The sequence below is a fragment of the Agelaius tricolor genome, unplaced genomic scaffold (genome assembly GCF_023055355.1).
Source record: "Agelaius tricolor isolate 1412-34295 unplaced genomic scaffold, bAgeTri1.0.p SCAF_4, whole genome shotgun sequence".
NCBI classification, from domain to species: Eukaryota; Metazoa; Chordata; class Aves; order Passeriformes; family Icteridae; genus Agelaius; species Agelaius tricolor.
The window spans coordinates 44,522,771-44,666,949 of NW_027269264.1; the positions used below are offsets into that span (position 1 = coordinate 44,522,771).

Below are 144,179 nucleotides of genomic sequence, written 5' to 3' on the forward strand. Positions count from 1 at the left end.
AGAAAATCACATACACTCAGTCACAAAGCATGGAATTTTACCCTGAACACTCAAATCCATTGGATCTGTTCTATTTTAAAGGGCAAAACACACATACACTATTAAAAAAAAACAAAACAAAACAAAAAAAAAACCCCAAAAAACCCCCAGAATTTTCACTGTAATGTTCCTTTGGATTTTCCCTTGAAACTCCCATGTGTCCCTGATTAAGACACACCAAAAAATCTGGGAAAATGGATTAATTGTGCATAAAGATGAAAAAAAGGAGATACTTTCTAGTTATTTAAAAAATTCCAAACATCTTCTTAAATGGAATGTTTCTGACATGGCTGTGTTGATCATCACTCAAGTATCCCAGATTGAGGGCAGTTACAGCTGTATGTGTGTTATGCAACCATTTATCTAGGGTTCCAAGAAAAAGCTACGTGACACCTGAATTTCCATGATGATAGGAGAAAATAAAACAAAAGGCCCAGAATAAAGCAAATAAATGCCCTGGCAAGAAATCCAAGTGAAGTTTCTGAACATTCATCCAATAGTAAAAACATCAAAAGGTGGAAGATGATGACTATCCCAAAAGACATCTATATGGAAATACAATTTCCAGCTTTAAAATGTTGCTTTGCTTTTCATAAAACTATTTGCAAATGCATAGAAAATTTCAAGACAGGTATAATTCATATCTGCAAATGGCCACAACTGTTTGGGAAACCTGTGTATGCAATAAAGTCCTGATTGATCCTATTTAACATTTGTTCATGGGATCAGAGGAATATCCAGTTCAAGCTAATGTTTTCAGTGCAACAGAAAGAAAAAGATGTTGAAGTCTGCTGTGGTTGGTTTAAGTAAGATCACAACAAAGAAACAACAATCCACATGCAAGAGTTTGCTTGTTTGCTTCTAAGAAATTTGGTCTGGGCTGAAAATTCCCCCCACTATTTTTTGTCTAGTCATTTTTTTTCTAGAAAAATTCAGAGGAAGTTACTTTTCTAAATTCAAGAGTTACTGTCTTTCTGTCAACCTCCTACTGTACAACCTGCAGTATGTTTTCTTTGGTCAGGAAGTGTCACTGTAAAGATCTCCACTGAATATATTTACTAAATGTGTGATATGGTTGTGCTGATAAACTAACGTAATGTTACATATTTATTTATAAAACATATTAGACCATCAGATATATTGGAAAAGATTGTACTCTAAAGGCCTCTGGTTGAAAGGAGAGAAAAACAACAAAACACTCAGATTGTCCCTCCAAATCACTTCTTTGTCACAGCTAGAATCAAGGCAATTCTACTTGTACTTCTAATTCAGGAATATAGTTGAAAAATGTTAAGGATTTGAGTATGTGCAGTGAACTATATACAGGTCTGCCTTATTAGTTTTCCCTTCTCACAGTAGTCTGGCAGGAAGGACAAGATTCTTACTTCAACTGAAAGGGAAAACACCAAAAGGCTTATACAGGGCAACAATGCCTAATCCTACTACTGAGCACTTTTACAATTTGCTTCTTCCAAGAGCCACTCAATTCCATTTAGCAGTCCATCTAAAGTTGCAGCTACAGTGTCCTGCATCTGTGAAAATAAAATTGAAAGAAAAAGTTATTGTATTAGAGGTAACAGCTAACAGGATCTAACAGTATTTTAATATCACTCTGTGTCTATCTGTAAAGTCAGAAACACTCATATCAAATCTAAATTTTTATCACTACTGTAAAGATCCCTTAGACAAAAAAAGGTTTTATGAAAGTAAGAAAATAAACAAAAAAACACCTTCATGTTAAGAAAGCTTTCACTCTTAGTATCAGAGGTGAGGTTTTTTTCAATTGTTTCATCAGCCATTCTGGAAGACTACATTTACTTTACAGATGGCAATCCACTTGAAAAATCTTCTTGTTACTCTTAAAGCAAAATTGCCACTTTAGAGCTTTAGACTTCTATGCATCATTAACACTCAGATTTTGTAATATCCTATTCATTGGCTATTATAAATGGTATGTTTTGTAAAAAGCCTATAAACATTTTCCTTATGAAAACAAAGGAATTACCTCAAATCAGGATTTTTTTTTCTGGTTAAATTATTCCTCAGCTACACAACATCAACAAAAATTCATTCTGCATGGCTGAACCATGCTGATAGATACCGTCCTTGACAAACATAAAAAAAACAGGTTCAAGACCTCACATCCTAGGTAGAAAACTGATCTGTCAAAAACTGAAGACATCACATCAACTGAGTGATAGTAAACAGTCTTTTAAAAATTTCCCAAAAATCTATCTTGTGTCCAAGGCTGTGATATAGGAAATTCAGATTTAAACGAACTGAAGTTTCCTTACTCCCCTCAAGACCATAATTTGTCCTTCCTTACATTCTAGCTCCATCTTAAGTCTGTTGTGTGTTTTTGGGCAAGTCACTTAAGCTTCTTCAGACAAGCTAATAATTCATCTTGGAGCACCAAAGAAATGAAATCTTTCACTTGAATAGAAAGCTTGTGTACTAGTGTTGAAAGCTGCACTCTTGCTTAGGTAGGTATAGTTAAGGAACCTGAGAGCCTAAATGAAATTTAAACCACAGAGAAACAGAAAATAAAGGTTTAAGAGCAAGTACCATCCAGGGCTGATGCAGCAGATTAAGTTGCAACTGATGTGCCACGTAAACACATGGAATTCTTTTCACACCAATGTCAGACACACAGGACAAAACCAGCAGAGGTCTGTTTGGAGGCCCGAGGGCTGGGTTGATCATTGCTGAAATACGAGCCAGCTCCTCCTGACGATCATGTGCTAAGAAACAATTTTTAATGCATGAGTCTTAAGTCTTATATGCAAAAAAAAAGTGGTTTTGTTTTTGGGATTTTTTTTATTTCAGAGGCAGTTAGACAGAGAGGTGGAAGGGCCAAATGATCTTGTTCTGCTTATCACAAGACTTACTCATCTGCCCTTATGTTACACAGATATTGATGATATTTAGATGTTAAAGATCTCCGTAGATTCTATGGCAGCCTAATTCAATCCTAACATCAGAGTGTTTTCTGAGTACCTCACAGAGATCAAAATTACAACAAGCCATTCAGAAGTACCCACACACTGCTGCACAGTCAGCAGCCTTTCCCTACTGAATGCACTTTTCTCTTAGTGTATCCCTTCAAAGTTTTTTGCCTGTCTCTTTTCTGAGATAGCCCTTTTCCTCCGTTCAAAGCTGATGAATGTAAAGACAACTACCGGAATTTTTATTGGATTATCATCTCACAGGACTAAACTGATTTAGACTAATTGCATTTTTTACTGTTTTCCTGGTGAAGGTTGTTTCCACAGCACAAACAATGTATTTTCAAGTTTCTGCTATACATACCCATAGGGGTTTTTTTGTTTTTTAATCCATGTAATTTCCCACATGTAATTTAGATAGCAACCATATCAGTATGTGCCATAAACAAAACAAGGGGCCACAATCCCTAACATGTTGATGAGAGTGTCTAGAACAGGAGACCTCTTCAACATGAAGAAACAGCAGATTTTGAAAGGATCAGAACATGGATTTTGATGCATTGCATATTCTTTGTAATCTAACACACCAGTTATTCACAAAATATAAATAAAGAGCAACCTCTTACCTCTATGAGCTTCTGCATTAGCAACATAAATGAATCCATCAACTACTTCGCACACCTTCCTCACTTGAGCTATTACACTGTAGTGCATGGATTGCTGGCTCCCTACTGTGCTGTTCTCTTGGTAAAACATCTTATTCACAGCAACAGCTTGCTCCTCCCTTGCTCTCCTCCTCTCCACACTGAAAGATATTTCAGTAGTCAGGTTAACTGAGAATATCAAAAGAGAATCTTGAAAGTCTAGGCAGTGCATTTTTTCTGGCTGAGCCAGAAAAATGGTTTCATGTCTCCCTGCCCCCTCCTACTTTCCTTTCTTTCTGAGTGCACAGAGATGGTTGGCAAACTGCAAGATGCTATACACTCCAGGATGAGTTCATGGAGTGTTTCCAAAGGGACTCAACCAAGGTATTAAGAGGGATAGACGCACCTGTAATGTGCCTGTTGTACACCTTTGGTACATATACTGTTTGGAAAAGCTTTATTACTTCCATGAGAAAACTTAGTGGTTGAAAAAAGAAAGGAAAAACAAAGGCATGCATTGAAACTTCAATTTATAAGGGATATCCTTGCATGAGAAAGTGCATACGAAAGTCACAGGACAAAAATATGAAAACTCTGAAATGAATTAGAAACTGTACTTTTCATTTGGTGGAGAACAGATCTTATCTTACCTTGTGGTGGAATACAATGTCACAATATTGAATTTTTGACTGTTGTTAAACTGAAAACTGACTCCTGATCCAATTCCTACAGGGAAAAAATGAATCTATGAGATTACAGCTATTTGGCTACTGAATACAATTAAGTGGTAGTTCAAAAATTCCAGTGGTGCTACAAAATGAATATATTCAAACCTAGATATTGCTCTTAGGGGTAGAAGATTTACTATTTTACAATTAAACTTTATACATGGTCCAATTGATCAGACTTTTAATTTCATGAAAATCTAGTCAAAGGTATTAAAACCATTTCTGTATTTCTGATTATTAGAATTGGAGCTAGAAATCTAAAACAGAAAGGAACCAGACTTGTATTTATTAGCTGAAACTGGCATAGAAAAGGCTCCAGTCTGCTTATGACAAGCTTCATTGAAAAGGACATATGAGAGAAAAAAAAAACCACTAAAATAATTGTCATGCTTCCTATAAATGCAATTTTATTATTTGAGTTCTGCTGTGATGAAATAACTGTTAGTTAAAGAGTAAAACATTTTTGTCTCTGGCTTGGCTTGAAGTCAAATTAGACTTTCAAAGCTACTCTTTAAAACATAAAAAATCCCTCACCTGCTCCTCTAACTCTTCTAAGTAAAATTTACATAATTTGATCTCAGAATACAGAATCATCAAAGACAAAGATCTTTTTTAGCCACTTACTGCAAGCAGTACTGAAAGAAAGGTTTGTCTGCATTTATTGATCACAACAGCAGCAGTAACATGGAATTTTGGATGAAAATAGAAGTACAAGGAGCAAAATGATTCTTCAGACAATGTCCAAATTTAATCATAAATTCACTGAAGCTATTAGTTTGTCCCAAATGTTTGCTGCATTTATCCATCTGAACACATCAGAAATTGGTTTGCTTTTACCATGATTCTACTGAATTTTAAGGATACAAAAAAATTGTTCCTTTTCTTCATTTCTTCCTCAGTATTTTGTGTTGTATCTTTTTAGAAAACAAGAAGGCCAAAAGCCAAAACCATCATTACCATGAATTTGTCTCTGAGGCAGGCCAGCTACCAGCAGAATTTCTGGGCATGTCATCATCTTTTGTACTAAAGAGTTGTCCAGCTCTTCCAAACCTGGCCCAAACATAGCAAAGCGAGGTTCTGCCTGAGTGACCAGTGATTGCAAAAAGGAAGTCACAGTCCCATACCGGGGACGGCTCGATTTCAAACTTCTTCTACCCTGAGGACAGCTCCTTTTATATCTGTTTAAAATAGATGCAACTAGAAATTAAACACAAAATACAAAAGAGACATTAATCAAACAAATTAATTTAGGTCCCACGTTTCTTATGCTTTGCTTCTGGTATAACTCAAAGCGTAGGTCAAAAATTATAAAGTTCTAAACTGAGGATTTCCAGCACCAGTACAAAGCAGGCAAAAGCATCAATTCTTTTAAAGTCCACTTTTTGGACGTCAGTACACTTCTATCTAAAGATCTTTTAGTTTACTTAAAATAAGAATTGCGAATTCCCCATCCTCACTGAATACACAATATAGGTAAAATAACATCAAAGCTGAAGAGTCACATTAAAAATATAAATCAGCTTTGTGAGTGCATTTTAAACCTTAATTAAACTCTTTTGTGTTTATAACAAGTAACCACCTGAAAACGAACATTTTCCCTGTAGTTAGAGAGCATGCAAGCTGTGGAAGGAGACAAGTGTTGTCTGCAAACTTAAATGCTCGTTTGGTGTGGATGCTAGAAGGCATGGAAGGACTGCTAATTGAGATGAAGAAAAACAGTCATCCTAGAGCAGCAGTTTCAGTTTGCTTCCGGAGTCATGGCTGCTGCTGAACAAACCACTTCAAGGAAGCATCACATGTGGGCTCCTTTATACCCACTCTGAAATGTTTCAGTTGAGATCAGCAAAACAGCTCAGTGCGTGCAGACACAATGGAAATCAGTGACAGATGGTTTCAAATTAGTAATTCAGACCTAAACAGATTTAAATCCAATTTCAAAATCAGTCCATATTTTGCACGTCAAATACTGTGGGTACTGTTCCCACCTGTTAAAAGAGGATGAAGGGCACAGAGATTGCAGAAGTTAGTGCACTTACCACAAAGCAATGTGTTAAGGACCACCTTTGGAAAATGTAACTGCAAATAAATCAGAAATCCCAAACAAATCTACAGACCACTACTGCAAATCAAGGGAACTGAATGAAATTTAGAAAAGAAGTCACCACAAACTAACTTGTTTTAAGAGTTCTTCTCAGTCATCCAAACATATTTATTGTGTTGCTATGCTTTTCACCTATATTAGCTGAAATCAGTCTTCGTCTTACAGCCTTTGACAATCGGACCTAAAACAATACAACTTGTTCTTCTGTGCACATTCTGTGCACTTTTTTATTATTAGGTCTTCCAAATAACATGAAAAACAATGAAGATTCATTTCACTCGGTGTAGTTTGAAGACTTCTTGGTACTTTTATGAAAATAACTGCCGTGGCACTGAGAGCAAAGAACACTTCTTTATCAAGATCAACAGTAAGCAGTATTTCTGTGCCACAGCAGACATACAGTTTACAAAAAGCTGTAATTTTTTAGAGCATTACCGTTATCTTTTTTACAATGTTTTACATTCTTGTTGACTTCCAAACAGAAAGAGCTGACCAGACTACAGAGCAACAGGAAATTGTATTTCCAAAATAAACAATGTATTTGAGACACATCAACATTTAAACAGCAGCTTACAGCAGAACTTTATTTCTGTAAATATGAAACATACCTGTGGCCTGAATATTACTGCTGTAGGCACACTTGAAAGTAATATAAGAGAATATGGAGATACTTACACTGCCATGTAATCATACAGTGCATTGTCGCTGACCTCTGAAAAGGCTTTATTAAAAATCTCCTCATCTGGAAGTGACTTCCAATCAATAGATGTCCAAGAGGGAAGATCCCGCAGGAGAAAATACCTCCATAACAACGGGTCTTGCACAGCTGCCCTCCAGTAACAACTCGTGCTTCCCAAGCGGCACAAATCTTGGGGCGAGAGGAAGGACATGATGTTCAGCTGCACGTCGATCTGAAAACCATTGAGAACAGCGGTTTAAGGACTCCCGAATTCAGCAGTGCAGAAGAACGGGGTGAGAATGCAGCGCTTTGCCCACACCCCCCCCTTTCCCTACCCCACCGGGCCCCGCTCACCGGCAGCATCTGCAGGGCGCTCTCTCCCCCCGCGCCGTCCGGGGTCGCTGGCAGCGGGGCGGGCGCGGTGCCCCGCATCCAGCGCTCCCGGAGGAGGCGCAGCCCGCCCCGCACCGCGGCCTCCAGGCCGGCACCGCGCGGCTCCGCCGCCGCCGCCGCCATGGCACCGCCCCCGCGCAGCGCCGCGCACGCTCCGGCACCGCCGGCACCGCGCCCCGCTCCGGCACCGCGCCCCGCTGGCACCGGGCCCCGCTCCGGCACCGCGCCCCGGCGCTGCCCACGGTGGCTGCCGCACCCACGCCCCAGCACCGCACTGCACTTTGGACCGCGGTCCGGGAGTCCTTGGAATGCGAGTTTTTAATGCAACGGAAGTATACATTTCGGTTGGGAACAACAAAAAAAAAGAAAATAAGTCAGCGACGAAGAGTGTGCTCTTATGTCACGAGTTTTCTTCTAGCACAGACAACGCAGTGGATCTTAGTTGTGAGATTTCACAAAGTAATGCAGCATTTGTTTTGCACTTGTTGTATTCCACCCTTGACCTTTTAAGGGTCCCTCACATACGGCCACATACTTTGTTAACATGTTTCTCCCCGTTTCTTGGAAATCCAGCGATATGCTCTGTGATCTGCTGCCCCAGTCACTCTTAGACACAGGATCTATTGACTCAAGGCTTTCCTGCTTCCCTTCTCCACAGTGTTTGAGTCCCCAGTAGCACATTTCTCCACTGTACATCATTGCCAGTAAGTGAGTGTCACTAAATATACCTGCAAAAATAATTTAGATTAAGTACTTTATTATTCTACTATAGGAAAGTACACAGCTTGTTAATTCTTTTTCAGTAACAATGGCGAAGAAAATTTCAAAAAGACAGTATAAGTATATAATTATATAAATATATAATGCCCAGAAGAAAACCATGGATCAAGACCATGCTCATTTCTCTGTCCAGTTTGGCCCTCCATAATGTTAAAATCTTTTAAGACTGCCATATAAACATTATTTCCATAGTTTTGTTTGCCTAATTATCTCATAGAATTTCAGTATTTCTTTACAGCCTCTTTAGCACAGGCATGACTGTACATATTAACTCTGGAGTATTTCTGTGCCTCCCACAGTTTAAGCCTAAAAGATACTGTCTGAGGTCATCTTAACTCACATTAACCAGAGCAGCTTTATTAGTATTTGAATTCAAAGGCACACATGTGTCTTTCACCCAAAAAAAAAAAAATCCTGCTAAATAAATCCACAACTTGACTTTACATTATGGAGCTATATAGCAGCAATGCCACTTTCAGATTAAATTAAACAAGAAGGTGCTGCATATCCTGCTACAGTCAGAGTAGAGCTGGTTTTGAGTGTGCTCAACGTGGACACCATGTCCTCAGCACCAGCTGGTTTACCTTACAAATCCCCCCCTGCTGTATCACCCTACCTGCATCACACAGATGCAGCCTCAGATCCTCCTAGAAACACTCAATAGGAATGAAACTCACATAAAGCTACATAAAGTGGTGACAAAGAACATTTGCCAATTCTAACCAATTCTGCATATAGTTTTTACCTGCATGAAGTCTGTAATTGTGTTTGTACCCCTGCTGTCCTAGAGCTAAAAGGGAAGATCAATATGTGAACCTCTGGCACCCTCTGCAGTCATATTTGTGCCCTAAACATCTGACAATGCTGAACTAGATGGTTCACAATAAAATACTGTGTATAAACACTGCCAGTGTAAAACACTACTGTGCATCAAACCCTCATTGCCTCAGTTCACCTCCCTCCAGTGCACTCATAAAACATCGGGAAAATGAGCGCTGACACATCCTAAAATTCATGAGTTTAAAAAGAAGGGGGGTGGGCATTCTTGCCTGCTTATTTGCCTCATTTTTTATCTTCTTGTTCTAAAAAGTGTCAAGTCTTGAACATAAATTAGGTCAAACAATAAACACACGCAAAAAAGCATTTCATAAAGTGAAGCAGTTATTAAGAAGAGTAAGTTAAAAGGTTTTTTGGAGTTATTTTTTGGGGTTTTTTTTTACCTTCACTGAGTAATCTAGCTGTGTCTTTATCCTGAAGTGAGATATCTTCATCTAGCTGAAGAGGGCATCTAAAGCTAAGCATCTTCATCAAGTACTGAACTCCATCATTAAGACACTGAGTAAAGTTAAAAATGAGGAAAAAATAAGTTCTCGTTAAATTAATGATATACAGAAATACTTCTTCCTATGAAGCCCCAAAATCCCAATAAAAGGAAAAAAAAAAAACCAAAACAAAACAGAACAAAAAAACCACCATATTTTAAAAGTCAAGAGTCAAACTTTAAAGCTCATAGAACATTTTCATCTCCTGTACCTTTTTAAATGTGGCAATGTTTTCTCGTACCCATTCACTCCTTTCTTTTGCTGTGTGGCAATACATGTAAAGCAGGGCTCCTTTTCTCCAGTAAAGACATTCTAACAACTCTGCACCAAGGATGTTGATGGGCTGAAATAAAGTCCAACAAACTGGTCTAACACAAAAATAAACCACCTGAACTACTTATATGCACTGGCACACATGCAAACACTGTGTAAATCTCTTATTTCAGGGACTGTGTTTGACAGCAGCACTCAGAGAGACAAGGCTAGCCTAACCTATCACTGTAGGTCAAACAGGAGTATTAACTGCCTGTAGAATCATTAAATGATAGCCAGAGAAATTCTGAGCACACAACAAGGCATTTGAAACTATATTTTCAGGAATCCCTATTTAAATACCAAAAAGATTTGAAAACGCTTCCAAATACTTTAAATTCTGCCCATCAAAAATGCAAATACTACGTCCCATTTCAGATTTTTCGTTTTTAAATAATGAAATAATTTGCCCTCTGGCTACTCACTTCTTTTATGCCGCATTCCCTCACTAGGTCCTCTGGTTCTGAAAGAACAGAAATAAGTTCCTTAAGTTTTGGCAAGGCAGATTCTTCTGGAAAATCTTCATCCACAAGCTGGTTTTCCTCAAAATACGTAATGTCTAGGACAGCCTATGAAAACAAGAACATATACAAGGCAGAAATGCTACTGTCAAAATAATCAAGTGGATGTGTGTTGTAACATAGAAAACTTGTTAGTTTACAAACCACTACGATTCGAAGGTTTTTTTTAACATTTAGTTTACAAAAGGTGCAAGGTGGAAGTATTGAAGGCCTGGTGATGGTGACTGTCAAGCCAAACCCCCTTCTGTCCCTAAAGTAACAGCACGAACGACTCCAAGTTATCCAAGTCAGAAGCAGTTCTGTGCTCACCACACACCCCCAAGTAACTGAGCCGCCTTTCTGCCCCACCCTCCTTTTTTACACCAAACCGTCTCCCACACGCTACACAACACATTTTCTTGAAAGACAGATTGATGTCCATAACAATGTACCTGGGTATAGAGCTGAAAAAGCGTGGAAGGATGTTCTTTCCCTTCGCTGCAAAGATCCTTCAGCTTGTCCAGATTAGCAGAGCCTTTCGCTAAGAACGTATCTGAGGGAAGAACACAAAGCTCCCTTAGCACCGATGAGGGCTCACTCTCCTTTTCCACATGGCTTTCTCATCCATCCCAGGGGCATCTTCAATAGCGGCTGAATAATAATAATACAGCACCGAAGCAAGCCAGTTATCCTGTCAGACCGCACCTTTCATGATTAAAATAAGGCATCTGCGGCCAGGCTCTGATGCTCCCAAGCGCACACGCCGTATGCGAAGATGCCCTCGGGGCCGCCCGTGCCCTCGGGGCCGCCCGCGCCGGCCCCGGCCCCGACCCCGCTCCCCACTCACCGCGGGCCCCGGGCGGGCCGAGCCGCCGGCCCAGCGCCGCCACCCGCTGCCGCAGCGCCGCCGCCGCCATGGCGGGCCCGCGCCCGGCCCCTCGGCGCAGGCGCAGCAGCGCGGGCCCGGGGGCGGGAGCGGCTCCGGCCGCGGCTCCGGGACGGCGGGGCTCGGAGCTGTCGCTGCCGCCCGACCCCGCCTGGGGCACCCGGCCCGGGACACCTGGCCACTGATCCCGCCGTGACACCGCCGCCCCGCCCGCCCTGCCCGCATTGTTGGCTGGGATTGCAGTTCTGGGCTTGTGTGGGTGTGAAAGGTCTTTCATAACAGACGGGTGTGGCGTCTGCAGTGCCCTGTCCGTCCCCCGGGGAGAGACCCTGTGTTTACAGAATTTACGGAACCATTTTACAGCTCGGAAAAGAGGTTCCAACCTATGACCGAATATCACCATGTCGACCAGAGCATGGTAGTGAGTGCCGCGTCCAGTCTTTCCTTGAACAGTTCCTTAAACAGTCTTTCCTTTAACAGGACAATGACTCCACCACCTTCCTGATAGCCCATTCTAAGCTCTAATCACCCTCTCTGTGAAGCAATTTGAAACAACGTTTTGTGATGTGTTTTGTCAAATACTTCGTGAAACAGTACAGTGTCCAACCTAGACCTCCCATGGCACAGGTTGAAACGATTTCCTCCCTTCCTGTCGCTGGTTGCCTGGAGAAGAGGCCAACCCCGCCTGGCCACAGCCTCCTGTCAGGCAGCTGCAGAGAGTGATAAGGTCACCCTGAGCCTCCTTTTCTCCAGGATAAACACCCCCAGCTCCCTCAGCTACTCCTCACAGGACAGACCCTGCCCCAGCTCTGCTGTCCTTTTCTGGACTTGTTCCAGCACCTCGATATCCTTCCTTCAATTGCAGGGCCCAGAGCAGGATATGAGGCGAGGCCTCAGCAGTGCCCAGCAGAGGGGGACAATCCCTGCCCTGGCCCTGCTGGCCACAGCATTGCTGATCCAGGCCAGGATGCCATTGGCCTTCTTGGCCACCTGGGCACAGCCTGGCTCATGTTCAGCTGCTGTCACCAGCACCCCCAGGTCCTTTTCCACCGCAAAAATTTGACTGGAGTTTTGCCCCATCAATGAATGCTTTCCAGCCTCACTGCAAAATAGGTGTTGTCCATAAAACAAACTGAAACAAAGGCAGCAAAGATCAAGCCCACACTTACTTTCCAATAAACAGTTTTGGTGGTTGTTTTTAAACTATATTTTAGCACTTGTTTACTTAAAATGCAAAAGTACAGCCATGAAAATACATTAAATAATCCTGAAACTAAATACCTTTGATTAGATAAGTGAAGCACTTGCTCCAACATTTTGTCCAGCTTTTAATAATTCTCTTCTGAAATTCATAAATAATAGAGTTTGCATATATGAGGGGAAAACTGTAAGCTTTCCATTTATTTTTAAAACATCTTCCTACTATCTGACAGTCAATCATCAAAACTTGGTGTTGTCTAGTTATAAAAGTGCTATATTTTATGATAATGTTTCCCTAGCCTTCTCTATATGTTTACCTGCCTGGAAAAAGCCAATAGCACAGTGCCTAGTCTAGTAATGTAAAGCAAATTCACACAATACTGAGAATTTTGTCAACTTGAATATTTTGAAAGAATAATTGACTAAAGACATTTTCCCATTTTGAGGTCATATGCTGTTCATTCTGTCATTGCCTATGTTCCCCCAAAGTACCTAAAAAAACCAAGCAAGCAAGCAAGCAAAAACTCACCAAGCCTTCCCCTTCCTGCATCCCCTGAAAATAAAGTGTTGCTTACTGGAGTACTTTAGAAATGAAAAGCTGTCTGCTTACAGGCAGAGTTATTTTTGCTGTTATCTGTCTTATGTCTTATGAAAGAGTTGCCAAACAGGTTAAATACAACAAAAAAAGGAGAACCTCGAAAGAAAAATTGTGTTTTCTTCCTAAAATGGTTTGATTTATAGACGGAATAAGAGTTTTGATTGGATATGTATTGTTCATTCCTGCATAGTTGATATTCAGATGCAATTTTTCATCAAAGTAACAGCTGTGTTAAGAATACCAAAAGTATTCTGGTAGCTAACCTGTGAGTAGAGGAGATGGTGCTTCATGCCTTAAGTGAAATACAGCACTTTCCATGTTATCAGCTTGGGGACTGAAAAAGGCTTGTGAGATTGAGACATCCTCTTCTTCAGATCCTTTGCTTGCTTGGTCCTTACCTCTCCTCTTCAATCCCAAGCTAAGATTTAAGTGTTGCTTTTTTCATACCTAGTCAAGTGGACAGGTACATCAGCCCTTAATAGCGAAGGAGATGTCACCCAGCCTTCAAGATGTCTCCTGTAAAAAAAAAAGGAATAAAAATTAAAGAGCCCCAAACAACCTAAACTAGAACAAAACACCAAATGGTTGTATGTTGACTCATCTGATAAAGGAAGTGGTATTTTTTCTTCCTGTGCTTCAGGCACTGCTGCAGCTTACTTTAGTTGTATCCATTTTAAAAGCTATGTGTATATGCAGTGACTGTTTTTTCCCAGAAATTGTTATCCACTCTTTGTGTAAATATCCAGTGAAGTTGGTTTTGACCTTATCAGTTGCTGAGATGAAAGAGGTATGTTTCTGTTAATACCAAGCTAGTAAAATAAAAGGTGCTACAAAGATTAAAAAAGGTGGTGACACACAATTCTCTTGGGATATTTGTAGTGTTTGTTTTTTTATTTCCCCCAACTTGATTTTTATCATGAAATGTGGTAGACATCTCTAGAGGCATTTTTCTTGACATTTGTTTCTCTCATACCCCACATACTCCCACTGGGAGCTGGTTTGTGAGGAACAGAGAGGACAGGACTTCTGGGCAAGTAACTGAGAGACTACAGCGCCTGGAAAAGGGTTGGGAGGCTGAACCAGCATGGGGTGCTGCCTCCTCACTGCAGCTGGCAAGCCCTCACCCCGGGCAGCCTCTGCCTCTCTCCTGCCTGGACTGGGCTCTGAACAGCCTTGTGCCCATCCCTTCCCCAAGCTGTATTCCCTTGGGCACTAAACCCCCAGGCTCTGTTTTGTAGTTTATGGAGCTGCTGTGCCAGCCTTTTCCTCACACCATGCAAAGTGCGCCATTCTGAAGGTGAAAGACAAGGTGTCTGATTATTTGAGGGAATGGTGATCTCATTTGCCTTATTTTTTGCTTTTGCTTAGAACCTGTTTGAATGAAATCCCTTTCTGTCTGCTATTTTAAGGAGAGTGGACTGGTTCAGGATTTGCTACCTCTCACCATTTTTCTCAGAGCTTGGGAAATGTAGCATTCAAATTTCTAGAGCTTCACATGAAGGGGCATCAAATATTTTTCTGAATATTTCTATGTTTAAAAAGAAACTCTGAGTGACACCATAAATTACATTGAAGCAGAAAAATTGTTCACTTCATATTTTAGGGAACAGTAAAGATAAAATGATCTCTGGTGAGGGAATTCAGGTGGGATTTGTGCTCTTTCAGTGCCTAGCACTACCTGTTTTTAAGGGTACTGTTATCAATATGGATGGGGCAAGGTGTTTGCTGTTTAGACATGCTCTGTTCCTAAATTGATGGAAGAACAACAAGAAGACACACTGTTGTTGTGTGTCAACAGTGTGGTTGATGGAAGAGGGAAAGCTAGCATGATTTTGTCCTTCAGGGGCAATTGCTGCTATAGTTCTGATATTTTGGGTTTGTATATAGATTAATCTTTATGTATATGCACATATATGTATACATGGTGCAAATTAAAGTAGATTCTGTAGATTGCTACATAGGATTCTGTAGCTTCTTTCCTTCCAAACCACATGCTCTTGTCCTTCTGGTGTGTGTGTGTGTAAATGTGTATGGTGCTGGAGAACAGGCTGGTGGTAATGATACCCCTGGGAATTATTTTTGTCCTGTGGTATTCCATCAACAATTGCTAACTGCCCTGATGTATGTAACTGTGAAACTGGGCTAGCCCGACATCTCCAAATACCTGAAAACTTGGAACATACTAGGATAAGTAATGTATTGGATATACATAGTTACTCTGCTTCAGTACCTCTAGGACAGATATTATTTATATTGCAAGTTAAAGAAACAGTGCTTAAACACAAGAGAGTTGTTCCTTTGTGTATTTAATGTTATTTAAACTAGGGAAATGTCTTTAGCTTTAATAAAAAATACAGTATCATCTAAGAAATGCAGATTTGCACAGCAGTAATTGATAAATTTTTATCATTATTAGCAGGTTCAAGATCTTTTCAATTGTGCAAATTTTCTTAAACTGTGACCCTTAAAATAGGTAATATTTATAATAACCTAAGGCTGGAAGGAACTCATAAGGATCAGCAAATCCAGCTCCCTAATGTCCAACCTGAACTTCCCCTGGTGCAGCTTCATTCCATTTCCTCATGTCGTGATGCAGGTCACCAGAGAGGGGAGATCAGCATCTTCCCCTCCCTGGTTAGGAGGGAGCAGATTCCTGTGAGTCACCCCTTCTGACTGCTGACCGTTTTGCTCTCTGGAAAAAAAGCCAATTTGTTTCCACAAACTAGTCCTCTGACCAGAGGTTACAAAGCCTGATGATCACTGGATTCCTTACTGCTTGCTGTGATTATGAATTGACCTGTGGAAACCCAGGGCACCAGGAATATTTCTCTGTCTGCTCTGGGGTGCCCTGACCCCAGGGGAGCACTGACTTTGACCCTCATTCATGGGGAAAGTTTCCTAGACTTCAAGATAGATTAGAATCCACAAAAGTGTGAAATAGATTATAGAGAGTAGTGTAGGTCTATCACTTGGTGAGAAATTTAGGTTTTGGGATTTTTAGTACATTGTGGATGGAAGCAAGATGGAGGGCACAGGGTGTCGTCCTGGGTTTCTTCTTCATGCTTCTTATTCCTTCTTCTTCTTGGGTTTGGGTGGCATTTTGTAATTGGGCAGAAAAGTCCCCATTGTGGGCTCTGTGGGAGCAGTTATTGGGTTAAAAGGGAAAATAATCCAGGTGTCAGTTCTTAATTGGATAGTTTAGTCTTAAAAGACCTTGTAACAAGAGATTGTTAGCCATTTTGTGCCTTCTAATGAAAAGCTGCCAAACTCACAGTAGTGAGACTGTTTTACTGATAAGAAATAATAAACACCTGAGTCCGAACATGAATTACTGTCTCAAGTGCCTTCAATCCAGAAAAAGAGAAACCTACAGCTGGTACCGCCACAGACTCCTAATGTTAAGAAAAAAAAAAAAAAAGAGAAAAAAAAAGATTGTGTGGAGATGGATGTAATTAGTCATGGAAAAAAAATAGTGGAATTAGAAAGATAGAAAGATTAGATCAGACCTGATCATACAAGACTCAGAAGTTTTAGATTTATTCCTTAACTAGCAGATTCCTGACAGTTTTAGAGTATGTGGTCAAAGTTGTGTTTTAAACTATAAGGAGAGTATCATGGATGTTAATACAGATGTATTTGGCTAGTTTGAGTTTGTAGCAAATAAAGCAGCATAGCATGCTTCAAGTCCTGTAGAAAATGGCAGAAGTTATAAGAGGGTACAGCATCTTAGAATGGCACGGAATTACTGTGATTTCAAAAATAAATATTTTCCCTTATTTTGCAAGCATGAATAATTAGTTGAGGAGTACAAGAAGATTTGGTTAGAAAAATACTTGAGTAAAGCTAAATTTATTAAAATGTGTTGCAGAATATTTGGTCCACCACTTGTCTTTCCTCACTGTATTATTTGAAGTAGATATTTCTCTTACTGAATATAAGCAAAATAAATATTTGCTTTTATGCCCAGAAAATATGAAACAGAGGTCTTTATTTACCGTATGTTATCTTCATGTGTTTCTTGTAAATAATAATATCTCTAATAATATCTGATGATCAATAGTACGGTAATTGCCTTTAACACTCTTCAAGTTCAAAAAAGAAACTTTTTTCCTTTTCAAAAAAGGAACTTTTGCTTCATGGCTTTGAAATCACCAGGGAAGGGGAGTAAAACTGGAATTTATTCAGAATAATGCTAAGGAAGTGGAAAATCATTAATAAATATTTCATGTTTGTGGGATTAAGGACTATGATATGATTTCCAGAATCTAGAGTCATATGGAATAATATCATGGGATTATTCATAATGTCATTATTCATGACATTATAAAGGGCAGTATCAAATTCAGTCATCCCTCTTAAAACTAGGCTGTGTAGTCTGAAGTATATCCAGGTGAAAGCATTTGATATTCATATTGTCCATGCCAAACAAAAAATCAGAGAATAAGGGTGATCTATAATGGAATTTTACCTTTGTGTCAGTAGATGTGAAATATATTTATTTTGGACAGGCATATGAATGCCAATGATTAGAAATTGCAGGTGTGTCATATTTCTGTTTACCTGATCTTATATGGCTATTCTTTGTTCTACCTGCTTTCTATTTTATTTATAGTTCAGGTGGTGCCCTGACAAAATATGAACCTGCTGCTTTCTTACAGCCTGCCACTGGAGCAATGTGGTACTGGATTTGAAATAGGTTCTGAACATAGAAGGTAATTTATCAGTTTGATATCTGGTTGTTAGAGTGGCATGCACTGAACTTTGATGTTGGAACTGCTGTCTTTTAAAGTGACCTTCCTAGAAGAGGGCAGCATTAAAGACTGACATATAGGAACTTGCTGTTTGAGAGAGATCTGAAGAAATTTCTTTTTAAAAAGGAATCATAAATCTTCTGTACAAGAAGATCTATAAGTAATGAAATGGTTTATTTTCAGCAGGCAGGGAAACCTGGGTTTGTCTATTACATGGTTAATGAACAAAGAACAGTGTGTACACTGTAGGCCTTCATCCAGCAGAATGGTGTGCCTGCCACATCTTGTTTATTACCTTCTGTCTGTCAGTGTTGGTCTGGGAGAACTTGCTTACAACAGTCTTTGTCACAGTCTCCAAATGTTACAAATGTTTGTAATTTATGGTATTATTTCACAGTCAACTTAGAGCAAACTCAGAAGTAATGTTCTTTGGTCAAACAGACTCTTGTCAGTTACTACATGTTCCCATCTTTAATTGTATTAATTCTAGTGTGATGGTTTGGTTCAGAGCATCAACTCTCTTGTTTGACTGAATGCTGCCCATTTCTTGCACAGACCTAGTGTGCAGCTGATCTGAATATCTGTAAAATGAGACTGTAGCTTTGTTCTGAAACTGTTATGTGTAGCATCCACAGAGAGAATCTTTATTTGGCATTTACTGAAGTTTTTTTTGCCTTTGTAAGAGGTTTTATACAGTTAATTCCCTTGGATCATAGCAAAATTAAATCCACTAATTGGGGTGTTGTATTAATCTACGTAACACTTAGCACTAAAGCTTTTCTTTTCTTCTGGGGTTTGTCTTGAGGGCAAAAACCCAAACCAACCAATCAACATTTCTGAAAGGATCATGCAGTGGATAAGAATAAATGTACATGAGACAGATGTCATGCCTTAGTCTGGCAAGCATTACTCTTGGAAGAAAATTAGTTTCATCAGCTACTTGGGTCTCTTGACACGTCTTCTCACTTTATATGATACTGACTTTTAAATTGTGCTTACATGATTGCATCTTTCAGATTACTGTGGTTGGAAGGCTCATCCATGTTAAAAGCCTCCTGACCCCTCTTCCAGTACTACAGTTGGATGTTCAGCTATGCAAATTGATGCACTGCCCTTCCTGGTTGGTTTGCTGGAAATCTGCTACCTGTGAGTGGAACTGCCAAGAGTACCCTCTTGAGCCTATGCTCAACTAAATACCCCATCTTCCAAAGTCATGAGAAAATAAATACAAACATACTGAATTTGATGACCTAATCTTGTCAAAGGTAATTCCTCTGTTACAGTGTGCAACTGTTGAAGTGGCAAACTATGATAATGATAGTCAAGGTTTTACCCTGTGAGGTAAACAAAAAATTCAAGATTGTTAACAGATTTTCTGATTCCTGCTGTGCATAACTGGCAAGCTAAGTGAAATTCTTCAAGTGATTGCTTGAACTTATTAACAATACAAATATACTACAATTGTGCTACAATATAAATGTACTAAACTATCATGTTTATCACTTGGATATATAATCTAGTCATGCGATTATGCATTCTAAAATTATATGGGAGTCTTGAGACCTTTTTGCCATTCCCAGAGCAATTAGTTTCAATCCAATCTTACTGGTTACCATTGCTACTTAATGTTCTCTATGCCAAATTTGCTACAGAAGTAGCACTTCATTGGTGCCTGCTACTGCTAGTCTTAAGTGAGAACTGGCATTGGTACTGAGAAGACAAATGTCAAAGACCTCGAAGCCACTTGTGTCAGAGAGTTCAGCAGGATGCCACGGGGTGTCACCAACGCGCTCAGTACAGTCCAGGTTTTAACCAGGACATCTCATGGAATTGATGGCAATGTGAAATGATTGTGTTTACTGAAACTACAAAATTCAAAAACAAGAGCATGGATGTCTTTGTCAAAGAAACAAACTGGCCCCAGAAAGAAACTATCTCTGATGAGATGGTCGGATATGCTGAAATTGAGAGCAAGAAGCCCAAGAGCTTCTCAACAAGCAACTGTGTGCTTGTAAATGCAGGGAATCTGCTGCTTAGGCTTAGCAGCCTTCAGAGTTCCTTCTGAGTGTGTACTTGTAGAACCAGTTTTAAGATCAGACAGATTTACTTTACCAAAACCCGGGGGTGGCTGAATGAAAACATGGTATTCTAAGACTCAAGGAGTCTAAGAGGCCTTTTAAAAAGATAGAGAAGTGAATTGTAGGAGTTCATTTTAATTCACCTTCCAAAAAATTAACAGTAAAAGTTTCATATTTTTCCATTTATCTTGTGTGCAAGTTGTTATTTTTCTTACTAATTCTGTTAATTTGCTTGTGATGGAGAAATGGGATGTAAAGGGCTGTCTGTTTTTAGACATGCAAGTTTTGGACTGTTGAGAATATGAACCAAGCCATTGATAAGCTGCCCACTCTAAGGGGGAAGCTGTTCTGACCCCTAGACAGCTGCTCTTCTGCAGTTGGATGGACTAGAAGAATTAGGAAAAACAATTAGCATCCAAACCAGTTGGAAGATGGATTGGCGCTTGGTTTTTTCAGTGCATGCATTGAATTGTCTCCCTTGTCAGTAGATGATAAAGTTATTACAAGGGCTTAGACTACACGGGTGAGTTTTCAATATGCATGCTAGATTCTTGTAGACAAGAAATGGTGCTTTCTAATTTAGCTCCACACCCATGAAATAGATGTCAAAGTCCAAGTTTCAAAGAGGAAACCACGGTTGCAGGCAAAACCTGCTGACCAGGCAGGTGTTGCCTTTCTTAATTTACAGCCCTGGCAGCTTGGCCTTGTAGTCTTATTGTATAGCACTAGTGAGGCGTGGGATGGGGTGTGTGCATGTGATCTGTTTACTGTGTATAACCTCTGCAAAAGAACACTTGCATAATCTTATTAAGGCTCTGTATTCATTTTATATGTTGTGTATCAAATGGAAGGAATAAATTGGTTTACTAGCAGTTTTACAAAGTCTACCTCAGTTCTGTTTATATAGTACATTCCATTGCTCTTGAAGTTTATTTGAAAGAACCCTTTGCAGCTTATTAATGTAACGTTGCCTTGCAAAATGCAGAAAAGCCTGTTACAGTAGCACTACCAAACATGAACTGACTTGTCCTGTGAGAGCTGCTCAGGATTCCTGTTTACAGTTTCTTGTTTCTGCAGCTACTTTTGCTGTGTTTACCCTTATAGCACCATTGCTATGGAGTGTAAAAAACCCCATTGTTTCAGTTTGATCAGAGGGTGTGGGTGGAAAGACTTTCCAATTCTGTTGCATTCTTGCACCAGAAAATTCCTGACAAATGTGAAGAGTCAGAGGGTAGTAGCATTTTCTGAATAGGCATTTATACCATCCTCCATAAATATCAAATACACAAACACACAGAACTTGTACAGCTGATGTCTGCAAATATCTGCTGAATAGACATTTTGAGGTTTCCTCACTCCTGTAAAGGAATGATAAGTCACTTATCCTGTTAGACATACTGACTGTCACGGTAAAAAGGTTATTGTGCTTAACTTATTTAGACAAAATTAACACCAGTTACTAAATGAGCAATATATAATTGTGAATAGAAATGCCAAGGATCATGCTGAGTAACAGACTCTGTAGTTCTGTTTAAAGAAAAATGATACCTTAATTTTAAGTGCTGTATAATTAGACCTTGTAAGTACTGTGGTTTTGAATTGAGATGCAGCATTTGCAGTGGGGAGAAAGTTTGAAATTCTGCCATTTTTTAAGACTACCAAATTGCAGTAACTACTTAATTGTTGATTTAACTGCTGATATTTCAGTGGCTACTTCTCAAGTGCTGTCAAGGTTAATAATATGCTGTGGTAACTTAATTCTCAAATTTTGCTGAATATAAAATATTCAGTGGCTTCTAAAAAGTTCTGCATAATTGCTTCTCTTAGCTTGTGATAATGATATGATAGTCTGACAAAATATAGAAGCTTCCATATAATTTATATGAAAGTAGGGCAAATTTTTACCCAAAATATGAGTCTGGTATAAGGAAATCTGGACAAATATGAAACCAGCAACAAAAAAAACCCCAAAAACCTTAAGACTGCTTTTCATTGCATGGAACTCCTCATACAGTTAGTGGGGTTTTCTGCTTGGTTTGGATTTTTTTAGCTTTATTTTAAATTTTTTAAATTTAAAAAAAGAATCTTAATTAGATGAGCTCTAGTATTCTACTGCAATACTCACTAGAACAAAAATATTTGAGGACTTACTATAATCTGCTAAAGAAGTCCTTCATGGATAAAGAACTGCTCTTGCCAAAGGGGTGTTGGTTCTTCCTTGTTATGTAGTTTCACTATCCTTTAATTATTTGGTATCCCTCTCTACCTTAAGTTTAGGACTATAAAAGGAAAGTTAGCAAAGAGATTCCTCAGGAGGTTCAAGTATTGTTCCCTTCAAAAACCTTGGCTCTCTGCTTCTCTCATTTGCTTTACATTTCCACAACCATCTAGAAAATGCCTTTTAGGGTTTGGAGGGTTTTGTTATTGTTTGTTTGTTTTCCAGTTTAATTTTGTCTTTTGTATTTATCTTTAATTATGTTTGAACTTACATTTGTTTAATCCCTGCTGACTTTTAAAATATATAGTTTTAATTAGACTAGTAAATATTTTCTTGTATTGATCTTCCTTTCACTGAAATCTTGTAAATAAGTTGAATATTTAAGTTCCCATGGCTTCCTAGTGTGATCATTAGTCATGCAGGTAGCAGCCCTTTTGTCTTCCCCTAGTCATATATTCTGTAAGTGCTATGAGTTGATCTTAAAATTGTTGAACGTATTACACAGAGCTCATAAGTATTTTCATATTCTCATCGTATTTGTTATTATTTAATGCTTTTAGGTCAGTATCATGAGTTTTTTTTTCCTTTCTTTGTTTGTTTTCCCTGTAGCACTCCCTTCTCACAAGAATGTGAGGATGCCATGAAATAATGTTTTGATTTTGTTGACTTGCCATCCCAAGTCAAGGGAAGCAAATGACTCAAAGATGAGTTGCAAGTGCTCTTTAATGAATAATATAAATAATACTTTAGTATTTTGAGAAATAATCAAAAGTACTGAAAAACTGAACTCTTGTTTCAGAACTGAGACCTGTTAACATGTTGAAGATAAGTTTAGGTTTTGTCTGTGTGTTCTAGTTGCGGCATAGTTAAATGAGCTTTCCCTTCTCTGTGGCTCCATATATGGCTTTCATGCCTCACTAACTGAATCTTCCTGTCAAGTTCCAGTGGGTCTAAAAGAAAGGTAAATTCCTAAATTTTAATTAACTAAAGCCTGGGTCAAGTATAAATTAATTTAAGAAAAAAAAAAAAAAAAAGAAAAATGAAGTTCTTTACCTCAGAATTCCAGTTCTTCCCCCTGTGCAGGTAAATCAAACTTCTGAACTACCTGCTCACTCTTTGATGGCTTCTTTGGACAATAATATTTCACTGTATTGGTATGCTGACTTTGACATCTTATGCTTGGTAGTAGTATAAGTAAGCTGGTGTTATACAGTGTATATAATGATTAACCTGTGGTAGCTCCAGAATGTCTACCTGCTGACTTGTTTTGGGCACCAAGGGTTCAAAACTCTCCTCATTTGTAAATGCTGTTGAATTTGGAAAGTGTTTTGACTCACATTTACTGCTGTCATGTGATTCACTTCACCAAACAAAAATAATATATTGAAAAATTCTTGATCCTTTCAGAGACTTGTTTCACATTGGCTGCTTAGTTGTAGTTCTCATTGTATGAAGAGCTTTCAAGACATCTTAAGTAAAGGTTGATCTACTGTCCTTTCTAAACTACTACAGAAAAAAGAAATTATTTTATCCACTCTTACAGTAATGTTTGGACCTTTTCTAAGCCAAAATAAAATGCTTGCAGTCCAAAGCATGTGAACTTTGCAATTTTTTAGAAAGTGGGTTAACACAATCTGTATCATCTTATAAGGAAAATTTAGTTAATAAACTAATTTATGTAAGTAGAGCAAGGAGTTTTGCATAATAGATGTTCCAAGGAGGTATTAATACTCATCACTATACCTACTGCATACTGTTAGCCCCTTTCCTTCAATCTGCAAGGAGGAGCACTGTTGGAATCCCAAACAGTGCAAACTCCATGCAAAATAAATGCTAGTTGGGTATATAACAAATACTCAGTGCTGAACACTTTGATAAATTCTACAATGCGCTCTGTTGGTTTAAAGGAAGATTGCTTACTGAACTGAAGAGAATAAACTTTCTTTAGACAAGTTTTTCCATGCTTAGAGAAAGGAAACATGACTTAAGGAATTTACTTGCTTATGTAAGATTTAGGTAGAACCAAGGTTCAGAAATCCAGCGCAACTTTTATACTAATGCTTAGTCCCATAAGAATACAAGCCGTGCTGTTATCTTGGTTTTAGTTTATTATGTCCCTGTAATTTGTAGCTTTTTTCACCAGGCATCATCCCAAACTTAACTGACTAGCTAAATATGGTGAATAACTAGAAAACTACTGAAAACCTTCACAATAGTGAAGGTGTCCCCACCACTTTTCACTGGTATCTGCAAGGTTTGCCTTTTATGTGAACTGTAAGTACAGGAACCAGCAATTTTCAAAATGCTTATAAAAGAGAGTGGCAGGCCACAGGCCAGCAGCAGCAAGGGGGGACCAGTGTTCTGAATAAAATGGGTGGGTTCTGCAGGAACATTTTGTAGACCAGCAGCACACTCTGAAGACCTTGTTTTCCTTGTAGCTTATCCTTCCGCATGTTGATTACCACAATGGCAAATTACAGTGACGCTGGCAGCTGCATTGGAAACTGCCTGGAAACAAGACAAGGGTCAGCATGACCTGCCAGAAGTGTGACCTCCCGTCATGTGCGTGAGGAGAATTTCTCTTTTCCTGCCTCTAAACAGCTTCTCACATTTTTTTCTGTGAATCCTTCTGTTGCATTGGACATCTTTAGGGCATGCACTGATCATTAGGGGTATTTTTAGGAAGTGTAAATAATAGCAGAGGCATATTTTGAACTTTCCTTCCAGCAGCAGCAAAAGGGCCAGCAGTTCACATCATGTGGCTGCTGCTTCAACAAGTATACATCTATTCTAGTAACATTTTCCCACCCAAATATAGCGTCCCGGGCTCTGTGAGACAGTGTGCTTTTTGGAGTCTGGGTCACCCTGACACTATGCCCAGGAAACTTAACCATTTAGACTCTGCCCTTTGCTTAAGTCTTGTGCTGCTAGTCCTTGGTCACACCACACAGAAATTTAATCCACCTTAACTTTATGGGGGAAAGGCTGAGATGGCACAGCTGAGTTGTCCATCTGTAGTAATCGTGGAAAGGAAAACAGGAAAAGGAAAAGAAAACCAGGAAAAGCTCTTGTTTGCTGAAATGATTGTAGCATTGTAGGACTGGTGTGCCGCTGGTTGATAGAGTTTGCCCACTTGTGTTTTGCGCGGGTTCTGATGGTTTTTATGAACAAACTCGCTGACGATGGAGCGGAGGTATCAGTGGAGCTACAGGAGTGGGGGCTGCTCCCTTCCCGTGGGACAGCGCCCGGGACGGGCTGCCTGTGCTCGGCAGGCGCGGGGCGGCTGGACAGCTCTCCCGGGTCCCGCCGGAGCCGGCGGCAGAGGGGACAACCGAGGCACCGAACCCTCCGGCCCCCCTCGCTCGGCGGCCCCGCCTCGGGCGCACCGACGTCAGCACACGTCAGGGCCGAGCCCCTCGCCCTCCCTCCGCCGCGGGTTCCGCTGTCCCGCCGCTCCTGCTCCCCGCGTCCCGCCTTGGGCTCACGCAGCCGCCGCCCCAGCCCGGCCCGGCTCCCGACCCCGCTCCGCTCCCCGACAGCCGCGCAGCGCGAAGATGGCGGCGTTCAAATTCCTTCTGCCGCCCCTCGGCCGCCGCATCCTCCTCCCCGCCGCACGCAGGGCTGAGGTAAGGGCGAGGGGCGGCGGGGAAGGCAGGTCCGAGCCCCTCCGCCTCGCCCTGCCCGCCGGGTGACCTTGGCGGGCACCGCGCTCGCAGCCACCCGCGCCGGGGCCGGCGTGTGTGGCGGGGATAGCCGAGCCGCGGGTGGGCGGCCGCCCTGCGGCCCCGGGGAGGCGCTTCCCGCCCCGCGGGGGAGCGATGGCTTTGTTCGTGAGGGGCTTGTCCCGCGGCAGCCCCCGCGGGCGGCGGGAGCAGGCGGGAGGGCAGAGCGCGGCCCCGCCGCAGGCCCGGGCCCGGCGGCGGGTGGGGATGCGGTGACCTTGAGACGCTGGCAAGGAGAGTTGGCTTTTTAAGGGTTTTTTGCCCTTGTTTTTACATTTAATTTATTATTATTAACTCAGATTCCCATAATTTCAAAAGGCAGCACAGTTACAGTGTGTTGCTGTGTATTGCCATGTTGCTCTCACCGCCTCCCCTCCCGGAGGTGGGCAGCAGATGCGCACAGCTCGCTGGCAGCCCCGCCATCTACTGCTATCCAGAAACGTGTGCTGTGCAGCCGTGCAGCTCCCTTCCTATGGGAAGCTTCTGCCAAATCTCGCAGATTTAATGGTTTCCAACGCACATGTAACCATAGCAAAGTTTTTTTTTTTTTTGTTTCTTCAGCCAGAACTGTCTCTGTGGCCTTTCTTAATTTATTTTATTTGAAAAAGCTCACCTTCTCGTGTGTTTACTACTCCTGATATCCTAATGGACAAATCTTAGCACTTTCAGGTTTTATTTTACTATGTCATATTTTTGCTTTTCCAGATAATTAAAATCTGATTATTCTAGGAAGGAGCTCATCAGTCCCCATGCTACTTCCTTAAACCTGCCAGAATTGCTGCCAGTGCCTGAGGTTTTAGCTTGCTGCCTCGGTGTGCTGGGAAGCATAGGTGATCGCTGGTGCCTCAAGTCCCTGAAAGCCCATTGCTCTCAAACACCGGGTGGGTAGGAAAGGGATGAGGAGAGGACCATATTTAGGATAGAAGAGCAGATACACTCATTGGAGACATCCAACCTGCGAATGCACACTTGTGTAATGCACGCTTCTCTGTTCACCACTGTTGCACACAGTCGGGAAGATTAAAGAAAAGGTGCCACGTGGCCTCTGAACTACTTTCCTATGCGTGGGTACAGGGACACAGCAGAGGCCTGGCTTCCCTCCAGCCCTGGCCCTCAAGCCCTCTTGCAGCCCTGTTGTACTGGAATTCCTAAAGCTGCTAGCTCTTCTTATTCCTCTGGACCTGCTCTGACAGGTCCCTGTTGTTCCTGTTCAGAGGACCCTAGAGCTGGATGCAGTGCTCCAGGTGGGTCTCAGCAGAGCAGAGCAGAGCAGAGCAGAGGGGCAGAATCCCCTCCCTGCCCTGCTGCCCACGGGGCTCTGGATGCAGCCCAGGACATGTTTGGCTCTCTGGGCTGTGAGTGCCATGGCTGGGCCATGTGCAGGCTCTCACCCACCAGCAGCACCAATTAGTCAATGAGTTCCTCTCCCAGTCTGTACTCAGCCTGGGGTTTCCCTGATGCTGGTACCGCACCAGCATCTGGCTTGTCCAGGTCCCTCTGGATGGCATCATATCCCTCAGGGTTATCAGCTGCGCTGGTTAGCTTGGTTTGCAAAACTGGCTGAGTGTGTAGTTGATCTCTCTTTGTCTTTGATGAAGATATTAAGCAGTCTTGGTCCCAGCATGAACCCCTGAGGAACACCATGTGTCACCAATATCCATCTGAGCCTTTGGCCACTCCCCTCTGGATGTGGCCATCCACCCAATTCCTCATCCCCCAAATCCATGCAATCAAATCCATCTCTCTCTAAATTAGAGACAAGGATGATGTGGGGGACTGTGTCAAAGGCTTTATAGAAGTGCAGATGAATCCATAGCCCTTTCCTTGTCCACTGATGTGGTCACTCCATCACAGAAGGTAACTAGTATGATCAGGAAGGACTTGCCCTCAGTGAAGCTGTGCTGGCTGAGCTGAATCATGTCCCTGTCCTCCTGTGCCTTAGCACAGCTTCCAGGAGGATCTGTGCCATGGCCCTCCCATGCACAGAGGTGAGGTTGACAGGTTGGTAGTTCCTGGTGTCCTCCTTTTTTATCCTTTTTAAAGGTGGGCACAATGTTTCCGTCAGGGAAGTCTTAAGGGACTGCACCTGACGCTGTGACTTTTCAAGTACCATGGATCAGTGGAGAAACATTCATGGTTTAATTTGGCATGCAGAAGGCTCTTGCAGTTTTTCTCACATGACATTGTTTCTTATGACCCGCATACTGATTTTTTTATTGAGCCCATCAAAGCAGAGGAACATCAGGGTCTCCACTGGGAAGGAGGTAAGCTTCCATTCAGATGGTTTTTCTTAATATTCAGTATAAATTCTTGCAGCTTTAATTATAAAAAGAGAACAGCTTGTGTAATAGTGGAACTGAGCCAAAATTTGTTGCCCTTGTTATAACTGTAGGTAACTCTTAAGGTAAGAACTCTTCAGGGAAGAACTGGACTATTGTCTTCAAAGTGTTGAGATTACCTTGTTTATTTATTAATTTTTCTCTCTCTTTCACAATATATTTTTTTCACTCCTGCTATCAAGCTAGAATTTGAAACACCAGTAGGTACTACTTTAGCTTCCAGATTTTCTGAATTTATTGAGACTGTTTCCACATAGTGACTTAGGTATCAGTTTTTCTTCTGGTTCCTGAACAAATACTCGAGTAGTATTAATGCATGGTATTAGTGGTAAATATTAAAGAAAATAAAAAGGTAACTGTGGTCTTAGTACATAACAGTACATACATAAGTTATGATGACTACTGTGTAATGGCTTTGCCCTGTGAGGTCCAGGTTTGGGGGTGGGATTTATGTTGATTTCCCTCTTGCCCTCCATATTTCATGCATTTCTTGGAGTCTCCTTGATTATGGACTTATTCAACAACATGAGGATCTCTAAGACCACGTTAGAAAGTTCTAAGACTGCACAAGGAAACTGAGGGAAGGTTCACTCTGTGGAAGGGTGTCCCTGCTTAGCATACTGCTGGTACAATGCTGTCCTTCCTATTGTTCTGTGGCTTCCATTCAAATTTTGTGGTGGTTTTGTCTTTCTTTCAGCAGTTTGTGATTATGTTTAGTGTCTGGATGCCTTTGAAGCTAATGTAGCAATATATAGGTTTAAGGAGTCTGTGGATGGCTCCAACTTGTGCTGAGGAATTGCATTTGTAAATCTGTTCTCAGAAAGGCACAATTTGTCAGTAATTCAGGATGGAATTCTCTTGTTTTTGACACCTGCACTTCCCTTCCTTCTCACCCCTGCTCTCCCTCCCCCCCCCCACTCTGCCTTAGTATTTACAGCAGCAATATCTTTCTGTATCTATTTCCCCCTTATCTAGACAGAGGCATGGTCTTCATTACAAAGCTAATGCCTTTTGTTCATTCACTTGTTTGTTTTATTGTTGTTGCAGATCTGTGGGTGCTATTTTTCTACCAGCTGTCATCGCAACACCAAATTTTACACTGATCCTGTTGAAGCTGTAAAAGATATACCCAATGGGGCAACTATACTTGTTGGTGGTAAATATTTAAATTCTTTATGGTTGCAAGCATCTTATGTTAATGAGATACTTTTTACTCATTTACCTTGTTTCTTTTACTATTAACTAATTTGAGAATCCATGGAATTGCATGATTTTTTAAACAAGTGTTTTCCTACTCTGCTCATGAAGGGCATACTCCTTCAGTGAGAAAATCCAGGTTGTGTCATAGGGAAGGGGAAAAAATCTCAGAAAAACAGGGTTTTTTTCTGACTAGCAAAAACCAAAAACTGGACTCTATTTATTTGGTTGAATCCAGAAAATGACCTTGAGAATTTTCAGGATAGCATTGTCATTGCATATGGTTTGATTGTTTTATGTTTGCACTCTGTATCCTTTGTCTGCACAGTCTCTGGGTCTCTGTGACCTTCAACAAACTGCCTAACCTGTTTCTGTGTTAGGAAGTGAAGATAATACTTATCTACGTTACCCTTAATGCTTATGTGTGGCATTTCCAGAAGAGTCAAGAAGTTGCACCATACTAACTTTCACTGTGACTTGATCTTTTAGATATTGTAGATGCTTTCCACAATTTCATGCTGTTCCATCTGCATTTTTTAAAAAATGATTTAACTATTTCTTAAGTTGTTTTGATATTGCAGAAGGAATGAATGTAAGATTGTAAAACACTTCAATGGAGAGATATAATGAGGCAAAATTCCTTCTGCAGGAATTATGTTTGTTTTTGTTGTTGTTGCTAATTCATGAAGGAAGGAAGATTTAAGGCCAAGATAGGTTGGCCTTGAAGATCTCAGGGGTCTTTTAGAACCTAATTGATTCCGTGATTCTGTGAAAAGGTAGTGCTTGTAGTGTGACATGGTATTTCATTTTAGAGGTGCTGGAGTCTCTCATAATAGGTGGGAATGTGAGGTTCTTGTGCCTTGGTGGAGATCTAGATTTTTGTGATTCCAGGCAGATATCCTCCCAAGGGTGTTCAAACTCCTAGACTTTTTTCACCTAATTACACAGGCTAAGCTATGGGATGTGCAGCAAAGATAGGAAGGTTGAATGGGTAGAAAGAGAAGGAGGAATAATGGGTACTGGGTTGAGGACATACATATGGAGAGCCATGGCCCTGGAGCACTTCCCTAAAAGCCCACTCTGATGGGTAGAGAGCTTTCTCCAAACTGGGAAGTGTCTGCTGAATGGGAGATTCCAGTACTAGAGAGCAAGTCGTCTGGAAATTTGATTTATTTAGTTGACTAAAGAGCTTCTCAGAAAAGATTTTTAATTCCCATACTTCTGACATTCTGTGTTCTTTCAGACACTTGTCACATAATCAATTTTTTTTTTTTATTTTGTGTAGGTTTTGGATTGTGTGGGATTCCTGAAAACCTCATTGGGGGTTTACTGAAGACTGGGGTAAAGGGAATAACAGCAGTCAGTAACAATGCAGGGTAGGTATTCATATGTCTGTGGTTTAATAAGTACAGACTAAAAATTCCAATTATGTGAAAAGGCTGATATATATTAAAAACATCTTTCTTTTCACCATCATAATTTTATATTAACCAGACAGCTTGGTTCGAAAGTGTTATTTTTGGAAGGAGCCCAGGAAGCTCAGTACTATGTATATACTTGACTTTGTCAAGGACCAATTGTCATGGTGTAGAGTTGCAGTTATGTTACTATAAATATTTTTTTAATTTAAATTTTTGTATATTTAACTGGTTGACTCTAACTGGAAAGTCTAACTGAGAGGCTTTAAATCTAGTATCAGTGATTTTGCGTGTATGTTTTTTTGTAAAGTTCCAAATAGGTATATATTTTTTAAACTCACTTTGGTGCTTTCTGACCCTCTTACTGTATTTGTTACTTTAAAAAAGATTCCAAGCAACACAAAACCAGCAGAGAATATCTATGATGAATGAATGGAGAGTCTCTTTAATGAGTCTTCAAATTTTTGATTTATTTTTTTAAATGCTTGCCCCTTAAGAAGTTCATGTGGGGTTGAAATTGAGAATACTTCTTTCTTGTATAATTTCTCATCTTCTCATTCAGGCTAATTTTTACACAAACTGTTCATTATAGTTATATAATAAGCTCCACAATACCTAATACCTTATACCTCCACAATATAGTTATATATAAGCTCCACAATACCTAATGATCCCCATATAGAGAAATAACTACAACCACTTCTGTTGAAGTGCATTGATGAAAATATAAATTAAATTAAATAAAAGTATTAATATGTAAAATATTAATTGCACATTTATTGGATAGCAGATTTTTTTTTTGGTATTTGGTACATACACAGTCAAACTTAAGCTCCTTAGAATCTTGTGGGAAACAATTTCTGCTGGATGATAAGAAAGAAAGAAAGAGATAAAGAAAGAAAGAAAGAAAGAGAGAAAGAGAGAGAGAGAAAGAAAGAAAGAAAGAAAGAAAGAAAGAAAGAAAGAAAGAAAATAAATAATTTTGTGTGGAAAGGTCAAGCTCTAGAGTAGAGATCATTAACTTTCCTCATAGTCTTATTTTTGAATAACACACATATATTTGCAGATAGAGAGGTTGAACAGATGTTCCTGAAGGGGAGGTGAAAGTCTGAATATGAGAAAAAGATGAGAAAAAGTAGAAAGAGGAGCACTGTGCAATAGGATGAAAAGGAAGACATTTTGTATTGCATTCTGAATATAATTGCTGATATTATAGGTTAGAATTAATTTATGTTGAAATAATATTAACTTTCCTGAAAGTTCTTTGGATTCTGAGGTGGAAGTGATTTCTGTAAAAATTTCCACTGGCTGCTGTCAGGAAAGCAAAATTTAATTCCTGTTCTCTTGCAACTAGTTTTGTATAACATTCATGAAAGCCTGGAGAGTTCCTCACAGAGCAGTGTAACAATTTGAAAATTGTTACAAGGGCATCTAGAGTTTTTTCTTAAAGTCTAGTTGGTAAAAATACAAGTTTTACTCTTCTGTTGGACAGTATAATTTACTTTGAAATTTAATCAATAATAAAATAACTGTTTAATCTATCTTTGTATTTACTGTATTCCTACTGTGTGGAATTTAGCCTGCTAAAGTATGGTAGTGTTTGGGAACCAGGTTAAAACACAGCTGTTGTCAGAAATGAAGTCAGAATTCTCATAACAGCAATTGATACAATTTCTAATCTTCTAATTAGCCGGTAAAAAAGCATGCTTTTCTAATATCATGCATCTTCTTAGCATCTTCTAATACCATGTCCAAAAGTTTAGTGGATTTATCTATGATCAAATATTGGAACACCAATAAATGCTTTTACAAATGAAGGAGCACAGCAGTCGTATACCCTACAGCAGTTGTATTCAAAGGGTCAATTGTTCCTGTAATGTTGAGGTATCAGGCACTTTGTGGAATGAGTAATTTGCCACTTTCAAATTGACATATGGTTTGGTGACCTTGTGTTGCAGTTGATGCCTGGCTGTGTTTCAGTTTCTTGACTGCAGCTGCTTTCTTTTCTCCAGCTCTTCCAGCCAATAGGAGGTAATTGGTTGTGGTAAGGTTTTCTTGTCCTGCAGGGGTTAGCAGGCAGCTTGTAATTGGATCAGGGAAGGAGCCAAGTGCACGGGGACAGACAGCCTGTTCTGGAGAGCAGTGCAGCTGCATGGATTAAGTCACATGCCTTTCAATATGTGAGAACCATGGAATGTTACAGAGCTGTCTGTTTATAACTAAAACAGCAGCAGTAGAGACAGTGATTTGCTTACAGCTAAGGGAAAGCGGTAATTAGAAAGTCGTGAGGTGTTCTTGCCAACTTTTCTAGCTGGAAACAAGGTTCAGCAGAGCCTAGAAATGCTTGGCAATATCTGGAAACAACATTAAAGGAGTAGGATGTTCACAAGTTCACATACTACTTACTGTTCTGTACTGCAGTGTAATTGGGAGGAGATTCCTCCTGCAAAAACTTGTTCAAATCATGTAATTGCTGGCAAGTGAAGTCCTGTTTTTGGCCTCTTTAAAGCTTTTCAATGACAGGTTGTACAGTAGTGTGATGGGGTGCTCGGCTTTCTGTCTGCTGCTGCACATTATGCCCGTGCTCATGCTGTGTGTTGGCCAGCGAAACAGCGCCTTTAAGAGCAGTTACTCTTGCCAAGCCAAACAAGGCAAAGTGTTTGAAAGTGAAGCAGTTCAAATATCCAGTACCTCTGGTATTTACACAACTTGCTGCAGGGGAAACTGAAGCTTGTGAACCCAGGGCAATAGTGCAAGATAACTGTGACAGATAGGTGTGCTTCTAAAATACATCCTCTCACACCTTCTCCTATAACTTGTTTTCTTTATGTTGTTCATACTGTAAATACTTTATTTACACTGTGTTTTTGTAAGCCCTTTAAATTGAGTGTGTTCTGTCTCAGTAGGCTACTGAAATCCATTTTATTACAGATTTTCTTCATTCTTGTTTTAATTTGATTCATCCTACATTTGCCAGTATTAAAATTAATAAAAATATTTTAAAATAGTAAATAAATGAAAGTAAATGAATGGATAAATAAATAAATTTTAAAAATCTCATTTTAAACATTGATTCAGTAAATTCCCAACATAGCTGTGATTGGTATACCTTACCTTTTTGGTTGTTTTTCTCATCTCCATGTAACTTCGTGGTATCTTTTTGCATTCTGATTGGAAGTTGCTTGGAACCTGGGACTTGGATGTTTTGGCTCAGCCAAAATTAGGCTCAGCTTTGGCTCAGCTAAGACTTTCTAATGCAGGCTACCTGTTGTTTCAGGCCCTGTGTTGCAACAAAAACTATAAACATAGCCAAATATTTTAAATGAAAGTTAAAAAAATTGTGCATGAAATTATTATTTTTAATTAATTGTGCTTAATAAAATGGATAAATAATTTTGGCTATAATCACATACTAAAATCAGCATTGTATCTACCACCTGAATAGGCTGAATTTTGCAGATTGAAAATGAAGTCCATTATTTGTGATAACTGTGTGTGTGGTCTGATTGTTTTATCAAATTTTGGTTTTGTCTGTTTTTGAGACTTAAAAATGCATCCTTTTTGAATGCAGTTGTTTTGAATAAAAGGTTTTCACTTACACTAAAAATAGAGATGTCACAGTTAAGATCATAATTGCTTATCACCTGGGTGATCATCTGAAAGGAGATTGACAGCATCTGTCAGATTATCACTGGTGCAGATTGTGTTCTTATAAGGCATTATCAGCTTTTTGAACCTTTGGTCTCTGTATTCTTTTTGAAGGTCTTTTAATGTTACAATGTTAGGCATTAGGAAGGAAAAGATGACTTTGAGATAAGCATTTGCACTTTTGAGCATGGTGCCTTAGTGCCTGAGTGCCATTACTCTTGTTTTCCTAATGGGTTGGGCTATTTGTGGTTCCCAAATCCTCAAAAGACAGTGTCTGTGGGATCAGATGCAGTGGTAAACTTACTGCACCCCATATTCTAAAGCACAAAATGTATCTTTAAATTCTTTGCAATGAAATAATTTGGATTTAAGACAGTTTTGATAAATGTTCTGTAAGGTAAAGTTTAAGGTTATCTCATTTTTCAGTTGTTGCTTTGAACGGTACATTTCTGTTAAAACCAGAATGTGTCTGTCATCTTTGCTGTGGATTCCCTGGTTTTTCTTGCATGTAACTCATGTGGCTTAATTCCACTGTTACTGTTACTAAAATATCTATCTATCTGTATGTATGTCTGTCTGTCTTAATATTACTTACGCTTATTAAAAACATATTCAAATGTAAATGTATGTAAAAAAATACCATCATGTGGAAATTGCATTTTAAATTCACAGAAGGTTGTGAAGTTTTTTTCCATATAGTATTAAATATTGAGTGGTTTTAGTGGGACAAATTAGATAATCTCTTGCTTCAGAAAGTTAAAAGGTAACTGAAAATGTCTGAGGAACAGGCAAGGAGGCTTGTATGTACACAGAGATGGGATCAAGGTGATGCTCAGAGTGTCTTACAGTGTGTGTGTCATTTTTGTATATTTATAAGAAATTCTTCAAATATCCCAAATTAGATATATTTTCAGAAATGAAAAAGAAGGCCACCTGTGATTCTTACTTCTCTTGGTAGAGAGAGAAGAGTGGAATTATGTAAAATCCTGCACATGGCAAATTGCCAAAATCAGGAGACTATATATTTTCAGTGAATTTGATTATTTGATTTTTTTTTAATTGTCTGCATTCTTTAAAAAGAATCTAATCAGATGCTTTATTACAGCTGTTAAATTGCTGACACTGTTTGAACTGCAAATCCCTGAAAATCTGCCTTAAGTCATCTCGCTAATTTTAGCGTGGAGGTGATCTACGATTTTGGCAGGGCAGATTGTTCTAACTTTGTACTGCTTGGAACTATTGAGAAATCAGCTGTGGAGATAGCTTTCTGGTTGTGATGACAAATGAGAAAAAGAATAGATATAGAACTCAGCATGGTTGAGGAATTGGTTGTAGAAATGACAATGAAAGTCAAACCTGTCTTTTGGCTGGGTGACTTTTGAAGTACGATGTCTTCATGATTAAATTTAAATATTTATCAGATTAATTCTATATGATATACCTTCTCTGTGAAGGAAAAATATGGTACATTTTAGACATTTTGAATAGGGTTGTTCGACTTGTTATTTTAAAACACAGTACACCGTTTCATACCAGAAAGGAATGTAGAGAGGGGAGACTGCTGCTGGTGTAACCATGCAATCTACGGGATTTCTCCTCTGGAGAAATTATCTCTGCCTTGTATGGACTTGGCCTATATGCCTGCACCCATCACTGTCACAGCAGAAGAGCATCATTTTTGGAGGAGGATGGTGGAGGAACAATACTGCCATTTTGCTGTGAGACTCAAAAGGAAGTTATGAGAGCAGAGAGGACAGAGTTCCCATGAGAATACTTCAGTAGCAGAAGGACAAGGGTCCAATGCAGACACTGCAGAGAAGGAGTAGAGGGAGAGTAAGGCTCAGGAATGCCAGTTTGCACACAGGGCTTTGTGATTTTCTACAACCCTGGCCTCCCTCCCTCCTTCCCTCCCTCCTTCTCATAGGCTCCTGAGCAAGACTGCCATAGCATATGGCAGCGCCCATACTTCTCTCTTCCACCTCTCTTTTCAGTCTACAGAGAGCTTCTTTTTTCTTTCTTCAGAGAGCTTTATCCTCTCTTTTTTGCTTTCCATTTAGCAATTTGCAATCAGACATATGGGAAAATGTCCTAGGAAAACAAGGTTGCTGAAGACAGTGTGAAGATATTTGGCTAAAGTCAAGAAACAACAAGGCAAATAAGCCTTATATCTCTGAATATTTACCTTTCTGTGAGCTGAATCTGTTTTTCTCTGTCTGTTTGTTAACTCCTATTTCTCACCTTGTTCTCCTCATTCTTGGTACCCTTTGGGAAGTGAGGGATGGAGAAGGAGAAACACAGTATCATCTAAGCCGGCTCTTTAGTGGCCTTACAGATGGGGAACTTATGGTAGGACATAGTGTCATTGTGTCTTACAGTGCCAGCTGTAAGACTGGGGAAGATGAGCTATAAAGAACTACATGTTAATCATGTTACATGATGATCTGCATTAATTTTGCCCTGGGTGTGCCTGCACTTTTGTTCAGTGTCTTCCAGCAAATACCATGTAGTATACATTTATTAATTTTCTGCACAAAGGCTGTTTAGGATCTTTCTGGTGCAGCCAGGATTATACTTTATTTTTGTGGACCTAAGAATGTGTGTCCCTAAGAATGCGAGTGGTACCTCTGTCCACATAACTTTCTTGTTGGTAAAGTTACATGCTATAGTCAGGCACCCCTGTAAGCCTGAAAGTAGTCTCTGCTACTAAGAAATGCCATGCAGGCAGTGATTGATGCATTCCTTTTAGTTGGGAAGCATATCTGGTCTTCCTTAGGAATTGTGGATCTGTCAGAAGGCATAATTGCATGTAGCTTGGAGCAAATCCTTTTGAAGACTGAAAAGGTGAAGTTGAAAATAAAGTCAGCCTCTCATCTTCTACATGGAGAATGTCAGAGGAAATTGGTTCCTTTCCTCACCCTTAGCCTATTGCCAAGAAAATTTCTAGCTCTAGAACAGGTCCGTCTGTTATCAAGTTTCATGCTTCATTATGTAACACTTGGAGCCGATGAGTACCTAAAAAGCCTGCCTGTCTGTCTCCAGAAGCTGACTGGTATCTTTACATAAAATGTTTTCCTGCAGTAGAACCAGCCATTTATGTGCATTTTTTGGCAGCAACACCTAGTTGCAGAAACTTTGGTTTCTGCCTGAGGTGGAGCCTTGCCACAGGATTCTTATTGCATGCTTTTCCTTCTCAATCTGTAGTTTTCAGGGGTGGTGTAGTTTTACCTTCCTATCTTTCCAGTCACCAAAAGAGGAGGAAGATCAGGGGGTGCATCATGTTAGTTCCTTGATCAACACATTTTAATTCTCCAAAACTCTATGTATTCATTTTAATATTTCATAAGTAACAATTTCTGGTCATGTGTAATCTCCCAGGAATATCAGCTTCTGGAGAATCTTTGAACAATTAGTAGAGGAAGCTATCTCTTTAAGAAATCTAGAAGGAGACCCTCATTCTAATTGATGCTGCTTTCCATCCAGTAAAGGCAGCTGGTCTGTTCTGACCACACCCACATGTTTTAGAAACAAATAAATATCTTTACAAAGGCAGAGAGAGGGGAGAGTTGTAATTGTCTTGTGATGTTTCCTTTTACACAACCCCCCCAACAATAAGCCATTGTATGTTTTGTGCCAGAGTGTGTGACATTCCAAGTAGCCATTTTTTTTCTGCTTAAGAATGCAAATTTTTATTTCCTGCTTCATCAGGCTGTGTAGGGCTTGTTGGTGTGTGAGGCTTTTTATCAGTTTGGAGACTTAGGTAATGTCTTCTTCCTGTGATGCTGTAGAATGTGTTATGCTTGAGGCACCAAAGAAGAAGGGCTGAGAGCAGCAGATTATTGTTTATCTGCAGTGAAATACCGACATGTTGCCTTTGACTACTTCCAGTACACTGGAGATGTGTGGGCTAGATCTGTCTGGGCGTCATATTTGGTGAATTTTTTAAATTAGAAAAGGCAGACATAGCTTTTTTCAGGAAGTTTTTGTAGGTCTGAGAGGGACAAAACAACTGGAATGAACGTGTTGCTAGACAATCAGAGCTCCTTAATTTTCTTGTCTATATCAATAATTTGGGGTAACTTAGGTCACTGATATCCTTAATGAATGCCTAGTTCTCTTTTCCTATATGCATTTCATTTATTCTATTGATTCACTTTTCATCTTAATACAGAATGGGCAAACTTCTAGAAATCCAAACTTATCTGAAGGTGAAAGAATGCATTCAGTGTCTAGCACTAATGTGTACTTTCCCTTTTCTGACTGCACTCATAACAACTGTGTCAACTTCTACCACACCTTCTTCCTTCCTATCTAGGGCAGCATATTTTTATTGCATTTGCCTTTGTTTTCATTTGTAAAGGACTGAATCCGGCTTGTGAAATAGGTGTATGGGGTATATTCTTTTCATGCACTCAGTAAAGATTCTTTTTTTTTCTTTCTATGGTTGCTGTTTGATAGTGGAGTGTAGCCTGCGAGGCAAATTTTTATAAGGTAACATTTTGAGGGTAAACATAATCAAAGCTGACAAGTTCAAAAGGCTCTTTGCTTAAAACAACATGATCAAGAAAGCAGCAAAAGACAGTAAAGGCGAACTAATAACTATTCCCATAGAACTGTTATATTGAAAGAAGTATCCATAAACCAGAGGATTTTTGAAAGTTGTAATCTTGGATAGAGATGTCACATGAAAATCAAAGGGAAAATAAGAGTGAGAACAGTGTTTTCTGTGTGAAATGTGTGTTTCTTGAGACATTGACATGTAAGAGAAGAACATAGGAAACAAGAAATATGCTGAAGTCTTCAAAATGGGTTTTTGAAGGGACATGAAAACTGATGCATATGAAAGCAAAAGGGTTATTTTAGCTGGAAACCTAAATACAGATTGCATCCTCAAAAGAGATGGATGGCAGTGTATTTTCTTTCAAGAAATGTACATCTAAAAAAACCCTGTATGAGTAATGGCAACAGGATTTTGTGCTGTTGCTCTGAAGATTAAGTGCATGTGGGAGTTGAAGTAATTTTGTGTTACCAGGCAAGCAGAACCTCCTGGTGCATGACTTCTGAAAGGGGAAATTCCTGTTCTCATTGTGCTAGGGAAATATGATCTTGTTGTACGCTCAATAACAGATCCTCACAGCAATTTTGTTTTTGAACAAATTTGCTACATTTGAGGAGAAGAGTAAGAAAGAGTGACTTATGAAGTGAAGAACAATTTGGCATGAGTGTGACAGGATAAGCTTTGTACAACTTTCTGTTTAATCTTCATAACTACAGAGTTTCATTTGATAGAAGATACCTCACAGTAGTAGATCAGGAAATCAAGTGTATCCACATGGAATCCTGCAAGATGATATGCAAAATCCTATTAAGGACAATATGCTTCAGTAGCTGCTTCTGAGAATGTAAGAGCAAGGATTATGGATCTTAGTGAAATGAAGGAGAAATTTCTTTAACCATTACAAATCTGCTCCTGGCCCTCTCTTGCCATCCTTTCTTACACCAATGCACACAGTGTTTCATTGTCTTCATGCAGAATTTGTTTTTTCTATTTGGTAACTTCCAAGTTTTGTAATGAAAAGAGCAGTGTTAACCACCTGAATGATACACAGAGATTGCAAACTCTGGCTTGCAAGCAGTTCAGGAAGCTTCCTCTTGTTCTTGCACTAGAAAGCACTGTACAGTTTTGTTTCAGTTCTGCACTTTTGCCACACAGTGCCATAATTACACCAACCTGTTTAACTGCCATCAGGTGTTGACTGGTCTTTTACATTTGTTTACTACCTTTTACAATGAGATGTAAGGGTTAGATAGTTTTCATGTGAGAGGAATTGTCCTGCTTTGAATTATTCCATACAGGAAATTCTGGATTTTAAATTTTTTATTCTTTTTTATAATCTCTTTTGCCCACAAGACTCCTCTTTCCTCTCTATTCTTGGCTCTTCTAGTTTCAAGCTGGAGGATTTTTTTCTTGTGGTGGGTTAGAAACACGGGTTGTTTCTAGGCAACGCACATTTTAGTCCCGAGGCTTTGGCACCAGAACATTTTGGAAGTTGCATCATGGTTAGATTTTTAACTTTTTTTTAATCGGTCAGAGTTGGAGAGTGGAGCAAGCTTTTATAATAAATCACATTTTTTTGTATCTAGAGAACATAGAATAAATTCAGAGAACCAGGTCAGAGAAGCTTGTTTCACTTCCTCTCATCCAGTTTCTAAAGTGCTTGAGTATGCACTGAAGTGGGCTACCTCCTAAAATAGTCCTAACCTTAAAATAGTGTTCATGATGCATGCAGTTGCGAAGGCACTGGGGCTGCATGTCTGTCCATGCAGCTCTCTGAGTATTGTGGTGGGAGAGGAAGAGCTGGTGCTGGTCCTGCTTGCTCAGCCCCTCTCCCTTCACCTGCCGCACTGCAGCCTGTGCTATGGCTGGCAAGCATTTCCACTTTTATATTTGAAAATGAATACTGCATAATAGTAAAGTTTTTTAATCTGGTCTTAGTTTGGAGCTCTTCTTCTGGAAGGGTGTTTTCAACAGGATTCATATATTGTAAGCACATGTGTGTTAATAACAAAGTGCTGAATGATTGATAACTTAAAAGATTATTTTAATATTTTTCTGTATTTCTTATCCTGAAATGTCAAGCCATTGTGTGGATAATTAAGTCATACTGAATTGAGCCAGTTCAGGGCAGATATACATCATTTTTTGTGAAGTAATTCTGCATCATGGCATCTTTTTTGTAGAGGGACTGGAAGGTCTGAGTTCTCTGCTTATATCATTCAGAGACCAACATAAATGTGGAGGAGCTTCACACATGAGCCAGTCAGCTGCCATCTTGCATAATGAGCTGGAAAAGTGAAAAAACCCTGTCTTTATAATATCATTTATGTTTATTTCCATATTTATATGTTAACCTTGTATTTCCTTGAACTGAAGTAGCATTTTTTACAGAGAAACCTTGATTGCAAGAACTCCTGAAAAATGTCTCTAATCCAGAAGTACGCAGTATAGCATACAAACATAATGAAGGATATCAGAATTTTGGAACCACTGGCACAAGAAAAATGTATAGCATCTCTGGCATTCAGTTTCAGTTGACATAGACAAGAAGATCTTGTTTGTAGTGCCAAAATCCTTTGTTGGAGTAGGTGGTTATTTAGTAAGAGATTTAATTATTTATTATTATAAGAAAATTTAAGTACAAAAATTCTCTTACCTCATATAGTAACTAGCATTAGAAATATCAATGCGCCTTTCTCCTTGGGCTGCTAAGCAATCACTTGTCTTTTTCCCAGTGAGCAGGAGTGTAAACAAAAATATGTCTTTATTCACTCAAAGCCATGTCTGACTTTTAAATAATTTGGTAAGGCTTTTTAAAGGAGCGGATATGTAAAATAACACCACTTGTCAAGCTGGTATTTTTCAGCTGCTAACATGTGAAATTACTTTAACTGGAACTTTTTGGGTGTATTCTGTGCCTTGGAAGACATGAGGTCTTAAAACTGAAATATTAAATTTTAATTGTAGCTGATGCTTTACCCTCTAAAGGCTGGAATTTGTTTTTTGTCTTCAGTTTGTTATGTGTGGGGGAGATAACTCTGTCCTTTTTTGTTAAGTCATTACAGCTTATCAAGTGTTTTTTTTACAATAAAACTGTTTTGTCTGTTTTCTTTTTCATTTTCTATACAGTGTTGACAATTTTGGACTTGGTCTTCTGCTTCAGACAAAGCAGATAAAACGCATGGTGTCATCATATGTTGGAGAGAACGCTGAATTTGAACGCCAGTATTTATCTGGTGAGCTTGAAGTTGAGCTTACACCACAGGTAAGGAGTGTCTCTAGGAGAGTGGGTTCTTTTAATTTAAAATATTGAGTAGAATAATGCCTAAGTGCTCTTATAAAATTCTTTTGCAATTGAAATGTTTTGCTTGTGTGCAGAAGACGCTTGCCATCTGTGGTGGGCTGACCCTGACTGGATTCCAGGTGCTCACCAAAGCCTCACTCTCAACTCCCCTCAGCTGGACAGGGAGGAGAAAATATAACAAAAGACTCATGGATTGAGATAAGTGAAGAGAGAGATGCCAGGTGCTCACCAATGCCTCATTCTCAACTCCCCTCAGCTGGACAGGTGTCATAACAAAAGACTCATGGGTTGAGATAAATAAAGAGAGAGATCACTCACCAGTTATGATCTTGGGAACGATAGACTCATCCTGGGGAGCTTAATTTAGTTTATATCAGTCAAATCAGAGTGGGCTAAGAGAAGTAAAACCAAATCTTAACACCGCCTTCCCCTACATATACTTTACGCCAACCCTACCTTCTTCCTGCTCCAATGTGGATTCCCTGCGGAGTCACAAGTCCTGCCAACAAAACTGCTCCAGCGTGAGCTCCTCTTTCCTTGGAGCCACAGGTCCTGCCAGGAGCCTGCTCCAGCATGGGCTTCCCATGGGGTCACAACCTTCTTTCAGGCATTTACCTGCTCGGGTGTGGGATCCTTCAGGGGCTGCAGGTGGATTTTGTGGCCCACCATGGGCTGTACGGGCACAGCTGCCTCACCATGGTCTTGCCACGGGCTGCAGGGGAATCTCTTTCCTGGCACCTGGAGCACCTCCTGACCCTCTTTCTTCACTCATCTTGATGCCTGCAGAGCTGTTCCTCTCACATATTCTCACTCCTCTCTGCTCTGGATGCAGAGGGAGTGCACACTTCCATCTGTGCAAGAGGGTCTCCTTCTTCAATATGCTGTCCCAGAGGCACTACCCCTGTTGCTGCTGGGCTTAGTCTTGGAACCAGCTTGGCACTGGTTCTGTGGACACTGGAGGAAACTTCTGGCATATTCTCATAGAAACCACCCCTCTAGCTACCACAACCTTGCAAAGCCAATATACCACCTTAGGGTCATGCATCTGTTAAGAACCAACTGTATGTTATTTGTGTGAATTCCTTTAATGGAATCAATTATTAATAGATTATATTCATATGAAGCTTGAAAATGTATATATGAATATGTATAAATATATACACTCACATATGGAGATGGTAGAAAAAGGCATAAAATACGCTCAGTACTGTGGCCCCATATAAAGGGAAGGAAGTCAAGAAGCTGTTCTGTTCCCATCTTGGTGGCAGGTTTGGGGGATGTTGCATGTGCAATGCCTGCCATCTAGTGGGCAGGAATCAAATTCGGAGATTTCATTCATTGTGAGATAAAACCGTTTTTGGCTTGTTCATAACTCTTAGCAAAATTATTCTTTGTATACTGTTATAAGCAAATTTAAAACTTTTTAGCACCATATTTTCAATTATTTTAGCACTGGCACGCTACCCAAATAGCATGAATGCAATGAGATCCTAAAATCATTGATATCAGTTATGTTCTATTGAGATCAGCTTCTGTGAAGTTGGTGTTCTAACTTCAAAGACTACAGCATGTTAGTGTGTGGCATTTTCAAAGCTGACACATAAAATTTGGGCTTTAAACATCTATTTATATAAATGTCTGAGAAAAACAACTGTGTTAAGTTTTTGTTAAGATTGGTATCTTGAGCTCCATCTCTTGTGAATCACAGAATCAGTCAGGTTGGAAGGATCCACAGCAGGTCATCTGGTTCAACCTCTTTGCTCAAGCAGGGTCATCTCAGAGCACATGGCAAAGATTGTGTTCAGATGGTGCTTGAATATCTCCAGTGAAGGAGACTACAAGACCTCTCTGGGCAGCCTGTTCCAGTGTGTGGTCAATGTCACAGTAAAGAATTTCTTCCTCATGTTTAGGTGGAACTTCCTGTGCATCAGCATCTGTCCCTTGTCTCTTGTCCTGTTGCTCAGGACCCCTGAACAGAGCCTGGTCCCTCCTCTTGATGCCCCTTCTTCAGATGCTTACAGGCATTGATAAGGTCCCTTTCTCAGCTCGAGGCTGAACAGGCCCAACTCCCTCAGCCTTTTCTCGTAAGAGAGATGCTCCATTCCCTTAAGTATCTTTGTTACTCTTCACTCCAGGACCATCTTCAGGAGTTCCCTTTCTCTGTTGTCCTGAGGAGCCCAGAACTGGACACAGCAGTCCAGACATGGCCTCACCAGGGCTCAGTAGAGGGGCAGAGTCAGCTCCCACAATGAAGCTCCCATCTCCTGTTAGGATGCTTTTCTTGATGCACCTCAGTACACCACTGGCCTTGGCCCCAAGGACACACTGCTGGCTCATTGACACCAGGACTCCCAGGTCCTTCTCCGCCAACCTGCTTCCCAGCAGGCCAGCCCCTGGCCTGTACAGTGCATGGGATCATTCCTCCTCAGGTGCAGGACCCTGGATTTTCCCATGCTGAACTTCTGACTGTTTTTCTCTGCCCATCTCTCCAGCCTGCCAGTGTCCCTCTGAAGGGCTGCAGAGCTCTCTGGGGTATTGGCCACCCCTCCCAGCTTTGTGTCATCAGCAAACTTGTTGAGGAGGCATTTGCCCTTCCTCCAAGTCATTGATGAAAAGTTAAACAATACTGGGCCCTCTATTGACCCCTGAGGCACCCCAGTAACAGGCCTCCAACTAGATCCTGTGCCACTGATTGCAATGTTCTGGGATTGCTATTCAGCCAGTTCTCAATTCATCTCACTGCCCTCTCATCTAGTCCACTCTACCTGAGCTTGCCTGTGAGGATGCTGTGAGAGAAAGTTTCTTAGAATTACAGACATGAGTGGAACAGTTCCTTTTATACCCAGTCAGCAGACCTGAAAATAGCCATACACTTGTCATGTCTGATGTTTCAAATGTCACAAATCTCACAATGCATTTTTTCCTTCCTATTTAATGTTCAGTACTTTCACCTGGGTGACCATGAACTCCTTAGACATGTAGTTGGCTCTGTGGACTAGAGATAAGTTATGTAGATCCAGCGTGGAAATAATGCGTCTACAGTATATAAGGGGAAACAGTAAGGTGAATTAATTACCTGCTAAGAGATGTGGGGATTTGAAATATTTGTGTCAAGAAAAATAGTCTCTCCTAAAATACTGTGGTAAACCTTAGGCAAAGTGGGAGACTTTTGTATTATTGTTGCACAGTAAGGTGCAACACGGTGAGATCTTGAAATGATAAGGCTTCTTAGAACACAGGACTCTGTATCATTGCATGGCTTGCATCTGCCTCTTGACACCATTTTGAAAGCTAACCAGAGGCCACTGTGCTTCTTGCAGGGTAACTGGGGAAAATAAAATCTATTAAACTGGGTAATTGACCATGATATTTTTGTCTTACCTTGAATCCAGGAGAATATTAATAAAAAATCTGGGAAATGACACTAATGAAAAGCAAACACACATCTTTGTCCATAAGTCCATAATTAAGGCAAATGAGAAATTTTTGCTGTTAGCATCCTGTACTATAGCTGGACATAGAGAAGAGTGCAGACGGGGTTGTCAAAGAGAGTATAAAAACTGCTCTGTTAGCTTTTTGGTATTCTTGGCACGGGCAACCCAAATTACTGGACTCCCTCTTTCTTTCTCAATCTGCCATGCTTGGCTGTTTACTAGGAATGGGTTCTCAAATTTTTCTTAGAATGTTGAAGAATGTACATCTGTTAGAGAAAAAAAAATCTTCTAGGATATGTAGCTGGGTAGGAAAGAGAAAAATAACTCTGTACTATTCTCAAGAATAATTGGTTGGGAAACAAAGAATAATTGGTTGTGAAAAAAACTGAAAGAGAGGAGACATAGCCAAGTGCTGGCCCTGGCATTTGGGAGGTGGTTGTATGACAGTGTCATCTTGAGTAGTTCATGACTGTGTGTCAAGCATTTCTTTCCATATCCAGTACTAGTCCCACATGGGAAAGCTAAAATGTGAGGAAGAAATAGGTGACCACACCTGTCTACTTTGTGCAGAAGGAATGAACAGGATATAAAATAAAGTTAATGCAAGCCATTCATCAAAATTCGATTTGTTGTTCCCAAATGACGATTTCTTAAATGTGTTTTCCCATAGGGTACACTTGCTGAACGTATTAGAGCAGGAGGAGCAGGAATCCCAGCATTTTACACCAGTACTGGCTATGGGACGCTGGTGCAGGAAGGGGGTGCGCCCATCAAGTACAACACAGATGGCACCATTGCCATTGCCAGCCAGCCAAGAGAGGTAAGAGGTCTGATTGCCATTAGGAAGCCTTCAGCACTGAAAAATTAATTTCCAACATATTTACAAGATAAACAGGCGCTTAGGAAGGAGTTAAGTTTAACTTACTGTACTCATTTAACTGGATGTCTGTGGTACCAGAGGCACTAGCTTTGCTTCCATTGCTTACTGGTGTCTTCTGTGATGTGTTGAAGAAGTTTTTACAGTTCTAGAGTGATTTAGCATCAAGACCTGGTCCAAGTGAAAGCCTGCCTTGCTGAGTTACTCTTCACATGACTATTCTTTTGCTGTGTATTCAAACTAAATTCAAAGTAAAACCTGTTAGGTAGGGCAGGTGCTCCTTAAATACTGCACTACGCAGTAAGCAGCCCTGCAGCTGCACATGGAGCTTCAGCCTTAGAAGAAATGGGGCATTCTCATGTTAAATGGCAAGAGCTCAGTTGACACAAATTTCAGGAAATGCATTTCCCAACATTTGAAATGCAATTTAGTCTCAGTTTTTAAAATTGGAAAGAAATAAAAAGACTGTGGCTGTCAAGGGAGAAACAAGGGTTTCAGTTTGAAATTGGATGTAGAATTTGGAGAAAGGAAGAGATGTCTCAGTGTCATAATGTTTCGTGAAGAAATGGGTGGGACTAATATTGTGTGTTCCAATTAGGCTGCATACAGCATTAAATTTCACCTCAAGAGCATTTCTCGGGTAAAGGTAATTCCACCCTAACCTATGGTTTTCATATATTTTATACATGACTATTTGCAGTAGCTATACATTGTCTTAATCTTTTATATTCCCGTAATTTTTTTACTGCATACATCATTATGGTGTCTTACCATTTGGAGCAATGTTTTGTTCAATAAACAGCTTATAATTTTAATAACATTTTTCTTATTTTGTTTTGACATTTGTGGGAAAATCTCCCTAACTCTCCTCAGTCTAATAATGATGGAGTGCTAATAACATGACTAGCACGATTTGTTGATTCCATTCTTGACATCCATTTTGCACAGAAGTATCATTTTATAAAGGCTCAGATCTCCTTTTATGGTATTGGCAGACTGACATCTGATACATTTTTCTCATACTTCCCCTTTCAGCAACTTTAAAAAGCTCTCAAGTAATATTTGTGTATACTCTTACCTTCTACATTGTTAACAGAGGTGGTCCTTCAACTTTGTTTATAGGATTGAAAGACTAGTTCTGTCCCTCTTCCATATTTTGGCTTCAGGCACAGTATCATTCATTCCAAATATTGGTCATTAATACAGGGAAAACCAAATGAAACTCAGCCTGTTAGATGACATGATTTGAATAGTCTGTCTTGAATTGAATTAATTTTGGATTTGGTGGTGGGCAGTGCTTTTGACCTTTTTCAGTTATTCTGCTTTAGCACTTCAGTTTTTTATTAGCTGGTAGATGTGCAGGACAAAGCATGTCTAATTCCAGTAGATGGAGCTGGAGGAATATGGATTCTCATGATGTTTCCCTAGAGACACTATGATAAAACTGGGGTTTCCATGCCTCTCTGTTATCATACAGCTTTTCAGTAAAAACTTCACAGAGTACAAAAAGAAACTGAAATATAATAGTCTGCAAAATTAACCCCTAAAATAAGTATTATTATACATGTGATATCTGTTGGAAGAAACCTACATCTCAATTTTGGACTTTTCTCTATAGGTGAGGGAGTTTGATGGCCGTCACTTTATTCTAGAGAAATCTATTACAGGAGATTTTGCTCTTGTGAAGGCATGGAAGGCTGATCGTGCAGGCAACATAATTTTCAGGTATGACTTGTTTACTGGTGGGAAAAGATTATTTTACAGTTTAGGTAATGAATGAGAAGGAGAGTCCTGTCTCCTGTGTTATGGCAAAATAATGTTTTACTGATTTCACATTCTTTCATATTGTCTTCCCCTACTGTCAAATTACACTGCTATAAAACACCAAAATGTAATTGCTTTTTCTAATGACTTTTGAGAATTCAAACATAGCTATGAAGTAAAGCATTCATAGTTAAAAATGAGACACAGCAGACCGAAAAACAACTGAGAAATATGTGTATAAGTTAACACCCATAAAGTAATGCTTTTCTTTATGCGTATATATATATATATATATAGCCACATAATTAATACTAAACTAAAATACTTGAAAATTAATAAATCAGTTTTTATTTTGCCCAACACTTGGCATCCTGACTTGCCCATTGGCAAGACAATATGGTTTCTGATTGAAAGCTGACCTTTCTTGTATGTGTGCAGATGAATTTGACTGCTAAACTGCTCTCCTTAGGGTCTGGTACATTGAATACAGGAAACTCTCTTCCCCCTTGGCCCTGTCTTTGATCCTGAGTCACTACTCTCTGTGCTTTTATCCTGTATCTTTCTACTGATGCACACTGATGCATAGTAGATACCTCTCAAAAGTTCTTTCATTCTCCATGGAAAGACTGGTTGTGTTCTCCTTTTCCCCTCTTCTTTATGTTCTCTTGTTCTCTCTGCCTTTCCTTCTTGCTGTTCCTTTCAGAAGTCTTCGTTATGTCTCCCATATTCACACAATACAGCTGATAACAGATACTACTTCTATCTGGAGTGAAGAACTAAAAATCTTGACTCCTCCCTTCCACTGTAACTAATTGAAGATGGAAACTGATCATCATCTGGTGTCCTATTCCATACAGAATATTGCTAGCTCAAAGGAACATGCTTATGATAAGCAGTGACCTATTCTGTTTCTGGATGAGACAAGATTATCTGATAACACAGAACAGAGAAACATAGGGTCATCTTATAACTTGCTGTCTGCTATCACTTTCACAGCAGTGTGGTACTATTCATAGCTGTTTCCTGTGACAGTGTGAAGCCAGTAGCAATGGTGTGTCTGCCAAACTGTTAATCACTGTCAAGCTAAGAGCTTTTATAAATTTAGAGGATGTAAGTGTAAGTGTACGTAAGGTACGCTTACTTGGACCACAGGCTGGCATTAATTTTTTTCCTATTCTCATACATCAAAGTATGCTGTTTTCTTGGAATTCAGAATGGCACCAACTTCTTTAGAAAGCTGCTTTTAAAACTGTTTGGTTTGTTGTTTTTTTTAAAGTTTTACTTCATGGGTCCTAGATCTTTTGTCCCATACAGCATGTTGTGGTGGATTTCATTTCAGGCATCTTCATGAGTGAGTGCTATTCTGCACCACTGAACAATGGTTAGCTTTTGTCTAAGAAAGGTCTTAACCTCTCTTGGGGCTCATTAGGGACAGCATCAGCTAGTGCTTCTGTGGATAGTCAGAGAATCCCAGAATGGCCTGGTTTGGAAGGGATCTTAAATATCATCCAGTTCCAGCCTCCAGCTGTGGGCAGGAAGACACTTCACTGAGTTGGGTTGCTTAGAGGTCCATCCAGCCTGCCCTTGAACACTTCTGGGGATGGGGCATCCACAACTTCTCTGGGTAACCTGTTACATTTCCTCACCACCCTCAGTAAAGAATTTCTCTGTCATATCAAAACTAAACCTCCCGTCTTTCAACTTGAAGCCATTTTCCCTTGTTTTGTCACTACGTGGCCTTGTGAAAAGTCCATCTGTGTTGATTCCCTTCAGGTACTGGAAGGCTGTAATTTGGTCACCCTGAAGCCTTCTCTTTTCCAGGCTTAACAATTCAAATTCTCTTAGCCTTTCCTTGTGTGAGACCTCTGATCATCTTGGTAGCCTCTGGATGGCTCCAGCAGGTCCCTGTCTTCCCTGTTCAGAGGACCCCAGCTCTGGATGCAGTGCTCCAGGTAGGTCTCAGCAGAGCAGAGCAGAGGGGCAGAATCCCCTCCCTCCCCTGCTGCCCACGGGGCTCTGGATGCAGCCCAGGACACGTTTGGCTCTCTGGGCTGTGAGTGCCATGGCTGGGCCATGTGCAGCCTCTCACCCACAGCACCCCCAAGCCCTTCTGGGCAGGGCTGCTCTGGGGCTGTTCATGCCCAGCCTGTGCTGGTACCAGGGTTGTCCCAGCCCAGGAGCAGCACCAGCACTTGGCCTTGTTAAACCTCATCAGATTCCCAAGGGCCACTTCTCCAGCTTGTCCAGGTGCCTCTGGATGGTATCTCACTCTTCAGAAGTGTCACCAGCACCACTCAGCTTGGTGTCATCTGCTAATTTGCTGAGGATGCACTTGATTCCTTTGTCTGTGTCATTACTGAAGATATCAAATAACCCTGGTCCCAGTAGAGACCCCTGAGGGACAGCACTTGTCACAGATGTCCACTGGGTCTCTGAGCCATTGATCATTAACCTCTGGGTGTGACTGTTGAATGTATTCCTCATCTACCAAACTATGCAGTCGAATCCATCTTTCTCCACATTAGGTACAATGATGTTGTGGGGCTGTAAAGCCATGTCAAAAGCTTTACAGAAGTGCAGATAAATTACATCCATAACCATTTCCCATCCACTGATGTAGTCACTCCATCATACAAGACCACTATATTGGTTAGGCAGGACTTGGCTGACAGAAATGAAGTTTTGCTGGCTGTCCTAAATCATCTCCCTGTCTTCCCTGTCACTTAGCACACCTTCTAGGAGTATGCGCCATGATCTTCCCCAGGCACAGAGGTGAGGCTGACGGGTCAGTAGTTCCTGGAGTCCTCCTTTATATAATAAAGATGCGAATCATCTTTCCCTCTTTCCAGTCACCTGGTACTTCACCTAACTGCCATGACTTTTCAAATATCATGGAGAGTGATTTGTCTGTCTCCTTTGGCTCCCCTCCCTTTTCACCTGGTCCCATTCTGCTAGTTGTTCTAACCCCATGCACCTCGGCTTTACAAGCAAATACGTGGCTTGTTGGTGATGAAAATAGACTACTGACAAAGAAGCGGAAATGTTGAAGGAATGACCTGAGTCAGAGCCTCTTCTGTGAGAGTCATGTCAGGTCATCTCTTCATTCTTCAACTGGTTCTGCAATACCTAAATTCAGCTCATACCTGAGGTGTCTCTGCATCTTCATATCACTGGATACGTAGTGGATGTAGTTTGTTGGTTTAGTCTGCTATGAGCTAGTTTGCTATCTTTTGCCTCTGGGAGAAAAGATGTCATGCCTTTGGGTGACTTAGAAATCCAGTGGAACAATGGAATGTTATGTAGACATTGCTGAATCTAAATGTCCAGAAATTTTTCTTAAAATAAAAATGCAAATTTGTCTAGCTAGTTTTTGAATTTCCTACTGCTATCTCAGTAACATTATTCTGTGTTGGAAAATAAGTGTAGTGTAGTGCTTCTGTTTTTTTTTTTTTCTTCTGGATGATGTGCTCTTTAGAAATAAGGCCTTTGATCCCATAAAACTTCTGGATGGTGTGTTCTTTAGAAATAAAGCCTTTGATCCTGTAAAAGATTGCTGCTTCTGAAACAACTTTACCTAACTCAAGAACAGTTTAAATGGCAGAAGCTTTTATAAATTATGTCAGATTAGAGACCATTAGCTCTTCTTAATGTCAAATTAACATTATGAAATGTTTTCTTGTAGTTTTTTCCCTATGTAAAAATAATTTTATATCAATTTCTTTTACTGTCAAGAGTAGCCCCTACAATCTAGAGAAAGTCTTTGGCTCAGAAAAGTAGTTACATGGGATGAAATATTGAATTGTTAGTTTTGTCATCTTCCTTTCCCCCATCTGTATCCATTTTTTAGCTATTTTAATTCAGTTTTTCTATCTCTATTTTTCTTCTCATTTGCTACTCTGCCTAGTTTAGGGGAGTTTTTCCTGAATCACTACTAACTAGTATTGTTTTCGTCTCTCAGAGGACAGTATAAATTCACACTGTGGGGTATTTTCCTTTTGTTTCTTATTGTTACATACTTCTTTTGGGTCTGTATAGCCACCAAAAAGACCCATGGGAAGAAGATATTCATAGAATCACAGAATATGTTGAGTTGGAAGGGCCCTACAAGGATCGTCAAAGTCCAGCCCCTGGCCCTGCACAGCACCATCCCCAAAAGTCACACCCTGTGCCTGGGAGCGGTGTTCAAACACTTCTTGAGCTCTATCAGGCTGTTGCTGTGACCACTGCGCTCTGGGTGAAAAACTTTTTTCAGATGTCCACTTTTTCAGATGTCCAATTCCCTGACTCAGCTTCAGGCCATTCCCTCGGCCGTCACTGTCACCACAGAGCAGAGGTCAGTGCCTGCCTCTCCTCTTCCCCTCACAAGGAAGACTGCAGTGAGGTGCCCCCTCAGTCTCCCCCAGGCTGAACAGACCAGGCCCTTCATCATCCTTGTGACCCTCCTTTGCACAATCTGTAACAGTTTAGTATCTTTTTTATGTTGTGGCACCCAAAACTGCCCCCAGCACTTGAGGTGAGGCTGCCCCAGTGCAGAGCAGAGTGGGATAATCCCTCCCTTGCCCGGCTGGTGATGCTGTGCCTGATGCCCCCGGGACAGGGTTGACCCTTTGTTAGAGGCTTCGCAGCTGCTATATATTGCCAATAAAACGGGGTTTGCCCAAGATAGGTGTCTTTGGGTATAGCTGTGATGGTGTCGGTATGTGTGCTGGGATCCCGGCCGAGCTGCCGGCGGTGCCGGGCCTTGGCCGTGTCCCTCGGCGCTGCCCCCGAGCCAGGCGGTGGCAGCAGCGCCCCGAGGCTCGGAGCGGCTGCGGCGCCGGGCACGGTGCTGGCCCCGGGGGAGGAAGGGAGGGAGGCTGGGGGAGAGCCCCCGCAGGCTGGACTCCTTCGTCTTGAGGGCTTTTACCCAGCTTAAATGATTCTGTGAGGCTGTGAGATAAGGATGGTCAGGGGGAAAAAATGTTTCTGTGGAAAAACGATGTGGGAAAGGAGGTTTTATCTTGTTTTGAAGCCTGGTTTCATGGATTTTGAAGAAAAATTTTCAAGAATTCTGCTTTTTAACATAGAAAAATGCTGAGAAGGTAGCAGTGGAAGGCCACTAAAGCCTTTATAGTATTTCTTAATTTTTAAATGTGCCATGCTGCTTTGTTTGTTTTCTGAAAAACACATGGAGTGGCTGACACAAGTCACTTATTTCCCCTGTGCTCCTAGGATCTTGGTGCAGTTGCCAATGAAGGTATACATGTTAAGTGTTGCTTTTATTCTCTAGAGGTTCTTTTTCCTTGGTACAGAAATGCTTTGTGGGAATACTTAGGGTGAATGCCAGGGTCTTAGAGTGAGTGCCAAAATGTGGCAGAGGTTTGGGTTTTTTTATCTTGTTGGGTTTATTGGTGGTTTTCTTTGTTTGGTTCGTTTTTTTGTGGTTTTTTTTTTTTTTTTTTTTTGTTTATTTGTTTGTTTGTTGCTTTTTAATTAAGAAAATTGGATTACATTTACTACCGGGTATAGTGCTATCCGAAATCCTAGTCTGGGTTAGGAAAGTTTACTTGAGAGATTGTTAGGCCTGGTACTGGTCCCCTCTGGAGATTAATTTCATTCTTTGTGCAGTGAAATAATGGCGTTGTACAAAGTCCAGCTTGCTGCTGCTTTTGGATCCGATAAATAAAGACATCAGTAACATACCCAATTTCAATTAAACAGTGTGCTGATTTAAAGTTGAAAGAGCTGTAATAAATACTTCCTAATGTAGAAAAATATGATTTCATTTCAGATGCATCTTACACAATTCCACAATACTTTTTTCTCCCTTACACTTTTTTTTATTAGTTCTTCATCTATTTGGCAAAAAGCTTTGTGATGCTTAAAATACAGACATTCCTCTAGTAGCTTATCTCTGAAAAGTCTTTCATTGTACTATTTTGGCCTTAAATATTTATTCTTTTTTTTTTTGTTTTGTTTTGTTTTTCAGGAAAACTGCAAGAAACTTCAACCAACCTATGTGCAAAGCTGCAAAAACCACTGTAGTAGAGGTAGGGAATTGAAATATAGTAAGCCCTATACTGGTATAGTCAACATACCCTTTTATTTTATATGGTATTCTGGAGACAGGCTGGGGGGATTTCAAATCAGGGTCATTGGTCTAACCTCTCCCCTTGGATTGCCTTCTCCTGGCACTGTGCTCTGCTTTGGTGAGCAATTCCTTTGTTGCTGTACAACTGATGCTGGTCAGGACTTTGTGTTTGCTGTGATCAGCCTTTGAAAGGGAAACAAAGCAAGAGCCTTCAAATTTGTTAAATAAAGTAATACGTGGATGAAAGAGGAAAAGAGTAGGCTTAGGCTTAGGCTTAGAAGATTCACATAAGACTTAATGCAAAACTTATTGAAAATAAAATCAAGTACATAACAACATAGATTAGGCAAACCACAGAGCTATCACAGTTGTGGTCTCTAAAATGTAATAAATTACATAAATATCAGTCCATAATGAGATACAGACATTTGGCTGTGTCTTGAGAATGAGGATGAGCTAGCTGATCTAGAAGTTTCTTCCAATCTTTTTGCCCTTCTTCTTTGTCTAAAATGATAATATTTAAAAACATGAAACAGTCTATTCTGAAAAAATATTGGTGCCTGGAGAGTTGCTAAGGCATAGCAATATGTAAAAGATAGACTGCTCTCTTAGCTTTTTCTTCACTCTCTGTTAAATTTTTTTATATGCCTAATAAAAGCTAAATGCAGTTCGGCAGTAAGATCAAGACAAACTCTTCTGGACTATTTCTAGTAAATGGTTTATGGAAGAGGCTGTTATTTCTTCAGGGTTTTTTGTTTGTTTTGTTTGGGGGTTGGCTTGGGGTTTTGTTTGTTTGTTGTTTGTTTGTTTGTAAGATGTTATTTGGAAAATATATTTGTTATATAAGCATCTCTGGATAATACATTTGGGAACTTCAGTTATTTCTTTGTGCCTTACAGAACTATCACAAAAAATACCATGATATTTGCCATGACTTAGAGTGCCAATACAGCAAAAGATTCTCATGTTTTGTTTTTAAGAAAGGTTTCAAGTATTTTTCTATCTAAAAATTAAATAAAGAATCTTTTCTTCTAGACACTTGTCCTTTATACCTTGTTCAGTCTAGCATTTAAAGAATTTAAGTAGATCAAAGCCTTCCACCTACATTCCATCTCTTTCTCTCTTTCTGCTCTTCTATCCATGTATGATAGGGTAGAATTTTCTTGTCAGTGAGCAGCTGATGTGACATCGTTCTTGCTGTAATTCCATTTATCAGTTGTTAGTAGATCTGCTGTGAACTGTGTCCACTGTGAGTCTTACTGCATTTTCAATACCATTTAAAAAAAAGGTCAATCTTTTTGCAAGATGCATTATTAATATTACTTTGCAATTCTGTTTTTTATGGACAAATTAGATGAAGATACAAAACCACAGATTTAGGACAAATATTTTGAACCATCTTTGACTTAACTTCTAAATGTCACTCTTTCAAAGTGGAATTCAGAATGTTGTGTTTGGGTGTAAGAGTTAAAACCCAGGGAATCAGAAGGAAATACCTCTGTATGGTGTCTAGTACATCCTCAGTACTGAGCAGTATAAGCTGTCTTAGCTCATCAATAGGGAACTGAGGCAACTAAAAATTTGAGTTTTGCCTGACTCCTTAGTTAAAGTTGGTCAAGGCTGAAGATTGAAATTCTCAAACCCATTTACAGGGAGAAGAAAAGGGTTTGTAAGAGTAGTAATTCAGATACTGTCTTGGCAGGAGGGATTTCCAGATTCTGGTGCTTGTTCCCAGTTCTGTTTCTGTAACTGACTGAACATTTAACTGAATTTAAGCAGACAGTTCTAGTGCCTAGGAGTAGAAACGTGAAGCCAACTCTGCTCCTTTTCATCAAAATAGCTGCAGGTCAGGCTTGTCTTCAAAGATAAAGTGATTAACTGGGGTTTTAGGATTGTTTTCCCACTTGCTGAGATTTACTTTAGTTTCTGATCATTGATACAAATATGGAATGGCATTTGGCATAGTAAGATACTAATGAAATATAAACTACTGGAAATTCAATCTCAATGTATCTGTGAACTTGTTGAAAACAGGAAGTTAACTGGGAATCAATTACATTTGTTAACATGTCCTGCAAAGTTTACCTGGGGAGATGTGAAATCTGACATGCATACACAATGAGGGACTTTTTTTTCTTTACTTAATGCTGTTCTCTAGTTTTAGTCTGTGTGGTGTTTTACACACTCTTATCTGAAGTACAGACAGACACTTAATAATTGTAACAATTCAGAGGCAGACAAATTCTGTTGATGTGAAGGATAAAAGAAAAGAAAAAGAGATAAGAGATAAAAACCCCCCACTTCTCAGACTCACAGACTGATAGCTATTGTTTGCTTAAAAAGTCTCCTGTATTGTGAGAAGCAAGATTGGCTGCACAGAGAGGTGTCTGAAGAAGGAGGAAGTCAGACTGTTACCTGTTATATTTGGCACACACAGTGAAGAATTACTGATTTTTAAAATGGCAGATTAAACTTTCAGCCTTGTTTATTTTGAATAGGGAAATGGTCAGAAGTAGCCAATCAGTACTCATTTTGGGATCAGAAATACATTGATTGTAAGCTTCTAATTAAATGCAACAAGTGCTTACTGATCTGCACAAAATTTTTTGAACTGTTGCATGCATCTCTTTTGTTTATCTAATGAGAGGGAATAGAATCTGCTATCAAGAAAATAAGATGGGTTATATGAGGAACAGGTAACTGTCTATAAAAATGTAACTGTGCCAAGTCCAGTGGAATTTCTACTTTAATTTGAAGGTGACCCATTATTAAAGGTCAAAAAAAATTTCCACTGAATTGCATGATTCCTGTTACTTGGAAGTTAGCCTTTGCAGAGACAAATGCTAAACAATCATGTTGGTAGCATCAGTTATTTTGGCTTTATCTATAAATAAAAGTGAAATGATGCAGGGAGTTCATTGCTTCTCGCTTCAGCTTGCAGCAGTTAAGCATGCAGCCAGACCTGTAGCTTTGTTTGAACCTGAGCTCTCACGCACACACTCAGCCTGAGGCTTTCAGATTGTTTTTTCAGAGCTATAAACATTTTCCTGCTCCTGTAGCAAAGATGGGAGAGTTGAGCAATTGGCCAATACAAAAGAAACTCAATGGTCAGAAGTTACATACAAGCCACCAGCCCTTGTAAAGACTGAAAGGAAGAGCATGGCCTGTGAAAAAACTTGAGAGGTTGTGTGATGTTATAGATGTGGTAACACTTCCAACACTGTTGAATGAAGGTGAAACTGAATTGAGAAGGTGTCACTGCTGTCAGGACCCTCTACAGAGCCATAGAATTTTGTGTTGGGAGATGAACTGCGAGGCAGCTTGGAGTTGCAGGAAGGCCTCTTGGATGTGTGCCTTGACTCCTGGGATTAGGGCTGTGATAACAGGGTGCTTCTTAACATGTCTATCTCCCTGTAGAGACACATCTGAGCAGAGCCTCACTGGGGCTTTTGGTCATGACACCTCTTTTTTTGGAGGGAATTGGGGCTACCCAAAGCCACATGGTGTGACCTTGCCAGATGTGGTGTCATGATAACATGGGAAAGGGTGATATAGGCTTGGGCTCTTGCTTTCTGCCACAGAAGAGTACATAAATGTCAGTAACTGTCCCAAATGACTCTGAGCTCTTACGTGTTTTCTTTTTATTCTCTGCTGTGAGACCTACTGAATATTTTTCATTGGTGAAGTGGTTTGAGATCTCAGCCACTGCCACCGTGAAAATGTTTGGTAGTGGTAATGGTCAATATGTTTAGAAATATTTATTGACTGGCTGTTTGAATATCCAGTTTGAATAATTTTCTTGTTCAGATCACAGCAGATGGCTAAATATATCTCCTTGGGTAAATAACATTTACACCTCAAATAATAGCAAGGGAGGGAAAAAAAGAGAGTGTACTTTCTCATAAAAATGCATTAAATAAAAATCATTAAGCCCTGCATTTTATCTCTGGTTGCCTAGTAACAACACAGCCACATCAGTGAGCACCATTTTCTCAGGTACAATGAACTGCATGGCACTAAGGGACAGAATCAGACTGAAATAAGCTATTTGTATCATGTTATCTGTGCTAAATCATGGCATTTGGTTTTATTGAGGAAACTTGAAATGAACCTTTTTTTGTGTGTATGTCTGTACCTCCAAATGCTTTAACAATGGCAAAACTTCCCTCACATGCACAGCCCTTTTCTGAAAAATTCTTCAAGATTTTTGCGCAGTGACAGTTAGTACTACAAAAAACCTATAAGTACCACGTTAAAGTGAAGCAATCATCTAGTAGAAACTTTTTGTTACCTGGATGCTTCAGCCATGGAACTCAAAAGTGAAGCCTGGTAGAGGATGGCTTTGGGACAGGCACAGACTTTACATTAGTGTGTGTTTCTGTCAAACCACAGATCAGACACAGAATGGAATGAAATAGAAATAAGTAGACACAGATGTAGAATTAAAGTCCTTCTATAGCCACTGAGCTTTTGTGTTGCTATAGCTTTTGTTGCTATTATTTAACTGCTCAATGATGAGTCTCTGTGCTTAAGCAATGGTTCTGAGGGAGGGTCCCATGGATCTGCAGTGGGAGAAAGGCTTTTTTTGAGAATCCCATTTGTCACAGGATGGACACTGACCTTCTTAGTCCTGCCACATTACCAGCTAGTTTTAGCACAAGTGACAGTAGAATTCTAGTTGCCATAATATGCTCCTATAATACATTATATATATAAGTGTGTGTGTACATATATATGTATGTGTGTGTGTATAAAATAAACATAGAAAACTTTGTATCTTGAATATGTAGGTAGTTAGTTGGGGCTTTTGACTGCATAAGTGTATTTACCTGCCTAGGCCTTGGCTAAATCCTGAGTCAGGGATGCCTGTGGATCTAAATTTAGATAACCCAAATACTATGTATAGACATTACAATAACCTTTCCCGGAGGAATCTTAGTTGAAAGATTTGAGCGAACATTTGTGGGAGTGCAACTTTGAAATACAAGCTAATGATTCTTCAAAAATATAGAAGGGAAAATAGAAAAATATCAGGAATGTCTCTTAGGAGGACTGATTTTATAGACTTGGATTGATGAAACCTTCTGGGAGGTATAGCAAAGAAGAAATGACGTTAGGGAAAGATTATGTTAATGAGCTTGAGAATAAAATTTTCCAATGCGGAGGAAGTATTGGAAGAGCAGTAGGAGTTTAACCTTGATCACAATCACTGTAATCTCAAACACAGAAAAGAAACATGATAGAAAGTGAGATCCAAGCTCAGATGTCTGAGGCTAAGCATTACAAAGCCAAAGCAAACCAAGAAGCTTAAGCTTCTAAGAAATATCCTGCCCAATACAAAAAAAAGAATACTTGAAAGTAGCAAGAAATCTTTATAAGAATACATGCATAGTTGACTGGGACACCAAGAATACTTCACCACTCAATGAAGGGACTAAAATTATCTGTGCAGATTACAATGAAGGCTGAAGAGCTTAATGCCTTTTCTCCTACAGTACTGAGCAATGTTAACAACCAGTTTGGCAGCTATAACGATGCCAGTCATAGTAAATTAAAGAGCAAATCAGAAAAGGATTGGAGTTGAAATTCAGGGACTACCAGTATTGTTTTGGAAAATCAGCTCCTAGAAACACTTACACACCATTGCCACAACAATTTTAGTTTCCCAAAAAGAATCCCACTCCCAGACTTGAGTACTCTTTTGTTGGTTTTATTTCTCTTCATTGTATTTTGTTTCTTGCTTCTGTTTTCTGCTTATTAAAAACAGAATAGAACAACAAAACATTTGTACAGCTGTGGCGCAGACCCTTTAATAATTATTAGAAAAGTACTGGAATATAGCTAGTACTGGGCTAGAAGGTAGTTCATATGGTAGTTCTTGTCACGTTTAGCTAACATCTTTCTGATTCATGATGTGATTATTGGAGTGTCTTCTGCCAGGCCAGGAGTTTGACTTGATCCTAATGGGTGCTTTCCAACGCAGCCTATTATATTCTGTGACTGTTCTATGATTTTCAGGGGAATAAACTCCTTTGATATTTAATTTTGCAATGTGGGGTTTGTGGATGTTTTTTGTTTGGATGGGTTTTTGTGTTGGTTTTTTAGCTGTTGTTCTTTTATTTCCTGGTTGTTGGTCTTTTTTCCTACAATTGCTTTTCTTTTATATATAACGTCTAATTAAATGGCTTCAGATTTGGCACTTTGTTGCTCAGGTAGTGAATATTAAGTAGTTAAAATTCGTAGCAGATCAAATTGTTGCTGACTGCTGTTCAGGTAATTTTACCTCCTTATAATATACTGCTGGAAGATTGAATTTGGTTTTTTTTCTTTTATCTGTCTCTTATATTTTATTCTTTTCTAAATTATACTTTCTTGAATGTGTATCATGAATGTGTATCTCAGCATTCAGCTTCATAAGTTCATTGCAGATGTGAATGTATTCTTCAATGAAAAAAATTCCTTTTATCCTTGTCACATATGTTAAGAACAAATATGACATTCAATAAGAACAAGAAAAAGGAAGCTCGCGGTTGATCAGTAGATATGGGAGATTGCCAGGAAATAAGTGTGCTGGAGAAACTGATGGAAAGCCTCTGTTTGCTTCTAAAGCTAAATTTAGAGGGTTTTTCATAACATTTTATGGAAAGCCTCATAGGCTGCATTTGAAGTATATTTCACTAACAGTACTCATGTCTTGTATTATGAGAATTTGAAAATTAAATTTAAAATGCTCTAAATTTTCAGCTCTGCTTTGTGTATGTGTGAATCAATCAATGACTTAACTGTCTTTGCATTTAAAATCCTGCATTATTATAGGACTGAAAATATGGGAGAGTTCTAGGCATGATATAAGGAATTTACAAGCATCTATCCTGGTGTCTTAAAGCATTAATTTGTTTTCTGTGCTATTAACATCTCTGATGAAGATTTCTAGCATAGAATGAGAAAGATTTAACATACAAACTGAAAATCTTCCAAAAAATTGTGTTCTGACATGAAGCAAATGTATCTTTTCAGGTGATCAACATAATGAGATTTGAAAAGCTGCAGCCTCATAACTATTGCTGGAGTGAAAATTTTTGAGTAATTGAATCAGTAGCTCAGGTGTTAGCAGCATCCTTTTAGCTCTTGCAGAATCCATCCCCTGCAAATGCTATTGAATTACTCAATAAAAAAGTGAATTTTTAAAGAGAAGTAATGGGTTGAGATACCAAGACTGACTTGACTTAAATCATACTGATTTTTCTGCATGACAATGGTAAAATAATGACTGCAGGCAATGGTAAAAGAATGAACAAGGGCAACAGAGTAGTTTGCCTTTTCTGTGTCCTAAACAGTTTCCTAGTCTTCCTGTTTTTTCTTTTTAGTTTCCTCCCCAAAATGTTATTAAATTCTGTTATAGAGAACTTGCACTCAGGGTGTCTGGTGTGTAGAAATGCACTTCCATTTATATTCCCATGAATATAAACTAAGATCCTTAGTTTGCAACTTCTGATTCATCTGGAGTAAGCAATGACTAAACAAATCTTAAAGCAACTCCATGTTTGAACAGGTGTTCCTGGATTTTATTACAGAGAAACAAGCACACTCCTCCTTTTCCTTAACCTTTGGAATAAGTCAAGTGTATTTTATCAGTCTTCTTGTTGCTGAAAGAAGTGGAGAAAGGCAAAGGGTTGTGGATTTGATCCCCATATGGGCCATTCACTTAAGAGTTTCATTCCATGATTCCTGTGGGTCCCTTCTGACTCAGATGATTCTGTGAAATAATCCCAATTGGAATGGGAAAGGTATGTAGCCAATTGGCTCTATTAGCAGTGGGATAAGGGGCACTTGTGCTCAAGACAATTTTTCATCATTTCTAGTGAAATTTGAATTTTCTTGTAAGGCTATGATAAGCAAAAAATTCAATTTTTATAGTTTGAAGGACTGATTTAAATGTTTCTGCCAGCTTCAAATAATAATAAAGTGCTTTTATAAAGTACTTTATTCTTAGGGTTTTTTTAAATTTCCATATGTGTCTATTGCTCTGTTTTCCAGGCACCTTTTAGAAAGGATAACAATTAAGTGCAAGAAAACTTTAATTCTTCTTCGAATATGTTACTGACATTCTCTTTATATCTATATTTCTGTAGTCTGTTGAAAGTGTCTAAGCCACATCAATTGTCTTCTTTCTTTCAAACTTTTCCCTTGAAAGGTACCCTGACTAACTTCTTCCTCAAAACTGTCGAGAAGTTTATTTATCTTGAATATAACCTCCCTTTTGGGGGGTTGGGATATCTGCTATGATTCTGAAGGTGAAATGGACCACACTAATTCCTTGTTGAGAAGCAAAGCAGTAGCATGTCAAGTAGCTTCCAGAACTCTTTGAAAATTACCACGGTCTCTAATGAACTTCTGAAAGAAGGAGAACTTGTAGATGTATGCATAGAACATGCCATTTTCGGATGAAGATACCTTTTTGTTACTTTTACTGAAATACCTGCAGGGCTTCTTTTTCTTAACAGAGAGAAGCAGCAACAGAATTAGCTACAAATCAGCTGCTAATGCATTGTTTTATGTTAGTATTACGTTGCTGTGTATCTCCTGCTGAACGTGCTCTGGTCTGATCCTTAGTTAGAGATATTCCTTGAATCTGAGTGGGGTTTGGTTGCACTTAAATAGATTTTAAAGTACAAAACCCACCTTTGATAGTGCAATGAAATCTCTGGGTTTTTTCTTAATTTTTATTTTACTTTTCTACTTTTCACTTCAGTATTTAAATTCCACTTAGTTTATTTTTGAAAGTAAAGCTTAAATCTATCTCCTGACCTTTAAGTTACATTTCTTGGAATGTGTAGGGTATGAGAGCTCTTCTAGTCTCTTTTCATTTGTCATTTCTGTGATGTGAGTAAGAAAATCTTTTGTTGTGATTATGGTTGGGATTTTTTGGGAGTTCAATTACTGCAGGTAAAATGTGATTAATTTTAGTAAAAAAGTAAGTTATTTATTTTTACCTTCTAATAAGTTCAAAGACTGTCAATCTAAAGCAATTTGAAAATAAGTAACAAAGTACAGCAATAATGTATTTAAAGCAACATATGTTTTGTTTGCAAAAATGGTAAATTATATTCCAGTGCAGTTACTATTTGTTAGCAGCTTTTGTGTTCTGGAGTGGAAGTATTTGGGATGGGGTCAGTCGTCTTATTCAGCTGAGTATGGATTAAACAGGTTCTTCTGCTATTGATTGGCCCTTAGCAAATGAAGACCATATTCACAGATTGTGGGAGTTTTGTTTGCTGTCTTCTGGCTCTTCTCCCATTATTTAATTCTATGATTGAAAAATAATTACATAATACATAATCTAAAAAACAATTTTCCAAAATTTCTCTCTCCACATGTGAGATGATTTTGTATATATTCCACATGGATGGTTATGTTTTATTTTGTGTTGAGAACCTAGGTATTGAATACAAATTGGGTGCTTTATCACCTCATTTCATCAAGAAAGGAAAAGTCACAAAATGTGATCACAGCCAGCAGGAGGTTACTGATGACTTATATCAGAGCAACCACAGGGTTTCAGAAAGAATCACTCCCTAGGTGTGCCTGCTGTAGGAGCCTGGTTTGATTGGCAGTGCTGGGGCTGCTGGACTGCTGGATCTTAAAGTAATCTCTCATGCTTTCAATTCAGGTAATTTTACCATAAAATAATAGAATAAAATGCAAATGAGTGAATTTAAGGAGGTAAGAAAACAGCTATCTTCATTTTGACTTTTTAGTGGATACAGAATTATATAGACATATTAGTGCAAGTCATCAAACAAGCAAGCCCATCAATTTAATGGAAGAATTTCTTTGAGAAATGTCAATTTCTTCAGACTTTGAACATGTTCTTGAAAGTTAAGACTATTGCGTATCCTTGCTGTGCTAATATGTGACTAGCTCAAAAATTTCAGGAGTGTAGTTCTATGGGTGTGGGAGAACCTCTTCAGAGACTGGTGGTTAAATTTTTCATATTCTTCCAAGCATGCGCACAGCTTTACAAATACATAACCTTTGCAGATAATCAAGCATGCATCCTCTTTTCTTTGTGGTATATATCCTGGAGCTGCTGTCTGTGAGGATCTAGAGCTGGTAATTTACTGCTGTCTGTTTTTTTCTCTGCTGTCAGCAGTACAGCATGGAGGAAGATGTCAAATGAGTGCAATGGGAAGGGGCCGTTGGAGAAAACAGGGAGCAGGTGCAGAGAAGTGTGAGAGGAGATTAAGCCTGAGGCAACTACAAGTGGAGGTGGTAATTGAGGAGATTTAGAGCAGAGAAAACAAATGTGAATTGAGTATATTCTAGCAGGGGCTCCTGATTTAGGAGGATCTGTAGCCACATGATGAAAAACCTGAAGACAAATGTAGGAGATTTATGTCAGTTTTGCTTTCCTAATCATCAGATACAACATACTGGCAACAGATCTCACTGTTTTTCTCTGTGGTGTTTACAGAGGATAACAGTCTACTAGAAAGAAGGAAAACCTAAAGGTACATAAGATCTTCAACAGCATGAAACAGACAAATAAACAACTCCTGTGTGCTATTTTTGTATGGCACAGAGAAGGGAGCACACAGTGAAATTACAATAGGTAATAAGAAATGTTTTACATAATAGTCAAATTTAAGAAATGCATCATTAGAGTCTCTTGGGTTTCAAGAGAACAATTAGTTCCTGGCTCATCAGAAGCTATGAAGAAGGTGATGTATGTCCAGCCTCTGACTGAGGACATCCTGCAGTTGACACATTGCTGGCAGCTGGGAGAATATAACCAGAAGTACCACACTGCCTTTTAAGATCCTGTTGCTAAGAAGAAGGGCTATTTGGCTAAGCAGACCTTCAGTGTGGACCTTCAGTGAGACCCAGACCAGGCTCACTGTGTGAAAGATTCTCTGACAAATATGAACTTTACAGGTTTTTACTGTTCCCTGCCCTTCGGTAAGGTTATGAAAACATCTATTTGAAGTCTAATATGACCTTAATGTGGTAATTGTTGATCAAGATGTGCCTTTATAAGGCTATTTGGTAGTTGCTTGATTTTAAAGTTATAAAAGTCTCTTTTGCAGTATGGATATTGACTGGCTGTCATTCCATTACTTAGGATTTTGACAGTAGAATTTTCAGTCTATCTGATCTTACAAAAGGAAGGAATTCAACTCAGAAGATCTTCTGTTTCATCTCCCTGCTTGCAGAACTCAGTAGTAACCTGCTTTGCTTTTTTCTGTAGTTAAGAAAGTTTGTATAGTGTGTTCTTAATTTCGAGTGGACTGTCTTCAGAGTATATTTCACAGTTTTAAAATATCAAAGCTATTTGTAAAATTCAGTCTAAACAATTAATATTAACTTTTTCCCCTATTTTTTGTCATTAACCATCATGAATGGTTGGTTGATCACAGTTTTCTGTGATCTTGAATGCAGACACATAAAATTTATTCTTACAGCCCTTACTATGTATTTTAAGTTTTTTTTAATTTTAAGATTTTATAAATGTTACAATGAATTTTTGACATCCTGACTCTTCCAGTAGTGAACTGATGATGTGTACTGATGAGTTTGTCTTGAGCATCTAAGTGGCTAAATTTTCTTTCATTCCTCTTGTTATTTTGGACATTTAACCAATTGTAATGTTTTATTTTACTAATGTTCTGCTAGGAATGATTATTATTTCAGTTTGAAGAACTGAAATGAACTAAGATAATTAGGGTAGTGATAGAGAGACTTAATAAAGTTAGTATAAAAATAAGCTACTTAAAAATGCATAGGTTTGTTAGTCTGTGATTCTCTCCCCATCTCTTTTTTTCTTTCATACGCGCATGTTTTTTGATTTTTTTTCTATAGTAAGGAATGAAATTGCAGTTTTTGGTTAAAGCTTAGCTTTAGGAAAACTGAGATTTAAAACCAAACCAGCTGAAAATATTTAACATATCATAAAGTACATAATTAGGCTGCAGAAATAGATAAAAGGCTTTTTTTATTTTTGAGTGTTTTGGCATAAATAGTTTGTCATTATTATTTCCTTATCAACTTTTGGTAAAGAACCATAGTTTTTATTTTTCTTTCTTTATTTACTTTTCTTACTTCCATATCTATCAAGGTTCCCTTTTTCTCTCTGTAAGCCTTCAGAAATTCTGGAATAAAACTAGAAGAATAGCTGAATTTCTGTAAGGAAAAGGAATTAAAATTGCTTTACAAGGGAAAAGTAGATGTAAATTACAGAAGGAAGTGATATTGTGAAGCAAAGGACCACTGCCTCTGTGAATGCTGATACAAAAAGGAATGGCAGAAGGCTCTTGTGAATCATAGTGGAAAACAGCTTTTATGTTCTGGGTGTACTTACAGATAAACCAGGGTTTAGGAAGGACTGAATTCATTCATCCTCCTTCCACTGTCAGCAATCAGAGAAGATTTGCAAGAACACTATCCCCAGAAGAAATCTCTAATACTGTGAAACTCTTGAGGCAATGAAAGGATTTTTGAATCAGGCATCAGAGCCGTCCCAGAAGAGGGAAGTCAGACCTCACGGTCTCTCATAGTTATTTTTTACAAAATGTTTACAAAGATGTAAACATTTTCTGTCTTTTTGTTCATAGATGAAATGAAGATTTAAGATGAACACATGTGATCAAGGCCATCTAAATGGTACCAGAGGATTTTGATTTTCTAATTACAAAGACTACCGGAAGTGGTCTGCCCTGATTAGTTCTCTCTCTGTGCTTTGCCAGAGTTGGTGTCTCTCGGGTGGGGTGACACATAATGATTTTTGATGTTTACAAAGATTCTTCTGTATGTTACAAAATAAAGCCTGAGGCACAGTGAGTACAGAGAAGAAAGAACAGAAGCATAGGTATGATGAGAGCAGAGCAGGAGAAAAATTCACACGCATCCTTTGAATTATTAATATGGATGTGCTCCTGCCTTTCTCTTTGAGGCTTCATCTACAGAGGTGTTACAGAGCCAACTCATAAAGAAATATGAAACCTGAAAGGGAAGTGAATATGCGCAGTGATGGTCCTATTGAATTTGCAGTATCATTCTTCTCTAGGAAGATACTTGGGCAATGCCTTGCAGTGGCCAAAGACACTAGGGTGCTGATTCCCATAGCCATCAGATATCCTGGTGTCACTTCAGCTGGCTCAGCTTCATCTCTGGCAGTGCTGACGGCAGGCAGCCCATATATGGTGCCTCATCATTCAGTTCCCTGGGAGAGAGAGATGGAGCACTCAGATGGCGTTTGTACTTCTTCTGCTTGAATTCTCCCTTTTCTGTGTAACGTGCTGATTATTTCACTTGCAGAACTGGAAGACCTGTTCATTTTTCATATATCACATGCAAATTCTTAATCCCTTTTCAAAATTCCTCTTTACTGCTGTGGAGGTATTTGAACATATTTAATTTTAGTTACATTTGATGCTTATTCCACATAGTGGTAGAACATGGAAAGGTGTTCCATTTGTCAGGGATCCTTAGGCTTATCTGAAATCCCTAGGACAAAATACAGTTTGCAGTGTTGTGTTCATTTAGGATAATGTTTGGAAATATTAGAGGAAAAGCTATCAGGCTGACTGCTGTCTCCCAAGAGACAAAATACAAACCAATTAGCAGAATGGCGTGACTGAAACAAAATCCAACAATTTATTGTTGGATGAATAATTTATTCGGTGTATTCTATGGGGGGAGAAACTCAGTGTGTAAAGTTTTCTGACAGTATAATTCTGTTTGAGTTAGTTGAATTGTGCCAAGATTTTGGTTTTTTAATCTCAGCTGCTGCAGCAAATAAATGTAGTTATTCTGTGAGAAGGTTCAAATCAGGAGCAATTAGTATTCCCTAGGCCTAGTTTTCCATCTGATAAGTGAAGATAAATTTAATTAGAAAGAGTGAATGTGGGAATTCTGCTGGTAGCAGATCATCTGCTTGTCTATTGCTTCAGTGGAAAGTCTTGTCTCCTGTTTCTCCTCTCTTTTGAGGATGTTCTGACAGTAGTCACTACACTAAAAGTGCAGTGTGCTTCAGCTGTGTGCTTCAGGATTTTTTAATTTTACCCGGTGTTTGACTTGGTCTCCATATTAATCTTAAAATGAGTGTATAAAATTAGAAACTTCAAGTGAGATGGATGAAACTTTAGCATTTTTTAATATGAAAAATCAGAATTTTCAAGATCCTGATTTGATTGGCTCTCCTTATCTTGTGGGTGAGGGCTTTCTGGATGTGGGCTCTGTTCTCCTTGAGCACTGAGGCTGGTGTTGCTGTAGCTGTTGTTGCCTTTTGCTTACGATGTTTGCCTTGCAGATTTCACAGCACATCCTTTCTGTCTCTTTAACCAGGGTTTTTTTTTGGGATCATCTGAACCTGATTTTGTGATCGTTAGTTATTAATTTTTCTTTTCCCTCTCCTGCTTTTAGGGTGGATTGTTTGGTTTCTTTGTTTGTTTATTGTCACATTTCAAGGCACAGTAGGAAGGTAATTTTCTATCAGATGTACTATAGATTTTAGTATTGATCATATTGTCCAGTAGGTTGTCAAACTGAGTTTTAAACTCTTTAATGTTGCTTCACTGGTGACAGCTGTTCGGAGATTTATCCTTACCATACCCCAGGTCTTGTTTTGGAGTTATTAAGCTTTGGGCATTCCTAGGAGTTTAATGAATCTCTGGTGATACAGCAGTTTGGAAATTGTCTTTTGATCTTTGAGTACGTTGTTATGTCCTTTGTAGTAGATTGTTGTATGTTATCTTTGACTATTGCGCTAACATCACATGTTTTCTCTGTGGCTGGATGCAACTGCAAACAACACTAACATCAGGGTCTGTTTTGTGGCAGAGTGAGATGTGCTCTGTGTGCCTCAGACTTGTTAAGGGAAAGCACCAGCCATGGCTGAGAGTCTTTGCTGCAGGTATCTGTCCGTAGCAGGGTCTCTAACTAGATCACTCCCAATTCAGGCCTAGAAGGAAGGAAACCCCTATTGTCTGGGCTCCTCCTGATAGGTGACATTTCAAATCTACTACAGGTGGATGAGTGTCATTTTGTGCTGAATCTCTGTTTCACTAACTATAAGGACTTCTAGATCTTCATCTTTTGTCTTCTTTCTTGCAACCCATTATTACAGTTCAAATGTTTTCTATTTCAGTTTTGAGTACACTATGGAAAACTTTTGTTTCAGCTTCTGTTTTTGTATCCTCTAAATTAATACTTCTGCTTTATATTTTTATGTTTTGTTAGCAGCATATTGTTCTCCTCTGTTCGGGCAGAAATTTTTAGTAGTTACAAACAACTCTGATGTAACTGATATACACACTATTATTTCTTCAAGTTGGCCATACAAATGGGCCTGTAAAATTATAAATTACTTTCAACTTTTTATAAAGAAATATACTTTGAAAGAAGAGAGCAGATAAGCATCTAAGTTAACCTGTTCTAAAGACTATATATTTTGTCCCATTCGTTAGTTTTCTTGACATTATTTGCTGTAAATTTAATGTTTCATTTCAAAACTTCATTGGTATTAAAACCTCTCATTGAATATTTTTTTCTAAATATTTTCCCTTTTCTTTTTTACTCTGTAGGTAGAAGAAATTGTTGATATAGGAGCATTTGCCCCAGAAGACATTCATGTTCCCAAAATCTATGTTGATCGTCTGTTACAAGGAGAGAAGTTTGAGAAGAGAATTGAAGTAAGTAGCTGAGCTTCTCAGTCACAACATATTTCAGCTTGGGGTGTATTTAAAATTTGCATGGTGTTTAGTCTAGCCACCAAGTCTTAGCACTGAGAAAATAGTGTGAGAAAGACCCATAAAGTTTTGCTAAAAACTGGAGCTTAGATAGTACTTATGTAATTAAGTGGGAGCCTGAGGATTGAGCCTTCTTTCTTACACTGCAGACTCTCTGGTTCAGTTCCTGAATAATTTAGGGCAACTGCCTGTAGCCCTGGATGACTTTACTGCAGTTGAAAATCTAGTGGAAAATGCTACTAAATTCTCCTTCCCTCTCAGTTCATCTGCTGTAGATATGACAAGGGGAACCCTTAGACAAGGATCTGACTTTCTTTTCCACTGGACAGCTTTTGATGTGGGCATGTAGGGCCAGCCTCAGTCCCTTTTGTGCTGTACATTGAATTATGATATGTTGCAAAGGTCCTGCAAACCTTTGTTCCCTTTTCTTTTTATCAGGGACTTTTCTAACTGGTGGCCTTTCTGGTCTGAATAAAAGATATCAATAGCTATTAAAATTGCTGCAATAGTACTCCACCACTGAAAACACCCAATAAAATTATGATTATGTAATTGTTCTTTGTTGTTTCTATGACTTTGCCACACTCAGGCTATGTCCCTATATTCATTTTGGTGATGTGACAATGCTTTTAATGTGCAGTTGAAAATTCTGTATTTCTTCTGTGTCTCCGTAGTCTGGAGGTGGGAATTGTTTGTTAGATAAGCTGGTAGAAGGGAAGATATATGACACAAGGAGAAAAAATCTGTGAGAAAAAAAGTGCAGAAAGGAATTTTAATAATTAAACTTCTGTTATTAAAATCAAAGCACAAGTCCTAGGAAGTAGTACAAGGCCTTTTCTCTGAGCATTCTCTTTTGTGAATGCTAAGGTTAAGAAGCCTTTTTTTAATGCCGTCTGTTCATTCTGCAAAAGCATCTTGCATGTTGTTGAGTAATTGACTGCAAACAGATGTGTCAAACCTTTTTTTTTCCCTCTGGTTGTGTTGGGTCAGATTGCAATTAATGGCCCGTTTTCTTCTTCTGAATGGCTGCATTATCTCCCAGAAAAGCTTTTTACCTTTTATGACAGAAATAATTTTTCATTTATTAAACATTGCTTCTGCTGCATCTTGGCTGCATAAGTGAATATCTATTTAGTCAATACCTACTGAATACCTGGTGAATACCTACCTAGTCATCTGCCCCCTTCCCTATATGCTTCAGGAAAAAAAGGGGGCAGGGGTGAGGGAGAAAGCTATTATAAACTGCCAAGCAAAATTGTAACAGAGATTCATTTTGATTATGCAATTTTGTAATTCTGGCAGTGGTAACTCTTGCTGGGTATAGAAAGGAAATGGCAGATTTATTTACTCTTCTGTTAAATTTTATAAATCAACTGGCTGTATGCAGAAAAGCAGTGGGTATGGTAAGTGGTGAGAGAAGATGAAGAATATAAGAAATAAAGAAACAAAGAGAAGCTAGTCTGTCATAATTCTTACTGGCTTTAAATAGCAGTTCCTGGCTTAGAAGTGGTTTCTCTAGCACCAGCTGTAATTTCTATCCAGCCTTCTCTTTGCTGTATAGAAACCCTCTGTAATTGTTCCTACTTTATCAATCCACAAGCTAAGCAATTCTAGGGAAAATAGCCAAGGCATAAAAAGGAAGGTGATGGGAAATTCAAAAGGATTTATATTGACTGTTTCTGACTGCCTAAGGAGAAAGTGACTCTGCAAAAATTCTTTAGTGGTGATGAAAAGTAATAGGATAATTTTTTCTGATGTGTTAATTGTAGCCTGAAGTAGGAGAAGATAGGAAGACATATGGGGGTGCAGGACATGATGTTTTCCAGATGAATTTTACATGCATAGGAGAGATGTGCAAAGAACATAATTTATGTAGACAATAATTTAAAAGAAAGATGTTACGAACTTCTTAAATGTCATGGCATTTTCACCTGCATGTGATTTACAAAACATGAACTTAAGATGAGAAAATACTAGGAAACAAATTCATGGGGTGTGCAAGATTATAGTGTTATGTTTGAAAATTTTGATTCTTAGCTCCCCAGTATCTTTAGATGAATGGCATTTGTCTGTTTCATCCTTATAAATCTAGAACAGCTCATTGAATTGAATGAATGCAGAAAGAGAGCAGTATTTGTATTTTTGGCTGGCATTTTACAAATCTATTTAGGTATCTCTGGGGTAATGAATCTGAGACTTGCTAGTATTTGCACTAGTGTTTGGTGCCTTCTTCGCCACTTCTCTATGTATCAGGCTTGGCAATACAGACAAAGAAATAATATTTTGCTCTAAGGCTGTCACTGGCAATATTTGATGACTCCATTGGCTTAGCTAAGCTTGAATGCATAAAATAAAAGGTCAGTTTTTTTGTAGAAGATGAATAAATAACTTTATTCTTAGATCAAGTATCTCAGTGCAATCACAAATCAAGCTTTTGTGTCTTGAGAAACAAGAATCTGGATTCCAATCTTTACTTATGATTACTTCTTATTTTGCAGCGCTTATCAATCCGAAAGCCTGAAGACTCAACAGCCAAACAAAAAAAAGGAGACAATGTAAGGGAGAGGATCATCAAACGGGCTGCATTAGAGTTTGAGGATGGCATGTATGGTATCCTTCAGATGTGCTATAGGTTGAAGTGATTGCTGACTAGAATAAGAAACCCATCTGGTTTGTTTAGAACAGGTTGATTAACGTGCTCGTTGTCTTTACCGGACTCTGAGGTGCTCTCATTTTATTAATACCCAATTGAAGTAGAAGTTGCACATTGATATTTTTATCATATATATATCCTATTTTATCCATATATATATCATATATAATCCTATATATCATATATATAGGATTTGACAGAATGCAATTAGACAGTCCAAATGGCAAAATAATTCATCACAAATATGAGGTATTTAAGTAAAAACAAAAGTGCTTGTGAGTGGAACAGTTCTAATCTACTATAGTATAGTAGTAATTTTTTTAAAATTTACTAGTTTGCAATAAGTGTTTCTGCCTTAACCACCTTTTTTCAGCTAATCTGGGTATTGGAATCCCACTGTTGGCCAGTAATTTCATCAGTCCAGACATAACTGTTCACTTACAGAGTGAAAATGGAGTCCTGGGTTTGGTAAGAATATATCTTGATCAGTTATTATAGTGTTTTTATTTTGTTGTGGCTGGGTTTTATTTCCTGTGCGCCTCCAACTTGATTATGATATTGCTAAAAATATATATGCTATATTATGTCATCATATAATTCTCACTCTCCTGCAGAGAAGTTTTCTAGGAAATGCTCATTTTATGTTTATGGTGCTACTTTGCTAAGGATGTCCTTAAGTTTCTGGACTCAAACCATCAGGAATTTGCAAGACTAAGCATTATAAACCTTAGCAAACATATTTTTAAATAAAGCTTAAAGTGAATATTATTTTTACTGTCATATAACTTTATGAAGTTGCAGTTATGACCTTTTTTTGAAAAATGTCTGTCACTTTGATTAAGAACAAAAAGAAACCCAAATCAAACAAACCTCTCACTTCATGATTGTTTTGTTATGCTAACATCCTTGAACAATAAGTCCAAAGGACCTGATATGTTACTTGATATAAACTGTGGCTTGTAATGTCAGGATGTTTTTCTGGTAAAAAATAGAATTCTGATTTAATAAGATTAAAAAATGCATGTCTACCCTGATCTGGTTTTGGTAATAAGCATTGGAAATAATATGGCAATTATTGTATTTTAGACATATTTTATTCTAAAGCTTAACATACATCTGTATTGTTGTCAGGGTCCCTATCCACTTGAAAATGAAGTAGATCCAGATCTGATTAATGCAGGTAAATACTTCAATTAAATTTAATTAATGGAAAAAGAATAACCATGTTAATTTTAAATTTTTCTTTTGATACAGTATTTGAATCTAGAGACCTGTTTTATTTGATAATAAATATTAATGCATTTGTCTTGTTTTAAGTGATAGTCTTCTTCTTTGGGGAGAGTCTGTCTTCCAGGCCCATCAGTAAATGGTTAAATCATCCTTTTCAGAAGTGAGACTGTTTTGAGCAGCCTGTAAGGGAATATGGGTTTATTTTCCTGCTGCTTTTCCTTGAGTCTTCTAGAAAATGGTTTTCAATGATTTATGTTTGGGACATGTTTTAAAACATCCTGTGTATAATGGCTTGGTTTATTCCCAGCCAGGAATATAAGTCATTTGCATTCAAAGAGGGAGTGGTAGCCAAGGCAGGGGGAAAGAGCTGCCCAGCTGGCATCTGGCACACCAAGGGCACTGCTGTGGGCAGCTGCTTTTGCCACTTTTAGCAGGGAATGGCAATTCTCACATACTGTTGTTGCCCAGCTGCTTTTTAGGGCATTTCACCTCAGAAGATGCTATTCAATATAAAAATGTAAGTTTCTTATAATTTAGTGGACCCATCTGATTTCTATTTTATTCATGGAAAAGTTATGCCTGTGTACATTTTCTGTCTCCATGTAAAAATACACTTAAATATTGCATTGTGACAAACAGAAATAGGCCTTGTGACTTTGTCATTGATATTAATGGTATTGGTTGTAGACCTGACATTTTAGACTTGTTTTTTCATATGGAAAAGATACACATTTCATTTTTTTTATTCAAATATACACATGCCTACATACAAATACATGTATGGGTGTCTACATATGTATTTATACAGAGAGTACTTTTCTCAATGGCTGTTAGCAAGTACAATTAAACTCTGAAAAGTCAAAGGAGATAAAGCGCTGACATAAAATAATTTTAATTTCATATCAGTCCAGCAGTTGTTCACTGACTTGAAACATTTGCTGCTTGGCTCAGCTAAATGATGCTTATCATAGCACTAGGTAATTGCCTCTGTGACTGTATTTTAAATGTGGAGTTATCTGAGGCCATTTTCTGGTTTGAAATAAAAAATTATTTAAGAAATTGAGTCCAGCATTTCACCAGTATATATGTAATTGTTTCAAGAACTACATGAAGGAATATGTCAGAGGATTCACTGGAAGAAAAAAATATTTAGAAGAAAAAAATACTATGAGTGAAATTATATGCATGCATATTAGAACTTAAGTTTTAATATGGGTGCATATGAAAAATGAACATATTAACAGAGTGACAGTGAAAAAATATCCAAGAACTTAATAAATTCTGTGAAAAAATTTTTGCTTTAACATGGAAATTGAGATGGTCTTGAATTGTTATTTATAGTTGATAAATATTTTTTAAGATTCAATCTGGAAGACATGAAGCTAACATAACAGGTCAGAATGCAACAAGAAAATTAGATTATTGTACTATTGTTAATTTGATGTTAAGCAGCTTCACATGTCCCTCTGAAGCTGCAGTAAACAGGACACGGGATAGACAAACATCAGACCTACCACCAATATAATTATTTCTATAATTGCTGAAACATTCACATGGTTGGATTAGGACCGTTCTAGGTGCTTTCCAATCAAATTTGTAAAACCATGTGAAGAAAACAGAAGCTGAATTGCATAGAATTAGAAATTAATCTTGTTCTTATTCATTAACTGTAATGATCCCTCAGCCCCAAAGTCCAGTTCAAAGTTTTTAAAACATATACCTGTTTTGGGCTTTTGCCAAATTTCTCTCTGCAAATGTAATTGTAATGCTCTGAAATATGTGTGGGTTTTTCTGTTTGTTTAATTTTTTTAATGTCTCACATGAAGGATATCTTGACTGCAACTGAAAGGTAGACTACTGTATTACAGCAGAAATATTTTAAAGTACTGACCTCCTGAGAGTATTTTAAGAAGTGGGTAATGTGGTGCTCTTTTTACATTATTCTGTGGTTCTAAGCCTGCGTGTCTTTCTTCTCATCTTTACCTTGTCACTTTATCCTGGGCTTCTCTCTCCATGTCGCTGCCTGGAAACCCTATTTTCTCTCTCACTGCTTTGGGTGGGTGTCCTGTAGGGAAAGATAATTCAGGCTGTCTCAGCAGGTCTGAGTGTTAGCGTGGTGAATTCTTGAGAAGTGTGCATGACCACTTGTATGACCTTAATTCTATACTATTCCATTTAATTTCCATACAAATGGCATAAAATATGCCTCAGATGAGTTCAGTAATTAAAGCACATATCTTAGATCTCTAATTAAAGTTTTATGCACAGTTTCTTTCCCTTTTCCCATTCTCTTAATCTCATTGTCTTTTTTCCTCTGTTTTCTGGAAACTGTTTAATGATGCATCATTCCCCTTCCCCTTTGGTGTTACAGTATGTCACATCTTGCTAAAATATTTTGTTTTGTTTTTTTTTTTTTCCTCTCTCAAGTTTACCATGCTTCTTTTATAATTTCATTTTCATCTGTGTTTCTTCTGCCTTATCAGAGGCACCCTCTGTAAATGTTTGTTGCTTAGACTGATTCAAAGAGCAGGCAGAAGAGGAAGAGAAGGGCTCTGAACAGAGTCAAAATAAAGACACTTCCAGGTGTGCTCCATTGCTTGCATCAAGCATTCTTCAGAGCACAGTACAGAACACAGAAGCACATTTTCTTGTACCATTTAAAAAAAAGCAAGAATAGACTAGACCTGTCATTTATTTTTTTGTATTTTTCATCATTAGTACTATAAACAGTTTAATCTGATCTGCTTGCTTTTCTTTGCAGCCTCTCTGTGTCCTGAAGGCTTTATCTTCCTCTGTTTCAAAAGACAGTTACTTCTCACTTTTTCTGTAAATGGAGCAGAAAGCTAAAGTCCATAGATATTTCCTACATTCTGGTGTTCCTACATTCTGGTGCTTGCCTGGAACTGCTGGTGGTCAAACAGCAGGCAAGCCTATCATTAGAAACTCTAACAAACTGCTTCACAATTCAATAGGATTGATTAGGTTTACATGGGATGTTGTAAGTGTAATCAGGCTGTAGCTGTACTGAATCCAAAGGAATTTTATCAAAACCTCTTATTTCTTGGTAAATAGCTGTGACTTCATTTGTAAAAGAAACAAAATGCATACTGTATCTTGTTTCTTTTACAGGTAAGGAGACAGTCACTGTTCTTCCAGGTTCTTCCTATTTCTCTAGCGATGAATCATTTGCAATGATAAGAGGGTATGTAACAACACAAACTCTGATCTTTTTGAAACAGGAAAAGAATAAACTGCATCAGTGGCAGAACTCACAAGTATTTCTTCCAAATGTGGTTAGCATTTAACAACCTGTAAAATTATCATGGACTTAATCAGTTATGGTTTACAGAGGGTTAAATCTAGCTATTGGAAATAAAAAAACACTGCACTAATAGATACCATGGTGATGTTTGTGCCTACCACCACCTGGCCATCTATAAACACATTTGTAATGACATTTTAACTACTATTTTTTGGTCATTTCCAAGTATCTAATCTTTACTTGCACTCAGTGTATTTTCTTTGCTCAGCTTGCAATTGTGATCCTCGTTCCACCTCCTTAATGGAAATTCAACATCTGCACCTGTTTTTTGTTTGTTTTTTGGAAAGGAGTTTGGATGCAAACAAACACTAAATCCTAATGGCTCTGAAAAGATAATGGGTGCATGTAAATATGTTAAGGAGTGCACTAAAAAGTACGAGTTCAGAGATGATTGACTGCACATGCAATTAACCAAACCAGACAAAAGTAGGAACATTTCTGAGGCTCAGTAGGCATAAAGAGAGACATTTGCATCAGTGATACATCTAGGGGGGAAAAAAAACCCAACTACATGTGTGACAAACAGTTGCTACATTTGTCAAATGCCACCATTTTAAAATTTATGTAATGAGCATGAACAAAAGCTTGTTAAGATTTGTGGGCTGTTACTTGAACATGATATGCTAATTACACACTTTCTGTTACCAGAGGCCATGTTGATTTGACGATGCTTGGAGCTATGCAGGTGTCTAAGTACGGTGACCTGGCCAACTGGATGATTCCTGTAAGTAGGTTTTTGAACTACTGGCAGTGTACTGTGTTTGGTATAACATAAATGTAGCTGAGGACCAGGCAGAGGAAAAAAGGGCAGAAGTAGAATGGGAGTTGTGAACCTAAAAGTAGTAAAATAGAGGATATGTGTATTTTTCCTGCATACTGCTGGCACCAAGCAATCCATTATCAGAAGTCAGCCTTCTAAAATTATGCTTGTGCATTGTGAAAAGCAAAACATTATTTATGCAAGTCTTTTTTCTGCCTTTTATGTCCATGTCTTTCAAATGTCTCTTTTTTTTGGCTGAGGAGTGATGCCTTCTCTTGACAGTGGCGACTCTTTTATGGTTGTTCCTGGAGCAGTAAGTTGGAGGAAAGTGTAAACCAGGATGTAGTTCATTATAAAATTATAAAAAGAGCCTGCATTATTTTTCTGTATTTCTGTCAAAAGATTGTAGCATTGCCCTTTCAAATACATTAAGGAAAAAGCAATAATACTGTATTTAGCCAAACAGACCTGCAGGTTTCAATGATAGAAATATAAGCTAATTCCAGCATTATTTAAGCAGTGGATAACATTAAGCCATTCTTTGAACTTTATGTTCTAGCATTAAACATTAGTGACTTTCATACTGTTGACAAGTTTGATATTTTCAATGGCTTTCAATATGGTACTTTCAGATATGGTATGTATCAGAGATGTCTAGAAGCAAACTTCCTTATTAGCCTTGTTTAAAGTAATGAAACATATTTCTATCTGCCTGAGCAGTGTTTAGGGCCTTGGGAAACTGAAAGATGATTAAAGGTGGACAAAAACCCAAATGAATGTCCTTGTCTCTTGGAGAAGCATTAGTTGAACCCAGAAGTCTGTGAGCAGACCTTTGAGCATGGAAGTCATGGAGCAGTGGCTGGAGCACAAGGTGCTTTTATTGAGAGGGGATGGTGTCTGACATGAGAGCCATACAAGCAGATGTGGGAGAAAGGGTTATGTGAAGGGCTAATCCAGGTGTCTGTGTGAGTAATTGTGGGGAGTGAGAAGGGCTATGGCTAGGCTGAAATGAGCCTTTCAAGATCTGAACTATCAAATGATGAAGACAGCATTTTGTACTGACAACAAGGTTCAATTACACATGCATTTCTTGAAACACTGAAGCTAAGATTGATTGTAATCCTTCTCAAAATGGTGCAGATTTACATGTTCTTCCCTCAGTGCTTTATGTTCTCTAAAAGATAGTGATTTTAGTTTTGCATTCATATATATCAAAAAGATTGTTTTTTATATCTGGTATTGCTTATCTTACCTATGAAGTTGCCCCTCAGTTCTGTGCAACCCCAAATTTATGAATAACAGGTATGTTTTCAAAACAGGAAAGTATAAAGTGCAACTTTCAAGACTGTTTGACTTTTTGTTACCTTTGAGATGTACCTTGTTATTACATACTACAGCATACATCAGATGGATCCTCGTGACTTTTGCTGTTGTCATTTTCCTCTCTTACTGATCTTTGGCTGTTTGGAAATTTACTCTGCAGTGAGCTGTATTTACTTGTGAGTAAATATGCCAATGACACTTCATAAATCCAACCAGGAGCCTTTCCAAGCAACAGTAATTTCTCTTTGGTTACTTTTATGGAGATCTGTTGGATGGATGATTCTTAATCTACTTTATTGATGTATTACTGCTATTCTACAGTACAGATTTTAAAAATGGGATTAAACAGCCCATCGATATACAGGTCTCCCTGCTTTTCCTGTAAATAAGATGATATATTATTGTCAGTTAAATTTAATTATGGGCAAGATGTATTCCTTTTTTAGTCACAAGATTTGTGTGTGGATGATACAAAGATTGACTTTGCTGAAAACTCATAGTGTAAGGAAACTTCAAGCTGTATTTTGTTCTAATATTTTTCACTTTTCACTTCGTTTTGGTTAAATACTTCTTATACACTGTAGTTTTGGATTCTTGTATTGATGATATTTGCCATTATTTCAGAGGCAAGTAATAGCTCTGTATGTTTTGAGCAAGTACCATTATGAAGCAGACCTTTTTGTCCCATAAGAGCTTGATAACACTTGAGGCCTAGTGTGTGCATGTGTGTGTATGTGCACTTACTATTAGGAACTGAGCTGAGGAAGTCTCACTGCAGTAATTATAGCCTTTTCTTTGCTCTTATCTGCTGACTTTTAATGGAGAGAAAAATCCCCTGAGTAAAGGAAGAAGAGGGTGTGAATATTTTAAGCACATGCAGTAAACAATGCTGTTTGCTTAGGCAGAAGTTACTTCCTAAATACTGGCATTTATTGGTAATTTTATTCCATTAAGCACTACTACTTAATGGCTTTTCGTCTTCCTCACTTTGGTATTTCTCCAACTTACAAGAGGGTTTCTGAGGAGGGAAAGGAGAAGGAGGCAAATTTCTGTGAATCCCCTGGGAACAGAATGAATCTGTGTGAGAAGCTGGCCAAGAGAGTTTGAAGAGAAACACGGAGGTCATGATCATGGAGTAGGTCAGGCCAGAACAGATAACCCATGGCTGCTGGTTGTTACTGGATGGAGCCACCTTTCATTACACAAGTGCAGGACACTTGTAGCCTATCTGTGTGTCTCAGTTAATATTGGAAATTGCTGCCAGCAGGGCAGCTTCCCAGCATTTACCAAGCAGCAGCATTAGTGGTCTCACATGTGGTTTTAAAAGCTGTGGCATTGACTGCACATATCCCTGCATGTACTTGCTTCATTTCTGTTCCTTTCAACTAATGTCTTCTTGAAACCCTAAGAACAGAAGCATTCATGAAACAGTTTCTGCTGCCCTTCTGCAAGGGCCAAGTTTACTACAAAGTACTACAGCTGCAGCTTGCACAGAGTAGTGCTATTTTTTCCCCATCCTTCCTAAGAGAACACAAGTAACTCTGATTATTGTTGTGACATGTTGTCAGAGGCTGAGAATAGGTCAAAACAAAACACCAGAACTTCTGCCATGTTCCCTTGTGACACCAAGGCTTCTGTCTTTTTAATATGCATTTCTGAACAACCCATAACATTAAACAACCCTAATATCACTACTGATGTAGCTGACACACTGTAGCAGCAGAAAAAGTGTTGAAGCAATAGTGGAGGGTCCCTGTAGCTGGAAGTTGATGAATCTGAAAGCACAAAATGGATTAAATGTCCATGACATCATATTTCACTAGGCAGAAACTTCGTGCAGGGGAAAAAGCTAACTATTCAGTAAATCATTAATGCGAACGTAGCACACTCAGCAGGACTACAAGGATGTCATGAGGTTATGTAGGGAGAGTATCAGAAGAGCCAAAGTCCAACTTAGTTTGGCTGCTGCCACAGAAGACAGTAAACAGTGCTTCTATAAATACATTGATAATGAAAGGAGGGCTAAGGAAGTTGTCCATCCTTCTTTGGAGGCAGGGGGAAACATAGTGACAAAAGACATGAAAAACGCTGAAGTACATAATATCTTCTTTGCCTTAGTCTTTTATGGTCAGACCAGTTGTTCCCCAGGTACTGAGCACTCTGAGGTGGAAAACAAATGACATGAAGCAGTATAAAGCCTCTACATTTTGGGGGAGCTGGTCACCGACCTGCCACACTACTTGGACACACACAGTTGTATGGGATCAGATGGGAGCCATCCCAAGGTATTGAGAGAACTGGTGAATGTGCTCACTGAGACTTTCCATCATTTTCCAGCAGTCCTGGTTAACCTGGGAGGTACCAGGTGACTGGAGGTTTGTAGGTGTAATAGCTGTCTACAAAAGGGCCAGAAGGAGGATCCAGGGATTTGCAGGTCTGTCAGCAAAGGTCAGCAACACTGACCTTCCCTGTTAGTGTTAGGGAAAGTCATGGAATAGATCATCCTGACTGCCATCATGCAGGGCATACAGGACAACCAGGGCATCAGATAGATGGGTTTGGGAAAGGCAGTTCCTGCTTGAGAACCTGATCTTCTTTCATGACAGGGTGTCCAGCTTAGTGAATGGTGGAAAGGCTGTGTATGTTGTCTACCTGGACTTCAGTAAAGCTTTTGACATAATTTCTGACAACATAATTATGGACAAACTGGCTGCTCAGGGCTTGGATGGAGGGACACTTGGCTGGGTAAAGAACTGTGGGTGGCTGGGCCAAGGGAGTGGTGCTGAAAGGAGTTATGTCCATCTGAGGCTGGTCACTGCTTAAATTCCTCAAGGCTCAGTGTAGGGGCCAGCCCTGATTAGTATCTTTATTGATGATCTGGATGAGGGCATTGAGTGCACCCACAGTCAGTTTGCAGGTGACACCAAGCTGAGTGACAGTATTGATCTGCTGGAGGGCAGGAAGGCTCTGCAGAGGGATCTGGACAGGCTGTGTTGATGGACCAAAGCCAATGGTGTGAAGTTCAACAAGGCCAAGTGCTGGGTCCTGCCCTTGGGTCACAACAACCCCAGGCGGTGCCACAGGCTGGGACAGAGTGGCTGGAAAGCTGCCCAGTTCTGGAAGGACTTTGCGGTGCTGGAGCATGTCCACAAAAGGGCAACAAAACTGGTAAAAGGTCTGGAGCACAAGGCTTGTGATGGGTAGCTGAGGGAGCTGGGGGTGTTTAGCCTGGAGAAAAAGAAGCTCAGGGAACATCTTAATGCTCTCTGCAATTCCCTGAAAGGAGATTGTAGCTAAGTAGGATCAGCCCCTTCTCCCAGCAACTGGTAGTACAAGACAAAACAGCCTCAAGGGTTTTCAGGGCAGGTTTAGACTGAATATTAGGAATGCTTTCCTCAGCAAAAAGGTTGTCCAGCATTGGACCAGATTCTCCAGGGAAGTGGTGGAGTCAGAATCCCTGGAGGTATTTGGAAAATGTGTAGATATAGCACATAGTACCCACCATCAAAGAGGAATGAGGAGTGGTTAATAGACTGGACTTGTGTAAATTCACAAGGGCAGACAGAATACATCCAAAAGAAGCTGGCCATTTCCTAAGGCAGCAGGCTCAAAGCCTAGTGTCCAGAAATTAACAAGCAGCCTCAGAGATGATACAGGACCTGACATTATTTAGCATCCCTATTCTCTACAAACAATACAAACCAGGAAAATAGCTTTGTATATTCTTCAACTGGAAAATTAAAAATTAATTTTTAGATTGCTAAGGTAGTGCAGTTAGCTAAGGTAGCATTAAGAAAAGAAGAGAGTGATGTAATTTGTGCAGGGGGTGAAGTTTGGATACATATATCTGTACCATTCTTTGGGAAAAAAATCCTTAAATTTTAGATTCAGCAGCCTGAGATCTTAATGCTCTAATTTGGAGTAGCCAAACCTAAAGGATTAAAACATTAAGAATTAAATAAAATGAAAAAAAAAATTCTAAGCTTTATCAAAGATTATCTGAAAAGAAGAAATGAGGAAACCCATTCAAATGCAATAATAAATCCTTTAATGTACAGTCCGTAGAGGTTAGTATAACCTAAGACATTAGGAATATGATTTTATACATTATTGGTAGCTTTTCTACAGAGCCTCAAAGTACATATTTTGCACAGTTTTGGACACTCAGACCTCATTAGTAAAGATGTTTTTTAATGTAAAGGTAAATTGGCAGAGACCAGCCAGCTCTGTGTCTGCATGAGGGTTTTTTGGTTTTATTTTCCCCTTTAGCTATTTGTAGTGGCAAACCTGAAAATGGAGGTCTCCACACCAAGAGTTTTTCTTATACAAAATTATGTTTTTTAATGCTGGAAGAAAAAACACCTATGCCTGATTGTGTCCCTGACTGCCTGAGAGTGCTGTAGGTCTTCTCTGAGGAGCCCTACTGCAGCCTGTTCATCACTTTGCTTGGGTAGGAATGTCTTGCATAGGGCATATTTTCATTTTGAATCCAAACACATTGTCTAGTTACTCTCCTAGTTCTCCTAGTATATCTGTGGCATTGAATGCATTAAACTCAGTGTTTTGTTTCAAGATGTACAGCATTGCAAGTACTTTACCTATTAACTGTGAAATGTGTGAAGGACTAAAAATGGGCTAAAATCTGTATGAATAGAAAGTATGCAGATTAAATATGCTTAATGATTGTTTTCTTTTAGTATTAATACCAAGTTTCTCTCAGTAATGCTATCAAGTTGTCTGATGTCTAGGACATGAGTTGGGCTACATCAGTATTTCAACAGAGGAGAAGGATGAGACTTTCAGTGAGCCAGAGACTTCTTGGAAATCTACTTTTCAATAGGACATTGAAAGGGGTTTAGTGTCAAGATGTATTAGGTTTTTGCAGACACACATCTTGAAATTACACCTACAGTAATATACCAGTTTACTGCTTATCTCCCAACAAACATGTGCCTGAAAGCCCTGCAGAGCCTTTGCAACACAAAATTATCACTATTGCAAAAGTCCTGCAGCCAAAGAGAAGAAACAGAGTGTATTGTGTTGGCTCTACTTCTTCCACAGTTTTGATGGCTTTTTCTATCAATTTTCTTCATGCTTATTTCTCTTCAGACTGCATAGAAGGAATGTAGGAGCTCCCTATTGGTATTTTATTCATACTCCTAAATTTTCAGTATGGGAATTGGCAGCTCTGCTTTCTGGATAATGAGAGCAGCTGAAGAAATTCTGCCTGTCTCAAAAATACAAGCATATGTCAAAGGACTTCTGATCTGTGGGTTAGTGGTGAGAACTGTTACTATGATATTGGGCCATCACTTTCAAGTGAGACTAGTATTATGTTGGCAGTAAAATTTAATTATTGGATGCTATGCTATGTGTTTTGGAAATGGTATGCAAAGGTAAATGGACAGCTTAATTGTCCCATTACTCTGAAATAACATTCATCACTGTAAAGCAAATCCATTTCAATGAAGCGTGTCACAGACTGTTTTGCATTGCTCCTGAGATGCAGCTTCTCAGTGTATTCATTTGAATTTTACTCTGTCATTCAAATCTGTTACCACTGGTTATTTCAAGTTAGGTTTAGGGGAGAATAAAGGAATTAAATTTGCCCAACTTTCTTTGCATGTGTTTCATGCAGCCCTAATTTTCTGATTATGGAAAATAAAAATAAAATATAAATGCAATTAGTGCATGTATTTGTGTATGTTAAATTTTAGGGTAGAGTTATTATTACATTTTGCTAAGAAAAAGAAGTCATTCAAGAACTTATACTCCATTCTTTCAGAAATTAGACTTACTTTTTGATTTTATTTTTCACTGTGTGTTTGTGTATGTGCAAGGAGATACCTGGTTAACATTCTTCAAAACCAGGCTATTTCTTGTATGGCAAAACCATACAACTAGGGTTTTTTTAGTATCTTAAAAAAATACATTTACCCTGTTGTGCATGTAGAGTGTGCTTCGTTTTGTTGTATTCTGCCAGTATCAACTTATTGTTGTGTTGTTGCATTACCCACTCTTCTGAATGAAAAATCCTCTTAATGACTTCCCACTGTTTTTTTTTTTCCTCAGAGTAAGATCTAATCTAGCTGTCCTAGTTGACAGTATAATTACAATAATTCTGTAAGAGGGACATATGTAAGGACATAAAATCAGTGTAAAATAGAACAAGGAAATATAGTTCAGAATGCTTGAGCTTTATCCATCTTTTTTTTCATACAATCTTCATGCAGTCTTTTTCACTGGAAAAATGGAAAGTGAGATCTGAAGAGTTGTGACTTTCATTTTAGAATCAACTACAAATATACCTGTCCTTTAAATACAGGACAGGACTGTTACCAAGGGGCAAAGGAGACATCTACATTTCTATGAAGCTAGAGTAGATTTATGCATCTGTATTTCTTTAACATTACCTTCTGATTGTTTCGTGGTTTTTTTTTCCTAAAACAAAGTTTTGAGCTAATACATGCTTTCCCAAACCAACCAGGTGTAACCCCACAACTGATGAGATCATTTGGTATGGATCTGACGACCTCCTTTGCTGTGCTGTGCAGCGCTGACACATCAGTGCTGGCAGACAGTGTCCATGCAGAGAGGGAGACCTGTGTGACTGATGTGTGTTAGCAGTACTGCAGAGAGGGGCAGAGCAGAGATCTTTGAAGGGGCCTTCAGTTTATCCTTTTGACTGCGTCATTACCACAGTTGATGGTTGTGATGGCAGTACCATGTAGCCACTACATTACCTTAGCTTTTGCTTTTCTCTGTGAATCTTATACTGTTCCGGTTGCTCTGAATTTTAGTGTCTGTCCCTGGCATGATACAATAATTTCCTTTGACAAGGATGCCTTCCATAGCTTTTTTCCTTTCATATCTGACACCTCATATGTGTCTGTGGCCAGGAGAGACAATGCTGACATCTTTGCTCTCTCCTCCTATGCATCTTGTTCAGTCTTCAGGGGGATGCCTGAAAATTGAGGTTAAATCGGAAGCTTGCAGTGTGAACTAGAAGCACTTGTTATCTTCTGTAAGACTTCTTGAAACAGCAGTTTCACTAACTTTGAGCATAGTGTGAGGCATGTGTACTCTTTTATCTAATGGAAGGAAAGAGAAATTTCAGACTGAATGTTATTTGTTAATACAGTATTAGGGCAGTTGGAAACATGGGCAAGGACTCTTAGGAGAGAAGTGGCTTGATTCCTTTCCAAGCAAGGGTACATTTTTACTGTGCTTTGATATTCAATTTTGAATGGAATTATTCAAGATGCATTTAACAAGTTTTCATTGTTTCTTGAACTCGTCATTAGCATCTGCTCTGCTGTACTGTTGATGCAATACCTGTTCATCTCAAAAGATCACATTATTTTAACTTAAGCAAACAGTTCAGGTGTATTTTTTCATATAATGTTGGGAGCAGTTATAAAATTCAGTTACAGAAGAAAAGTCCGTCCCCCAGGAATGTAGAGGAAGGTTTTAAGGCACCAGCGTGGATTCAAGACCTTAAGAGTATTAGAAGGCTCCTGAATTTTTCTCTTTTTTCTCATCCAGCTCTTCTTCAGCTGTTTATCTGCTTGAATTTTCTTATTAATTGTTTCCTGCTTGTTGTAGCACCTTTCTAATTTGTTTGAAATACCATTTAGGCAAAATTTCACATTCTCTTGAAAAATATATTCATTGTCTGGCCCACATTGGAGTACTCACAAGTTTCCACTGGAATGCCAGGTTATCTTGGGCGGCATAGGTGACCAAACAAACACGAAGGTTCCTGTTTAGGAATGACTATTAGGCTAAATCAATTCCTCACGCTCTTTCATGTTGTATTTTGACCACTCAAATAATGTTCAGATGTAAATGCAATAGATGAGAAAATACATACCTTTCTCTCTTTTTCTTAAAGATGCCCCATTACCACAATAACAAAACAGTTCATTTTGCAATAAGTAGTCATTATAAGAAATTTCACTAATACTGTGTACATTTATGTAGGTCTACACAAAGAAGGCAGGACAGCTGATGATGTCTATTAAAACCCAAAGTATCAGGTCCAAAATTTCCATGTCTTGCACTCTAGTATTATTTGGACTGAGACTTAGAGGAAACTGCTGATGAAAACACAATGGGAAAAGGAGAATTCCCAACTTGTATTGTAACAGAGAAGTTGCAAGGAAATTGTCAGCTTGTGTCTGTTCTCTACCCAACTCTCTGTATAAATAACTGCAAACACTGGACCTCTCAGAAGTGCATGGCTAATCCAAAAATCTTTTATTGTTACTTCAAGCTCTGTCTGATGAAATGGGTTTTATAAAAGTGCTTCAAATTACCAGTGCTTTACGACACCACTCTTTCCTTCTGAATGGTTTCTTAAGCTAGCAACACCGTTGTAATTAAAAACTAACAAAAATCGTCTTAAATAAATTAATTGAGGGAGCAGGATAGGGCAAAAATGAGTGAAGTGTCTTTTTGGAACCATTTTTTAGCCTTGAATATTTTAATTCAAATTTAGCATGTGGCTGTCCCCTTTTCCAGTGTGGTGTGTGGGGAAATGGGGGAAAATGCAAATTATGGTAGTGTTTTGGTTTGAAAGCAAAACCAGTGAGAGGCTCCAAGTCAGAAATACAATTTATTAGGAAAAGGAAAAGAAATCAAAACCAAAATACATGCAATAATACAAAAGAAAAACTATTGACAGAGTCAGAATACAACCTGACACTCTCTTGGTCAGGATGTTGTACCAGTCCAGTTGGATTGGTGGCTGCAGTCCTCCTGGAGTGGCAGATGTGGTTCTGTTGGAGCAGTGATCTTGTAGAAGGATGTAGTCTTCCTCTGAAAATCCAGTGGAAAAAGGCAGCTGTTCCTCTGAAAATCCAGTGGAAAGACAGCTTGTTCTGTCCCAAACCCCAGATTATATCCAGGTGGGGATGCTTCGCTCCTTGCCCCTGGGCGGAGCATCTCACAGTGGGCTGGTATCATTCTGTGAGTCATGTGGTGGGTCCACTAAAGGACCCACCACAGCTCCCAGAGGGAGTAATCTCTGAGTCATGTAGAAAGGCACTGATGGGCCCATTAACAGGAGATAAGGAAAAAACAATGTCCATCGTGGTTTCAGCAGCTCTTGAAGACAGACTGTAACCTAGGACAGATAGTTTGGTAGGTGCACTGAGAGCAATGTAAGTCTCTTACGCTTTGGATCTTCCTCAAAATAAAAGCATGTAATTACTTGGCTAGTTGCATTTAATGCTGAATCGATTTGCTTTACTAGGCACCACCCTGTAGTGGTGAATATGTTTTCCTAAAGAGGAGGAGTAGATGAAGCAATTTAAAATCCTGAAGTCCTTCTCTTCAGCTTGCATTTTCCTCTTTCTTCACACAAAAAGGGATAATGTCTCTTCTCTCAGTTCTGTATGATGGTTTCTTCAGCAGTACATTTGTTGTTGACCTTCATCAGCACTTAGTTCCTCTGGAATTTACTTATCACTGTGAGTCTTTTGTAGTTAATAGAATGAAAAGGCCTGGAAAATGAGCTGATAGCATTGTCAGGATAGATGTATTGATAGCCTGATCCTCAATGCAAACATATTCTGAGTAACTGTGGAGATAATATCTAATCTTCAAATATTCTGCATTATCTTGTCATGGAGTTTCTGGCAGGCAGGTTGGAGGTCACTCCAGTCTCTGTGAGAGCTATGTTTTTCCAGGCAGGATAGAGAATGATCTGAGCCAGTGTCAGGAAGTTAAGGACGGAGATAAATCCTTTCCAGATTTCTATTTGCAAAGAAATATTTAGTAGCAATGATAATTTATGTGATAAATATATTAGTCTGACTGAACAGTGCCAAAGGGCTTGTTTATAGATTTAGGGAGATGTGATTTGTTCCTCACTATGCCAACAGCAGGGAAATGGGAATATTTTTGTGTGTGTGTGTGTGTAAGTACTTTTGTTGTGGTTTGACACTGGCTGAGCACCAGGCACCCACAAGAGCTGCTCGCTCACCTTCCCCTGCTACAGCTGGGCAAAGGAGGGAAAAGGAAAAAAAATTATCACAGTCTTCATGAGTGAAACAAGGACTGGGAGAAATATTTCAAGGACAAAACAGGCTCAACTTTAGTTGCAAAGTGAAATTTATTACTAACAGAATCAGGGGGGATAATGAGAAGTAAAATAAACCCTTAAAACACCTTTTCCCCCAAGCTCCTTCCTCCTTCTCACTGCCAGGGATACAGGGCAGGGGAGTTTTGGTCAGTTCATCACCAAGACTTCCTTCCACTGCTCCAGGAGAGGAATCCTTCCCTTGTGAGGCCATGGAGTCCCTCCCATGGGAACAGTTCTCTGTGAACTTCTCCAGTGTGGGTTCACTCCCAGGAGCAGCAGCCAGACCACACCTGCTGCACTGTGAGTCCCTCCCACGGGCAGAAACTCCTCCCAAAACTCCTGTGGCATGGTCACTCTTCCATGGGGTGCAGTCTTCCAAGGACAGGCTGCTCCAGCCTGGAAGCTGGGCCCTGTCTCTCCACTGGGTCTCCCATTGGAACACAGCCTCCTCCAGGCACCCACCTGCTCCTGCATGGGCACCTCCCCATGAGCTAGGGGTGGATCTCTGCATCCCTTATGGATCCCCACGGGCTGCAGCTGGATCTCTGCATCCCTTATGGATCCCCAGGGGCTGCAGCTGGATCTCTGCATCCCTTATGGATCCCCAGGGGCTGCAGCTGGATCTCTGCATCCCTTATGGATCGCTATGGGCTGGGGGTGGATCTCTGCATCCCTTATGGATCCCCACAGGCTGAGGGTGGATCTCTGCATCCCTTATGGACCCCACAGGCTGAGGGTGGATCTCTGCATCCCTTATGGATCCCCAGGGGCTGCAGCTGGATCTCTGCATCCCTTATGGATCCCCAGGGGCTGCAGCTGGATCTCTGCATCCCTCATGGATCCCCATGGGCTGCAGCTGGATCTCTGCATCCCTTACAGATCCCCATGGGCTGCAGCTGGATCTCTGCATCCCTTATGGATCCCCATGGGCTGCAGCTGGATCTCTGCATCCCCTGTATCCACATGGATCCCCCCATGGGCTAGGGGTGGATCTCTGCATCCCCCATGGATCCCCATGGACTGCAGCTGGATCTCAGCATCCCTATGGATCTCCATGGGCTGGGGGTGGATCTCTGCATCCCCCATGGATTCCTACAGGTTGTGCATGGATCTCTGCATCCCTATGGATCTCCATAGGCTGAGGGTGGATCTCTGCATCCCTTGTGGATCCCCACAGGCTGCAGAGGCACAGCTGCTTTGCCATGGTCTCATCACGGCCTGCAGAGGAATCTTGGCACCTCCTCCTTCTCCTTCTTCAAAGACCTTGGTGTTTTCCAAGTTGTTTCCCTCACGTGTTCTTACCTCCTTCTCTTCTCTGACTAGAAGCTGAAACCTTATGACTTTGTTTTGATTTTCTTCTTAAATATGTCATCATAGAGGTGTTACTAACCTCTCTCATTGGCCCGGTTTGGCCAGCTTCAGAGCCATCAGGGCTTGGCTCTGCTGGACACGGTGGAAGCTTCTTGCAGCTTCTCACAAGGAACCATCTTTGTGGACTCCCTGCTACCAAAAACCAGGCCATGCCAAACCAATACAACTGCCTTCATTACATTAGAGACCATAATGATCTAGAGACTAACAAGTAGCTGGCCTGGCAGTTTAATGAGACAAGTCTCTTCCATATGTTTTTTATCATGGACCTTAGGTGCTGATACTTGTAAGGTGTTGGATTACATAGCTGATAAAAGGAAGCACAAGAGAAGAGCTTTGCACTAGGAAGTTTTCCAGGCATTTAATCATAACCTTTTAGGTTTTATATCTGTAACAGTAAATGTTGTATTACTGTCTGTATAACCACTCAAAAGCAAATGCAAACCATTTGAGGCAGAAATGAATTTATTTTCATCAGAATAAGAATATTATGAGTTTGAAGGGACCCACAAGGATCATCAAAGTCCAACTCCTGGCCCTGCACAGCACCATCCCCAGGAGTCACACCATGTGCCTGAGAGCATTGCCCAAACACTTCTTCAATCCTGCCAGGCTTGGTGCTGTGACCACTTCCTTGGGAGTCTGCTCCAGTGCCCTGGGTGAAAACCACCCTCTAGGTGGAAAGCCCTTTTCTGATCTCCAACCTAATCCTGCCCTGACACAACTTCAGGCCATTCCCTCACATGCTGTCACAGGTCACCACAGAGAAGAGATCAGTGCCTGCTCCTCCTCTTCTTCTCTAAAGACAGTTGTAACTGCAATGTGGTGTCCTCTCCTATTCTCCAGGCTGACCTGATCTCAGCCATTCCTCATATGGCTTCCCCTCAAGGCCCTTCACCATCCTGGTTGCCCTCCTTATGTCATGTTTCCTACTAGCCCCTCTTGCACTCCCCTTTCTCTCCTCCTTGGCAGCTCTGGTTGGCATGTGAGGTTGTTGCCGTCTTTAGTTATTGGGGTCTAGAGCTTTTTCAAAAGTGATTGCTCTGCTCATACTCACAGAGCTTTGTACGTCTGATCATCTCCTGTCAGCAGTGTGTCAGGTCTGGACCTCTTTACCTTCCAAGATCAGATGCATCCAGTTTAAGGTAATGGAAGCAGGCAGGATTAAATGCCATAGCATTACAGAAAGTAAAAATACAGGTAGCTGAACACCACACCACAAGACATCTGCTGGGATAACATGTGCAATTGTATCCCACTTTAACAGAAGAATGAGTCCAGAGGCTGAGAGCATTCCATGTTTTGAGGGACAAACAGAAGCGAATACTGAGCCACATTTATGTATTTACCCATACTCTGAAATGACCTCTACAGACATCTGGAATGGACCAAACCCAATTGGTTTCTGCTGATATAGTGATACAAAGCATGGCTTTCTGAAGTGGCAAGAGACTTTCTAAACTGTGAGGTGGATGTACAGTGTTCAGATGTTCTTGTTGCTGCATTTATAAGTAGAGATTTCTTTTGAGGAAGCAGTAACATTTCCATCAACAGATAGATGTACTCTTTGCTTTCATGGGACGAAACCATTGGAACTAAATTCATTGCTCCTCAGTGTCGGTGCTTTCACTAAGCCGATGATACTACTCAGATTTTGGTTACACTCAAGGAAAGAGCCATGGCAGTGGCTCTCCTTATTCTACTCATCATTCTTCTCCTATATGCATCAAATAGAGCCAAGAATGAGACAGCTCGTTTCCCTCTGTTGGTGTTTGAATACTGTGGCTATGAAATAGGTGGGCTTTCAATGCAGGAAATGTTGACTATCTTGTGCTGTCACTTGCAGGCATAATATTATCTTTAAAAAAAAACTAAAACCAACAAATAATATTACATTTCCATTAAAAATTTCATTTTAGGGTAAGATGGTGAAAGGAATGGGGGGTGCAATGGACCTGGTATCCAGTGCACAGACCAAAGTGGTTGTCACCATGGAACACTCAGCCAAGGTAAGGCTCTGGCACTTTCTAAATCAGTGTTTTGTGCTGCACAAAAGACAAAAAAATAAACAGGAAAAAAAGGACATATCCATTCTGCTGCTTTGTGAGGATTTGACAGTTTTGCTGTTATTATGGTGATGCAACTGGAGGCTAGGTTAATATGGGTCCTTTCCTCTAGTAAGTGAATCATTCACCATGGGAGAAAAAATGAAATATTAACTTCAAGTTTAAAAGCTGCACACATATTTTTTAGCTACTTCATGCAAATTTAATGGGGATAGCCATTGCCGAAGCTATAGTAGCTGCTGCTCTACTCTTTGCCTCAGAATAATTTGAAAAATGAGATTTCCCATGGTTATGATGGAAAGATATTTACCTTTGAAGTTGCCAGTCAAATTGGTACTGACAGCTTAATAGAATATATTTTTTGGCATGATGAGATGCAGGCTACCTTACATCATGTGTTAAGTGGTTAATCTAGAGACTTCTTTGTGAGGGCATTGATATAGGTATATGCTATAGATAGAAGTGACCCCCAAAAGATCATAGGAAACTTTGCATTTGAAACTTCTAACACAGGACAAAAATGTACTGAAGGAGAAAAATCTTTACTTTTTTTTTTTAATTATTGTGTTTCTCTTATTCCAAAGTTATTATATGTCTGCAACAAGAATTAATTTTTTATTTTCCAAAGTAATATCTCTTGTCAGAATTTGCGTGGTAAACTGTAGTAAATACGTAAATATGAGAGTAAATGTATTAACTGTTCTGTGTTTTTTAAATGAGATTTGAAAAATTAATTTTCACTTAAAAATAAACACAAATATATATTGAAAAATGTTGTAGTTTCACAATTTATACTAAACTGTGATCTCAAGGAGCACATTTTGAGTAACAGGGCTGAGTTTAACCTGATAGTTGTCATGTTCATATGCATATATGAGTAAATGAAAATATTAAATGAATTCATCGTCATGGCTTGCATTACTATCACACAGCCTCCCAAAAACTGTAGCAACATAGGGAGTTATCCATTTGCTTAGACACACACTTTAGGTATTCATGTGATCTGAATAAATATTTATGCTAAATGTCTACTTAGTGTGGAATTTGGTTAAGGCTTAGAGTCCACATTCAATATAATCAAACCAGTTTTTCTCCTAAAAGTACTATTGCTAAAATATTTTTCCAAAAGAGTGTTTGGAAATTGTTTGCTGGGTTGTTTTTGTTTTGTCTGTAGGAGTAGTGAAACAAGAAAAGAAGGAAAACAGAGATAGGTTCACTGTTATGAGCAAGTCAGGCATAGAATTATTTATTTTGGTGTATGTATACCTACTTTGTCCACTTTTGTGCATGGTGTGCCTAGTGTGCACTTCTGCAGTTACAGATTTTCATAAATCATTTCTTCAGCTTTTGTGCAAAGGCACTGCCAAATTAACAACATGTGATATTTTTATTTTATTCTTATTTTAAAGTGGCACTTTTTCCTATTACCTAGCCTCCTTCTGGGGTCTTCATATTGATACTTCTTGCTTGCTCAAGTGTGAGGATTATGTCCTATAGAAATCTAGTGTTTAGAGATCAAAACTGCTGTTAGAGTTTTCAGGCGCTCTTCCTTTTTTTCTTCCCTTTTTTTTTTAATAGTCAAATAAATATAGCACCCATGAAGCCAGTTCTGAAAGTCAGAAACCTTTTGTTGGGGGTGACTCCATCTTCCAGAGCTGATTTTCTACTCATGGCTTTACACCCAATATTTTATCAGACTTACTGCCTGTGAATGTCTGCATCAGAGGAGCAATCCTTCATCCTGCTCAAAGCCCAGTGTGCTACTGAGTGAAAGAACAGTTTGCAAGTACTGAGACAGTCTCTTGTGTCTGCTGGCTCTTTAGTAAAGGGACGTTTCTGTAATTTTATTCTCCAAATAAATAAGAACTCTACCATCAGACATTAAAATTTCCTGTAAATCTACAACAGTCAAGATTTGATGAATGGAAATATGGTGGAAGATATGGGGTATGGGCAGTGCCTTCACTGGACATGTGCAAGAGGTGCTGCAAGAGGTAGTTCTTGTGCTAGTTTTGTCTAATTTATGATCTTGTGAAGGACCTTCTAATCCCTTCCAAGTTTGGTTGGTTGTTTTCTTTTGGTAATAGTGATGACTTGTTAAACATTAAAGTAAGTTTTTAAAGAGTTTAATAGCCCTTTTCCTTTCAGTAGACATGTTGCAGTTTTTAAACATAGAAATAGGCTGAGTCCTTGCAGCACAGGCAGAATATAATTTACATTGAATCATGATGGTGAAACTAGTCACTGTTTTACCACTCAAATAAATACTCAGAGAATTTTAGTCTTTTAAAACTCTGATATGAAGTATGTTAAAAATAAAAACAAATATGCTCAGTCCCAAGTTAATTACATTTTAAATTACATGTAATGAAAACCAAAATGTACAGAAGGTAGATGAGACAACATGAAATCAGCATTGTGGAAGAATCATCAGCTTAAGAACTGCTGTTGAGGAAGGGTAACAGACAAGTACACAAAATGATGACGAAATGGGGTAGGTGGATGCAGAATTGCCACTGCCTCATAAACAATGTAGGGATAACTGACTGAAATTAGTTTAAACGAGAAGAAACACTTTCCACAGCCAGCTAATAAAGTTGTGGATGATAGCAGAATGATGCAAAAATCTCAAGGAATTAAGTCTATATAGAAAGAATTAAACTATTTTATGAGGTTGAGTTCATCAATGGCAATTAAATGCCACTGCCTGGAAACAGTCTCTGCCTCAGAAAATCTGTGCATTACAGCATTATCAGGAACCAAGAGGGCATATTTGCAGAAGGATATTTCAATTTTTGCTCTATATGCTTAGGCCACCGAGAGACACTTGGCAAATGGACCTTTTGTCAAATTCATTAGTTTTTCTTAATGTATTTTTTTCTAAATTACCTCTTCTTTCATAGCCATGAAGAAAAGAATAATATAATATAAGCTTGTTATTTAATGCCAAAACAATCCCTGTGCATTTATGTCTAATTTGCTAAGTACTGCCTGAGAGAATTAGAAGTCAAGTCCTTACCCCCATACCATCATTGACATGTTTTGCAAAACACAGTAGTGTAGAGGCTGGTAATTGTTCCATGTTGTGAAATGAGTTGCTTACACTGTTCAGAAAAACAGAATGGAGACTGGTTTTAAGCACTTGATTTGGGCATGACTGAAATGTAGAACACTGAATTGAAAATACCTTTCTGTGAAAAGTTCTGATTTTAACGTGTTGTGGAAGACTAAGGACATTTTTGTTCTTCAACAACAGAATCTTTTATTTAAAGCAGATTGGAACACCTAAGGTTTTATGTATCTACACAATAGTCTTTCCCTTTATCTGAACAAATCCTGAATAAATCTGAATAAATTCAGATGGTAAAAATCATGCAGTTCCATTTAATTTGCTCTTCTTACAGTGCCCTGATGGATGTATTCCAAAAGTCACAGAATCATTTAGGTTGAAAAAGGCCTCCAAGATCATTGAGTCTAACCTTTGAAAAGATCAGGAAATGCATTTCATCTTTAAGGCTAGCTGGTGATACAATAATCTTCAGCTCAAGTGTTAAGAAGCTCAAATGTATCAGTTCTCAGGGTCACAGGAGCCATTCAGGCTGTCACCTCCATAAGTCCATGCCTTTCAATCTCAATTAGGTACCATGAGGAGACACTTCATTTCACATGGCTGAAAAGTGTATCTGATATGTTGATGAAGATATTACAAATAGCCCAGATTCATCTTGGCTCTTAGGCAGATTGCACAAGGACATTCCCAAGATGGACAGGATATAAAAGTAGATCAATTGAAGGTAACTGGAATGAAGAAATAGTTCCTCATAGTGAAAGATAAATTCAAAAACATATGGATTGCTCATTGTGTTATCACCCAGGAGTCAAACTGGCTGCGAGATGGCCCCTGATTAAGCCTTAAGGTAAACTGATGATTCTAAATGGTTAAATGAGGCATGTTATACTCTGAGACTTTTGAAACGCATAACTGAAAATTGATAATTAGACAAAAAGTTAAAAGCATGGGGTAATGAGAGAAGTGTGCACTTAATGTTACTTCTGTAAAACACAAATACTGACCAAAAAAGTAATGATCCATCTACCTTGCATCCATTCATGGCTCTTGCAGCCTACATTAACTTAGTATGATCAAGAGACATTTTATTAACTATTATTTTTTTTAAATGAAGAAGAAGAATGGAAAAAAAACCCAAGGACTTTCCCAGAGACAATATGAATAAATAAACTGGATTTACTATTTTGACAGCATGACTCTGCACTTGAACTCTGGGGATCTGAAGTTCCTCTGTGTGTGGCTGATCCTGCACATACCATTTGTGATAAAGGATAAGACAGGGAAATATGTTGCCCATAGTGTTCTTCCCTAATTTTTGTTCTCACATCAGTGAGGTTCCATATATCTCTTGTTCCATATCTCATCGTAGCAGCAAGGGCAGATTATTAAGCAGCAGTGTGCAGGACTTTTAAACTCAGGAGTCCACTCAGTGGTACAGTAAGATTCTTACTAGTCAGCCATTGAAGTGAATTTGAAGAGTGTTCTGAGCACATTGAGTATTAAAATAGCACTGAATGGCGACGGCTGTGATTTTCATGAACATATTTGAGTTTTTTAAAAAACTGATATATGTATATTGTTAAACACAGGGAAATGTCCATAAAATCCTGGAGAAATGCAGTTTACCACTTACTGGGAAGCAATGTGTTGACCGCATCATTACAGAAAAGGTAAAGTACTTTTCTTGACTCCTTGTTAATAATTTCCTCCTCTATCCCTAATAACAATAGCAAAGCTTAGTAAAACTGAAGAATATTTTCAATATCTGTTGCCTCGAGGTGAAAAGATGGCCTTGGGGTTCCGATACAGAGGTCTTGGGGCTCATATTTTTCTTTTTAAAGTTTTGACATCTAGCATACTGAACTGTACCCTAAGATGCCTTCAGAACAAAGATGCCACATATGACAGGCATGAAAAGTGTTCATCTCCTTGTTTTCCCCCAAAATATTTCTGAAAATTTGCTGTGACATGCCAGTTTTCTAATATGGCTGTAATCACAGCTTGGGAGGCAAAGGTGCATTGTTGTTTGCTTTTGTTACGTTTTTGTTTAGTTTGTTTTTGTCCTTTTGTTTTGTTTGTTGTTTTTTTTTTTTTTTCCAGCAGAGCAGACATAGCTTGGACAATTGGCAACTTCTTTCATGTATACTACATACTGTTTCAGAGAAACCTGTGGCTGTAGCAGAGCTTTAGTTCTTTTGTCCTTACTTGATTCCATTTGTGAAGCAATTTATTCTGGAAAGTATAAGTGGAAGTACATACGAGCATCTCATACTGCTGCTGCTCAAAGTACACTAGTGGATCTTTTCAGCAAAGGATAAGTGACTTAAGGTTTTTTGCTGTAATCATGCATTTTATTTTTGGTGTTTACATTTTTAAGGACTTAGAGTAGTCCCTCTGTGAGCCATCTGTCATGTCAAGTACAATGCATCAAAGGTGCTGATGAAGAATTTGCTTTCTCATGGTGGTATATTGCTATATCTAAAGGATTTTTCTTCACGAAGTAAAGGAAAATTTATTAAAATATGGAAGTTTTCTTTTTTTAAAATTATTCTTCTACCAACTGGCCACGTACAAATGTAAGGTACAAAGAAAATGAGAGGGAACAAGGACTAACAGAAAATAAACAAGTCAAAATGTCTCTAATATTTATCAATTACCAGATCTTGTGGCTTTATTAGGAAATGATATAATGTGCAACAACATTTGGATAGTGTTGCAAATTCTGTTTCCACATTAGCATCCTGGAGTGTTCCTTATGCCCTGCGTTTCTTTTAGGACTTAAAGAAGCTGTCTTTTTCCAGTCCTATAAAAAGCAGTTTCAGTTGGGAAGTGGTCCTTCCCAAAGGACCACTAGGCTTCAGGACACTTCTGTGACAAGTTTATGACTTCACTTTCATTTCAAGTTGAAGCTTTGCTGGTCATTTGCTACTAAACTTTTATTTTTAAGGAAAATTACTTTAGACCTTATGGTTTCCCTGGCAACTAGATTGCAACCTGTGCATGTCCCTCTGGTAGGCACTATTAAAGTGCACGTTGTTTTACAGGTATTTTTATTTGATGCACTTGTAAGTCTCAGAGGTGGAGTGCATATCTTATAAAGACATCAGACAGAGCAGCCTTTGCTCCTTCAGCCTCTTCCTCTCAGGCTTTCTTTTAAAAATACTGCAGGGCATCTTTTCTTTCATTGCTAGCTTCTAAGAATTCTAGCATTTGTATTGAGTATGCAGTAGCTGTTGGAGAAACTTATAGTCAGACAAAGATGATCTCTCTACTGGCCATGAAATGAAATAAAACAATGGGAAGACATTCTCTGCCCTGTTTCTTTTGTGGTCTCTTGGTGGACATATTCTTACGGCAAAGAACATCTCATCCCTTTCCTTTGAACCTCCCATTCTCACCAGATTGGAGCAGCAGGCATGGTCCACATTTCCTGCAGTGATGAACAGTTGCACTTTTTCCCCCACAAAACTACTACATACTAGCTTCTAGATATTCTAACACATTCTAGATTCTCTTTCTCAGTACAAATAAATGTAGCAGAAACCTGTATTAGTCAGTTATGAAAGTGAAAAGTAGCATCTTATGTTACTGAAGGAATGCTATCTACTTCAGCACACCATTTAGTTCAGTGTTACTGCATTTACATCCTCATTTTCCCTTTTAATAATAATTAAAAAAAATTATGTGCTTTTTTAACTTAATAGGCAGTGTTTGATGTGGACAAGAAGAAGGGATTGACCCTCATAGAAATCTGGGAAGGACTGACAGTAGATGATATCAAGAAAAGCACTGGCTGTGACTTTGCAGTAAGTAATTTTACAAACTGGTACAGTTTGGAGTCAGAACAAATACTCTCCACAAATACTTACCACTTGAAGGCTTGTAGTTGAAGTAAGTTTCTTCTTTATACGTGAGGACTGAATAGATTACATGTGGGATTTACAATGAAAGATAATTTGGAGCTAATATAGTGTGATGATGTCAGAAGCATCAGAAGCTAGGAAAACCAGGAGAGATGGAGAAATAAAGTTAAATTAGAGTAAAGTTTAAAAAGTTAAATAAAGTTTAAATTAGAGTAAAAAGACAAGTGTAAAGGAAATTTCTTTGCTTTGAAGATGGGAATTGATTCATCTCTAAAAGATGGATAAATATTTATTTTTTCACTGTATAAGCTAGTTTACCTAACTCTCTGTAGCTGACTTTCCATGCTATCTTTAGGTGGAGTTGTGAGTCTTCTTGACAGAAGTGACTACAGTTTTCCCCTCTGTTTTAGTAGTGCCAATCAATGAACTGCCTTGTACAAATTGAACTTAAGCTCTGCATTAATCCAGAAAACCCCTGCCTTTTGACATTCACATTCATTCTTAAGTCTTACTTAATGAAAACACAAAACTACGTAATTAATGAAAAGCTGTAGCATTCTAGAGTGTAACTGAATGCATGTGTAGTTGATAATATAGTTTCTTCTTGGCCTGTCCCTACATCAGCATTTCAAATTTTCAAAATACAGCATCTTTTCCTCTGTGTTGTGAAGTCTTTTGGGGAAATTCAACCCTCCTTTGGCAGGGGCAGCAAATATGAGAGTGTAAAAATTGTGCTGTAAAAATAGTTCAGGAATATTTAGTAATGAAGTAAAATACTCCTTTTTGCAGAGTTTCATAGCATGGCTATGGCACTTTATTGAGAGACTGCAGAGCATTTAGTATGTGTGAGAGTTTCTTATTAAGGCTTTGAGCATATTCTTGGTAGTAAGGAAACTTGCTGAGCAATGAACCTGTGAAATTTCATTTATTTCCTGTGTTCATAAGAGAGTATTTCTGATAACTAAATATGATTGTGTGTGTTTCTCCTTAGATATTTTAAATAAAGGTCTGTTAACTACTGAAAATACCTTTAATTATCTGAGAAAAAGATGCTGGATTTAAAGACTCGTAGCCTGCAACTGCAGAGTGCAGGAAGGTGCTACAGAATCACTTTGCTGAACATAACAATGCTACGTTACTAGCTTTCCATGTCATATTTTAGGGAAGTCATTATTATTTCTTAATTTAAAGTGGAAGCAACCTTCCATATACAGCAGTTCTGTGTGGAAATGAAATGATTCAATCAGCTTCTGACTTTGCTCTAGTAAAAAAATTATCAATTTTTTAAAACTTTGATAATGCCAGGACTTCTTTTTCTTGGCCTGATCTGTCAAGCAGCTAGCATCCAGAAGTAAAACATAAAAATGATCTTTATATGTATTTATCTATCTCAGTCAGTCACTTTGCTTTGTTCTTTTGGATTTAATTTGGGGAGTAACTTCATGATGAATTTGAAAGTGCAATTTTTAGTAAGCTTTTAAATAGATGTGAACTACAGCAAAGGACTTCTGTTTGTAGAAGTCACTGAAAACACTCCTTACTTGTTCCAATCTGCTTGTTTGAAAAGACCTGGGTTTTTTTTTTTTGGTTGAGATGACCAAGAGATATCTATTCAATTAAGTGGTGTTTCCCAAAGTAAAGGCTAGCTGCCTATGCTCAAGGCAGTGAAAGCAGAAGCAAGCAAAAAATTCAGAGAAAGAAGTGATAAGATTAAACTGTTGGGCCATGAGATTAAGCTTTGCAGCAGGTATGACAGGGCAAGGCAGTTAGGTCCAAAGAAAAGATTAACACCTCCCACTGTTCCTTGGTGCTTTCCTGCAAATGTTTCAAACAAGTGATATAAACTTAAACTCTTTAGTGTAGCCTGAAGTTAGGAGTTGATGAGAGGTATTGGAACAATTCACTGTCTGGTTCTCTGGGATGTCTCTCTAAGATCAGGAAGGGACAATTCACAGGGATCATTTCCTAGTTCTCCAGAAAGCAAACTCCATCACAGTCTGCTTTGTTTGGCTGCTGCAGTCATGCATGAAATCACGAGCTGTGGGCATAAAAAATGTAGATGCTTCTTGGTTTATGCATTTACATGTACTTACCTTGAAAGCTTGCATAAATGCTTGCAAAGCAATGCTTGTTTGCAAAGCATGTACCTCTGCCAGAGCACGTGCAGGTGTTGGTGTGATTTACTTATGGCTCCTTACAAAAGTGCCCGCAGTCCGTACAGCACTGCAGATTGAAAGCATGACACAAACCTCAATTATTTGTTTATTAAACCTGTGGCATGGAAGTGCACTAGCCCTTTCTTTCTTTTTTTCCTCCCCATCCTGTAAAGAATGTTTCCAGGTCATAGTGTCCCAGTCCTGCTGTCATTGAAACCCTTACCAAATCTTCTGTGGAAATCTTTGACAGCAAGACTGGGTTGCTGTTGTGTAATACTGGACCCTTGATGGCCTGAATTACATATATAGCAAACAGCTACAGGTTCTTTGCTTAGTTTTGAATTTCAGAAAATAGGAATTTGAGGATAGTGTTTGGCAGTTACTCAGAATGCAGCATCCTTGGTCCTTTTTTTTCACATTTCAAAACTCTGCCTCAGGCTTTCTTGCAAGAGTAACAGTTGTGCTTGTGATTATTTATGTTCACTGAATGAGACATCTTGGGTTTATTTATATCGGTAACAGGAGCTTTAGTGATACTGTATTGCCACAGTAAAAGCAGGATCATATATTTTACTAGTTTGAAACAGAGCTAATCAGGGGAAAATGAGGAGCTGACCCCTTTTTCTAGTAGCTTTTTTTTCAGTAGATGCCATGTATGATCTGAACTAAAACAAATGTCTCTCTGAGTTCACTAGAAATGAGATTTTAAGAGATGGGTATATCTTTATATGTAACTGTCTTAGCCCATGTAGACTACTCCTGTTTGGAGAGGAGAAATTCATAGTCTATATGGCCATATTCAAGACACATTTGACTATACAGTTCCATTTCACAGCCTGCTTACTTACTTGGAAAAACATCTCCTAAAGAACATTTGCAAAACAAAATGTCAAAGGAAACATGATTTAGAGTCAACAATCTTCATTATTGACTGGCATCATGTAAAAAATAAACAGTTCGCCCTCGATTTTACTGTGCTGTGAAGACAAAATGTTGGCTTATCTTGCATGCTTAAATAAGATCTGCTGTAGCCTAACATATAGATCACCTTGGCAGGCAATCTGTTTGGGCTTGTACTGCCTTTTACCATTGATGAGACCATGACAGAACATACTTTTGCAGATGTATTTAATTATAAAAATAATCAGGATAAATCACAAATCCCCATCACAACCTTTTTTTTCCCCCTTAATCTTAAAGCTTGTTTTTTCAAAATGTTCAAAGCTAATGTATAGAAAAAGTATCTGCCACATCTCGCGTATGTTTAAAAAGGAATTGTCTGTCCAAGTTCAACCACTGAGTTAAAAATTATACAGGATATAGATTTTATATTCTGGAACTACGTTTTCTTTTGAGGAACATTTTCTTTTGAGGCTGTTGCAAGATTGAGTAGATTATTACATGGAAGCTGTGGGGTTTTTTTCCCTGATCAATCACCGCTGCTGCAAAAACCATTAAGTAGAGATTTTTGTATCGTATATATACAAATATATATTTGATGTTAGAATTGTGGTTTGCATTTCTCTGAACTAAAAAATAGGTGTTATAAGATATAAGCAACTTTTATTAATTTAACAAATAGGCACTTTTTTTTTTGCTTTTTGTTTTTTAAGGGCTCGTTTTAAATTTTTGAACAATAACTTGGAACTTAACAGGATTCAGCCTTATTCAGAATCAGAACCTGAAGTAGTGCTTGCTTCATGGAAATTCAATGAAATAAGCATAGGGCTGTTTGTGTAGCTGAAAAAGGTACTTTGGGGTTGGAAATCAGAGATTTAACAGACTTGAACTGTAACAAGCCCCAGAGCCCATGTGTCTTACAGCTGAGAGGCCACATACTGGACTACACAGGCAAACTCCTCCCAGAACACCTACCTGTTCAACATTAACAAAGTATTTGAAGCTTCCAAGATCAGGTGTTCTTCCTGTGAGTGAAATAATATTAAGACTGTGTTGCTTAGGAGGTACCATAGAAAGTAGCAATTCTGAAGCTGTGCACTGTGAATATGGTCTGCATTAAGCCCCTTTAGCCCTTACTAAATGCTGACCTCTTAGCACAGAGTGATACTGGATTGACTGTCTCTAGTGGACTCAGGGAGTCCTGAAATGCTTTCTACATTTCAGTCTTGAATTCTTGTTTTCCAAGCACAAACCATCTGTTTTGTTTCATTGGCATTTTTCTGCTTATTTAATCCCATTTTAGTTAGAGAAAAAGTTGTGTTTGGGTCCAGTTCTGAGTGGTGCTGGGCTCTCACCACCTTCCTTATCCTGAGCAGACATTATGGCACATCAGACCCATCTGAAGTGGATAGTGGTACGCACAAATGACAGCTGTTAGCGTCAGATGTGCAGACAACACATTTAATGGAATATGCTCATCAAATGTAAAACACTTGATGGTACTGAAATCAACAACATCAGAAAAAATAGAAATCTCTACAGTAATTGCCTTTGTTGTTGTTTGCAGAATACAGATTTTAGTGCTTCTATCTTCATCCTCCAGTGTTTAGCTTTACTTGAATGGAACTGTCCCTGTCTGGCACAAATAAGCCCAAATAAAGTGGGCCACATAGCAACTTGGACTCTGAAATGTTGAAACATTTCTGGAACTAATACAGGAATGCTGATGCATTGTACATATTACATCTATTTATTATCCTAGTTCACACACAACTTGGAAAAAAATCAATGAATTGTTGCTATCCACTGAAAACATTTCATTAGCATTTGATACAGTAAACACATTCTTCATGAACTAAGTTTTCCTCAGTGGCTAGTCTCATAAGGGTTATAAATGATGATACATGGTGGCTGGAGGAAAGATCATGTAGAAATCTAAGTGGCACAGAAAATACAGCCCTGTACCTCTAAAAGAAAGAGGCATTAATGTTTGAAAAGGCATTTATATATTATTCTTTCATGAGTTAGTTTCTTGAGTACTGTTAGCTGAAAAAGATGGGTTAAGGAGGCAGGAGGATGCAGTAGGTGATGCTTCCATGGGGCACATTTATCAACTAGGGGCCAGATTACCCACAGAACTGTTTTTCATCCTGAAAAAGTAAGATCAGATGAGTTATTTCTGATCTTCATCCTGGGGCATCAGGCTGGAAACAGGAGATAATTAAAGAGGCTTGGACCTTCTGTGGAGACCTATTCCTCAGAGATTTTGTGTAGACCTGAGTGAGAGTTCAAGCAAATGTTAACCACTGCTGCTATAGAAAGTATTGTTATTATTTACACCTTCTTTCCTCATCTACCTTCCTATTTAGGCTTACTGTGTTTTATTTTTGGCCTGCTGTACATCCTATAATATCACTAATTGAATTTTGTGAGTAAATGAATTAAAATAATAGAATACATAAATGTGTCATTACACAAAAATTACTGTGAATGGGAAAATGCAAGGTTTTTTTAAAAAAAAGCAAAATTGGAATTAACTATATAATCATTGAGCAAATAAAATTGAATGTGAATGGAAGAAGGACATTTAAAAATAGGAAATATAAATTTGATATGGTATTATATCATCATAAAACAATCCCATCAAATGTATCCATATACAATATTTGCAGAGTGTTTTTGCATATGTGTACCTTTCATTGCATATCTCCTGCTCACATGCATCTTCCAAAAGATTGACATTACTGCACAGAAGACTCTGCAGGGGGCAAGTACAGGTTCATCTGCCCAAGTTTAATATGCTTGCATCCTTACACCAATAACCTATCTCAAAATAAATGAAGCTGCGAGTCTGGATACTAGCACCATACATATCTTGTATTCTTGCATCAGAAAATTTAGTTGTGGTGGTGTTTATCTCTAATATATGCAAATATGGCAGGTTAAATAAGTACAGTGCCTCAAGTCTTTAGTGGTACATAGTAGGTACAGGTGGAAGTGAATGGTGGGTTGTACTGCTAGATCTTACCTGTATGACAACTTTTGTGAGTTTTTTTCCCCTTCTTTTTGCTAGGTTTCACCGAAACTAATACCAATGAGGCAGATTTAACTGCGAATTACAGACTGGGCTAAATTCGCCAGAAGGCCTGTTTCCAAAAGGAATAAATTGATGACCGTCTTGCAATGTTACTTTTTTTTTTTTCTTTTTTTTTTTTTTTTTTTTTTTTAAGGGCTCTCTAAGTAGTTTCCAGATAGTTAAACTCAGGCTTGACTAAATGTTTAATTGTATTCTGCTTTCATAACATTACCAGCTTTAATGGAATGGTGAATATATTCTCTAAGTTTTGAATCATGTTATGTGAAATGTTAATGATTGTTGTAAAAAAGAAAAAAAAATGCCTTGTAGTCTCTCTGCCAAATGCTAGGGTTTTTTTACACAGAATTAGAAAAAAAACCATGCAAAACTTATGATTGCCTCTTTGTTTGATGATATCTTTTGCTCTGGAACTATAGCACTTACCATGTCCATTCTCCTGTAAAGGTGTGGGTCTTTCTTTTCTGGAGAGGTCTATAACAAATATATGTATCTGTAGAGAGATATTGGGAGTATGGACATTCCTTTTCCTGAACCTTTTCATCAGTCTGTAACAAAATTGTTTAAACCAGTGGAAATAATTGGGACCTAAATATATCTGCTGTTTCCACAGTGTGTGTCTGTTGGTACTGAGAGGTCTACACCTCCCAAAGTCCAACTGTGACCCTTCATATTTCAGTCATACAAACTAGAATGGGGCTAGTATGAAGGAGGAAGATGAAAAAGTGTCTGTCCTCATGGAGGCAACTGGTAGCTGCACAATTTCCCACATGAACTGCTCTTGTTCTCCAGATATAATGCTTCTCCTCAGCTCCCAGTCAAAGGCAAATGAATATAGTTTCTGGAGTCAGGTCTGTCCTCTCAGTGCCTCATAGAGAAACAGGGGAAGAGAAGGTTTGGACATTTTGAAGAGTCTTCTGAAGGGAATACAGATGGTTAAGGGTAAAAGCAATATGCACCACTTCAGTCAAGGGGCCAGAAAAATCTAAAGAGTTTGGAACCCAATTTCATCATATCTTGAGACAATCAAAATGAAAAGACATTATCTCAGAGTCATTTTGATGAAGGCCTTATTTTCCCTGTTAATTACAAAATCATTTTTATATTTTGTTACTTTTGCAAACAGATAATATGACAGCTTTGGATCTCACATACCAAATCAGTACAATATGTATTTGTTATACAGAGCATGAATTGACTGGAAATCAACATCTACTAAAATACAATGTTCTCTCCAATATAATGGTTTCTGTCATTTCTGTCATTTATATAAATAGGAACATGTAAAACACTTCAGTTAAAATAATTCCTGACATAATGTGTGACATCAGGACTGGAGCATATTAAGTGACTGAAAAACAAGTAAAATGTTGATACACAAGAAGTTGATATTATGCCTATCATGCATGTAATAAGCATGTTTAGCACACGACATAGAAAAGCATTCTAATACTAAGTGAATAAGGGATTCACCATAGTCAATGTGTGTAATGGAAGGAATGTAACACACTTCTTGGGCAAGCTAAATTGTGCAATATTTAGCTCTTGTACTAGCCTTCGTACATCATTTTCCCATTCTAAAATATTAATTGCTTCTCTTTCATAGAAGCAGCTACAAAATTGGTTTTGATCCATACATGGGTTTTACAGCAATAAAACTGTTTCAATTGGAGGTATTATGTTGTATAGTTGCATTTACCCTAAACAGTTCTTCAATAATCTCTTGTCAATACCTTAACAAACTACCCTTCATCCCAGAAAGAAATGAACAAAATGCCTTTGTAAACACCATTATGCCAGTACAAAAGTATTCCCATAATACTAAACTGTGACTTGAACTCGTGGCTGCTGGTGGGTAGTAGGCCATTGTGTAGCCTGAATCTATAGGCAAGACCTGATGCTGGGCCTGTGGGAAAAAAGTGTGTTGTACAAAGACCAGTGCTAATTTTCATGACTAATGTAAACAAGTGATTTGGTTGATAGGTAATTTTCATCGAAGACTTGAAACTACGTTTATTGTAGTGCTCCAAGATATCTTAACACAGCATGATAATTTTCACATGTTTTCTCTATTTAGGCTATTTAGATGTATTCCCTGTGTTACTCACTCATTCCACATAAGTTAAGTTTCACCATTTTTTCTTCTGTGGAGGTAGACTCAAGTTCTGCTCACAGAGGTTTTGAAGATTAAAAATCTGTATATAATAAAACCTGACTATTTCAGCTCACTGTAAACAGTTTCACTTTTGAATAGAGCAGACCACAGGCCTCTTCCCTATTCTATGAAGACAATTCAGTGACAGTTCTGACCCTTGTGGTGGTGTGTACACAGCAAAAGGTGCCTGTCTTTGCCTTCTGAAGAGCTACTCTGAGGGAATGGATGTAGTCCCTGAAGGTGTTTTGTTCATCTTCAATCAAAGCTCTTGTATAGAGTACCCAAAATGGATGATGGTTTTAGGGGAGAATTATAAAAACTATTGTACAGGGAAGGGCAGTTACTGTTAACTTATCCAGAGGAAAATAACCCCACAAAACCAAAAAGACCAAAGAACACAAACATTTAAATAGATGGGCGAGTCTTAAAGAAAATCTATAAATGAAAATGTTGCTCTATTGCAATTACCTATGCTACATTAGTTGTAGGACTGATTAGTTAATTCCAGTGAACATTTACACATCTATGAAGTGCAGAAGTGTCTGAGGGCAGGATCAGGTGTACACTGCTTCTGCCATAGAACTTTCCTTTGCTGGTACACGCACAGAAACTATTGTTGTCGTTTATACATGGCTATAAAAAGACTAATGACCTGTTTATGTCTGGGAGTTTAGCACCTTGGTTTCTGAATCAAAGAATTAGGACCCAAGAACTCCTGATTTCCAGCTTTTCTGGTTCTCCACTAACTGCCTTGTGGAATGACAGCTGTGTTCTCTGCCTTGTCTCCTGTTGCTGGAAAAGGGGATGTTTTTCTTCCTACCTCACAGGGATGTTGTGAGGAATAAGAAGCTAAGGTCTGTGCAAGAGGTTATTTGTTTCTCTTCAGCTTGGGGATCACACTTGATCAAGAGTGTGGAAGAGTACTTGAAGACTGTCATATGTGCTGTACATTTGAGTTCTGTGTCTTATTTGTGTCAGTGTTAATGCAAGAGAGCGAAAGTACATGGTGCTGAAAATTGGGGATAAAAGGAGAACAGGCTCTCTCCATATACAGCAGTGATGCTGTAGCAACAGGAGACAAGATATGTATGTCACACATGAATTTTTGTATCTTGAGGACAAAAGATTGTATTAAAATATTGGTATTGTTATGAAAATGTCATGAGTTCGCACAAGATAATTGCAACAAGCTTTGAATCCACTTTTAAAATTCATTTGTTAAGCAAAAATTAAAGCACTCCTAAGTATTTCCCTCTCTGTGGGCACAGGTGTGGTTCACAGGTAAGGTATACTCTGAGCAGTAGTTGCAATAGTTGTCATTGCAGGGATTAAGGTTTATTGGGACTGACATCATTCCCTGCTTGACAGCACATCACAGACAAGGACAGTTGATACTCTTTGTCCTGAAGAAGATGATGATTCTACTATATTATCACATTGGACTCCACTTTATATTTTACTGATTTTTTGTCCGTGAAAAAAGGAAAAAAATGTAGAAAACATAGCTGTGCTGTAAACTCTGCAAACTAAACATCAAAGTCCTTCCTATGTGCAAAAACAATCAATATAATAAAGGTTTAAAATCGCAGGTTTTGTCTATTAATTTTTCTGTTACCTTTTTTTGTGGTGTTCTGTTCTGCTTTTGGGAGAAGTAAAAGTTTAGCTTGTGTTCACACCAGCATGTCACACATCAGCACATAGCAAAACCTCAAGGTCTTGTCTGAATGTGGATGGGTTTGATAAACAGAAATAATGAAGCTCAAAAATCAGTTAACAGCTGGATTCTACATATTCTCTCTTCTCACTGGTGTCTCTGTTGGGTCAATCTCAAACATAATTATCACATTCATTTTCAAAATGACTTGTTTTTCAATCAAGTTAAATAATGGACTGCATATGTAGTCCTTAGAGAAGAGATTTTTTACCTTTTGATTAAAACTACTGTAGAACTGATCACATTTGAGATGTTAATCATCGATGTTAGCGTGTGGCTGCACTCTGAAAATTGTACTAGATGACACATGAAGACAAATTCCATTAACCACCTACTGAATGATAAAGTAGATGATTGCAAAGGGATGGAAAATGTCTGTGTGTAGTGGGGTCATCCTTCCATACCTGCCATAAGGTCATGCATAAATGTGTCATAGAATCGTTTTCTCTTCAGTATCATCAGAAAGCAGGTTGATAAATGTGAAGAAAAATGTTTTGAGTCGTAAAAAAAGACCCTGATGTTTTTCTCTGAAATGAAACTCTTCAGTAATTTATATGCATGGTCAAAATCCAACATCCCTGTGAAGGGGGCTACAAGGTAATTGCCAAACCCCCAGAGATAATACAGCAATCTTGCAGCTCTGAAATCCACTCATACAAATGTGGAAGGTTATGTTTTCCTCTGACAAGAGGAGAAAGTTACAGGCATATCCGAGAAGTTTTGTGGAACCTTGTATGTCTTCCATTTTGCCTATTGTGCTGGTTTAGGCTTGGGTAGAGTTACTTTTGTTCACAGTAGCTGGTATGGGGTTTTGTTTTGCATTTGTGCTGAACACAGGATTGGGAACTCAGGGATGTCTCCCTTGCCCTGAGCAGTGCTTGCTCAGAGCCAAGGCCTTTTCAGCTCCTATCCCACCCCACCAGTGAGGAGGCTGGGGATCCCAGGAATTGGGAGGGGACTTGGCCAGGACATAATTTCTTTGCTGCACAGCAGTATTCTTCTGAGAGCAGAACCCTTCTTCTGCACACTGCCATCTGCTTCTGGAGACCGGGGATCTTAACATACCCATTCCACAGTGTGTTTGGCAGCTTTAAACAGAAGAATTTCAGAGAACAACAGGATGGGGAAGGAATTACTTTTCTCAAGGTATTTACATAACATCAGGTTTTGAGGCTCCAGCAAAGATAAAAGTAGCTATTGTGTTTGTGTTATGAAAACTTGCTGTGTCTGGTCCACATGTTTATGTACATATTTAGAAGAAGTAAGGGCAGGGGAGAAATCCTTGCCTTCAAGATGATTGGATTCTCCATCTGCCTCCCATGATACTTCCTACTGATTGTATTTTACTGGTGTAATGGCTTGCAGAAGCAAGCAGAACATGACTTATTTGTGGGAGCAGTAGAGTCTAAAAATAGAACTTTCATTTCCATGTTCTTAAAACTGTCTCCTGAGCATGTAATCCAGTGAAAAACTGTTTAATTTGTGTCAATCTTGGATAGATTATTAGACTGCAGGTGCTGTAGTGCTTTTGGGCATTGCCCCTGGGGCTATTACACAGGAGAGAAATGCTGCCCTTGGTGCAGTGCAGATCATCATGCTTCTCTCAAACCTGTGCCCCTGTGAGGGCTACAAGCCAGTGTCCACCCACCTGGCTGCTAAGGGGTCTCACCTTGAATGTAGGTTTGTGCTGTTTTCAACATGGAATTGGCACAGCCCCAGCTCCTTTGAAAAAAGCTCCTAACCCTGACCAGTAGGATTCAAAATACATCTTTCTTGTCCCAGGAGAACACCTAACCAGCCATTGCTGCTCAGGGAGCTGGGTGAGAGAGCTGCTCCAGGGAATAATGTCTTTAGCAGAAAGGATGGCAAAAGCCACAAGGCTGTGAATGAAGTCAAGAAGGAGCAGGAGATGTTCATGCAGTGTGCATTCGCCCAGCAGTGGCAAGACTTGAACTGTCCTTCAGAGGATGGCTCTTCTTTTAATAACATGTGCTTTCAAATGTGTAAGCAACTCACTTCCCCTCCTTTCTGTCTGTCCCATGTGTAGGAACCTACCTGCAAGGTGTTTCAGGGCAACCAACAAAACTGGCAAGTCTCTTAAAGAACAGGCAGGTCAAGCAATATACTGTTATGGCACCTTAGTAAAGTACGCAGAGGGATTTTCCCTTTTAAGATTGATTCCTCTAAATGAATCAAATTTTTTTGTAGATTCCCATGCTAATTACTTTTATTATTTGAATAAAATTCTAAATATTCCCTTTGGTTCTTTAGCTGGAAACTAGTAGAAAAGGGAACTGAAAACTTCTCTAAATGCAGGGAAAACCTGTTTCAAGAAGAGAAAAAACTGCAGCCAGGAGGAGAATTAATTTGCAGAAACTGAACAAAAAACAACATGAAAAGCAAACGTTCATGTTACCACCCAAAAAGCAAAGGCAAGCCACAGAAGGAACACATTCATGCCACTTAAGAAAGTATACATTAATGTAATACAAACTCAATCTCATCTGTTTAAGTAATGAGTGAATAAAGACTATGAATTGGATCCAATGCCTATATTCTGGAAAATCACGTTTCCCCCACCCATTTAGAAAAATTGGCTGTATGAGCAATTAACACTATCACTCAGATTTGTCCAAAAAACAAGACAAGCTATGCTATATAGCAGGCAAGGCTGTCATGTCCAATAATATCCCTAAAAACACAAACTTTAATCAATCACTCTGGCTTGCCCCTCATTTTTAATTCCATCTTGCATTCGTTCCAATCAAACCCATCACCCATGCTTTCCTCTTTCTGGCACCCTACTAATCCTAAACAAGTAGCTCCCTCTGCTCAAGGAAGACTGCTCAAAATTTCATCAGTTTTCCTGCTTGCCTGGACTTGTTCTTAGGAGGAGGAGAGGGGGTAGAAGTGTGTGTGCCTGTGTTCTGCTGAGCCATGCCAGCAGGGGAACTGAGACCAGAATAGCAGAGCAGACATCACGGGCAGAGATGGTGCTGGGGAATGGTGTTAGAGAGCCACTGCTGAGCACCAGCACTTCTGGTGTTCTGGCCAGTTTCTAAACTGCCTCTCACACATCTCCTGTAAGAAAAAAACACAGATGCACGGTACGTTCTTCTCTCTGTTTTTACTTTTATTTCAACTTGGAGATCACATGGCTGCTCTGTTTGAAAAATTAAAATAATAAACTCAAATGAAGAGGATGAATGTGAGTGAAGAGCCAGGGGCTTGGCCACCCAAGCCCTGGGCATTTTACTGACTGCAGTGCTCACTGGGGCAAGAAGGAAAACATCAGGCTTGGACATGGCTCTTCTCAGATCATAGATGCTTGTCCTGTGGGCTGTGCGTATACAGTGGTGGGGGACGGGGCTGAGAAAGGCTCAGGACTTCTTTGGAACAGAAGGCCGGAGCTGATATCTCGGACTGAAATGGCACAAACTCAGTTTCTGTCCTGCATTGTGGAACTCTCAGTTCCACCAGGGGATGCTTCTCATTGTAGTGCCAGTACTTCTTCAGGATTACAGGCTGATATTTTCTGCTGCTGTATTGATTACACCAACATTTTCAGATTCCTGTCTTCTTCAGGCAACCTTTGGCCCGGAAAAGGAGAAAAATAAAAAAAGGCAACTGCATCAATCTGCTAACTATAAAATTGAAGGATGGTGAATTATTCTGCAACAGCATATCCATATTCTCATTAGAGCAATTCAGCATTTTTTAGGACATGTTAACTGCTGCAGCAAGAAGAAGCTGCAGATCAATATAAAATAAACCACAGCTTCACAAAAGCCAATTTATAATTTCCAAAGTACTTTTCCTCCGTTGTGCAGGAAAGTCATTGCTGGTACACCAGTGGGACAAAGTTACAGAGAAAGCCTCGGACCACTTTGGATGTGGAGCTGCAAAACTCATCCAGTCTGAGAAAAACATCACCATATTGTAATGACAAAAACCTGGAGGTAACCTGTCACAGAGAAAATGAGAAAGGGGTATAATCACTGATCACTTCAAAAGTGGAGAGGTTATGGCTGGTAATTAATTTTCCAAATTGCCCCTGAGTACATCTCTTCTGAACAATCTATCTGACCTATTGCAAAACAATCCCTCTGAGAAAGCAACAACACGAGACCTTTTTTCCATGGGGATTTTAACTTTGCAACAGACTGTTTGCACAGTGGAGCTGAAAGGGGTAGAGAGACCAGGGAGCAGCACCATCACATCATGGCACTGCTGGTGCTGGGGCAGCAAACCCACCCACCAAGGTCATTTGGGTTATCTAATAATAATACAATCTGAAATAATCTAATAATAACAATACATATACAACTAGATTTAATGCAACAAGTTCTGTAAAAATCTAATGAATGAAGAGGGTAGGAAGAGAACAGCTTTCCTGTGAATTTCTTGCCACTCATCACTCCAAATTTTGTATATTCACACAGTGGTTCACACCTTAGAGGAACTTTGTCAAATCAAACCCGGCAGCAGACATTCATCTTCATAATTACTGGGGCCAGAGAAGAGGAAGCAAGCGCTAATTTTACCACCACTATCCGCAAGTGAAGCCTCTAGTAATAAAAATGAATACAGCTGGAGTCTCACTAGTTACACAGAATCTTTAAGGTGGGAAATGAAAAAAGATACCTGGGTTTGCTGAATAAATCAGCACTGCCATCCCTGCTGGGGAATGTGGTTACGTGTGTCACAGCAGGAGGAGGTCAGCGTCCTGCGCAATTACCTGGGGAGAGGTGGGGCTGCGGCTGGAAGTGGTGCACTCAGCACATCCTCATCCACAGAGGGATAATACCCAAATGCACTGAAATGACAGGAGGAAAGGTCAATTCTTAACTGGTTTCTGGCACTAAGCTGCAGAGGACTGCAGAGAAGGAAAGCTGCTCTGTTCTCTTAGGTGAGTTAAGCTGGTGGTCTAGCATGAGCATTAATTCCTCTGCAAAGCATGATTTGCTGGGGTGGTGTGAGCCCCAGGGTTTGATTGCTGCCTCAGCTGTGAGGCTCTGGGTGGCAGGGTGCCAGCCAGCCCCCACTAGCACCTTCTGCCAGCTTTGTTGCTGTTACTAATTTTTAAGGCATCACAAAACATTAGAGGTCCTTAAGCATGACATGGAGCTGTGGCTGAGATATTATTCAAAAAGAGAGATCTTTTAAATTGCTATTTGAGTGTTCAGAGTAAGATTGCAGAGGTATTTGCTAACCCTAGTAAACAAAAAATCCCAGCAGCTAAGAACCATCTCCAGAAAGCACAGGCAGGGTTGTCTCTCCCACGTTGTTCCTCCACTGTTTTTCTTTCCCCCTAGTCATGTACAAACACAGTATTTTTCACCCTTTTCCCTGTGTGGAGAAAATAAATTAAATTTTTTCTTATAACAAGAGTTTTAAAAAATACTTCTTCTTCCACATGATCCTAACAGAATCCTTAGCATGTGCACATCTATATGAGTGTAAGATAAAAGGGGGGGAAGATGGTAGGCAAACATGGTACAGTGATATTAAGTGGCATGGGACTAGAAATCCCACAGGATAATTTAAGGATAATTTAAAACCTCTTTGGCCAAGTCACCATCTTGTTGCCTGTCCTGGAAAAGCCACTGTGCATCTTATTAAAAGCTGTAGTGCCTGAAAATCCTGTGGCCACTTAAAATGAGGGAAGAGTGAGACAGCAAGTAGGTGAAAGTTCAGCTTTCAGAGTCTGAGAGCTTTTTAGATGACTGAAGAGCATAAAGTTTACCAATTTGTATTTTGGGCAGTGTTAGAACTGACAAAGCTCATGAAGTGCTGGCAGAGCAAGGTCTGTAGTAGATCATCTCCTCAGTAGTGGAGATGTGTATTACTTCCCATGGATTACTCTTGGACAGGTGGAAACAAATATCTCTGATTACAAAATGGGAAATGTGTGCGGTGCCAGAGCCAGGGTTCCAATGTGAGCCCTGCTGCCCTTGGGGCAGCTGAGCCTCTGGGCAAGGATCTGCTGGGGGCCAGGGCTTGGGATAAGGATGCTCTGAGTGTGCTCAGTTTGGACTCTGGCTTTTAATCAGGCCCTGGAATAGTCCCCAGAGGATCTTGGTACAATGAAAGACAAAAGAAAAGATAAGACTGTGTAGAAGAACCAGCTAATTTTAAAATTAAAAGTTTTGTAGAGGAGCACTTGCTGTTCTCCAAAGCACAGGAGAACAGCAACTTTGTTCCTTGTCTCTGCCCATGGCTGGGAAAAGTCTTGTAAAACTTGTTTTAAACAGCAACTTTTGGCCAATAGTGGTAGTTTTCCTCTTAACAGAAAAGTTATTATTTTTCCTTCCATCTGACAGCACCATTAGAAACTTATCCTTTCCCTTAACCTTCACGTCAGCTGTTACTGAGTAAAAAGCAGGTTTGGCCATCTGTACTCTCCCCCTATTAAATGCCCTTTTCATAGTTAATTATACAGTAACTCTCCCAGGGTGGTAAGTCTGGCAAATAATGGTGTATTCCAATGCAAACATTCTTTTCATGAGGGTGAACCTGCTCCAAGAGAGCAGGCACAAGGGACAGTGCAACCTCCACCCACGCCCTACAATGGGGTCGTTTCTCTGACGTTTGTGGCAAAAGGGAATTACAGGATACTGTTGTTCAAGGCAGTTTCCCAGGTTGCTCACAATGGAAGTCCTCAAGTAACCCTAGAAAAAGATGAGGGTATTACATGACTATTTCTTGGGATTTGTCATGCTGTGTGTACAGTATTGCAGGGCCAGGGAGAAGTGCTGCATGGAACACGGGGAGAGGCGCGTGTTCCTGAATTATCAGCAGGGCAGGTTTCCTGCTCTGCCACAAGATAACATGAGAGGAAAGTGCTTTAGTCTGGCAAACGAGACTGCTCTCAGCAGGAAATGCAAAAAAATCACGATTTTTTTCCTTTTATCAAAGCTGAAAGGTTTGCTGCTGAAGCTGTGCTGCCTGGTTTCGGGTACCCACCCACCTCAGCATGCCTCTGGCCCCTCCACCCTGGCATCTCACGCCACTCCAGCCAACACTTCAGCAAAAGAAATGTTCCCCCTCAGGGAAGCTGCAACACTGGCAAAAGCCTGGGAACAAGAACTGAAGGCAAACAAATGGGATTTCAGACTGGTTTTTTTCCCTTTAAGTAAGGGTCACTGGAGTGGCTGAGCACCCTCCCACCAACTTTCAGAGCAGCTGGTCCAGGACCCTCCTCCATCACCCTCAGCAGGGCTTCACCCTTGTTCACTTCTGCCCTCGTACCACAATGGTGCTGGTTTCAATTTTTTCTCTTGGCAGCCTTTCATGAAATTATATTATTTATAGTCCTGTGTCCATTCACATCATCATTACTCTCTAACAATAAACTTAATAATGCCTCTGCAAGCCTTTGTTATTTGCTGAATGCTGTGGGGTGCTGTGTTTCAGAGCTATCGTGCACTTTACAGAGGCTATGATTTGTCTCTCAGGTATGTTATCTTGCTATTAGCTGTAAATATGGATCTAGATAATGTTTTACATCTGTACCATTAAGAAGCAACAAATTAGACTCTTCCCTAGCCTCCTCTGCTAGCTCACTAATCTTTGTTAACTTCAGGAAAATGGGGGAAAAAAAATCACTGTTTGTAAAGATACTGAGAAAACTCCACAATTCATATGCTTGCTACTGTAACAATTGAGATTTTTTTACCAGATCTGGTTGAAATTCAATGCTCCTTTTCCTGGGAAAGCCACAGATTGTTGCTATTTGTTTTCACAGCAAAATGAAAAGGAAGCCCAAAGCGTGAAATTTCCTTTACAGAATGAGATAAATATTAATTCCAAATCCACTATTTAGAACATTTTGTTTCCATGAAATGCAAAATAAAACAGTTCAGAATAAAAATCCACTTAAAAAAGAAAAAGATAAAAATATTCCTTCTTAGTGCAACAGAAGCATTTGTTTTCAATGTATTTGCAAAATAAAATAAGCAGCTTTTACATGTTCTCTGGGAAGTTGTTTTCAAGGCTGACCAGACAACAGCTTTCAAGATGAAGATAACTGAGAAAAAATGCTGAAGTTGTCCATCCCCAGTGCTGGCAAGGTTTTGAGCAACTCCTACAAGTTAGGGGAACAAATGCTTTTCAAAAGTTTCTTTCCACATTAACAAAGAGCCAGCCTTTTGGTTTTTGAAAGTAATGATTCAGTAAGCTGAGGTTTTGAAGCTTAAAGAGCAGCTTAGTTTTGGATGAAGGAGCTTTCCAGATGGACAGCCTGTGCTGGACAGTGGAGGAGATGGTAGGACGGACAAACTGCCTGGGTCCCTGCTGGCCCCTTGCCCTCCTGCCTGCTTTGCCTGGACTCTCCTTCAAGGGTGCATCCTACTCAGTACAACATTTCCAAAAGTGACGTGTTCAGAGGTTTGAGGTCCTGGCTGAACACTCTGAAACAGTTTAAACACCTTGTTTAATGTTTAGACACCCAAAGGGTCAACATTAACACCCCACAGGCAGGTTTTTGCCTTTTTCTTACACACTTGATATGCCATCTTGAGTTTTTCCTTCCTGGGAGCACCGTCAGCACCTGACACTAATGGAATAGAGCTCGGGAATTCACTGCCATCCCAAATGCATGAGGAGACCACTGGAGTGCACAGGTGTTGGTTTCTTCACCAAACTCATGTTTTTCCACCTCTTGACATATTAACCAGCCTCATGAGCCAGCCTCTCTGCTTACAGAAACAGAGTGACTTGTTTTGTTGGAAACCATCACCAGGATGGAGAGCAGACTTGTCCACAGCTGGGCAGGCAATGATGCCTGTGAATACCTCATTTGTGGGTGGTGTTTGGAGTAAAAGAAAACCTTTTTATTACAGGATCAGTGAAGTAATATGAGCAGGGCTGTGATTGCCTGATGAAGCTTAGTGCACTTTCACAAGATCAAAGTAGTCCAGCTTAAGACTTGGGGAAGCATGGAGTTTGGGAGGGATGTGGGTGCTGATGGGCACCATGAGATATAAAACTCTGAGAACACTGTTCTCCTGATTACTCATGTGAAGGTATATGGGGTTCAGCACAGCTTATCAGCACCTCACAGTGGTAGGCACTGTCCTGCAGTAATGCCTGTTACAGACAGAGCACCAAAAACATCATCTGGTGACGTGTAAGATGGCATCCACTGTAACAATGACTGATGGAAGCAAATCAAAGTTTTATGGAATATTCATGGCTTTCTCAGCTGCTCCCTTTCTACCTTGAATGATCTCCTGACACACAAGGCTAATTTTGCAGTGTTGGTTTCACTCCTTTCCAGTTCTCACTGCTGAATTTCACCTGCTCTTCTCACTCTGACTCCACAGCTGGGCAGTGATCCTGGCCCCAGGGTACAACATCCCAGGCACCTGGTGAAGGTAACTGGCTGCTTCTCTCTGAATACTTGCTAAGGGAGGCTCACCCCCTCTTCTTTACATTCTCAGTCTTCATTTATCTTTGGGGTGACAGCTGATTTTGACTACTTGGTTTTCAGTTCATAAAAGCCAGCAGTTGGAAGGGTTATCTGTGATTTCACTCCCTTCACATGCTCAGAAGTGTTTCTAAGAGAACCAAGCTAACGTTGTAGTGTTACATATCTGCAGCAATAACAAAAAGAAATTTTTCTTATTTTTCTTCACAGAAATATGGGCTCATAAAGATCCACAAAGGTGAGTTGCTGCACAGACTTGTGGAAACAGGTTTGCAAATGTGGAAACTGAAACCATAAGTTTTAGATACTAGAGGATCTCAAGCCCAGCTCTGGATGTCAGCCTGTAATTAGTGGATGTGTAAGAGAGGAGGGACTGGGCAAATGCTCCCTTAATTTTAATATTTAATACATCCAGATATATTTAATACATCCAAAGAGCCTTCTTCAAAGGGATACCACAGAACATCCCTGAGGGAAACAGGAGAGGTACATTAGTAACTTGAGGGCCAGGTACCAGGCATTGTCCTGGTATGTTCAGATTAAGAGACATAAATTCTTTCTGTCCCTTGTCTCTTTGTGTGTTGTCCCCTGCCACTTTTACTCTTCATCCCATCTGGTAAGGAATTAAAATAATCCTGGTACATCAGGGGAGCAAGTAAAACCACAGGAAAGTTTAAGGCATCAGCTGGAGGCTGAATTGGGGTCTAGTGGAGGTGCTGCCTTGCCTCAGCCTCAGTGGCCTGTGAAGAGAGGCAAAATGCCTTAGATTTCACTGCTCCCCACCAGCCTCTACCCCCCAGTCCCTGGAAGGGAGTGCTTGGCAAGCCAAAACAGCAGGAGCTGCCCCAGGGAAACAGATATTTCCAGGTCTTGCAGGGGTCCCTTGCAGAAGACATCTGCTGTAAGGCAGAAAAAAGATCCTTCTTTAAACTTAGACCTAAACCTCATCAGCTTTATTATTCAAATCAGGAGTTGCATACTCCTGCACATCCAGGAGTGGTGAAACAGCAAGGAGATGGTGCTGCTCCCTGGTGTACTCCTAAAGGGGCTCACAGGTGCACCCAGGCAGTTAGACAGTGTTATTAGTGAAACAAATGAACCCCGAAGGGGATTTCAAGCAGACCAGCTGTAAAACATGAGGGTAGTGATGACACTGAGTGGGTGCAGTAGGGCTAATTTGGAATGGCCCCAGGGGAGGCAAAAGATTAATGGGTCAAGCCCTGCTGTATTTCCTTCCTCACATTCCTTCCTCTGCAGGTGAAAAAACCAAGGAAAGTGAAGTAAAGACTAACCTAAAGTCATCATCTGGGGGGCTTGCCTTTACTGCACAGCACACATTGCCAGGGCCATGCCCAGACTGTGCACTCACATCCAGGCTGCAAACCTCCTGGATTGCACCATCCAAGCAGCTGCTCCCAAGGGCTGAGCTGGTAGGAATGGGGCACCATGGCAGGCACCTGCTGGGAGCAGTGTTAGATGCCTGTCCCAGTGTCTGGGAGAATGCTGCTGCAGCAAACTCTGAAATCTCAGCCAGTGGTTCCCCATGGGGCTGTGTGGCACCAGGGACAGTGGGGTGCTGTGGGGAAGCTCACAGGCTTTGTTTCACTGCTGGCACAGGGTTACTGGGGAGGACAATGAGGCTGCAGCCATCAAGGACACTGCCAGCAGTGGCAATGGAATGGAGCAGTGCTTGTGCTCCTGCTGGCCCCTGGTGTGGAAAGGCACCCCACAGTGCAGGTCAGCTGGCTAGCTGGTTCTCTGTGCCTGGTATCCTGGCAAGGGCTTGCTGGCATTGAAGTCCTCACTGTAAGATAATTCACAGGGGCATTAATATTTGGAAAGAGCAAGCTTGAGCAAAAAGACAAGGTGTTGTGTGTATCGTCTGCTAATAAACCGACAACCAGAATCTCAGCTGGTCAGGATGAGGTGCTCAGGCACTGCAGAGCCTGCACAGGCAAAGTCAGCCTTCCCTTCTTGCTCTGGGCTCTGGCACAGGTGTCAAATGCTGCTGAAAGTATCTTCACACCAGAGGAATTGTGGATTGCTCACAGCAATGGGCACTTTCTAGTTATTTGTAGTCTTTCATCCATGCCTCTTATGGTTGGACTCAATGATCCTAAAGATCTTTTCCAAACTGGATGTTTCTCTGATTCACTAGTTTAGTGGGAAATATATTTGACTGGACATATCTGAAGTTGGTGGAAACCAACTTTTATAGTTGCGCTAAGCATGAGCTGAGAGAGAAACTACTTTCTACATTGCCACATGTTAGAAAAGCTGAAACTGAAATACTTATGATGATGATAGCATGCCTGTCAGCTCCTTCCTCATGCCTTGGGCAGCCCAGAGAGGGTGTGCAGTCTCCATCCCTGAGGAGGCTCAACACTTGAGTGGATGCTGCTCTGAGCAACCTGCCCTGGGTGACTTGCTTGAGCAGGGGGTTTAGACAAGATGACCTCCAGAGATGCCTTTCCAAGTCACACAGCCTGTAATATTACAAATCATGAGCTTTTAGAACCTTTTGCATTCTTTCTATTTCTTAAGGTGATTCATATTGCCTTTGAATGAAAATGGAATGGTCTCTGGAGAGATCCCCCTTTCCTGATGGGCTCCAGCCAGTGCCAGCTCTGAGGGCAGCTGCAGCACCCTTCCCTTGTCACAGTTGCCAAGGACACCAAAAGGCTTTGAACCCCAGGGCAGAACAGCAAAATGAGAGATTGATGAAAAACCTCAAAGTGAGACAGAATAGAAATGAGGATTTAGAAGAAAAAACAAACAAAACCACCTCCACCAAAATCTCTTTAGTCCCTGCTGCACCCCGCAGTCCAGTCCTTCCTTCCAAGGCTCTGCTCACTCTGTGGTGGCTTTGCTGGTTTTCCACAACCTCTCGTGCTCCTGAGTGATGGCCACATCCCAAATGTGGCCTGCCCTCACCTTTGATGGGATGTGATCAGCTTGACAAGAACTTTTCTACTGAGGACAGGACTGTCTGCAGATAAACTCAGCTGTTTGGAAATGGGCAAAACTGCAGCAGTATTCCTGTCTGGCAGGATGTCTGCCTTTGCACATGGACTGCAGGGAAGCTGTTTCCATTAATCACTTTTCTGTCTCTCACCCACAGCTTGCAGGCATGTTCATGGGCAGGTGCTGCAGGAGGGTGCTCATGACAGGAAACCTACAAAAAACAGGGGAAAGGGGCAAAGGAGACCTGCCTTCTGGAGCAGCATTTGCTGCAAAAATCAGGCTATCCTATCTAAGGGCTTATCTGATTTAAAAAGAAAACAAAAATCTTAAGAAAATAGATGCATTAAAGACTAAAATATTGACAGTAGGGAAAATTAACTTTTAATCCTTCAGAGGAAAGAAATGTAACAATTTGGCTCTGTCCTGCTTTAATATTGTTTTAGATCACCTATTTGGAAAATAAATTCATGTATTGCAATTTCCCCACAATGTGTGGCACTGCTGGAAAAATTCTTTGCTGAAGGGAAGGATGTCATTAATGTGTACAGAGAAAACAGTTTGATTGATTTTTTTTCTAGAGCCTGTTTTAACATGTCTAAATTACAGTGTTTTCTGGTAGTTTCTGTCATAGATGACGACCATCAACTGACATTTTTAATCATTGATTTTTTGCCTAAGCTGCCTGCTTATGAAAACCCTGCTTTTAACAAGAATTTGCTTTGAATAATATGGAGCTTTAGCCTGTTTTCTCTAAATAATATATCAAAATTTTTCTTGGCATCATCACATGGTGTAGCACCTCTCTTAGATAAATCCCTTTGTGGCTGAATAAAAAAAGCAGATAATCTTTTTTGCTACTCCAGGATATTTCCTCAGAGATTCAGGAGCTGCATAAAATTACAGGCTCCTCCAACTGCAAGGTCTTGGTTGGTGTTTCCCACTGCTGTTAGGTTCTTTTTCAGCAGGAGTGAAGGGGATAAGAATCATCCTCAGCCACACAGTGAATGGTGCATGTGAAACTCTTGCATGTGTTCTTGGGCTGTGTCTGGCAGACTTGGGCTGCTCCTGTTGTGATGAGGTGCTGGGAGGCTGCACACAGCTGAGATCATGACTGGGGACCTGGTGGTGTTCAGTGGCTGGAGCTACACATGCTGATAGTGTATGTCTTGGGTCCACATTTAAAAATCCTGAAATGAAAATATAATTCAATGCCAACAGTAAAAATGAGGCAAAAGGAAGGAAGAGTTTTTTCCCTTTTAGAAAACAATTTATTTTCTCAATTTGTTAGCTTATCCCTGACTTGCCATTTGAATTTTTAATGCATTAATTGTGCTGTGTATATTGTTGGAGACTTCGGTAAATGTCAGTGAAATTAGATTATGATTTGAACAGAACATAAAGGCTAATTTAATTTAAAATCATATCATCTTCAAACTGAAGTCTTGTGTCCAGGTCATATCCTGTTACTACTCATTGTTTATCCTGTCAAGGTGCCTTGGAGCCCAAATCCTCACTGGGTGAAGGACTTTGGGAAAAGGGTTCTCTGTGCCTCTTTCTCCCCATCTCCTTCTCAAGGACCTGTGTTTCCTTTTGCCTATGCAGGATTTATGGGCAATACAGACATCTCATTAGCTGGAGGCAGGATTAATCCAGTAAGGAAAGAGCTGCAAGCACGTATCACACATCATACAGGCCAAAGAGGCTGAAAGAGTTGGGGGTTTCCAGCCTGGAGAAGAAAAGGCTCTGAGGTGACTATGGAGCACTTCCAGTATCTGTGGGGGTCATCTACAGGAAAGCTGGAGAGGGAATTTTTACAAGGGCATGCAGTGATAGGAGTCAAGGGCATGGCTTTAAACTCAAAGGAGCTAAGTTTAGATTAGATATTAGGAAGAAATCCTTCACCGTGAGGTTGATGAGTCACTGGAACAGGTTGCCCAGAGGAGCTATGGGTGCTCCATCCCTCTCAATGTCCAAATGATGCTGGATGGGGCTCTGAGAAACCTGGTCAGGTGGAAGGTTCCCTGCCCATGGCAAGAGGGTTGGAACTAGATAATCTTTAAGGCCTCCTACCAACCAAACTATTCAGTGAGTGTATGATGAGTGACCAAAGCCTGGTCCTGGCATGTCCTCCTGGGCAGACCTAGTACAAATTTCCTGGGCTGTCCCCTTCCCAGGGACATGCTGCACATCAGCTTAGGCAGCATGCTACAGTGAGCCACCTCTATTTGTCTGCACAGCCCCCTTCAGCCATGTGGTGACATTTGCATCTTCATCTATCACTCAGTAAATGAAAATACTGCGTTTGTTTTGCTGCAACACTTCTCTTCCATGATTGTCTTGACATTTATATACCACCAAGAGACTTTGCATTATGTCAGGATTTTATTCTTGTGACATTATCTACACTAATTAAAGCTGTCACTACATGGCTGAGGCAGGTAGGAAAGTAATGAAGTTGTTTGAATTTCTGATTCTATTGCAGTTTCAATGAAGGAGGCAGCTGATGCCATGGGGATGGGTACCACATCCCTGCAGTCTGCCTCAAACCCTGCACAATGCCTTGGCATGCAGCAAAGTGCTCCTTCATGTGTTCAGAGCAAACCCGTGTCCTCAGCCCTGGCTGGCATCAAGGCTGTGTCCAGAGCTCCAGCACTGGAACAGGCACTACTCCTGAGCACATGTGCATCTCCTTCATAGATCAGCTACTATAAACCAAAAGAATCATGCTTTCTGGAAAGCTAGGAGAGACCAGGCTTAAATCATCCTGAGGAAGGGAGAAGCACTTACCATACAGATGAATGAAGGCAGTATCCATGAGTACAGAAGCCTTTTTTTTTTTTTTTGTCCTCTATCTCCCTTTTCTGGAGTGTAGCCTGGGCAGGCAGAGGGGCAGGTAATCAATGAGGCAGCTCTCTGGGGATGCCCTAGGCTCCTGTGTGATTCAAGTGGCTCAGCTACTCCTGCAGACATCCTAATTGTCATCTGGAGTAATTTATTCACATCCAGCTTCTGCCAGGAACTTTAAGCTGTGTCCTTTCTTGTAGCCTTCCTGAGATGTACCAGGACTGGGCCAGAGGCCCATAAGGCCATGTGGAGGATGTAAGCTCTGGTTTGCCATCAAATAGCTGTGGTATTCCATTAGCATGTTTTTGCTCATGGATGAAAATGTAACAGCTTGGGAAAAACTAACTACAGATGAGAAAGAGAAGTAATCTCCTACAGCTTTTACAAGCTTTATCAGACTGTAGGGCAAAGATATTTTTCTTCCTCTACACAAATGGAAGCAGTTTCTGTAGCATTTATAGAAGAAACATTGTTCTGGCTTTGACTGGGATAATTTTTCTTTATAGTTGGTACAGTGCTGTGTTTTGGATTCAGTATGAGAATCATGTTGGAGGCACAGTGGTGTTTTGATTGTTGCTAATTAATGCTTACCCTGTGTCACGGGCATTTCAGTGTCCCATGCTCTGCATTGCTCAGGTGCCCCAGAGGCTGGGGGAGCATGGCCAGGAGAGCTGACCCGACCTGGCCAAAGGGATGTGACATACACAGACTGACGTGGCCAGCACACAAACACTGGGAATTACCAGAAAAAGGGTCAGTCAGGTATTGGAGACAGGGTTTGGCATCGGTCAGCAGGTGGTGAACAATTTATTGTGCATCACTGGCTTTCTTCTTGAGTTTTATCTCATTTTGTTATTATTGTTATATTTTTCTCTTTTTAAGTTATCTCAGCTTACAAGGTTTACTTTTGATTCTCCTTCCCATTCCACCAGGGAGGGGCTGGGGTGTGGAGGGTAGGGAGTGGCTGTGTGGTGCTTAGTTGCCAGGTGGGCTTAACCCACCACAGGATTTCACACAGACACATACTATCTATCTGCATATAATTCATTTTTTGGACACATAGAGATGTTCTAGGACTCACCATGATTTAAGCACGGTGAGACAGAGAGGACAGAGGGTTCAGCAGCTGATTAATTCTTGCTGGAGTGAGTTTGTATTAGTGATGTGCCCATCACTTCTGCAGGACTCTAATTTGAACAAGGAGGCAAATGTCTCCAGGGTGTTCTTCCAGGGCACCTCCTCCCAGGTGTTGGTGACCAGTGCCATGTCCCAGGCATAGCTTCATGTCCAATTAGTTGAGCCACTGACTTCTTGGAGGAGACTGTCATTTAAATCAGGAACTTTTTTCTTGCTGTTCTTTCTTGGAAATTGAGTGTTTGGCATATGGACTGCTGCTGGTTTAATGACAGGCCCCTTCCCCAGGGTGGGGTCAGATTTCCCAGTTAATTTTTAGCTGCCATACAACTTCTGACACTTTCAAGTACAAACATAAGTGTCCTAAAATCACAACTTGCATAAAGAGAAGAAATCGGGGGTTGTTTTTTTTATTTCAAAAAAGATTGAAAAGAAACTCAGTTGGACATAAAGCCAAGTGGGTCCATTAGTGAATTTGTTTTCTAAGTGGAAAACAAATTCACTAATAACCTATGAAAAAGTGCTCCTTTTGCTGGCACAGCCAGCATTCTGCCTCTTGTTACAGCTCATGCATGCAATGCCTGTGCCATGGCTGGAGGTGCCTCCTGAGATCCATGCTGGCAAAGACCAGAAGATGTGCAAAGAGCTGTTCCAGCTGGAGGCTGGCTGGATACTGGACACATTTCAGATTGTGAAGTGTAAAGTCAATTATCTTTATCCTTAGTAGAAGATTTGTTAATTTCTGTGTCTCATGGGGAAACACGTATTTGGGAAATTAATGATTGTCTCCAGCTAAAACCTCTAAGGCACCTTCCCATTTTAATTGTTACAACTGAAGTCCTCTGACTTTGTAGTCTCTCTATTCTCTCTTGTTAGCAGAACTGGTAATTGTATTTTAAAATAATTACAACATTTCCTCTGATGAGCTTAGCTCCTTTAGCCAGGTCAAACAAAGGTCGGGGGAGATATAATATCTCATAATAAATATGCTGGGAGGTAAATGCTGAGGAGAGGAGAAAAGCTTTTTGAGCTGAAACATATTATTAGCCGAGGATCAAATGTGTTGGTTATGGATAAATTTATACTTTCATATGGAAGACAATTTATGGGTATCTGAAGAGGCAAGTTGTGAAGAGCTCATTTGGTCACAGAAGTGGAGGGTTTGGGTTTGTTTTAAGGTGAAGCATCACGACCCTGTGTGAGGGGCAGAACAGGTGAAGGGAGGAATTCTCAGAGAAAAGGGATGAGGTTTGTGCCTCTGCAGACAAAGGTTTTGTACTATCATTACTTGTGCTGGAGCTCTCTGGGGTTCTGGGAAGGAGGTTTCTCTTTGGCTTTAGCCAAGACAGTGACTGGTGAACCAGGGCAGTGGTAACGTGCACTGCTGCTGCTGGGGCATTCAAAGGGGTCTCAGTGCATGTGTCCTTGTCTTGCTCTGCCTGAACCTCTGTGGTGGTTTAGACAGCAGCAGGAAATAGTAATGGCTGCAATAGCACATCAATTTGCAATTACTGGAGAGCTCCTGATGTCCCCAGTCTCTCCTGTTCTCTTCCTATGGATGAATCTTGGTTTATCATCATATGCTCTGAGTTTGCTGAGTTTATGGCCTGAGAATGACTTGCAGAAGGTGATGTCCTGGGATCTCTCTAAATTCGACACTTGCTGCCTGGCACTTGGTCATCATGACAGTCCCCCTGGCTTGGCATTCCTGCCTGAACTGAGTACCACCATCCATTGCCCTGCCAATACCTCTGAAATGCAGGAGATGCTACTTTGTAAGGCTTTTATTCCAGGCTGAATCTTCACAAAATTATCATTACTGAAATTACCCTCCTGTATCCATCTGCTGTGCACTTTTTTCCAGCCTTCCTTCTTGAAACCACAAAGTTCTATTTAAGTGAAGTTTTTTTTGCTTAGAAAAACTTTCTCTTCAAACATGCTAACTCTCATCAACCGTACCTGTGATAGCCCAAAATATAACTTCCACCAAGTGGGAAATTTTTGCAAAAAAGCTTTTTGTTCAACTGTCTCTCTGACGTCCAGCAGTGTGTTGCCTTTGCCTGGAACAGAATTCTGGATTTTAGACTTCTCCCACAGTAAGTCATGGGACCTGCTGGGTGCAGTGTGTGTAGCATTAACTGTGGGAGCTCAGTCCTTGGGAACAGAAAAACTAGTTTTAGCCATCTTCTTCTGTTATATTCTTCAAGGGTAGGCAACACTGAATAAACAATTTTGCTAAAAAAAAGAGAAAAATTGGTAATTTTGACAGAATTGTGTACACACTAAAACAATATTGGATTTTTTGAGAATTAAGGGTTTCTGAGAGAATGTGATGCGGAATTGCCTAAGAGTATGGTCTGTTCTAAAAAAGCATGTTCTTTTTGTTTCCTTCTGCACTAACTGTTTGAATGTCTTCTGAAAACTTCATAAATAACCCATTACAGACTGGGAGCAAAATCTCAACTGGGGTGCAGCACCTACAACTTCTAGGACTATGAAGGAAGGTGAATGAGGCAGCAAGTTCATTTTCCTACTACTCATGCTGCTGCTGCATATGCTTTGCTTGCTCTGCATGGAAAGCAGACACAGGGAAGCTGTGAGGCTTCCCATGTGGCATTGGAAGCATGCAACCCTGCTTTTTTTTCTGGTTTTTGGTTTGGTTTTTTTGGTTTGTTTTGGGGTTTTTTTGTCCATGGTAGGAGGATGAAAAGAAAAGCTTAACTGTGAGGAAAAATATTGCGAAAGCATTGATTCAGTACCAGAATCTCAGGTCAGTCTGTAGGTCTCCAGCTCCTCACTGCCTAGCTCTTTCTTCCCCTGTTGCAGCAGGGTATTCTAGTGATCAGTTTTGGTTAATAGAAGATGAAAGACCAAACTAGTTCATCTGTCAGGGAGATTTCTTTTGGAAATGCCAGCAGGGTCAGACAGAAAGTGAGAGCAATGGCCCAGCAAGGAGACAAGTCTCTGGGCAATTCCAAAGCCTGGAACTGAACAAACATGTCTGTGTACGTGCAGGCAGGGAGATGTGATGTGTCAGTGGCAGCAGTTGTCCTTTTTTTCAGAACAGTACTTCCTACTGATATTTTTATCTTTTAGTAGGGAATTTTTGGTTTTGTTTGAAAAACACAGTTCAGAAATAAATGTATTCACTTTACATTACATTTTTGGTTTTAAGCACTTTACCATGGGTAAGCTAGTAAAATAATCATAGCTAACTTAATAAAGAAATCCAAAAGGTCAATAAATTGTTCATAAGTATGGCAAATAATTATCTATAATCACAGATGTCCATAGGACCATCGCTAATGGTAGCCATGGCACATTGTTTAGGGATCCTTTACAAAGAGTCTGCATAGAAATTGTGACCAAGGATTATTAAAAGCTGCCCATTTCACAGCCTGCCACCTCCCGAAACGAGAAGCATGTGGACCTGTAATATCAGAATCTTCTGCAGGGGTGCACCACACTTCCATGTGTGTGTTGGACTCTTGTGTCTTGAAACAGCAGGAATTGATGTGTTAAATGAGGTTTTCTGGACAGCTTTGTCATTGTCCATAAGCAAAATCAAACCAGTCTGAATTGTTAGGAACATTTTTGTCACTCTTCCCAGTTTGCAGAAATCCTGCACATTCAGGCGCTGCAAGAACAATAATTGCCTTGTCCTTTGAGGGCAGCCTTTCATTACACAGGAGCTAAGGTGTGTATGCTCAGAACCCCTGAGATGTAATTCCCTCTTGCTACTCACAACATGCAGCAGTCATGCTGATGGTGAGGAACACGATCAGGGCCATCACTCAAAGTGAAAAATCAAGGCTTCCCTGGACTATCCAGGCAGAAAATGCACCCAGTGTTACTTGTTTATTATTCAAAATAATGCATTGTTCATGGATGTTTAGTCTCTCATACACTAGTCATGCATGAATGCATATACTCTCTGCTGCTGATGCTTTTAAGCCCTAGAGACCATGCCTGAGCAACAGCTTTCTGCCTTGTTACAAAGCTCCAGGTTTTGCTGGTCCTATTGAATACCCAACCCTTTGTGGACACCAATGCAGCAAAATCCATGTGGTGCCCAGTGCTGGGCCAAAGCAGGCTGTGGGGACAGTGCTATGAGACACCAGCAGGTTCTTCCAGTGATCTGGCTGCAAGGATATTTCAGAAAGCCCTTCAGTCTACCAAGTTGGACTGCTTTGTACAAGAAACAGCAGGCTTGTAAATTATTCTCTTATAGTATTAATGACACTAAACAATATTTCCCATATGATCTGAACAGACATTGTTTTTTCTCTCACCAAATTTAGATTTACACCAAAGAACGAACTTCAGAAGCAATAAACTACATAAAGCAATTAACAGTGTGCCCCTGCAGAGGCTCTAATGCATAGTATTAACCTCTCACTTCCATGTATGCATTTCTAATCAGAATGGTACAGATTTTACACAGGCTTTTACAGAACCCCCATCAGTGTAGTATTTGAAAGGTTTCCATGGTGCTTCAGCCAGGTATGGATCATTCTGTAGTATGTCAGAGACAAAAATGTAGTTGCAGAAAAGTGTTTTACTTCATTTAGGCTTGAACCATTTTGAGTTTTGGATTCTATTAATGGCTACAGTTCCGGTAGCCTTAATGAAAAGCTGTGAAACTGAATCTGAGTCACATGTGATGATGGGAATGAACCTCTTGCAGAGACAACAAGGATAAAAGCACCATTCTTTCACGCCACCCAGCACCAGCACCATGAAAAACAGAGCAAGCTTCAGACAGAACTCTGCCTGCCTGCAGATGCGCAAATAGAAATCAAACCTTCCCAAGCTATCAAATGTAGTCTCCCACTATCCCTGTCTGACACGTCTTGTTTTCCTATTCACATGTCTACCAAGCCCACTTCTGCATGTCATCTTGCCTGTTGTCCAGGCTGAGGGACTTCTCCAGAGACTCTTGTGGCTTTCCACTGTCCTCCCACTTCCAGCCTCACACTATTATTGGCACTTTGCACCTTTTGCTGTGGTGCCAAAGACACACCTTAAAAATCCTTCTTTCTGTTGTTTAGCTTATCCATACTGTATTTCAAGAGAAAAATTCCACTGCTGTTTGCCAATAGTTTCCAATGGCTAAATGCTCCAGGATGTTTCATACTCTCACAGGAACCGGCCACCCATTTTGATGTGTTCTTACTGTAATCCACATTAATTCCACACTAATTTGTACTGTGGAGAAATTGCTTTCATTGTAATCAAATCAAAACAAAACAAAACAAAACAAAAAAAAAAAAGAAAAAAAGAAAAGAGAAAAGTTAAATTCAGATTATTTTTCTATTTGTAATAATATTTGTAATTTATTTTTCTTTTGTAATAATATTGTTTAATATTAAGCCCTGGAAGAGGTAAGACCATTACCCAACAGATGTGAGCTCCAACCACACTTCTAAGCATGGCTACTCTCACCTTCTCCCCACCCTCAGGAGTATTTCATTATCCTTACAAAGTGGTGTTCCAAGGGAGCCCACAGCTGGTGGCTTGGGCACTCAGGCAGGTGCTGTGTGCTCACACCCTTCTAGGAGAGGTTTCCTGGTGCTATGGGGATCTGGGCAGGCCCTTGGAGTCCACAGGATCCTTACAGCTGACAGTAGGGACACAAACTGCTGTTGGCCAAATATGGCAGGTGAGGAGGGAATCTGCATCCTGGAGTGGCGACTGGGAAGTTTTAGAGCTCCAGTGATGCCTTGAGCCATTCCTGGGGCTTGTGGACACCAGGCAAGCCATAGTGACCTGAGCACCATCACCCACCTCTTCTGCAAAATGGCAGAGTGCAAGGAGCTCAGCCTGTGGCTCCCTGACATGGAATGGACAATCTCCAGTTGAAAGGCAGGGATGCCAGGGCAAGGATTTTTGTTGCACCATTGTCATCAGGAGAGGGAATATCACTGAAACAGGATGAGCAAGTGGTTTGATGTTACCTGGAATATTTTTGTAGAAACCATGGAAACAGACTTTCTCAAAATTAACAGCAGTTTTGCTGTCTGGGAGCTCATTCTGCACCTGCTTAAGCTGCTACTGGTTGCAAATCCCTTTCCTGTGGTAAGGCTGCCTGAGCAGGTGAAGCCAAGCATCTGAGTGCTTCTCTGAGTTTGGTGATTCCACCACTATGGCTTCAGAGGAACAGCAATTTTGTCAGTGAAATCTCTGTGTATACTATGAGTGTGTGTGTAATTTCCAACCAGATAATTTTAATTTATTCATGCATAAAAGCTTTCATAGTTTGCTGTTTGTCCTGCATTGTTCTTGTACACAGACAAATCGCTCTTCAGTGCTGTGTCAGAAAAAATTATTTATGGCCTGGTGAAGGTCTCATTTTTCATTATATTTTATCATTCTGCTTCATACTAATTACAAACTGGAACTGTTTATTTACTCAAACCACAGGGGCTCAGCAGTATTGCTAGGTACTCTGCATGGCAATGTGAAATGCAAAGAAGAGAGTTGCTCTCTGAGTGGGCTTGTTTTCCCCATGCACAGGCTGCCAGCATTACAGATGCACAGCGGAACCCACACTTCACTTATTCTGCCAACTTGTGTGTATTAGTGCTATTTAATATTCACTGTGAGGAGGGTATTTTGGAGGACTTCTAGGGATCAGTTTAGTCTCAGAGCTGTTTTATTTGATGAGGTCTGGTTTGCTGTGGTTTTTTTTGGATGGGTTTGGTAAATAGCATCTTATCAGAAGCTCTTTCAAGAGCTTCTCTTCTTGTACCCCGGGGCTGTTTTGTACCTTGTGGGCTGTGGCAGAGCATATGCTGCTGCATGGTGCTGCCAGGCAGATGTGTGGGTGAGCTGGGCAGTGCTGTGACAGCTCCTATTTTGTCACCCAGCTCACACAGCAGGACCAAGTGCAAGGGGAAGCCACTGGGTGAGAGGCTATGATATTTCTGCCTTACTTTGCTGCAACTTCCCAGGCAGCTGATCTGCTCTGCTAGCCTGAGGGTGAATAACAGTAATTGCCATAATATGACACTTTTCCCAGAGATTCCTGAACTGTACTATCATAACCAAATGGGAGAATAATTAATTAAAAAAAAATAAATCCAAGCATTGAAAGCCTATAGCTCTTGAGGATTTTTTTATTAACACGAATCACTGAACACTGTTATTAAAATAAAAACCATTGTCCTAGCTGTTGCAAACAGAGCCAATGTTTTATGGTGGAAGTTCTTTTAGCTGCAGCTGCATAGAGTCTGATGCTTTTTATTGAGTCAGAGAGAGAAAGAATTTGAACAATACATTAGAGCAAAAGGAAAATATCATAGTTTTGTGGCTTGATATGGTGATCCATCTGTAATTCAATATCAGTCATATATCAGATGGTAATAAAATCACTGTGAGACATGGTCCAAATCTGATGGTTATTTTTTTTAAACTGAATGGAGGCCTTTTCCACCTTTTTTAAGGGGCTCTCCCTGCTAAGAGTACAGAAATTGCTTTTACTTGATCCAATTTCTCATTACTACAAAAAGTAAATTTCATGCTACATTTCATTTTCAGATGTAGGATATAAAATCATGAGCTACAAAAGAAAGTCGTGTACTGCTCCTATCCTCTGTCTCATAATAAAACAAATAAACAAACAAAAAGCATGGAGACAAACAGAGAGTTTTCTAAGGAAAAAAGCCCTACCGCACAGGGGCGAAATCAGGATCCTGTGTACCTTCCTGTACAATATGTTATGGCTTTATTTATTTAAGGGGCAGTGATTTGCACAGTAGAAGGAGTTCATATGTCCTGCCTGCCTTAGTTCCTGCCTCTGGCTCTCACTGAATGTATGATCTGTCATTCACTCCTCTGGTCAGCTGATTAATCAATATAAATGCTGGAAGACTCCCTTGGTTACTTAGTCTGACCCATATGCCACATGCTATAAAGCTTCACCCTGACCCATTGATCTGTGTATGATTTAACTTCCAGAAAAATACCCAGTCTTGATTTAGAGAGGCCAAGTGATGGCTGAACATCAGTGTCTTGGTGCTTTGTTCCAGCTGCCAGTGTCCTCACTTGCCAGACTTGGGGTCCTCATCTTTCTAAGATGGAGATGTCAGACAACTATTCTTGTTCTACTCTTGTCTGTGACAGAGATGGCTTGCCTTCACGGATGGTTGTGTTTCAGCAGGGGGCAAAGGGAGCCCTTAGGCACCTTCTGAGCTCTAAATTTCTGTGAAACCCTACATTGTTTGATCTAGCCCAAAAATACATAGCCATTTTTAAATTATATAATTAATATATTATGCTAAGACAATCTAGCTGTGATCAGAAGTTTGCCCCTTATTTTTGGCTGAAACTTAAACCTCAGTAGCAGATCTATCACCTAGTAAAGGACAAATCAGATAGGTGGCCTTTTACTTGAAAGTCTTGAGACAGCATTTTGAAGGAAAAACATAATCTGAGAATTTTCAAATAACACAGAAGAAAATTCGCTACCAGAGAGATTAACATGTTGATACACTGAGGAAATACCACATTACCTGACCATGTCAGATCAAACCCAGCTGCATTTCTTCATGTATTGGTTTTGCACAGCCTTGTTTTGATGGGGGGTGGGGGTGGGGGGAAGCAGAGAGGTGCCTTCTGTGAGAAGTTGCCAGAAGCTTCCACCATGTCCAGCAGAGCCAGCTCGTGGTAGGTGCAAAGGTGGAGGTGCCACTGACCAAGGCCGGGCCAATCACAAAGAGTGGTATAGTGGTAATGATTCTGTGAGATGTATTTAAGACGAAATCAAACCAAAATGTTGCACAGTTTTAATTTCAGCAAGAGCAGAGTGAGGTGAGAAGTTGTGAGGAGAAAAGCCCTGCAGACACAGGGTCAGTGAAGGAGGAGGGGCAGGAGCTGCTCCAGGCCCCAGGGCAGAGATTCCCCTGCAGCCCCTGGCGCAGCCCTGGGTGAGGCAGCTGTGGCCCTGCAGCACAGGGAGGTGCACAGGAAAGCAGAGATTCCCCTGCAGCCCCTGGAGGAGCCTGTGAGAACTGCATGGAGAGAGGGCCCTGCTCCCAGGAGAAGCAGCCTGTCCCTGAAGGACTGCACCCCATGGAATAGTGACCCAGTGCTGCAGCAGTCTGAGGGGAGCTGTTGCCCATGGGATGGACTCACACTGGAGAAGTTCATGGGAGGGATCCCACGGTGCAGCAGGGGAGTGATTCCTCTCCCTCAGCAGTGAGAGAAGCCCCGGGTAATGAACTGACCACAACCCCCATTCCTTGTCTCCTTGCACTGCTGGGGTAGGAGGTACAGCTGGGAAGGGGGGAATAGGGTGGGGAAGCTGTTTGTAAGGGTTTATTTTACTTCTCATTATCCTGCTCTGATTTTATTTGTGGAAAATTCGCTTCATATCTCTAAGTTGAGCCTGTTTTGTGATGGTATTGATGAATGATTTCTCTTGGTCCTTATCTCAACTCATGAACCCTTCTCTCCCCTGTCCAGCTGCAGTGGGGAGTGAGAGAGTGGCTTTGTTGGGGTTCTGGCATCTGCCCAGGTGCCATGGTTTGACACTGGCCAAACACCAGGCACCCATGAAAGCTGCTCATTCACCCTCTCCTGTTACAGCTGGGCAGAGCAAAGAAAGTTTAATGAGGGGTTCACAAGTTGAGATAAGGGAGAAAACACCCCAAAGGCAAACCAGGTGCGACTTAAGAGATATTAAGTGAATTTATTACTAACAAAATCAGAGCAGAATAATGTGAAGTAAAATAAGCCCTTAAAAACCACCTTTTTCTCCCCAGACCCTCCCTCCATCTCACCAACAGCTATGGGAGACAGGGGTGGGGATTTTGGTCAGTTTGTCACCCAAGCTTTTCTTCCACTCACAGCCTCCTCCAGGCCTCCACCCACTCCAGCATGGGCACCTCCTCCATGGGCTACAGATGGATCTTTGCAATCCCAGAGCCTCCAAGGGCTGCAGGGGCTCAGCTGTTCACCATGGTCATCACCAGCCTCCAGAGGAATCTGGGCTCTAGTGCCTGGAGCACCTCCTCCCCCTACTTCTCCACTGACTTTGGTGTCTCCATGTTGTTCTCCTCACATGTTCTCACCTCCTCCTCTTCTCTGGCTTCTAGAATTAAAACTGTGCCACAAACTTTGTTTTGATTTCTTCCTTAATATGTTATCACAGAGGTGTAACCACCATCTCTAATTGGCCCAGCCCTGGCCAGTAGCACATCCATCCTCAGAGCCACCAGGGACTGGTCCTGCCAGACATGGTGGAAGCTTCTGGCAACTTCTCACAGGAGCCACCTCTGTGGTCCTCCCTCTACTAAAAGCAGGCCGTGCAAAACCAACAACCCACAACAGTTTTTTTGGTGGAGAATGCAGGCAAGCATGAGAATTTTAAGATAAGGATACTAACTGGGAGAAGTAACAGAGAGAACAAGTACTGAATAGACTTATAGAATTAAATGATTGTTGGGAATTTTTGTTGTTATTATGGTAAAGGGTCAAGGGATGGATTTTGTGTAAAGAGTTAATTTTTTTTCTGTGTTGTGATGTTACTTTAGTTTTGGTGTAAGAATTTTTTTCCTTTTGTTTAGTTTAATTGTTTTTGTTGTTTTAAGTGAAGCTTATGTGATGATTGTGGGTTTTAATAGCTCACAGAGGGGAGGGGTGGAATGTATTAGCTTTGCCTGGTTTTGGTAGTGCACGGGGACTACAGGGGATCGATCACCAGGGTCACCGTTCTGTGGGCACTGGGGGGGTTTGATGCTGATGGGGGGTCCATGGTGGTCTCCAGGGATGCTGGGGTCCCCATTCTGTGGCCACAAGAACTCCAGAGGAAGCTGCTGCAAGTTCTGAGCCTCATCTATGTCCAAGGGCACTGTGATTTTGGGGCTGTAGTGAAATGTTGGGGCCACAGTGAAACGCTGGTGGATGGGTGCCATCCTTGTGCTCCTCATTCCATTCCCACCTTTCCTGCAGTCCCTGACAGCTCCGTCCACCTTGGCTTTGGCCTCATCCAGGCCCTTGATGATGCCCTGGGCCTTTTCCTGTATCTCCAGCTGCCACATTTTGATCTGCTCCAGGCACTCAAGGCTGCAGCCTAGCAGGTTCTCAGCCCCACCAGATCTCAGCACTTGGAGCAGATCCTGGATGAACTCTTCCAGCTCCTCTGTAGCTGTTGAGACAGTCACAACACACAGAAGTGCACCATACATTTCAGAAGGCTTCTTTCTGTTTATTTTAACAGCATGCTGTCTTTTTATACCTTCTTACAAAGTTTATACCTATTCATTGGCTGCAATAAATCAACATAATGTTCCTTGGTGGAGGGCAGTCTCCATCACTGTTTTCCACCACCATCTGACTGCAATCCCCCCATTTATCTTTCCTTCCTCTTGGTTTCCATGTCGACGGCCTTGGTAGAACTCCTTTCAGGGGCAAAGGTGACTCTTATCAGGATCTCTTCTTCAACTAACTCTGTCTGGCTTACAGACCAGCTGTCATCCCCTTCCACATTCCTCCATCCATGGGGAAGCCTTTGCCAGTCCTGGTTCCAGCACCTATCCAGCTGATGGGATGCTGATCCTGGTTCCAGTGCTGATCCAGCTGCGTTGGTCTGGGTGATGAGATGTTCAGGGTCCTGGGGATGCAGAGATCTACCTGTAGGCCTTAGAGGAGACCTACACCAAGCAGGTGGATACCTGGAGGAGGCGGTGACCCTGTGGAAGACCCGTGGAGAGACAAGCCCAGCTCCCATTTTGGAGCAGGCTGTCCCTGAAGGACTGCACCTATGGAAGAATGACCCAGTGCAGCTGTTTGAGGGGGGCTGCTGCCTGTGGGATGGACTCACATTGCAGTAGTTTGCAGGGAGCTGTTGCCCATGGGATGGACTCACACTGGAGAAGTTAATGGAGAACCCTACAGTGCAGCAGGGGAATGACTCCCCTTCCTCAGCAGGGAGAGGAGCCCCAGGTGATAAACTGACCACAGCCCCCATTCCCTGTCTCCTTGCACTGCTGGGGTAGGAGGTAGAACTGGGAAGGAGGGAATAGGGTGGGGAAGCTGTTTTTAAGGGTTCATTTTACTTCTCACTATCCTGCTCTGATTTTGACTTCATACTCTAAGCTGAGCCTGTTTTGCCTCTGATGGCATTTGGTGAGTGATCTCTCCCAGTCCTTATCTCAACCTGTGCACCCTTCATTAAATTTTCTCTCCCCTGTTCAGCTGCAGAGGGGGTGAGTGAGCAGCTTTGGTGGGGGCCTGGCATCTGCCCAAGTTAATCCACTGCACTTCAATGGCTCCACAATTCTTCATTGTTTTGTTATAAATATATTAAAAGTAGGGGGCAAAAAACATCAGAGATCAGCATCCCTGAAGAAAAGTCATTCTGACTCAAAATAAGCACAGCTGATAACTCTTTATGTCTTTCTGTGTTGCCATTGCAACAGGTATATAAATAATCTCTCTCTCAGGCACAACTGTATCAGGCAAATCCTAACTACTCTAACAGCTCTGTGTGGCACACAGAGAGTGATTAGTCCTGCCTGACAGTTGTGCTGTCAGGTTTCTCTTGTTTCTAAGGCAAAATTATAGTGATTTTTGCCTAGACCTAACAAACTCAAGAAATGGCCTTACTGAAGCTTAGATCTGCCCTCTCCCAACAGAAATGCAGAAGGCTGTTCTTGGTCTGCTGAATCTCTGTCCATAGCATGGGAGATAAAAGAGTATCTGCATCTCTGTGGAATGCTGTGCCTGACCCGCCATCTGCCACCCTGTAATACCAAGGTGTGTAATAGACCGTAGGTGAGGACTTGAAAATCTCCATGCACAGAGAGAAAACTTTCTTGATCCTGGTTAGACAGACACTCCTGTTTATGTAGGTTTGTATATTAGTGAGTCACCCAGGCTCTATTTTCCCCACTTTGTTCCCTCCCTCCCACTGTGCATCCTGAGGGATATGAAGCAAGACATTTATGCCATGCTTCTGTAGAGATGACAAATAGTTTTCCATCCTTTCCTTTTGGCAGAAACCAAAGATCTTGGAAATTCAAAACCTATGGGCAGAGACCAGCTGGTGGAGCTTTTACCTAGACAAGACCTACAGAGGCATTAGTAGTTTTGTACCAGTGCTAGGAAACACTTAGGGATCCAAATTAATCTTTTTGTCTCACGAGTATCTTGAGCAGCTCAAAACAGGCTAGCAAAGTAAGTACAGCATTGTGTTCATGTTTTGGTCAGGAAGTTTTTATTTTGTTTTTCCAGCAAAGGAACATATTGATCCTTATTTCTGTCATGTCTAGTATAGGTTCTCACAGCTCCTTTTTCCCCTGTCTTAATATGACTGCTGTGAGAAGCCTATGCAGCTAACGTGTCTCAAAAACATTGACATCCAATTTGAGCAATTCAATTTCATATCAGAATTCAAAAATCCTCATCTTCAGTGATAAAGTCACTGCCAGGGTAATTACGGGCTTTCTGCTTGAGGGACTTCTCTGTCATCCAGAAAATTCCATGCTCCAGGCAAGATAATGCTTCTGGGACAGGTTCTTGAGGCATGCAGGGAATCTTCAGTTGAGTACCCCTGTAGAGGAGGGAGGTGTGGGCTGAACATGAGCCTTACTGTGGAGTATATAGCACATTTTTCTTTAAGCCCAAGGATTGGTATTAAAACCAATACCATGGCAGAGGGGTTGGAACTACGTCATCTCTAGGACTGCTTCCAACCCAAACCATTCTGTGGTTATAGCACATACAAAAAAACCCACCAAAAAAGCAAAACCAAACCAAAACCAAGACACCAAGCCTCTTTCTCTGTATGTTCACACCCTGCAGTAGGCAAGGAAACAGGCCAGGCAAGCAGGAAGCAGATCTTGTGATCAAGTTTCTGTCCCCAGGCTCTTCTTGTCCATTTTTTAATTCTTTCTGGACCTTGCTATCTCATTTGTAAAATTACGGCTTGAAATATTGCTTTTGTCTTTTATTCACAGGAAATTAAATTATGTCAATGAATGATTGTTAGGGACTGGGATAACATAATGATGGGAAAAATACTACTAGCTTTTGAATCTACAGTCTGCTTAGATAAAATCAAACTTAATGCGTGAATATAAAAGATTGTTTTCTAAAATTACAAATGTTGGACAAGTAAAAAATTCAAGATATATTTAATTAAACCCCTTGGAGCACCTTGGCTGAACATCACCATAGAATTGTTCATTCTCATATTTCTATGCTAGATTAGGGAGTAGCAGCTTTCCCATTTTTATCATTCTACCTTTTTCAAGAAGGTGTGTTCAATGCTTTGATACTGTTTCTTTCATAAATGATAAGATGATTGTTTCCAAAAATGGCACAAGTCCAGAGCATATGTTCCACTTGTGTTTGTCTGAAAAGTTACCACAATGGTATGTGTCCCACTGTGCTGACAAATGTGACCAAGCCATTGCTGCCCATAGCAGTCCATGTCTTGGTTAAACCTCCAGCAATAACTGCTGCTGAAAAATGCAGAGCTGAAGAAACCACATGCTAAAGCTACTTGTCACAAAACAAGTCATTAGCTCTAGTTTTAGATGTAATAGCACTAGCAATGTATTTCAAGTCTAGGAATATGTTCAGCTCCTTTCTTTTTGTCTTGGAAAACCATGTTGCAAGAAATTACTTAGTCTAGCTGAGATTTAACAAAGCAGTTCTATTACATTTTGTGTTGTGGAAAATCATGTTGAAGGAAAAACATGTTCAGCAAGAAAGCTGAATTCAGCTGTGCCCTTCCCTAATGCTTGCTTCCCTCAGGAAAGAGGCTGTTGACTGCAGGGACTTGCCATTCCACAGCTCTCCAGGAACTTTGGGATCATGGTTCTAATTGCTGTTAATTAATGGAAGACACTCCTCTCTGTGAAAGCAAGTCCTGCTGGCAGCAGAAAAAATTCAGCTACTTCCTTTTTTGCTCTTTCCCTCTTCAAAGTTTTTTTAATTTTGTGAATGACTGCAATTACTATTTTGAAATCAGTAAGCACCAGAGATTTCAGGTTTCATATAGACCACTGTTATTAAAAAAAAAAAGACTATAATAAGTACAGTGGTGTGAAATGAAATCAGTCATGTTACTACTGGAAAATCTGTAGTGATTATCAAGCAACTAGAATGTCTGGGGATTATTCTCAATTAATCTGACATACATAACATTTGACATACATAATATTTGACATACATGGCATTCATTCCCTTTGCTGTACACACAGCTATTTCCACAGTAGCCAATAAAATTAAGCTGCCCATACACCTGCAGGCTCTGCTCTCATATGCAGTTTAATTTGCCAATAAAAATAATGCAGTTTCCTGAGGATGAATGACTCAGGGCTTGCTGGGTCAAGGTGTGCAGAGACAAAATCACACCCTTCTGGTCATTACTCACTGGGATCAGCATGTTCTGGTTATTACTGTGTAATTAGTTAATAAGGCCCCTTTCAAAGTGGAAGAGAACTGCTTTCTCTGAGCACAATGTGCACTGCATCTATCATGGGTGTATTCATTCTGGGTGATCTGATTCTCATTTCAGAAGATGTATTCTGGGAACGTAATATTTCTATTGTAATGTTTCTTTTTTAATGTTTCTTTTTTCTTTTAATTTAATGTTTCTTTTTTCTTTTAATTTTTTTTTTTTTGACATGTTGTTTCCAACATGTCAAAAATAAAAGATGGTTACAATTGTCAATTACTTTAATCTGAAGCAAATTTTTAAGAAGCAACTTACATTGGGACCAGTGTTTTGGCTTGAGCATAAAAAAGGAGAGGTGAAGGAGAAAATTGATATTTCAGAGTAAGAGATTTGCATGTGTGGCTTGGAGAAAATTACGTATATTCAGAACAATTTTCACTTTCTGTTGTCCAGAAATGGAGATCTACTTGATTTAGTATCTACTATTAAATTCCTATTTACTATTAAATATATTTTTGAAATAATTGCTTTGATGAGTAGGTATTCCTGAAAAGCAATTTTCTTGAGTTGTTGTAATATAATGCATATGTTGAATGGCATTTAAGTCTAAGTTGCCAGGCGAAGGGTTTTGCAACTCAAAGCACCTTAAAATCAGTGCTTTTCTTGTTAGACCACAGAGTAAAAGAATGAATAATAGAGTAAATTAACAGAGTAAATGAACATAATACTCACAAATATTGTATTTATTAATGAGACCCCATTGTGATCAGGTGAAATTATTGCACAATCTTACATCTTACAATGATTTTTTAGACTTCAGGTAACGTTCACACATAGGGTGGAGGTGGTGGTTGTTTTTGGTTGTTTGTTTTGTTTTACTGGGGTGTTCTCTTCCTCAGCAGTATTTGGCCTAGATTAACTGATCAACTTCCCAAATTACAAAATAAATTTTACTCATTACTCTGAAAAAGTTTGATGAATTTATGTCCTGTCCAGCCTAAATTGCTTCTATCCATAACTAGTACCAGCCCAACCTTTTTCATTATTAAAAGGATCTTTTACAAGATACCAAGACCAACAATTGTCAGCGTGCTGAAATGGAAATTATTATTTCCTTACTGATATTGCCTGACCAATGGAGCTGTTACAGGTTTGTATAAGCAATGAACACAATATCTCTCTCCTAATACTATCAGATCAACAGTAGTCTATTTTAAATTATAAATCTCTCAAATTAATGGGAGAATCTTTTTGACTTTTTATGGAATAACACAACCTGAAGAAGAGGTTGAGTAGGTAGAGTGAGCCTGGCAAGGGGAGCCTGACAGAGAGCACTGCTTCTTGCTGGAGAAGGGAGGGCAGCTGAGAGCCCCCTTCTGCCTCTGGGCAGGTCGCTGAGAAGATGGAGCCATGCTTTCTGCCACAGTGCAGGGCAGCAGGGTGAGAGAGGGCGTGTCTAAGCTGAAACAGGAGGAGTCCACATTATATACAAAGGGAAACCCTTTTCCCTGTAGGGACAATCCAGTGTAGAGCAGGTTGCTAAGAGAGGCAGTGGGGTCTGTGTTCTTGGAGCTTTCAGGATTGGTCTGGAGAAAGCTCCAGGCCACATGATCTGACCTCCTTGCTGCTGCTGTTTGAGCAGATGGCTGCACTGGGTACTGTCATCTCTTCCAGACTGGGTTACAAAAGCTCTTTAGAAAAGAGACCAAGGACACCTCTGTGCCATGACTATTTGCAGTCTCTTCCAGTCCTATCCATATAAGATTCTTTTTCTATTTATTCAATCTGTTTTTTAAGCCAATTCATAGTATGAAAATCCTTGCTAGCCCACTTTCCACTCAATGTCTGACTCATGCTGTGACACACTCATGTCATACTTTTCGGTATCTCAAAACTTCCTGAAGAAACATTTCTTTCTCAAAACCTCCTGAAGAAACATTTCATTCTCCAAACCTAAGAAGCTCAAGATGTTCCATCAGGTTCTGCAAACAGTCTTTCTTTTACATATACATGTACATACACATACACACACACACACATGCACACATATACACACACCCCTCCGACATGATTGGTCTTCAAAACTCAACTGGATCCCTGGGTGCCATACAGCTCATACTGTAAGATTGGTGCAGTATGTATTTGAATTTGTAGTTAGGTCAAAAGAGTGTTTCTTCTATGATTGAATTTTCACAGCTTGGGGATTACCTCAGTGAGGATTCTGCTATGCATTTCTGCTTTCTGCTGATTTCTCAAATGCACTGTATCTTGTTAACAGTCTTCTGCTGCTATCATGCAAACTTACTCTATAATTGAGTCTGTTTCATGTTTTAGCTCATTGCTTAGGTTACAAGGAAGCTGCTGTGCACTGGAGCTCTAGCAACTG

At 39.9% G+C, this 144,179-nt stretch overlaps 3 protein-coding genes across 6 annotated transcripts in view; 1 reads left to right on the forward strand and 2 right to left on the reverse strand.

Annotated features, from left to right (window-relative positions):
- Nucleotides 1–8,206, reverse strand: part of FBXO4 (F-box protein 4) — an 8,352-nt gene extending 146 nt beyond the window's left edge. Inside the window, exons 1-7 of one of the 4 annotated variants that reach the window (XM_071425485.1) lie at nucleotides 8,065–8,206; nucleotides 7,133–7,368; nucleotides 5,314–5,534; nucleotides 4,279–4,354; nucleotides 3,611–3,789; nucleotides 2,605–2,780; nucleotides 1–1,571 (exon numbers count right to left, since the gene is read on the reverse strand). The exon at nucleotides 1–1,571 is cut by the window's left edge and continues 146 nt beyond it. In XM_071425485.1, coding sequence (XP_071281586.1) covers nucleotides 1,482–1,571; nucleotides 2,605–2,780; nucleotides 3,611–3,789; nucleotides 4,279–4,354; nucleotides 5,314–5,534; nucleotides 7,133–7,347 — 957 coding nt within the window. In that variant the 5' untranslated portion in view covers nucleotides 7,348–7,368; nucleotides 8,065–8,206 and the 3' untranslated portion in view covers nucleotides 1–1,481. Of the gene's footprint in view, nucleotides 1,572–2,604; nucleotides 2,781–3,610; nucleotides 3,790–4,278; nucleotides 4,355–5,313; nucleotides 5,535–7,132; nucleotides 7,369–7,490; nucleotides 7,870–8,064 lie in introns of those variants that run through there. The other 3 variants (XM_071425481.1, XM_071425482.1, XM_071425483.1) reach the window with 3 other exon arrangements.
- On the reverse strand, nucleotides 7,830–11,448 carry RIMOC1 (RAB7A interacting MON1-CCZ1 complex subunit 1). Its single transcript, XM_071425486.1, has 6 exons — nucleotides 11,291–11,448; nucleotides 10,896–10,996; nucleotides 10,369–10,512; nucleotides 9,843–9,974; nucleotides 9,530–9,644; nucleotides 7,830–8,257 (listed from the first exon to the last, which is right to left on the reverse strand). Exons 1-6 carry the CDS (start codon nucleotides 11,358–11,360, stop codon nucleotides 7,968–7,970), a joined length of 852 nt encoding a protein of 283 aa, XP_071281587.1. The 5' UTR covers nucleotides 11,361–11,448; the 3' UTR covers nucleotides 7,830–7,967.
- Nucleotides 11,449–25,563: 14,115 nt separating this feature from the next.
- Nucleotides 25,564–109,886, forward strand: OXCT1 (3-oxoacid CoA-transferase 1). Its single transcript, XM_071425496.1, has 17 exons — nucleotides 25,564–25,800; nucleotides 29,283–29,391; nucleotides 30,718–30,808; nucleotides 42,183–42,318; nucleotides 46,462–46,611; nucleotides 48,287–48,393; nucleotides 54,401–54,461; nucleotides 70,084–70,191; nucleotides 72,747–72,858; nucleotides 73,275–73,369; nucleotides 74,033–74,081; nucleotides 77,261–77,333; nucleotides 78,102–78,177; nucleotides 92,914–93,003; nucleotides 97,720–97,800; nucleotides 99,835–99,936; nucleotides 106,123–109,886. The coding sequence occupies exons 1-17, from the start codon at nucleotides 25,729–25,731 to the stop codon at nucleotides 106,156–106,158; spliced, it is 1,548 nt and encodes a 515-aa protein (XP_071281597.1). The 5' UTR covers nucleotides 25,564–25,728; the 3' UTR covers nucleotides 106,159–109,886.
- Nucleotides 109,887–144,179: the final 34,293 nt, after the last annotated feature.

Coding starts and splice junctions, on each gene's coding strand:
- RIMOC1 (XM_071425486.1), bottom strand. CDS start 11,360: ATGGCGGCGGCGGCGCTGCGGCAGCGGGTGGCGGCGCTGGGCCGGCGG. Junction 10,997..11,290: donor CGGCCCGCCCGGGGCCCGCG/GTGAGTGGGGAG, acceptor TTCTTCCCTCAG/ATACGTTCTTAGCGAAAGGC. Junction 8,258..9,529: donor AGCTAGATTACTCAGTGAAG/GTAAAAAAAAAC, acceptor TTATTTTTGCAG/GTATATTTAGTGACACTCAC.
- OXCT1 (XM_071425496.1), top strand. CDS start 25,729: ATGGCGGCGTTCAAATTCCTTCTGCCGCCCCTCGGCCGCCGCATCCTC. Junction 72,859..73,274: donor GTTTGAGGATGGCATGTATG/GTATCCTTCAGA, acceptor ACCTTTTTTCAG/CTAATCTGGGTATTGGAATC. Junction 73,370..74,032: donor AAAATGGAGTCCTGGGTTTG/GTAAGAATATAT, acceptor TATTGTTGTCAG/GGTCCCTATCCACTTGAAAA.